This window comes from Brienomyrus brachyistius, chromosome 20 (assembly GCF_023856365.1).
Source record: "Brienomyrus brachyistius isolate T26 chromosome 20, BBRACH_0.4, whole genome shotgun sequence".
Taxonomy (NCBI): Eukaryota; Metazoa; Chordata; class Actinopteri; order Osteoglossiformes; family Mormyridae; genus Brienomyrus; species Brienomyrus brachyistius.
The window spans coordinates 14105763-14231483 of record NC_064552.1 but is presented as its reverse complement, the minus strand read 5'-3'; the positions used below and the strand labels follow the sequence as shown (position 1 = coordinate 14231483).

General features: G+C 44.5%; 3 protein-coding genes and 1 long non-coding RNA gene across 7 annotated transcripts; 2 read left to right on the top strand and 2 right to left on the bottom strand.

The window, feature by feature from the left end:
- Nucleotides 1-4057: 4057 nt before the first annotated feature.
- Nucleotides 4058-11953, top strand: LOC125715969 (G protein-coupled receptor 137Ba-like). Its single transcript, XM_048988148.1, has 7 exons — nucleotides 4058-4593; nucleotides 6607-6656; nucleotides 6975-7197; nucleotides 7509-7658; nucleotides 8293-8421; nucleotides 9820-9938; nucleotides 10259-11953. Exons 1-7 carry the CDS (start codon nucleotides 4216-4218, stop codon nucleotides 10368-10370), a joined length of 1161 nt encoding a protein of 386 aa, XP_048844105.1. The 5' UTR covers nucleotides 4058-4215; the 3' UTR covers nucleotides 10371-11953.
- A 633-nt stretch (nucleotides 11954-12586) lies between these two features.
- ero1b (endoplasmic reticulum oxidoreductase 1 beta) lies at nucleotides 12587-25510 on the bottom strand. Of its 3 annotated transcripts, XM_048988146.1 has the most exons (17): nucleotides 25277-25510; nucleotides 24981-25159; nucleotides 22785-22904; nucleotides 21331-21414; nucleotides 21022-21063; nucleotides 19822-19904; nucleotides 19319-19392; nucleotides 18823-18943; nucleotides 18679-18725; nucleotides 18503-18514; nucleotides 18382-18408; nucleotides 18134-18226; nucleotides 17816-18062; nucleotides 17612-17681; nucleotides 17154-17240; nucleotides 15544-15677; nucleotides 12587-15099 (listed from the first exon to the last, which is right to left on the bottom strand). In XM_048988146.1, the coding sequence occupies exons 2-17, from the start codon at nucleotides 25149-25151 to the stop codon at nucleotides 15039-15041; spliced, it is 1473 nt and encodes a 490-aa protein (XP_048844103.1). In that variant the 5' UTR covers nucleotides 25152-25159; nucleotides 25277-25510; the 3' UTR covers nucleotides 12587-15038. The 3 variants fall into 3 exon arrangements, with proteins under 3 accessions (XP_048844103.1, XP_048844102.1, XP_048844104.1); XM_048988145.1 differs by having other exon boundaries at nucleotides 24981-25510; XM_048988147.1 differs by lacking the exons at nucleotides 24981-25159; nucleotides 25277-25510 and adding an exon at nucleotides 23909-24420.
- A 7766-nt stretch (nucleotides 25511-33276) lies between these two features.
- LOC125715971 (uncharacterized) lies at nucleotides 33277-35405 on the top strand. Its single transcript, XR_007384233.1, has 2 exons — nucleotides 33277-33381; nucleotides 33935-35405. It is a non-coding gene; the product is annotated as an uncharacterized LOC125715971 (long non-coding RNA).
- Nucleotides 35406-38534: 3129 nt separating this feature from the next.
- On the bottom strand, nucleotides 38535-63111 carry LOC125715970 (egl nine homolog 1-like). Of its 2 annotated transcripts, none has more exons than XM_048988150.1 (5): nucleotides 62030-63101; nucleotides 45413-45532; nucleotides 40198-40334; nucleotides 39801-39868; nucleotides 38535-39236 (listed from the first exon to the last, which is right to left on the bottom strand). In XM_048988150.1, the coding sequence occupies exons 1-5, from the start codon at nucleotides 62789-62791 to the stop codon at nucleotides 39178-39180; spliced, it is 1146 nt and encodes a 381-aa protein (XP_048844107.1). In that variant the 5' UTR covers nucleotides 62792-63101; the 3' UTR covers nucleotides 38535-39177. The 2 variants fall into 2 exon arrangements, 1 of the variants encoding a protein (XP_048844107.1); XR_007384232.1 differs by lacking the exon at nucleotides 38535-39236 and adding an exon at nucleotides 42967-43171 and having other exon boundaries at nucleotides 62030-63111.
- Between the last annotated feature and the right edge of the window lie 62610 nt (nucleotides 63112-125721).

Genomic DNA, 125721 nt, shown 5'->3' with positions numbered 1-125721 from the left:
TCCGGGACCCACCCTGGATTTTGGTTGTCTGTCCTGAAAAAAATTAATTTCATTCCAGAACAAGGAATGTCCCTATCAATATCCCTATCAATAAACCTTTGGAACGGCATGGCTATGTGTAATATTTCTGGTCAATGATTGGGATTTTAAAGAACTGAGGTGGCAGCCCGTTAGCGAGTTAGCGAGCTGCTCAACAATCACCTATGAAACCCTCATTTACCAAGATCCTCAGGAATGCCATAAATAAACTTCAGATAATTCAATTTCCATCCCATTACTATAATCACATATCTGGTAGAGAGTTGTGTTAAGTTATATCAAGTCAAGCAAAAACTTTATAACCATCTCAACCATGAATAGTACACATCTAAATTAAGTCAAGTTCCTCCTGAACCCAGATTGCAACATTCAAGCCTGGAGCCTATCCCTAGAATCACCAGGGACAAGGTGGGGGGGGGGGGGGGGGGTTCTCACAGTCAGAGATTCTTCATACCAACTGCTCTTTGCCTGTTTAACATCCCAATCAGCTGTCTGTGACCTATTTATACATTCTTGCAGCATTACTTTATGTCTTTTTGCACAGACTCTGTTGTAAGCCTGAATATAAAGATATAAATATGTCCAATTTATAAATAATGTATGTCCATAAAATTCATAATGCCCAATATTTAGTGCGGGGCGGTACAATGTAACATTTATCTGTCATATACCATTTTATGATTACAAATAACATTGTAACAAAATATTGTAATTGTATGTATGTATATGTCTGTTCTGAACTGTTAATATTTCTTTTTTAGTGTGCATTTATATTATTTTATCCATTTTATACCTCTTCCCTTACTGTAACTGTTTTTTATCCTCTCTATATCTGTCAACCTGCTGCTGGACCAAACAAATTTCACCCCCAAGCAGATTAATAAAGTCAAGTCGTCAAGTGTAAGTGTAAGTCTAAGGAGGCAACCTGGATTTGATACCAGTCCATCACAGGGCACAGACTTACACACAATGTCACATGCAAGGGTCATTCATATGCAACAAATCACTTGGACCTGGTTCTGAACCTCATAAGGATTCTGGTATAGCATGTGGACCTCATAAGGACGCTGGTATAGCATGTGGACCTCATAAGGACGCTGGCATAGCATGTGGACCTCATAAGGATGCTGGTATAGCATGTGGACCTCATAAGCATGCTGGTATAGCATGTGGACCTCATAAGGATGTTGGTATAGCATGTGGACCTCATAAGGATGCTGGTATAGCATGTGAACCTCATAAGGACGCTGGCATAGCATGTGGACCTCATAAGGATGTTGGTATAGCATGTGGACCTCATAAGGATGCTGGTATAGCATGTGGACCTCATAAGGACGCTGGTATAGCATGTGAACCTCATAAGCATGCTGGTATAGCATCTGGACCTCATAAGGATGCTGGTATAGCATGTGGACCTCATAAGGATGCTGGTATAGCATCTGGACCTCATAAGGATGCTGGTATAGCATGTGGACCTCATAAGGATGCTGGTATAGCATGTGGACCTCATAAGCATGCTGGTACAGCATGTGGACCTCATAAGGATGCTGGTATAGCATGTGGACCTCATAAGGATGCTGGTATAGCATCTGGACCTCATAAGGATGCTGGTATAGCATGTGGACCTCATAAGGATGCTGGTATAGCATGTGGACCTCATAAGGATGCTGGTATAGCATGTGAACCTCATAAGCATGCTGGTATAGCATGTGGACCTCATAAGGATGCTGGTATAGCATCTGGACCTCATAAGGATGCTGGTATAGCATGTGAACCTCATAAGGATGCTGGTATAGCATCTGGACCTCATAAGGATGCTGGTATAGCATGTGGACCTCATAAGGATGCTGGTATAGCATGTGGACCTCATAAGGATGCTGGTATAGCATGTGAACCTCATAAGCATGCTGGTATAGCATCTGGACCTCATAAGGATGCTGGTATAGCATGTGGACCTCATAAGGATGCTGGTATAGCATCTGGACCTCATAAGGATGCTGGTATAGCATCTGAACCTCATAAGCATGCTGGTATAGCATCTGAACCTCATAAGGATGCTGGTATAGCATGTGGACCTCATAAGGATGCTGGTATAGCATGTGGACCTCATAAGGACGCTGGTATAGCATGTGGACCCCATGAGGACGCTGGTATAGCATCTGGACCTCATAAGCATGCTGGTATAGCATCTGGACCTCATAAGCATGCTGGTATAGCATCTGGACCTCATAAGCATGCTGGTATAGCATCTGGACCTCATAAGAATGCTGGTATAGCTAAACGATATTCACTCAAATGGAGGGAGAACATGCAACCTCCACATACATGGCCAGGAGTTAAAATCCCACCCACAACCCACAGCATCAAATTCTGTTTATCTCAGAGCAGAGTACTGTGAAGAAATCAGACAGAAATATTCTTCAGTATGCAAATCTTTCCAGGTTTGTACATCCACAGCAGCAGAAGGCAGCGTCTGCGTGACGTCAGCGACCCTGCAGATGGTTGGTTCCGCTCTGTGATTTACGGTCCCCTGCACCCAGATCTGCTCTCCGGGGCTCCCTCCATGACACCCTAGTGCAGCACACACATAAACCTCAGCGTGGGAATCCTCTGAGAGCCAAGAGCCCTCTGAAACATGACAAAAGCCAAGGAAATGCCTGCTTCAGTGGTTTTCTGTAATGACAAGTGCTGATCGGTGACCCCCTCCCCACCCAACATTGATGCATTAAATGCATCATAAAGAAATACCAGCAGTCTCTCAGTGGGAGGCGTCTGCGTAACTGCATTTAGCGTACGTTGTCTGCCATCGAAAAACAGCATGATGCAGCCTCAAGCGAGCGGTCTTTGTTATGCTAAATGTTAATGATTTAGTTTTAAAAAGCAACGCGAAGGGACCAAGTTATACTATTTACAAACTGGGCAGCATGAATGACAGGTATGTGTGCCTCAGGATTTCTTGATTAGCCAGATAATTTGTCAGATTAAAGGTAGTCTGGGCTAAATCTAAATGAAAAGATGAAGTCCATTTAAATCGGGGTACCTTAAATCCGGCGAGTTTCCGGCTTAGCAAACAATCCGGTTTAGGGATATAGGCCACCGTGCTAGAACTGCTGAATTATTATTAGTCCCTAAAACCCTTAATCACTAAATTAGAACAATTATTAGAGGCAATTATTAGGGTGCAGGAAACAAATGACTGGTGGGTTCAACACCTTCTCGCGGATGTAGACAGGGCTGTATGATGATTGGGTGAGCAGGCCGGCATGCCCACACCACAGAATGCGGTCTCATTGTTTAAAGCGTCATAATAAAGTTCAAGGCCTGAATTGGTGACTAGGAAGGAAAAGTGAAGGGGAAGGTTTTGAAGATCCAGTGCTTCGGTCATGCAAGCTATGAAAGTTACACGGGGGGGGGGATTTACATTTTTATTATTATTCGTTACAATGTACAACATACAACATGACCCTCAGCAGGAGAAATGGTCTGAAGATGGATGGATGGATGGATGAATTAATGGATGGATGACAGTGTAGATGTTAACGGGAGAATAGTGACAGTGCCGCACTGTGCTCGCGATCAGCCCGAAAAGCGGGCAGAAAGCGATACGTCTGGTACTCGGGGCACCGTGGTCCAGCCCCGCGGACAGACCCTCCTCCCCTGACAGAAGCCCCATTATTCCCTGTCGATTGCCAGCTGTGGGCTCAGGGCTCTCTCAGGAAGACAGGAATGGCAGCAGAGGGTTAAAGGAACCGTACAGCAGGCGGAGGAGGACCGTGCGGGGTGGGGGGGGGGGGGGCGGGACCGGCTCTTCCTGCCAGGCACTGCGAGTGGAGAGCGGCGGACGGCGAGCGGGGCGGCCTCAGGCTCTCAGCTGCAGCAGGAAGTGAGCTTGTTTTCATTTTTGCTGCGAGCCCCCCCCCCCTCCCTCCCTGCCTCCCTCCCCTCGCTCTGCTTCCTCACTCGCTTGCTCACTCGCTCACCCAGCCCCCCTCCCTCCCTCTAGTTCTCCGCCTCCCACTCCCTTCCTCTCTCTTCCCCTCTCTCGCTCTCGGGCTGCGATGGAGAGGAGTCCGGTTCTCTCGGGCTGGCGCCTCTGACAGGAGCTCGGCCAGCGCACACCGGCAGGATCCTGGGGGGGGCCGGGGGTGGGGGCGCCCCCCGAAGCTAAGGAGGCTGATGGAGGCGCTGGCGAGGGCTGGGGAGCCGGCGGCCAACGAGTCGCTGCCCCCGCCCACCCTGAGCCCGGCCGTGCCCCCCTACGTGAAGCTGGGCCTCACTGTGGCCTATACCGTCTTCTACTCGCTGCTGTTTGCCTTCATCTACGTGCAGCTCTGGCTGGTGCTGCGATACCGGCACAAGCGCTTCAGCTACCAGACAGTGTTTCTCTTCCTCTGCCTGCTGTGGGCTGCCCTGCGCGCTGTCCTCTTCTCCTTCTACTTCAGGAGCTTCGTGACGGCCAACGCTCTGGGACCCTTCGCGTTCTGGCTGCTCTACTGCTGCCCCGTTTGCCTGCAGTTCTTCACCCTCAGCCTGATGAACCTCTATTTTGCTCAGGTGGGTCCGGCCGGACACACACACACAGACACACACACTCACACGGTGCGCGGGGGTACTAGGCACTCTGACTGTCCTCATTATGGCTTGGGGCACCTTCCAAACGTGCCACCCTTTGCAGAACATTCCGGGCGTGCTAGATGTGAACTGTGTGCACCATTGAGAATTATGTATGTATATTAGCCCCTAGGGAGCGTCCCCCAACATGACAGGAACAGCCCCTATAAAGCATCCCCCAACATGACAGGGACAGCCTCTAGGGAGCGTCCCCCAATGTGACGGGAACAGCCCCTAGGGAGCGCCAACGTGGTGGGAATGGCCCCTAAAGCATGGGGAGCATTGCCCAATGCGGCCGGAACGGCCCCTAGGGAGCATGGTGGGATACGCTGCATGGGTCCTGAAGGCCGCCCACCACATTCACAGAGTGGCCTTCAGGGGCTGATGGACTGCTGACATCAGCACACTGACCGGCACGCCGGGATGACTGATCCACGGGAAAATGAGCTTAGCTCAGGCTGGGGGGGGTGAGGACCAGACTTACTGAGCAATCGAAATATGCAGGTGACAACCTTCGTCTTACTAAGAGATAATTAACTGTCATGACTCAGCAATTTTTCATACTAAGGACTTGTTAACCTAAATAAAGAAAATGGAACCGGTTTCTTAAACGTAGATTCCATATTATTGTATGTCAGTACGTGGTGGTTTAGTGCAACTGGAAGAAGGTCTAATTACAGCACAGGATTTTTAAACATTAAGGTTTATTATTTTTTTTGTAACTCCAAGATATATTAGACACAAACAGATACAACAAGTGTTTCATTTTTATGGAACCAAAATAAATTAGTTTCACCCTCAGAGGTGGCAGATGGCTGAATGTTCAAACACCTGTCAGTCACATGAGTGCACAAAGGCCTGACCTGAAATAGACGCAGGAAACACCTTCAAGGTTTAACACCCTGCACTGCACTCATCGTGCTCCTCAGAACCTTACAAAAAAACGTAACATGTTGCCTTTGGTGGAAGTTACGGCCCATTCGTCAAACCAAGCCGCCGAAAACTGTTTAGAAAAGACAGGACACGATTATCCCAGCAGGAAATGCCTGGATACCCTGGTATGGAGGACGGGAGATTTGGAAAAACCGGGAAATGATGGTTTTTAACTATTCCCACATGATTTAATTTATTGCCTTTGTAAACAAAACTATGAGCTTGTCATTAATACAGGACCATCAGTGAACTGGAGACAAAGAATAAATCATAATGTACCTTTCAGGCTCACGCTTGTGTCACAGAATCAAAAGCTGGGCTAATTTAAGTATGTAACTGTTTTAAATTCTCTTCTTCTCATATCTGATTTATCTTCTGACTGCAGTTGTTTCCCATGACACCCCCAACCAGTCATGCGACGCCACTGTCACAACCATTTAAGCCTGTATATTCATCTTCGAACTGCTTATTCCTGTTGGGGTCATGGGGGTCATTTAAACCCCCATAAAAAACAGTAATGCATAACATGTGCCAGCAGGAAGTGGTGGCGTAAAGGGGGGGGGGGGGGAGGTCAGGATGATTCCAAGGGCCTCTGAGTGACAGGGGCCCCAAAATATTTGGAACTGGGTTGGTGGCCCAATATAATATGTTTTCATGGGGCCCAGAATCTCTTGCGGCACCCATGCAAGCTGTAATTTTGGTACATGTATTTGAGTAAGAAATGTATTTTTTATAAGTATTTTTTTTTATCTAGAATAAATGTATGTTAGTTGAAGGTTGGATTTCTCATTTTTTTCAGTGTGAAATTAAGGTATTTGACCGTAAAACATATTTTTCTTTATTTACTCATTTTTACCAAGGGTGCCAATAATTCTTGAGGGTACTTTTAGCTTCAGTAAATACCCTGAGTAATAGGAAGAACAGCTACCATGATTCTCTGTGCAGCTTTCAAATGACTGTAAAAAAATTGGAGCACATTTAGAGACGTGTTTGTAGTAAAATAGCCTTTCCTCTCTCAAACAGGTTGTTTTTAAAGCAAAATCTAAGTATTCACCAGAACTGCTCAAGTACAGGTAAACCGTCGTCATTCTCACCAACCTCAGGTCTAAAGATGCCTATTTGCAGATCCCCATCAGATACGTAACAGTTCTGAGGTCAAATAAATGCATGGTGTCAGGTAACTTTTTGCCATTACATGAGAACCTTTCAAACATTTACCTGAGCATGAAATATTAATGCTGTGAACGAGCGGCAAAGGCTTGTGCAGCAATCCAGGGGCTCCAGACTAGTGTAGCGGAGAAGCCAGCAAGGCAGTCTAGACTTTTACTAAAAATGTGACCTGAAATCTGCCACAAACCCGCAGTACTCTGAGCGCTGTCTGTTCCTCCCAGGTTCCCTCTGTACCTGGTTTTCTTAGGCATCAGTCTGGTGTTCCTGGTGGTGAACCTTACGTGCGCCCTGCTGGTGAAGATGACCAGCGCGGAGGTGAAGACCATCGTGTTGGTGCGGGTGGCCATCAACGACAGCCTCTTCGTGCTTTGTGCCATCTCTCTCTCCCTGTGCCTCTACAAAATTGCTAAGATGTCCTTGGCTAACATCTACTTGGAGTCTAAGGTGACCGTTAAACCTACTGAGGAATAGTATTGCAGTGGGAAGTACCAGTCCTTACAGACAGTAGACCAAAGGTAACTCCTATGATAAAGTACAACAGTAAAACAATCAAAACATAGATGGCAGTAAATCTTGTAGCCCACGAAGACTGGAATGTCCCACATTTTCACTTCTATAATTGGCTGGAGTGAGTGGTGGTTAAGTGGAAGTTAATTTACTTTCACTTTCGATATTTAAATGGTTAGTTGCCTTTCAATTAGGGAACTGCCAGTTATGTCTAGAGCTTGTGGACTGAGGTTAAAACGTACCTGCAGGGGACGTCAGTGTGCCAGGTGACAGTCATCGGGGTCACAGTCATTCTCCTGTACGCATCACGAGCCTGCTACAACCTGGTGGTCCTGGCTCTCACCAACATCAAAACCATCAACTCCTTCGATTATGATTGGTACAACGTGTCCGACCAGGTAAATGAATCAATCATTTCCAATATATTGACTGTATTTGTTAACATGTTTAATTCCATCCATTCTCAGTAACTGATTATCTAGTTCAGGCTGTAGGTTTTTGGAGCCTTAGGGCTATATACACTTTGTGATGAGACTCCAGGCCAGTGTTTCTCAACTGGGCCCTCAGAGACCACCAGACAGTCCACATTTTTGCTGGTAGGGAGCTGGGAGGGAGTTAAACCGTGGACTGTCTGGGCTCTCCCAGGACCGGGCTGGGGAGCAGTGTGCTAGTCCATCACAAGGCACACAGACACACAAATTCATCTAGAGGCACACAAACGGGAAACGCAGACGTAACGATTCACCTGAGCAGCATCTGGAATGTACAGTATCAGCTTTGACTATCTACTCAGTTACAGTGCATGAGGCGCGACTGTAAACCAAAGGCAAACACAGGCAAGCGCATCCCACACAGAACAAGAGACTGCATATTCATTCACTGACATGGTTTTCCATGCGTCCTGCGTATATGCAACCTTTAATGTTAAATATACCCAAGCATCCAACAACAGTAGGCGTCAGCGCTGAAACCTACAGCTATCCTGTATGAGCTGCATTTCTCTGGCTTTCGGCACGATCCGTCCCCTTACAGGCCGACCTGCAGTCCAGCTTGGGGGATGCGGGCTACATCGTGTTTGGGGTCGTCCTCTTCGTGTGGGAGCTCCTGCCCACCTCCTTGGTCGTCTTCTTCTTCCGAGTGCGCAGGCCGGCACAGGACAGGGTGAGCATGCCTGTCCCAGCCCCAGTGGCGTCGTCGTGGAGGCACTGCGTCCATTTTCTTTATGTCGCTGTTGTTTATGAGGTACGGTACCAGTCAAAAGTTTGGACACGCCAAGCTGCCTACAAAGGAGAGTGATAGAGTGCCTCATCACGTGACCTGGCCACTTGATCTAAACGCATTAGAAACTGATTTGGAGGAGTTTAACCAGTGAGTGAAGGAAAAGCTGCCAATGAGTGCTCAGCATATATGTGGGACCTTCTTTAGGACAGCTGGAAAAGCATCTCAGGAGGCCATCATGAAACTGGCGTAGAGGAGAGAGTAGGGTCATCCAGTCTCTGTGGCAATAAGGGTTAAGGGCCTTGCTCAAGGGCCCAATGGTGGCATCACTTTACAGACCCAGGGATTTGAACCAGCAACCTTCTGAGTCCCAACCCACAGAGCTGCCCCGCTCCAAACAAATTATCATTTAATATTTGGTCAGTACATAATTCCAGTTATATTATTTTATGATTGATAAGTTGTGATGTCTTTTATAATTATCTTTAAATATAGATACAAATATACCTTTCTGTGGGTAGATGTCTGTTGACTGGTACTGAATATTCAAGAACATGGGAAACAATGCTTAGTTCATAACACATTTTGTATGTGGCAACACACAATAGTTGGCTCTCATTCCTCCATCCATTTTCCATAACCACTTATCTACCAGAAGGTTGTAATGCAGTATATATATAGAAAAATCTATCCAACTTCAAAAACCACTCAGTCAATGAGGCTGGAGCCAGTCCCGGGCAGCACAAGGCACAAGGTCACACACTCAACTGCACACCACGGACAATTGAGACAGCGTTCTTGCGGACTGTGATGGGAAGCCCAGAGAAACGGTGAAAACAAGACATTATGTATACACTGGGAGTAGTGGACAGAGAGCTCGGTGCGACCGAGAGCAGCTGAGCCTGCCGGCTCACTGAAGATCATTTTCAGCATCATAGTCCAGGAAAACAGCAGTGAGAAACCACGGCACCCATCTGTTCACACGGCCCCCCTCCCCCCCAAGGATTGGTGAGGCCGTGTGGCTGACTCCGTGCCAGGAGCTGCTCTCTGGTCCGGGGGGGGGGGGGGGGGGTCAGCGAGGGTGGCCGCTGTGCACGCCAGCTGCTCCATATTTTTTATTTTTCTCAGATGGAGACTTGGGGGATTATGGGAAGAACTGGCGAGCATAGTCTGACATGCTATAAACCGTAGGTCAGACATTCATGACCACATCACACACATTAAGAGAAAATGATTTCCCAGTAAAAGATGATGAAACGTTCCTGCAGATGGGTAACAGGGAGCTGGGGACCCGCTGCAGCGCTGTCTTGAGGCTATAATAAGCGCTGACTGTCTTTCCAGAGCGGCTCCGGAATCCCTGGACACGTCTTCTCCAGAGGTTACTTCTTCGACAACCCCCGGCGCTACGACAGTGATGACGACTTGGCGTGGAGCATCATCCCCCAGGGCGTTCAGGCTGGGTAAGCAGCCGACGCTCCACGCAGTACCACCGGCGCAGCGCTAAGTGGTGGTGGTGGGTTACCAAGGAAACAGGCTCAGACCAAACTCTATGAGGCTTCTGGGAAATTGCCCGATTGGACTGGAAGGGATGGAAGGGATGACTCACAACGGGCCGAGCAGATTTGTTTCCAGACAACGCTGCATTCATGCACTCAAACAAAAGGCGTTGTCAGTGGCTAAATAAGACACGCTAGCAGACGACTGTGTCCGTTTCGTCAGTGTATTTGTTTGTTAGGATGGTGCTACTTCCTCTGGGCTCATGACCCACTTCCTGTTGCAGTTTGGCCACCGACTGCTACGACTGGGGCAGCCAGAGCAGCGGCTTTGTTGCCTACATCGGAGCAGAGGACCCCCACCTGGGCACAACTTCAGGGGAGCTGCATCCTTACTGATGCCTCCCCATGTCCTCTGGACATCTCCACCAGCACTCCCAGATCATAAGCTTGGCATACAGGCGCTGTAGACCCGAAACCGCAGCCTTACGCATTCATACTTTTGTGTTGTTTCTTGCAACGGTATGCTGTTGGTGTACTTGAATCTGACAATGCGCTGGATCGAATCTGCTGCAAGTTAGCTGCAGGCTGTCGGTGGGGATGGTGAGAAAATTCCCAGAGATTCCATCTCTGAGCATGTGGGGGCGCTCTCACCATCCTGTGTAAACTCCCATGGCAGGACAACTCTTGGCCAGGTTATACTCAAAGCTTGCTTAGGATTTGTTTAGTTAGAGAGACAGGCAAAAGGCTCCAGTTCCATGAAGTATGTACTGGCACAGTGACTCAGATAGCACAACCGACATCAATAGCGCCGTTTCAGCCAATGGTAAATCAGAAAGTAGTCAACTGTCTTAAGAGAGACACCACACCTGCCCTGAGTAGACCAGCTGCCAGATTAAAGCATCTGCATTATCTTCTTAAGTCGCTTCAATAAATACCCTAGCTGTATAAATGGGTTAAGTATAAGCTACATTAGTTATCCTGATTAATACATCTGTTACTCATTTAATCGTGCGACACATTTTAAGCTGCACTCTGACGTAAAGGTATTTGATCCAGTCGAGATGGCTGACGGTGGTGTCCTGACATCCCACGTCTGGTTACTTTTCAAGTTGCCTTTTATTTCGGCCTAAGCAACGAATCAAAACGAGCTGCGCTAAAATGACGATGGTAAAAAAAAAAAAAAAACTTTGGAAAACTTTTATAAAATTAAGCCACGGGTTAGTTTTGTACAAAAATTACCCTTCGATAAAAGTCGCAGGGTTCAACATATTTTGTTTTTCGGAGAACGATTCTTAAATAACTTTGATAATACAGATGTTTCCAGACAAGCATGCAGGTGTGATGTTGTGGGAGAACACGCAGTTGGAATTAGCGTTGATACAGCATGCGAGCTCTTAAGCTGGTCGGTTTCCATGGAGAAATGGAAAAGAGGTGGATTTGGATGGAGGGGTTCTGCACGTTGTAATACGCTGTAATACAGGCTCCAGACATTCCTGAGAGTGCAACCAAGGGGGGGTACTGCAACTGTTACCCTCCTACCGCCCTGCACCCCAAAGGGGGGGGGGGGGGGGCATTATAGATACTCATGGAAACAAGCTCATCATGACTTCAAGGACTTGTCATTCTCAGTTGTTTTGCACAATAAGTTTTTATTTAGTTTCATCACTTGAAGCATTCCTCTAACAGACATTTCAATGTCATTTTCTTCCTTTGAATGTTTATCGTTGTGGTAATTATAATTAAAGTTCCTTTTTAGCCAGGCACAATTGCAATTACAGTATGGGGATGAAAGAGTTACTTACAATTTATGATGCTGTTACATTGACTGTGGTGATTGATTTATGAAAAGGTCCATTGTGTTTTTTCTAAGGAGGTCAAAAAAGAATCAGGAAGTGTCACGTTTTCACTTCAGCTTTTTGTATTTCGCATCTTGGTGCATTATTGACGAGAATCATCAATAAAACACACTTTGCAGGAAACCTGTGTGAGGCGCCGACTTCATTTTACACACCATCAGCTTGATTTAGTCAGCTGAATGGAAAACGGAGGAAGAGATCCTTCGCGTAAAAACACACAGAACGGTAGGGCAGCTCTGGATGGAGCTCAGTGAGCAAGAGAACCTCAAAGACGTGACTAATGCTGTTTATAGGAAAGTCATAACTGGGATTTCAAAAGAATGAAAAGAAGTGCCCATTAAATTTAAACCAAAAATAAAATACTAGTGAATGTGGGGGGGGGGGGACTGCAATATACAGACTCAAAGATCGCCTATCTGACAATACCAAACAAAAGGATACAAAAACCGGTAATTTGTGTGTTTTGTATATAAATGCTCATTATAAAATGAAGACCACCTAACACCGCATTTCCGTCATTCCTCTATAAACACTCATTTCACCTAATTTATCCAGCGGCGCAGGGCAAAATCCCGCAGCTTCTTACGCCAGCTAATAATGACTTTCCTAAAATATTACAGACATTAGATTAACATCTGTAACCCCAGGTGAGGTAAACAGAAGCCGATTAAAACACATTATAAAGGCTACAGGACTCCAGCTGAGAGCAGGGCGCCCCCAAATGGCATGTTTAAAATCTGACAGAAAGACGCTGAATTTGGAATGACAACCAGAAATGTTTATTCCTCCATTCAAATAAATACACTCAGTACGTACAGACAACAGAGGTGCAACTATACAGAGTTAAAAGATCTTCCTTCTTTTACAAATGGTACAAGATCTCAAAAGTTCACAGAGTGTGTAAAAAGAGCAGAGGGGCAGAACACTGTAAAGCAGAGGCAGCTGGAGGCGAGATCTGACCAGCCATCTCGTCACTGTAGGCAAGCTTAGGGTGGCGCCTAAGAGTCACAGGCGTAAGGCAGGATGTACAGTGTGCGGCACGCCGTGCAGCGTGGTGCGGGACGAGTTTGGCGCGTGGGGGTGGGGGAGAGTGCAGCGGCGGGGGTGGCACACAGCTTCCTTGCACTCTCCTGCCCACGGCTGCCATTTCCTTCATCTCGGGGGGGGTGGCTGGACAGGATGTGTGGCACAGCACAGCGGAGGGAGGGCTCTTTGGTCACTTCTGACGGTCTCGAGTAGACTTCACTTAACACTATCATTCTAAAGTGGGGGGGGCTTGGGGGTGGGGGAGTCTTGGAACCAGGACAAAGCTTCAGTTCCCCGGAAGCAGCTTTGAGGGGCGAAAGGGACACTTACCATATAGAGAATGTGGTGCTGCACCATGCACAGAATCTTAAGTGTGCATGAATAAAATATCAACCTCTACACAAAATGCATCTATCGACTGAATGGGCAGCCAGCCCACGCATTCTCACCCTATGTTCAAAACACCGGAAGTCGACACCATCAACATAGCAAATATGATAAGCGTCTGGGTACTCCAGGAAGGGGCCATGCTGTTTAACGTGTGCGAAATATGAAGATAGAGAATGTGCTCTCACATTTCATGAGGCAGGTGGGGCAGGGAGATCACTGGCTTAGCAGATTCCACAAAGCTGCCTACATCACTCCTTTTCCGCTATAAACATTCAACCAAGAAAGGTGCCAGCTTGGGGTTCAGCCACAAGGCTGCAAGGAAATGCCCCAGCCGGGGTATCATTACACCCCACTGGGGAGATCACGGGATCAAACGGACTTCTCTAGGATTTCACTGTACAGGAAGGCGAATCCAGAATATTATGGAAAAATCAGTTCTTTAGACATCTTCCAGCTTTCTAGCTGAGCAGGACTCTAAAAATGGAAAAAAAAATAAAAATCCTGAGGGAACGGTAAAAGGTGGGGCTTCGACACCGAAATGAAGTTGCTTTGAGTTACACCCCCACAAACCCAGCCCGTTACACAGTCTGCTCTGAAGGGCGACCAGCAGCCAAGCCTCCATATGCGGACATACGGACTGCACCTTGTGTGCAGTACAATAATGCATCAGCAGGGAACTGGCTGCTTCCGCAGGTCATGGACTAGCGCTCTCTATTGTGTATATGGGCCAGATAAATGAAAGCTTTAGCCCCTGTCTCCTTCTCTAGATACGAGTTCCCCCCCTTCAAGCCAATGACGAGACCCCAGATGGTGTGCTGTATACACTAAACCCAAAGCTACAAGGGGCACAAAGCCTCCCAGGTCTCCATGGGCATCCCGAGACAGTCATCGAAACTGGCCATTGCTGACTACTTCAAACACCAGAAAATAGCTGCTTTTGGAGAAGCGATGGCAGAAGCTGCTACAGATGCCATGGCATCCGCGTCGGTGTCTTCGCCAGGTGTAGCTACAGTACCTAGCTAAGCGAGTATGACCGCTCCGTAAAAAAACATTTGCACCTGGTCTCAGTGACAAAAGAGCCCAACCCATCCAGTGAACACTGTAAAGGAATCTGGCTGTACTACACCAGATCCATGCTTGTTTGAGTTGCTTAAGTTTGGGACCACAGACACACAATAGATTCACTGTTATTGCTCAGAATAAATATTGGTGCAAAAACAATGTAAAAAAAAAAAAATTGAATAAAGATAATCAACATTTATCATCAGCCCCAAAAAAGTAAAAGACGACACACTCGATGTTTAAATCAAGCTGACGTAACGCGAGACGGCTGACATTAAATTCGATCCTATATGGAATTTCATATCTATAACTGCCATTTACATGCGTCTGCAGAGACAGAGAACGTGACTGCTTTGAGGGAATGAGCAAACCGCAGTGGACGGCAGCCAATATCAGCAAAAAAGTTGGGAGTCCGCTGTCCAGAACGAGGAGGTGATACCCTCACTCTCACCTGCATCTCTCCAGCAGACAGAGAAAAGGAACAGAGCAGGAATCTCTTAAGAGCAAGCGGGGAATGACTGATAGCGAAGACGGCCCAAAGCCAAGAACCTCACCCGACTCCACAGTAATCGAGGCTCTCATGGGGCTGGGGGTAGGAGGAGGGGCGCAGACGGGATAAGACTTTCTGGAACTGATCCTGTTAGTCCCTGAAATGGTGGCCTTACTCTTGGGAAGATAAGACTATTGCAGTGTCCTCTGGCTGCTGCCACCTGGTGGCCAGGTATGTTTGTTACCTCTGGTCCTTAAGCAGAGTTCGGAAATTATGCAGCTCTTTGATACTTGTGGAGAGCCTGGAGGAAAGAGGAAGAAATCGGTTAACAGACCTATGGGAAACCTGACACGTAACATAAGCTAAACACGGCTTCCCAAAAAATGAGCATGAAACAGGCCGGAATTTGACAATACTTCCTGTAAAGGGCTCATCTGAAATTTAAAGTACTGTCTCTGTGGAATCTGAGCGTGTGATCGGCTCCCTCTAGTGACTGCCTGCTGTCTTACAGACAATTTGGTACAGCTTGGAGAAAAAAGTCCCTGTAGATAATTCTAGGAAATGTAAAACAGCTAACAGCCTGGGGGGGGGGCATCATGACAAAGGGAGGCAAAATTTAGTTTAGGCTAAAGGCCTTCACAGACTACTGTAATGACAAACAAAGATAGTGGCTCATTACTAAGGGACGTGGCACCACTCTCAGGCCACCACAGGGGGGCGCTGTCTCCATACAAGTGAAGCACACCTTCCAAACGCATTCAGCAAGGCTACAATCTCCTGTCGTGTCAGCTGGAACCCCTTTGATGGACTGTTCTCCGGTAGGTTCTTTATTTCCTTCTCCGAAAATAAGATCTTGAGGGCAGTGCCAAGCCCCTGAGTCTGGGGGAGACACAGAAGGTAGGAGGGGGTCATTCGCCTGGAACATCAAAACAACTAAAAACCACATCAGGTACCAAACATCATCATTACGTTCATATTTGAATTTAAAATAATGTCACAGAAAAGAATCTTATGTAAGATAACTTGGTAAAAGTCCTTATATTACATATTTTAAGGCAGTCTATGGACTGAAAGGATTTTACTCATTTCAGCTGCTCTGGAAACACTGACTCTGATAATGAAAAATGCTAGAGAGATCAAAGGTATTCCCAACAGCTTTAGCCTAGATCTGCTCCTCTGAAGCTCAGCTCATTTCCCTGAAATATGAACGCTATCAGCGCATCAGTGCTAATCCCAGGGAAGCTGGGAAGCCGAGTCTCCAGTAACAGGCTCCGTGCGCTAAAGTGTGGAAGTTTCACTCTGCCCCTAAAGGAACCATAAGGCCAAGATGCTGCAGCATTAACCAGCGGGTCCATCTTAGAGTCGGGCAGAATGGGGTGTCAAAGTCGCCTCGCAACATGGAGGGATGAAGCTCTCCATAGGAAAACAACGGTTTACAGTAAATACTGCGAAAGAGAAACAATACAGTCGACAAGTGCGATTGGTCAGATTTCTCCAATCACCAGCATGTTCTGTTTTTTTGCAGCTATTAAAAATCATAAAAGCCATGGCAAGTTCTGAACTATGTTTTGTGAATGAAAACCCCTGCATTTCTCCATGGAGGTTTATACAGGGAATGGGAAAGCTATGCTACCTTTAGCCAAGGGGGGAACGTTTCAACCCTGTCCGTGTTTGTTCACTGAGGAAAAACCAAATAAATCCAGCCTGGTCTGTTTCATTTGTTAAGTCAACAAACCATATTAACCTGTAATAACACACTGCTGGGCTGTACTCAGCCGCTACCCATATGGATCCCGCTAACGGGAAACTGCCGGCTTAGCGACCTCACAGTTGTGCCTCGACCTCGTCTGCACCGAACCAATCAGCTTCCTACCTTCGAGCTACTGTATGACTGTACTGTGGCATCAAATGCTTTTCAGACCTACCAAAGCCGGGCTGCGGTGACACCTATGCAAGAGCTATGCTGTTGTTCTTCCACTTAGCAGAGGGACTCCAAGAATTAATTGGCTGCAATTTTGTATATTTGGTAATAATCGCAAAAGCAAAATTATTTCCCAGATGTGTTTGGAAGTTATTTCAATATTACATATAAAAACCTTTTAATTTATAATAATTCCAAGGATAATCTGTAAAATTTTAAGCAGTAGTAGTACTATATGATATTGATAATAAATAATTCCCAGACTAGCAGCTGGGATGAGGACGTTCATGAGATCAATACCTCCCAAGTCAAAGGGACACAGGTAGTTACACATCAAAAGGCCACATCGCTGTCAGCAGCATTCAGGGAACACAGACCAGCAGGAAGGAAGTCGGGGGAAGAGCTTGCTGGAGGGGGGGGGGGGGTTCTCGTACCTGCAGTTTACCCCACACTCGGCATTTATTGCAACCCACGCAGTCCATTATGCGGGAGATGTTCTTAAAGTGGAGCCGGAATTCCTCCTGAAACCGACAGAGGGAAAGGTTCAAGTTGCCATGCCGACCAGAGCTGACAGAGGCAGTGTGGAAGTAAGGCATTATGGGTAGAGCTTCAGGGGGTGCTGATGACAAAGCAGCTAGGTAAATGTCAGCCGGGACCCAGCCGGGACCCAGACTGACCGGGCTGAGAAGCTCAAACGGGCTCCTCATCTCTGCTTAAACACTTCATCCGATTTAATACCCCCATCTCCCCAACCAAAAAAAAAAAAACATTAAATTAATAAAATACAATTAGCCAAACGAATGTTGGGTAGGTGATTGCGGATGCAGAAATAGGCAGAGTCTTCCTTGGTCTGTTCACTTACAGTCAGGGTTTCGACAAGGAGTCGGCTCACCTTTAAAGTCTTGGCCTCCAGCTTGTGTCCAGCAAACATAGACTTTTCGTCGAAGTGCATGGGGAAAGCTCTGCGGACACAGAGAGCAGGACGGGTCATGGAGACGCCGACGCCCTGGGACAGAAGTGATCTGGAGATGCAGCCTTAACCATGAAAAGCTGAGACTGTCCCCACGGCACGACAGGCTGGGGACAGCGGCCACACCTGATCTCGTCGAAGATCTGCAGCAACAGCTCCTTGGTCTGGGCATCCTCCTGCATATTTCCGGTGTACAGGTTGACGATGGAGCGCTCAAAGTACGGTGTCACCTTGGAGAGCGCCCGCAGCTCGATCAGGTACAGGAAGTAGAGGTTCTTCAGGCGACGCGTGCCCTCGCCCTTGGTCTCAGCCGGGTCAAAGCGGCGCCGGAACTCGCGCACGTTGGCGCCCCAGTGGGCCTTGCTCCAGGGCTCTGAGGGCGAGGCCGACATGAGGACTGGCAGCGTTCCCCCGTGCGCGAAGCCCATCGGCACGCCCACTCACCTTCCAGCAGGTACTCTGCACACAGGTGGATGTTGATGCTGCTGTGGAGGCCGGAGATCAGGCGGTAGAACACTCTCTTCTCCAGGCAGAGGCCTGCAGGGTGCATGGAGGGTGTCACTGGGCATGTCTGACTACAACCCACTTAACACTACAAGCAAACTGGGAGCCAGACAGAGGGTGGCAGCGTTACAGCTAGACTGATGGGAGGGTCACACACACACACACACCCTTATAATAAAACTAATTACCTTCCAACCAGTTGTAAAAACTTTCACCTGTGTGAATAAAACAGCAATTATAAATTATAAATGAAAAAATGCATTATATTTTATAAACGAGTAATCTACGTACTTAAAAAACTGGACTTACCATCATCATCTCCTAAAATAAGACATAAAAGACAAGGATGGAAAAAGTGGGTGTTTACAAACTAATTTTTAAAAATTAAACTGCAGAATAATTATGAAAAACTAAGGAGATGCAATTACTGACAATAAAAGGGCATGAGGTGCGGCCAGCAGATGGCACCGCTATACTCAGCTTACCCCGACTAGGGGCCAGGGGGTTCAGGGGCCGGTACACAGATCTGGGCCTGCGGGGAAGGCAGAAGGCACGTGTGAGCACGGGAGGCGCACTCTGGTACACGGCGAGGCAGTCAGGCAGGCGGCAGTAACAGCCAGGCCCCTCACTTGAAGCAGTTCTCCTCATAGATGCTGTTCCAAACCCTCCAGGCTGAGGGGCCCTTGTAGCCGGTGTAACGCTCGGGGTTCAGCAGCAGGTCCACGTACTGGGCGTCTGGGGATGTCTCATCTGGGGACAGGGAAGCGTGTCATGAGCAGCCAGCACTTCCATCAGGCTAGCGACTCTCAATTGCAGAAAGGAAATTACTCGCGTTTGAGAATGTGTACAGGAAGTGGAGCTGGTTGCCTGGGTGGGGGGGGGGGGCGGCCTGGGGCCACAGGTGGGACTCCTGCACCTGTGTTTGTGGGGGGGACTCCCACAGTCTGGCGTGTGACTGCAGGTGTGTAAGCGGTGTGAGTGGGTCCCCCTGCCCTGTGCTTCCTAGAACTGATTTAACGTTCCCAGTGACCCTCCCCCCAGTACTGATTAAACTGTAGCCAGGCTGCTCCTGCTCTGTAGAGTGATGGACGTCGTGGTTATGGCAGCCGTGGAAATGCGACGCACCATCCAGCTCGCAGAAGTGGTCCTGGGCGTCGTCATGCCGGGCCCAGTCCTCGAATGCCTCCCTGCTCTGGTTACTGAAGAGGCAGATAGGACAATTATATTATTCCATCCACTGAGGGTCATTCATGACAATAAAACCCTTAAAACAAGTGTCACTCACAGCACAAATGAGTAAATGTTCAGTGAAAATGTATACCAAATGTATATAAAATTTTACTTATTTAGTCGAGTGATTACTGACCAAACTAAGAATCACTTTTCACTTGCACAAACACACCCATAACACTTGCAGAATGACCCAAGTGCAGGAGGTACACACACAGCCTGAAGGGCACTTGTGTTGAACACTCTGATGGAGCCTTGTTAATGAAGGGTTAAATAAGCAGTGGGCACTCCCCCGGAGCCAAAAGAGAAGCACAGCCTTGGGGTCAGATTACAGTCACTAAATAATGACTGCAAAGCGAGGCCTGCTCTTGGAGAGGCTGGCCAGCTGCTTCCCTTACCTGAGTGTACTGTTGATGGCCCCCAGCTCGTGGGCATGCTCACACTCCTCTACGTCTGAACGTGTGTTGGATGCCTGGGAGTACTTCAGCAGAGGGAGAAAGAGAACGTATTGCTCTGGGACATCACTAGAGGGCACTGCTGAGAACACGCGTTACATTACGGCTGTCAGCCTAAACCTATGAAGGATCATAGAGGAGCCTGTCCTACAGGTTGACCTGCACATGTGCTCAGGGGCAACTATCCCAGCGACATGTACAAAGTGAGGAGGGATTTGGGCCCCACCCCCACTGCACAGACTCTGGTTTCAGTGATACAATCTCTTGTCTCATCAGTATTTCACAGCAAGTGGGAACCCAAAAAAAAAAAGTGACAGAACGGGAACCCGCAAGGCCACAGGAAGCGAATGGCTGATGTCAAATCTTCTAGGTGAGATTAGACGGGGGACGCAAGGGGTGCTGGCTAATAGGGGTGGTAGCGCCCTAAAAGCCTGCTGTTGGACAACCGCATGCTTCCATGTCAGGCAAGGGGAGCCCATCTGTCAAAACACACAGTTCACTGCAGCCCCCAACAGACGGGAGGTTCGTGACTGAACAAACACCTCCCCCGCCGGCTCTGTACATACGTTCTTCATAAGCCCTAAGAGTTTACAGGAGCTCCGAAACGATCGAAGTAACTGTGTCTAAAGTGGTGATCCAGACGTACATGGCTACATGAAGCAGGAAAGGAGGTGGGCAGCAAACACTAGCTGTAAGATTACAACGACAGCACGGAGGGAGGGGTCAATGATGTCATACATACACTCGTCTCTCGCTACAGTTTCACTTGCTACAAGTACAGTATCCAGAGTGTGACAGGAACGTTCAAGGCAGCTCAAAACAAGCTCACTATCAAGACAAACGAAAGCTGACTGCCGACTGAATACAGCTGGCCTTCTCCTGTGACAGGAGACCTCAATACGTCATCTTTTCTGCCCAAGAAGAGCATTGTCGAGGGAACAGCCTGTCTATATCATGACGACCCCACATAAAATGACAGGCTTTTCATCCCTTTTATATGCATCTGAAACACTTTTATCGACATATTCAAAAGGATTTTAAGGCTTTAGACTTCAGACCTCACACTAATCTGGGCGCCCATCTTTATTCGAGCAATAATGTACATGCACATACTGTCCAAGCGTATTTAGCAAGTAAGCCTACCTTGTTGTAGTTGCCTGCTTTAATTCCCACTGGAACTTTGCTCTATAAAGAAAAGCACATAATACTATGGGTAAAATGGAAATAATGGACCCTCCAAACATCATATCGAAGGCCAATCAGAGTAACTTAAGGTTTCATTCAAATTGCTGCAACAGTGGTGAACACTACCATTGCTTGTTAGTGAAAAAACACACATCAACTAACCGTAGAAAGATAACCTCATTGGTATATTTATTGAAGGACAAGTGAGATACCAAATCTGTATGTACATCAAAATGAAACCCTGCCCCATCCACTGCGAAGCCTGACCTCTGGACAAGGTTCCACCTGGCAGTCCTTAATGGAGCACTGGCTGTCATCAGGCCAAAACGGACAGGGCCGCTTAAGGTTTACCTGGGAAGAGAAACATTACGGTTAGCTCTGCTGCTATTCACTGTCAAAGGCGTTCCACATCAGTGGGGGCTGGAGCTAAAGGCCACCCATCTGTATCAGCCAATTAGCTTGACACCTTCGACACACATCTTCCTTTCTCCCTTAAAAGGCACAGGAATACCTGTCACCACTGGTGGGTCTACATGACCCTGTGCATTGCCTGTGCATTCGGCTCCTGATCTTTGATTGTATATGACATCTGAACAGCACTGTGACACAATAACATCATGGTATCCATCTGACCAAAAGAGGGACCGTCACCTAGCCCTTAGCCACAAACTATGCTGACAAATTGATGTCTTCTGGTAGCTTCTGCGGTTGATGTGCAAAAACACCAGTGTACGGGATCCCAGCACCAAAAATTGATAGTAAAAACTATCAAACCATGTCATACGTTGCCTTGCATCTGATAGGCAGCACATGTTCATTCAGTCAAGCCACTGGTGGAACCAGTTCACTATAACTAGAGCGTGCTCTCATGTTCCTACGACATTCTTAAGTTTTCTGACAGGTTTTTTGGCATCGGGGGGGGGGGGGGGGGGGGGGGGGGTTTGGGTTCTGTTAACAATTTAAACAGTAGGAAAAGTACCTATTTATATCCATGTCTAAAACACTGCTCCATAACGATGAAGGGAGTTTACAAAGCAAAGCCTATGCAAACAAGTGTCTCTAGAGAATTTTAAAAAAAACAACCTTCCCCTTGAGAAGCAGTTCCACATTTATCTGAACAACAGTACCACCATGACATTGTAGGTCTAAGCTGTACAAGGCACGTGCTTGTATGCCTGAACTCTAAATGGAAGGGAACGACAATCAGGCTGAATGTGTCATGATAACCCTTCAGGATCACTGTCCCATTTAGCAACAACGCTCACAGAGGGCCATGCAAAATGTGCACAGAGGTTTCCAGACACTGTATGGACTCCAGCTGAGTGTTAACAGCTGCCAGATATCGGCCAAACCCCGCTAACCCCTTACTTTGCCAAGTGGAGCTTACTGTAAAATTATATTCAAAATCCTTTCACTCAGCAGCTTCTGACAGTCATATAAAACAGGTTAAACATGTTAATACTCTTATTACTTGAAAAGGGTGGAAACCTTTTTCATTTATTCTACGTTTCACAGTATATAAACTGTGAAGATCACCTGCGTTTCTGGTTATTAACCCAAAGGAAGGTTTCATGAAAGCTCAGTTCCTTGATCTTTATCTAATGAACCTAATGTTCAGATTTTTACATGACAGGAAATAATGAATGATTTACGATCTAAATTTAGCCCGAGGCTTTTAGCGGCTCATGCCACCTTTAATATGGGCCGAGGGACACGCTTACTTTGTAATATCTGAAGTAATCTCTCTCTGTTAGCTTGCGGATCCTTGGATAGATCTTGAAGTTGTTGAAGATGTCGATGCTCTCCACGTCGCAGAAGCAGTCATCCAGGATGCCAGTCAGCTAAGAAGGACAGAGTGCAGAGTCAACACACAAAGCTAAGAGACCCTCACTGCTGCAGCGAGGCAGTCATGCAGTGTAACGGAAAGCAAGACGGAAGGACTAAGATGGAGGAAGCAGACCGATATATGAACATGAAAGCATTCTGCGTCGTGTGACGACATAAGCCCTGGAACTGCAAAAGCTAAAGCATCAAGGGAAAAACTACAAAATTTAGCATTTTAGGCAAATAGTAAGCAAATGATTTCAGCCAATGAAGACCACAAACTTCACAAAAAAAATCTCACACACAAAAGACAGGAAAACACCATCATTTCCTCCTTTCTCCCCAATTCTACACCACTGCAACGCTCAGTCCTAAACTGAGCACTAAAAAGCCTAATCAGAGTAAACAGCTTTTCCATTTGTCTTTACATACACCTCAATACAGGTTAGTACTTCATACAGCAAAGACAGAGGAAATATGCAGTCCCATATGGCACAAGCTAGTGATAAAGAGCAGAATAAAAGACTTATCGCCTACACACTGGTTGTAACAAACACTGAACCATGCTACTTGCAACAGTAAAGTTCTCGCACAGGAAACACAACAATTTTAAAAATGCCAGTTATGAGTGCTGTCCTCTTCTCACGTTTACATCCAGGCATATAACTTGGAGCACTCTTGCTTGTGTGTGACTAATCAGGGATGACTCCGCACGAGCTCTCACTGTTCTCCAGACTGGCATCTGAACCGTCTTCCTACATTTATTATTTAAGCCTTGCTCAATCAACCCAGTGGACCGCAGGATCCTTAAAACGCTCTCCACATTGTGGCATAAGTCCCCCATACTTCATCTAACGGAGAGCGAACGTCATCAAACCAGGAAGACCAAAACTGTTATGATTTTGCGGAGCTTTCTATAAAACATGCGAACTGATCAGAGGTTAAACTACACCTCTCCCAAAACAAAGCTAAGATATGCAAGCAGGATCGTATAAAAATGTACTGCAATATAAACACTGACCTCGGAATGCAATTGTCCAAAGTAAAGTAAAAGACAGGACGCCATAAACAGGTTGCCTAACATCCCGTTCGTTGTGGTTTCTACTGAAGTATAACTGTCCCAGGCGGAAAAGCTTAAATAACTCAACTTAAATAAACATATGGCAACAAAGGTAACGACTATGCTACGAACCTAACGTGGCACAGAAATGACAGCGCTTTTTAAAGCAGGTAAGTGTAACTGCACTTGGAGTCCAACAGTTGGCCGCCTGATCTGTCAATTTCAGCTCCGGGGTGCCACCTAAACCCCACCCACAAACAAAAAACTGTTTATAAAGCACTTTCCATTCCAGGCTCCTCCCACATATTTTGCGAGAATTGTAGTCTTCACTAGTTCGTTTAATCTGAGAAGTCAGCGTACACTTCAACCGAAAAAACTACAAGTCCCGTAAATCCAGTCAGCAGTTCACTCCTTATCCAATCCAGTAAGACCACGCGGTATAGTAAGTGGGGTTCTGGGTTACAATTATGTTGAAATTATGACAGACGACAAATAAGGTATGATATTAAAATTTGAAACTGGCCTTCTGATTTATTTCTCTGTATTAACACTGCACGTTAAATTACATAAATGGTGAACTGATGTCTTCAAAGATTCTACGTGAATTTTAAAAGCAAGGTTTATTTCTCCCAGCTTCAAACGACATGTCTGTCTATGTATGCTCTTATTCAGTTAATAGATTTCAAGAGAACCATTAACAGAGATTCGGATTCTTTATGGCCATATTAAAATAACTTGTCGGAAAAAGAACACATGAATGAGTAGATTTCTGGTTGGAAACGAGATATGTAGCAATTTCTGGTAATGCTGGTTAAACGAAGAAACGTTTATAAAAAAACTAGTTTTTATAAATTAGCTGTAATAAAACACCGATACTACAGATGCGACGCCATGTGGACGCGCTCATATGACGTGAATTCGGGGCGACAGTAGAAAGTGCCAGAAAAGTACAGGTATCAATCGGTTTTGCGGCCAAGTACACGAGAGTCCTCATTCAGAAAAGGCACCTGCCGTCGGGTTTTGCCGTACTTACGTGGCAAAAGCAGTTTTGGTCTTGGCTGCCGGTGGCCTCGTAGTCGGACTGTCCGTTTTTTTGTTTCTTGGACTTGACGTTGTCGTTACCCAGCCAAGCAAAAACAGAGTTCCCGACAAACAGCCACAGCAAAACAAACGGCGCACCGCGCTGTATAGTGGCTCTGATCATAACGAATCCTAAATATAGAAGTCGTAATAAGAAGAAACCCGGTCAGTCTGCAGTATGAGTCGGCGTCCTTTTTCGAGAGGGCTGTCTGCCTCTGCAGATGACAAGAAAATACGATCCACACTTACAATTCCATAGCTCTTAGAGCTCCTTAACAGACGTGGCAGACGTGATAGACGTGCTCATGTTCTCCGCTTTCTTCCCGGTAAACCGTAATGCGGCGGAGTGGGCGTGTTAAAGCGAGTGGGGAAAATATCAAAAAGAGAACTGCGCGCTTCCAAGGCGGAGAGAGTTTTCTGACTTGGGGAGTGATCGGCGCGAGGACGACGGGAGGCGAAAACTCCTCTCGGAAAACCTCGCGGTACCTCAGCGCTGCTCGCGAACCTCTCGGCTGCGGGTGGCTGGTGCGCGGAGCAGCGAGCCGCCCAATTGGGCTGGGAGCGGCTGCATTGATAAAGAGTTTTGAGATATTGATTAAAATGTCAAATATAAGCGACACACCTAAACACACGAAAACTTGCTTTCCCACCAGTTCCACTAACGATTCAAAATAAGAGGTAATTCAACCAATTAAATGAAATGCTTTGTATTGGTTATTATGTGTAACTATGTCAATTGTTGATAAAATCTTCTAATGGCTTATCCCAGTACGGGGTCACGGTAAGGGTCTGGAGCCTAGCCCAGGAAGCACAGGGCACAAAGCAGGGGCACAACATGGACAGGGTGCAATGCCATGGCACAACAGACAAAACACAATGGACAAATTAAAAGGGGCGTAAAAATGTCCGGGTCGCTTGAAATTTCGTGATTCTTGAAGACTACGACACGCATTGTAGAGCGGTGTAACAATGCATTGTAGCATGAAATCATTTATTAATGTTAGGTCAATGGGGTGCAATAGTCATAATTTCAGTCTTTCTCTGAGATTTTTTTTTACATTTTACATTGGAGTCTGCAGAATAAGGAAGAATCTGCAAGAAAAACTGCAAGCACATTAACGAACTTACACGCAGGGGAGACAGGATTTGCATATGGATTGTTGGATTTAATCATTTAAATGGAGACTAAGGAAAGGAATTAGCATTAAATCGTTATCAAAGAGGGAAAAAAGATGGAGAGGCAAATATAGAAAACCCTGCACATTGCAGACAAAATAATGGAAACACATAAGATCACGCGGCTAATAGGGGGCTGGGCCACCCTTTGCCTTCAGAACAGCTTTAGTACGTCTTGCAATTCTGGAAATTCTGAACTATATTGGGATATTTGGCAATTATTCATAGTTTTATTGCCAAATGCACCAACTAATACTTGTCCACAGACTTAAAATAGATGTACAGAGTACAATAAATAACAACAGCATAGTAACAACACAGTGGACAGTAGACACTCTGTACAATCCTGTTGTATGCTCAGTACAATGTTACAAGAAGAAGAAAAGCCTCCAACTCCATTTCTCCGAAGGATGAAGCGGGTGGAAACCTGTCCTGCAATCTACACCCCAGAGTCTGCCAAAGGGTTCACTGATTTGCTTCGAAAATTCACATATCTGAGTGCTCATTGTGAAACTCTGCATACTGTTAATTGGCATTCTTCCTAATATATCTTAGCTTAGTAATTGCCTTTGTGATGGTGGCTTACTGCAAAATTAAAGTTCTTCTTCCGATTATGTTATTTTTTTCCCAGCTCCTGTACATTGAAAAATATAGAAAATTCAATATTGCGAATTCTTATTAATTAATTGCCATCTCAGGCATGTTTTGAACCTTAACGTTGAAGATTACTTGGCAGATCAGAGCAAACCCTAGACTCATCTGGAGAATTCCCTGGTGTTGCCATGCCAGCTGGGAGACATAATCCCTCCAGGGTGGTCTGGGTCTATGCCGGGGCCTCTGCCGAGTGGGACGTGCCCAAAACAGCTTCCTCGGGAGCCTGCCAGGTGGCATCCTTGTGAAATTCCCACACCACCACAGCTGGCTCATAAACCAACTGTCCCTGCAGTCAAACTTCTTACCTTGTCACAGGGAGAGGCCCAAGCCAGTTGCTAGGATAGTGACCTTTATATGTTGGGTTTGTGGCTAAGGGGCATTGACAGTATTGATAAAATTCTCTCATAGGGGAATGGGGATCGAAGACAGCATACATTGTTTGAGATCAAGGACAGCAGACTTTTTTCCTTTCAGTTTATCAACTAGAATGTTGATTTTTTTGGGAGGGTTGCGTGTCCATTTGTGACCTCCAGAATCCATTTTTTTTGTTTGTTTTTGTAGCCTAAGGACATACAGTGAACACTGAACATGTGGTCACTGCCCCTATTCTTATGGTTACTGCGACAAATCTGTCATGCCGTTACACAAACTCCATCTCCGCAAATGTAAAATATTACTGCCCGCATTTTCCCTCCCTACTACTTCCCCTCAATCTGCACACTCCAAACCACTGGGGGCTGTTTACATTTATGCTTTTTAACTGTAACTCTCAATGCAGACTTCATTTCGCTGCCCGTCTTCAGAAAGGGAAGATTGTCTGATATTTTACCATAAAAATATCATTTATATTTATTATCAGACATTTTTGTACAAAGTGATGCATGGTTAATAAATACATCACAAACCTAGAGCTGACATGGAGCCAAATTAGGTCCTGCTACGCTGAGCTTCCAGGAACCAGTGCACGTTAGCACTGGAGCAAGAGCCATAGCACACTGCATCCATGTAAATGCGTGTGCATGTGTGCGCAGACTCGTCTCAAATGGAAAAACTCACTCTGGCCAGCTCTGGCTTGGTCCGGTTTTGGCCACGGTTTAGGCAGTAGTCCTCTCGCCACTGTCTTTTTGCAGAACTGCCCATTCTTCTTGCCGAAACCCCAGGGAAAGTGCAGCCAGCTGGGGTAATTAGTGCTCTCCAGGCGGGTGGAATTACAGAAGTGCTCAATCGTCTGTCCACGACATGGGTGCCGAAACTTTGACATGTGGCTGCTTTCCAGGGTGCTGGAGGAGAAATGCGGCCACCTGTCAATCAGGCAATGGACCATGGGTCCCCGCGGCGGTGTTATGACAAGTGACATTTAATAATATTATCTGCTAGACCTGACGTAGTTTGTACATTTTGAAGATGACACTGCAGGTGCAGTAGTGCATCTGACCGCTTGATGGCAGTAGAAACTAATCAGAATTTAAATTACTTTCAGTATTCGCTTGAGAGCCATGTGAAAGACTGGCATCCCACCCATAGTCTACGTCTTTTTTTAATCTTTACTCCGTTTTGAGGAGAGGAGACTTTGAAGCATGTAGTAATATAAGTCATGCAGTAAAATACATTGAGTAACCAGTGAAACATTTTTGGTGTGAAAACATGATTCAATTGGAAATCCCTCTTAGAAAAAATTCCAATGTGTTTTTTGATAGATATGACAGAGCACGGAAATGAAGCATCTGGTCAGTTTCCTCAGAAAATAATGTACGTAACTCCTGTATCTTTCTTTGTTAGATGCAAAGCAGATTTTCCGCAAAGTCGCATGTATTGATAAAGACTTAAGAAAAAAAACAGGGTATGCCTATATTGGGCCCCAAGATTAGAAAAGATATCTCTCAGAAATATTTCTGTCTTTCATCCAGACTGGCTTCTAATTAAATTCTTTATTTTGAAACGGACTCCTGAAAAGTATACTTATTTTTTTCAGTTCTGGCCAGTTGATGTAATTTCTGCAGATTCAACATTTTTGAGGTAAGCGTTTTCGGCTTTTTGTTGCCGGCAGAACGTGTAAGATAACCGCGCCAACTTTCGATAGCGACTCATCGATGCGACTCGCGCCAGCTGCTGCGGGCCGAAGCACGCCAAGGCGAGAGTTGGGGTCTGTACTGCGTTCGCATTTCTGAACGGCCCGACACGTGCTTTGTCCTTGTTCTTGTCCTGTGATGACTTTGGCAGAGTCGCCAGATGGGGGGGGGGGGGGGGTCAATCTGGCATCCGATTTCAGCGTTTCTAGGAAGGAATGTAACTGACTGACTCTGCGTGGCAGGAGCGGGCGCTATGTGAAGCTTATCCGCACTGCTGACCTGGCCCAGGTGTCCCGCAGACAGCACGGGTGGCTTGCACTCGTCCAAGCCCACCTTCAGCGGGTACTTTCCTGGCCTTGTCATTGCCATTCCTGTCAGCACATTAGGGTGTCACTTGGAAAGTCTTTGTTCCCAGTCAGACCATTTAGATATTGTGTCCATGACCTTCTGGGATAAAGCTGGGCAGGACCATTTAGGAAAAAGGTGGATGGCAGAACATGTAATTTCTCTTATGAACAGTGATGATTATGTTTCTGTTCTTGCTTAGCGTGAGCTTTTGCACTGGTCAATTTTGTGCTAAAGTTTGTCCTGTGAATGGCAGTAATTCCACATAAATTACAGGATTGAGTGTCACTTTGAAAAACCCTATAATACATTTATATTCGGCCGCCTGAATCACTGGAACAGTAAGCGCGGATTACTCACTGCGGGAAATTTGAACTAAAATTACCAACCTTTAGTCGTATAACAATAGGGAGTACATTCATAACCTTAAGAAACAACCTTTTCATTAAGCTTCAATTTTATTTTATTCATGGCTCCTGTATCCCCTTGATTATTCAAAGAATGGGAAGGAAATTTAAGTGCTATTGCCCTGCTAATCTAAATGAACATTTTTCACATTACGTTTTATATTAGTTCCTCCGGATGTCATTAGGATTTAATGCAGTACAAGCCAAAGTGCTGAAATAATAACGACAGTGCCTATTCCTGCATAAATCTTTTGCTAGGATTTATTCCTTAGTTAATCTTTTCTGCAGTTTTCTTGAGGATTAAAAAAGTTTCTACCTAGTCCTATCTTATCCAATAATAAGCCATAATACAGTGAGGCAAGCATAAAATAAAGGAAGATCAAGGGGAGATTTCTTAAGGATTTAAATGGTATTTCTATTGGTTAATGGAAAAAAAACATCTAACTTTGATTCAAATCATAACATTGGCTGATTCCTGCACCTTGAAATGCTCTGCCTTAATGATACAGTTATCTCCTCTCCCACATCTGAAGACAGAAGCCCAGACTACATATTGAACGCTGTTGCCAAATGTCCATCTGCATTTCGCATTGAACAGAGGGTTTCATGTACTTCAAGATTCAAGAGGTTTATTCGTCACATACAGTATAACTTGCAGTGAAATGTATCTCTGAGATACTTGTGGTATCTGGTCTCCTACAATCACAGCTTTTTGAATAGACATGCAAAATGCTAGATGTTAATATGAACATGACATGCTGTGTACATGTAATTGTCTTAGGTTTCATACCATCCGGACCCCCCCAGACACTTATTGTGGGGGACCACCACCAACATCCGATATACCTTTTTACCATGACACTGTCCAACAAAAACAGAAACAAAACTGAACAAACATATATTCGGAGTGCCAAATCGGTTACGTCTTTAAATCTCCAAGAAGACCTATTACATTAGTCTAGCTTATACGAGCCTTAACACATAACACACAACAATGGCTGCTGGTACTGCTATACATGCCCTTTAGACCTACTGTGCTTATCCATCAATATATCTATGCATGTTCTGACCACCCATGTTCTCTACCTTCTTTCGACATGTGCGGATGGTGCCCACCCCAGGCACCTTCAGTCTTCAGTCTGCTGACTCACTCAGGCTGACATGGAGGACTGACTCATTGATAGACTTTGATTTTCACCATAACCTCAGTTTTTAGCAAGCAGGCTCTTATTTTTTTCTTCCCTAGTTGGGAGTTTTTATTTCCTAACTGAGGTGTCATCTGGCGTTCGTCTGTTCGTTCGTTGGTTCATTCGTTTGTTTGTCTGTTTGTTCGTTAGTTTGTTCGCCATTTCTTTCTTTCTTTCTTTCTTTCTTTCTTTCTTTCTTTCTTTATTTCTTTCTTTCTTTCTTTCTTTCTGTAGTACTATCCTGCAACACAGCTATGTATAGTGCCTTGGGCTGATTCTGTTGTAAAACGCATTATATAAAAATACATTGAATTGACTTGACAGTGATTGTACCTTTCCAAGATTATCCAGTATATATTGAAAATCAGTGTCAAGTTCAGTGCCACTGCTTTTGCATGAGCTCTGCTGTTGGAAGACTTTGAAGGGCCCCAACATTATTATGGAAATGTAAATGATCCCCCCCCACTGGAAGAAATTTCATCTTCAACATCCACCCTCCCTTTGTCAAACTAGCCATGCTGCTGCTAATGTTTAAATGTTGCATGACTCTGTGCTCTGTTGTATGACTACATGCAAAATGCTTGACATTTTAATGCAATGGATTACATATACTCACAAATGTTGCATTTGGTAACACAGTAATACCCCCCTCTAGTAAAGGACCCCTCAGAAACCAAGAGCTAATATTCTGGGGTTCATGCAAATTTGGAATACACTCATGAGACTGGTGTAAACAAAGTAATGTTACAGTATTTTTTCAATAATGATTGTAGCTAATTATCCATTAGCACATGTGTGAGTATTGCTGGGCTGTGTTAGCATCAAATGCTAGCGGAATTAGCATTACCTTGCATAAATTTCCATTACGAATTCATTCTGTTTAGCTGTTTCTTAAGTAAGAGGTCAGAAATTTTCAAGTTTCAAGTTATTGGGCATGCATTACATCTCAATGTGCAATACTATTAATGAATAATATATATATAATAATATAATATTGCCCTTTTTTCCTTTAGCCAATCCATGCACATTGATGCAGATCACTGGTATCTCGATGCATTTTGATTGGTCTGTAAGCAGGGCCATTTCATAATGGGTACAGCCTGGGTACGGCTCGGGTACATCGCACATAATTCACAATGGAAAGCCATCTCTTCACAGTATGACTCGGGTCCGTCAGATGTTCCACGGGCTGTGCTGACTGACTGGGGCGTCCCTGTGACCTGGGAGATCTCCCTGAAATGTGGGAGCAGCACGATCTTCCTACGGAGGAGAACCAGGTCCTGCACTTTCATCAGCTCAAACTGTGGGGTGAAGCTGAAGCTTTTCAAGTGCAGGACCAGGATACTGCAGATGCAGCAGCACAGAGAGGGATTAGCATGGAACACACACACATCTCATTGTCTAGGAGGAAATGAACTACATAGCGGTCAACCCATTTGTCACACTGTGCACATTACTGAGCAACATGTATGTATGCAGTCATGTGAAAAAGAAAGTGCGCCCTTTTTTAATTCTGAAGATTAATAATATTAAATAAATAATGACAAAATGCTGTTAAATGCTGGTAATTTTGAAATAAAATCGATGTTCCTTTAAATGATGCATTACTAGGTTTTCATTTCATCGTATACTCCTTAGTCAGCCACATTGTCCTAAAGAGAACAAGCTTAACTTCTGAATTGCTTAGTGATTCTGCATTTATGTGTCAAACAATTCACTTACTTTCTGCACATCTTCAGTTAACTGCTCTGAAACTATGTGAATGATATTTCTCAATAAAACCTTTTTCTGCTTTGCACTTGAACCACGTGCCGCAGCAGGAAGATCAGCAAAATACCTGCAAATCAAGAGAGGCAGAGAATGGGTGCTGCTATCTCCTCCGTCCCTCAGATCATGATGGATTTTGTGATAACGTCGGTAACACATGCGGACATCGCAGCTGAAACATGACATGTAAGAGTTCTGTGAGAGAGCTTGTATGAGGTGGAACCGGCCTCCAGGACACCCAGGTCTTTGGTGCTGGTTGGAGAACCGGCTCTTGAAGGTTCACGGGAGCTTAGCACCAGCTGCTGGTGCTTTTCCTCTGCTGCATCACCCCTGTCCGCCATGCAGGAAGGAATCTGCCATTTCGGGACCCTTGGAGAGGAGACGACACAGGAGAGACAAAGTAGTAGTTAATTAGTTAACTTTCCAGGAAGCTGGAAAGTCCCTCGTTAGGTGTGGTCTTTCCTGTCACCACCGGAGGGGACCGGTGCTCCTCTACTTTACTCTCAGAAGAGGAGGAGCCGGATGTCAGTGACTTGGAGGAAACAGGAACACATTCTCTTTTAGACAGAGAAACGGGGATGCCGCTGTATGCTGAAATCACGCTGGTAATATCCCTGATCCACGTACCTCCGATTTGACGAGGACGGGGCTCGGGTTGCTGTCTCGAGCGTCTCTACAGTCACCTAACACTCATCCATCCTCGTTGGTGCGGGAAAAGCCAGAACTGCTACCGTGAGCAGAGGGTTCAGGTATGAGAGAAACAGTGACTGATAAGGATTACTATTACTATTATTATTATATTATTATTATTTACGGTCGTACCTCAGCTTTTAGCTAGTGGTGTAATTCCGATCAATATTTTGGTTTCAAAGTTCCCTAGAGAGACTAGCTGACTTCTCACACCACCCTGTATCAGCCCCCCCCCCTGCTTTCCTCCCAGCTCTGTGTGGGTTTTTGTGTGGTGAATTGGTTTGAATTGGGGAGGCTACTATTGTCAGAAATGCAAAATGTCTACAAGATTTTATAACTGCAGTGCAGATCTATTACCTTAATGTTAACCCTTTCATGTTTTTGCCTAAATTTAGGCAAAAATAAAAGTAAAAAAAAGTAAACTAAACTTGGTTTACTTTCTTAATATAACAATTACGAAGTTTTAACTTGCTTTTTGTCACCTGTCTGATTTTTGAAATGGCAATGAGGTTTTTCTGCACTGGGAAGGTGCACTGTGCTGCTTTCAGAAGTCTTATGCACTGGTTAGGGAGGAAGGCTTCATTTCGTGACCATGTGATACTCTCCTTGTAGGCTGAAGTTAAACTGAACCATGAACCACAGCTCAGGCTGAATAACAGAATTAGCAAGATGTAATGAGAGAGACAGTGTGAATAACCATCAAAGAGCATCGATTGTGCCTGTTGCTACGGATGGGCGTAATTATGAACCTGTCTGTACTCACTGCTCAGCGACGTGCTCCGACCAAACTCGACCCTGTGACAGGACTGCGGCTGCGACCTGCGGATGGAGATCACCTGACCACGCTGGTGTCCCAGTTTGAGGCCCTAGCTCCCTGCTCCCTGCCTATACTCCTTTCCCAAAGCTACAGTGACTGTCCTGTACAGTATGTTTGCTTGTTCTACTTCCCCAGCTTGTTAGCCGCAAACCCTAATCCATCCTGCCATGCTTTAGGTCAATGGTCACCAGCCCCTCTCCTGCTGATCAACCACCCTACAGAGCTTAGGTGCCGGCCTAATTTAGCAGACCTGATACAGATAAGTACTGGAGCCAGCGACTTTGAAGCTAATCGTTGGCTCTAAGACTGAGATGCTACTGAAGGTCCTGATTATCGGTGTCAGGTGTACCTTGTAAATTAGGGCTGTACCTTAGCTCTGCAGGGTGGTAGATCTGCAGGAGCAGGGTTGGTGACCATTGCTTTAGGTAAACGTAATAAGGAATATTCTCTGTCACAAAGGTGGGGGTTTGGAGCGGGGAAGCGGGCACGGGAAGTCTGAGAAGTCAGGTGAACATGGGGTTTACTCAGGAGCAGCACACTTTGGAGCACAGAATGATGTCACAGACATTAATGACCGGACTCAGGAAAACACACAGACACGGACTTAAATGCGTAACCACAATTTACAATTTAATACGAACGGCTGAAGACATAGGGATTCCACACGAGGCACACGAGGGGGGTGTGGCACACAAGAGGATCAGAACGATCAGGACGTGACACTCTCAGTGTGGGGTGTTACAGGCAAACCCCCATCCTTTCCATTTGGCCTGTGAATTCTCCGCTGCATCGTGGTTTATAGGTTATATGTTATTTAGCACCATATTAGTGCACATTGAATGATCTCATAGCTTAAGTCAGGCATGAGTAACAAACTGGACTGGTTAGCTAGTGAGCTAATCTACTAACATTCCTGTTTTTAGGCTATTTTCCATGTTTATCCGTATTTGAAATGTGCACTTGAAATATGTTTCAAATACGGTACTGTGCAGAAGTCTTGGTCAGTCAAAGAAAGTGGTCTTTAAATGATCTTTGCGTTGGTGTAAAAATATGATATTAAGCCTGTCAAAGTGTGTCAGCTTAGCATTTCAGAACCTCTCCTAAAATCAGCCCAGTATTTACAGTAACGGTCCAATCCACTCATGTATTTTTTGACTTATCCACTAGCACACCTCACATGGCCAATCAGTCTCATTGAGTTATTTAACTAATTATGTTAATTAATATATTGAACTGGTGGAAAAATTTAACCAATATATGGAATGATTTTGGTGCCCCTGAGGAGAGGTTTGGTAACTGAAGTGATGTTCTTCTAGCCCTCCAACAAGAGATCAGTAACTTTTTGGAGAACAGAAAAAAAGTCTTGTTTGTTTATTTTTGTTGTGTTAAAGCTAATTTGCATATGTTCTAATGTTAATTTGTGGCTTTTTTTCTGAGTAAATATACACAGACAAACCAGAGCCTAAAGCATTTTCTGGTTTCAAATTCATTTGGTTTAAAATTTCCACAGAGAAACAGGCAAAAACGTGTCTCCTCAGATACCTCAGCTGAGGCTCTTATCGATCTCCAGGGCATGATGGGTGGCATGCGAAACATGTGTCCCTAAATGAAATGTTTTTCCCCCTGCGATCACCGGGTAAAGCGATATCTTGTAAACCTCACTGCAGTTGCTCCCATTGGCTGAATGTTTCCATCTCGTTGGTCACATGACTGAAACTGTAGCTTACCAGGTGGAAGTCTCTCCTTATCGACCATTCACTGTTCATTCAACTCATCCAGTCCAGGGACAGGGAAGCACACAGCAGGGGGCGGGAACATCCCGGAAGGAAAGCCTCATTGGACGACCCGTACGCTTCACCTTTTCACATTTTGGACCATGGCAAGAAGCTTATACCAATGTGAAGTAAATAGCTGGGCGCTAGAACCCGGGTGATGTGAGGCATCGGCGCCATCCACTGAGCCAATGAGGCACTTTTTGGTCACCTTCTCTCCCACACACTGCCTGTATAGTAATACAAATGTTCATCACTCCCAGGTTGAGTATGTAGCTAAACCAGCGATAACCTTTCCAACTCCCTGCCGACACCCTATACACTGCATAAAGTACACATGCCTTCAGGAACGTAGCCATGTAATAAAATTGCTAGTTTGCCCCCCCCATGCCCTGCTCCTAACCAAGCACTGGACCCCCAAGATTTATTTCAAGCTATGGGTCTGTGTTCATTAAGCTGACAACATGTATCACATTTTAGTGGGGTTGCAATATTCAAATGCATAATTTTGCAATTATGTTTCAAATTTTGTGTTTCGGAAGTACGATACTGTACGACAGACTGGCATCCCGCTAGGGTATCCCCTATCCCCAGTGCTTTCTGGTACAGCTACAGGCTAACCCTGACCCTAACCCTAACCCTGACCTTGCGTGGGATTATCAGTCATGGAAAAATGAAGTGCCTTTGCTAGAGTATGATGACACACACTGCTGCAGATTTCTGGTTACTGTGACATCTTCTTAAATGTTCTCATACTTTAGCAATAAAGGAAATTGTGACACTGGACAAATGACTCCCTTGTCACCTGACAGGGTTCATTGTGCCATCTCAATGCTGAGACTTTTAAATATCACTTTCTATGTGACATTGTTCTCTAAAGTGACTGACAGGTGAGTGTAAATGTGTGTTAAGAAAAAAAACATTCTTCCTAATAGCAGTAGAATACCCTCTCTGAGTAAATGTGTGGTTACTGTTTTATTCCTCGTTAAAGAGCTAAAACAGCAGAACTCAAGTGCAAGGGCAGATGGAGTCCTACTCTACCATTCCAGCACGTAGCCCAGTCCTCAGTCAGGGTATGACATTTCACACAGTATTTCTGCATTAGCTGCCAACCGCATAACTCTATATAGTAGCACATTGCTATTAGCGGTGGTGTTTACAGTACCATCACTCATAAAACACATCTGCTTGGGGCCCCCTGGTTGGCCACAAACTGTCACCACACTGAATACTAACTAAAGTTATTTAAGATATGCTGATGCAGCATGTTCTGCTAACCAGCTACAATCTTCAGGCTGCATTAACTAGCTCTCGAGTTTTGGGAAAATCTAGGGCCCCAGAAACATTAAACTCACCACATTGCTAGTTAACTCATCCCATTACAGTGGCATCTACTGCTGAATGATGAATCATGACACAGTAAATGTTCACAGCATGATTTTTAAAGGAGTGTTGGTTCCTTTTACATCCGATAATGTTTGTATAACTAGGAAATGAGCTTGGAATATGAATCAGTGAAATGCCTGGCTTTGATTGGCTGGCCGTCGCCTCTCTGCCTCTCCTTATGCTCAAGCAGGAATTACTGCAGTGAAATCTTACCGACACGCAGTGGCTTCTCCGACTCTGTGAGCACACTATGGAAAAATCATGGCCCTCCGTGTGTTTAGAGAACGAGCTGCGTCTGAGTTGCCGTGGCGAAGAGTACGGAGCTCTACCTGTAAACTCGGGCCGTCCCAAGCTGAAATCTTTCAGGCTGCAGTCTGACGGCGGTGTGGAGGGATGCAAACCTCTGACCTACTGAGGATCTTAGGGCTATACTGCACCTCACGACAATATCAACACCTCCGTTTGACACTCCTCCAGATTTAAACTGGATTAATTTTCTCAAAACTTTCCCAAAGATCTATCAACCTCTTTCCTTGTGAATGACAAATTATAATTTTCCAGCTGCTGCTGCTGTCACTCGGAATAAGCTCAGAAATTAAGTGCTTGGAAATGTCACTCCCACTACATCTGGGGGTGTTTGAGTTTACTCCACCCTTATAATTCATTATAACAATATTTATACTCATGCAGTAAATATAGGAGTCACACCTGTAGTGTTACATTACATCACTCGGGGAATTTAGCAATGTTCCTGGCATGCATAGGCCTCTGCCCTACGGAGATTTCACTGATGATATGAAGATTATCTTTCTCCAAATATAACTGAAATATTATAACTGGCCACATTTCTGTAGAAACTCCAGAGGGAGGAAAAAAAAAACATCAATGTGCAGTGAAATATCTAATTACCTTGAGAATCCTGGAAATTCCCTGCAAAAATGAACATTTATTGATTCTGCTTAAATGTTATTAGCTTATTTTTCTGAACTGCGCAATTTTCTACCATTTTTCTGCACATAACATTACCCTGATGAGCATTCACTCCTGCTGAAAATTACCACCAACACCAAACGAGTATGAAAAAAAATCAAGCTTAGCGATGCGGGTCTAGGATAACTCTCCTTGCCAGGGGTGAAAGGGCGCAGTACAAATTAAACGATGGGTCCATTTGCCCTTCAATATTCACTCCAAGGTCTTGAAAGACCCAGTTAAAAACAAAAACACAAAGTCATACGAATAAAAATTATTATTCACATTTATTTGATTAGGTCTGAGCAGGAAATAAAGCCAGTCAGCCAGCAGAAGTACATTTCAAAAGACATTTAAAAAAAAATAATGCAACACTGGCAGTTTAACCTTTAAGTCTGCAGCCCCAGACCGGTGATCGTGATGTGGCCATCGCAGGCCATGGACTCGCTATCACCCAGCGAGTCCGAGAGCAGCTGTTCCTCGCGTCACACACGAGGCTCCCCGCTTCTCCTCCTTCCCCATTTCGGTCAGACCGAGAAACTTTTTTGTCGAAAAACAGCTTAACTCACCGACTGAGGTGAACGTGCGAAACTGCACCTTTTGTTCAGCCTTGACGATTATCGCTCGACCTTTTCAAACAAGCCCCCCTCCCCCCGAAAGCACATTCTGCCTTGGTCTGCTTACATGCAAGCAGCTTTCCGGGTAAAACACAAAAAAAATGGCTTGTGCACAGTGCAATGACATCACAACATCATTCAAGGTCAGGGCGCTGATATCCATGCTGGGTCGATGGTTCAGAACAAACATATGACTCCATTTCCATGGCAGTCCATTCCATCCTGCCGTTGCCTTTCACACGACTTGCCTGGATTCCAAAGTCTAGCCTGCCCCCCACCCCCAATCCCCATTCTTCAGGAGCCGGAATCTTCTGCTTTGTTTAGCTCCACTCTCACACCCTTCTCTCCGCCACCTGCAAGACAGGGGGTCGTCGCCCTTTCGGTTACCATGGTACTGCGTGTGGAGACACCCTGGCTATCCTGCAGGCACCTCCAAGCTAAACACTTCGTTCTGCATCTGTGTGTCTAGCGGAAACCTGCTTGTGGTGCTTATACATCTCATGATCACCAAAATAACATGCTTCTAACGAAAATGAATCTCTTTAATGTTATATTTAAGACATTATAAACACTTAAAATGATCTGAACACCACACAGACAAACCACATAACACTACATAGATTTATTCATTTATTCAATGCTTTTCTCCAAAGTAGAGGACAGAATAAAATTTATATGTGATCCCCAAGATTTGAACCCCCAACCTTTGTGTCGTTAGAACTCGAGTTACAGGAACAATGACAGATAAAAACAGATTCAATAGACAGATGAAAGCTACATTGTATTCTAACTCTGTGTGTTGGCATAAAGTTTGTACAAGACAGAGATAAAAATCCAAACTGAAAGCTGCGATTATCTGGGCTGAGTGTAAATATGAGGATTTTTTTTCATAGCTGAAGGCCCCCAGGGTGACGTACCTGTTAGGTATTTCTCCTTGGCTCGGGCTCGCTCCTCAGCATCGAAGTACCACACTGTTATGGCATACCTGATTGGAGGAGACGGTCATCATGACCACGCCTTCCTACCCCAGAAAGCACCTCCCCATCTGGCAGACAGCAAAGCCTTTTACAGTAGGGGGAGTTAAAAGAGCACCCAAGAGTAGTGGTTTTACTGGAATTAATAAGCAGCATGCACACTATGCACTATTCCAGCCACCCTAATGATATCTGAACGTCATTGTTGTATGGAAAGCTTGCCAGCACGATCTTGAAACCCCTCCAAACATATCTGGTGAACGGGCAGATTTATTTAACCCCTAAACTAAGCAAATGTGGAGTGTAGCACATGACTGGTGATGGTGGGGACGATGCTCACCTTGTAGCATACGAGGGCTGCACCTCATGGGGGTTGCGCCGGTCCGACCAGAAGAGCAGCAGCCGGTCGAACTTGGGATCAATGTCGGCAAAGCTGGATTTCCCTTCTGGGAAGATCCGGAGCAGACCTCCATGTTCCTGGGAAAAACAAACAATTGAATTAACGAGTTAGTGTGCTACAACTTTATCCAGTTAAACAAGTCTCACTTCTGCAACCTGATAAACCTTTTACCCAAGCATTGGTGACGGCCAAATGAAGCTTCATGAACCATTTGCTGTATTTTTGAACCAACTAGATGGTGCTCTCTGTTCATAAAATGGCTCAAAACATGCCCCAAAGCAAAGAGCACCACCTAGTGGGGTAAAAGAATACAGCAAATGGTTCATGAAGCTTCATTTGGCCGTCACTACCAAGCATCCATCTATCCAACCGCTTATCCTGCTCAGGGTAGCAGGGACCTTTGACAAACAAACATAGCTGCCCCTTGGCAAATCCCATCCACTTCCATTCTCAGGCAGCGCTAACAGCTGCAGACCCCTACAATCTGCCTGTTCAAGGACATCCTGCCCTTCTCCAAATTAAGAGGAACACTTGGGGAGGGAAGAGGAAATGTTTTTTGAGTGGATGGCACCTGTGGCCAGAAATGGAGGAGGGGGATTCACTGGCCATGCCATTATGTGACGGGAGGGATGAAGGTGGAGAAAGCTGCTGGTCAGGAAACAACCAACTGGGAGACATAATCGGCGGCGCTACAACTGTCTCACTGCTGGTATATACTGTACACAATTGGGAGATGTAGGCAGAGAAGTATCGTTCAGGTGCAGAAAGTACAAATCCGGACTAAGGTTTTGTTTCAACCAACCAGTTGAGTACTCTGTGACTGTGACTTTTTATACTCAACTGTTTGGTTGAAACAAAATCTTGGTCTGGATTTTTACTTTCTGCACCTGAATTGTCCACCTCTGGGTGTAGCAGTAGCTGGTCTTGGGATGTGGGTGGAGGTTGCTTTTTCAATGGTGTGGCTCAAATCATCTACTCCAACCAAAAGCATTCCCAAAAGTGGGTCACTTTGGTGTCACTGACTCACATATGTGAAGGGCTTTGGGCTACCCCCCCTTGGAAATAACTTACACCTCTAACACATATAAGACATGGAAAGATTACTTATTGCTTAACCTTCCACCTAGAAAGCTAGACATCTACCTAGGATTGTAACTTAGACTCTGACCCAGATGAATAATAATAATAACAATGATAACAATAAATTCAACACATAGTATCCCCAGAATACAAACCACTAAGGATTCGAGCTTCCATAACTCAAAGATCAACTTAACAGTCATTTCATGTGGATTCAGTTTTAGCGTAATAACAAAAAGGTCTGCCAGCTGAAACCGCTTTACCTCCTTGAGAAACTGCTACAGCTATTTCAGCCCAAAGCCTATAGGACTCCCACCATCGCTACCCGATGTCCCAGTTTTACCACCAAGCTACTAAAATGTAACAACACCCTGTTTAACAGGCTATCAGAAATTATCCCTTAAGTAAAATCAAACTCCCACCATTATTCGCCTTTTCCGCTCTTGACTTGCTACTTATTCTTAATTCTTAATTTGCTTGTCCGCTAGGAAGTGTAGCTGCCTACTGCATAACTATATAGTAGCACATTGCTATTAGTGGTGGTGCTTAATCCTAGGAGGGTTTATTTATTGCACAATCGCCTTGTGGTACCGTCTTGATGCATTGTTGGTAATAGCGTCCTCTGCTGGACTCTATTATCACACCACTCATATTCAATACACAATATTCTCAAATTGCCCCTTGGGAACAAATAAAGTTTTTTTTATATGATTTCAATACGCTGCATATGGTGATGCGAAATTAACATTGTATGAAAGTAAATTCAAACGGACAGCAATCAGACGATATAAAGTGAAAACAGATATTACTGGATGGGACCCATGCATAGCAAAAGGAAAATGGTTATGAGCTACCTGCTGTCTGATATGATATCGATGTGAAAAGCAAATAAAAGCCACAAAAAGTCTGGAGGTTCAATTTCTGTATTTCTAGCTGGGTGCAAAAACTGAGGAGGATAAAATACGTTGGTGTAGGCCTGTTCATGAGTAAGCATAAGTATAAATCTCATGCTTATTACTTTTGTTTTTATTGCATATTTATCATTATATTATTTTCTCATGTAATGGCAACATTAACCACTTACTAAATAATTTAGGATGTGTTTCCACATCAAATTTTTCCCAAAGTTTTTTTTTTCCCCATTATTGATTTCTTAAGCATGTATACTTTAAGAATTGCCTTTTTAAAATTTGGGCTGGTCAAGATTCATTTTGAGATACCAAAATCTGAAGAATGTCTGTCCGGAGGGGCTACCAGAGATTTCAAAATTTTGCAAGCCCTGGCCTACGTACATGTATTTGAAGGACAGAGAAATTAAACCATTAAATTAATACTGTAATTCTTTGGTCATTCAAAAATATTGCTTGGAAATACACAACTTTGGTGAAGTGTGCTTTGAAGGCATAACTTCCATTTTGACCCACAAGAATAAAGTTACGAGCAGAAACATTTAAGACACAGAAAAAAACAGCTAAACTGGGAAATGCATAGATTTTTAATGAAGCAGTAGGGTCTGGTCTGATTTTATACTCTTCAGATTGGGGACCTGGGATCTGGTTATTAAGATAAAGAAGGATGAACGGGAAGAAGGAGAAAGAGATAACGGCCCGAACATGCTGGCAGACTGACCAGCAGCATTCTCTGGAACCGTGGCTGGACAGAGGCAGCTGGACACTCGCAGAGCGACCGGGAGCATTTCCGAGAAGCGTCTGGTTAAGCAACGGGTCCCGCAAGAAACGCAGCCCGCCGGGCGACGCGGCGGGAGCGAGAGCGGAGTCCTGGACCGCCACTTTAACCGCACCCCCCGAGAGCGCTTAGGCTGTGAGTCAGGCCTCTGAATCAGAGAAAAAACAATGACAAACGGAAACACAAACCGCATTTGATAAAAGGAGAAGCCATGCGGCAACTCCATCGATCCATCGACGCAGGACGGACTGCAAGTATCACTGAACACATATTCATAGATCATCTAAAATTACATAGCGAATGTAATAGTACAGCAGGAACTACAGAGAACCTAAATCAATCAAAGTCTATTCATCAAATGCAGAAACGTATACCGCACAGCTATAGGGTGGCCATATTTTGCTTTACAACTAAAGAGGACACCGAAGGCAGGAGGCAAAGACAGGCGTCACAGCAACACAAAAATGCACACAGACAGTATTCTGATTGTAGGAAGCAAATGTCAACACGTCACAATGCAAAATCCCAGGATTTATAGTCACCCTCATACAGCACTAGATGCAAGCAAGGAAATTAATTTCCCTGAGAGCAGAAAGCAAAGTAAAGGAGAAATAGAAGATAAAAAATAAGATGATAAAAATAAACATATTGTTAGTCTAATATTTTCTATCTGTTAAACTTCGCTAATTCTTATTTTGATGATATTACATATTTTATTTGTCCTTGCATATATACATTTATGACAGAAAATCTTGGGACACTTAATTCAGTAAAAATATTGCAATTTTATTGGTTCTATAAATGTATTAATTTGTATAATATATATATATATATATATATATATATATATATATATATATATATATATTATATTATAAACAATCAGTAGTTTTAAGTAAAACATTAATTTCAAATATTCATTTTAAATTCAAATCTAAATTATAGTTCTAAAGGAGCTGTTAGAAAGTTCATTGACAAGCAGTCTCATTGGGTGCTTTTTAATTAGAAACACATTCGCAATAATATAAAACACCCAATATCTCTGTTTAGTATCCCTTTGGGTGCCAATGACTACAATTGCTATTATTAGGGGGCTGACCCGGTGGTGGGCATCCGATAGCGCGGCACCCTGCAAATAGAAAGCGCATGTGAAGTGCCGCTTATCTGCCTGCAGCATTACGTGATTACGGAGTCACCAGGCGGTACCCGGAACGCGAGCTCGGCCCGGGTACGGAATGTGCCTGCGCGTGAAGCGGGGCCGCCGCTGCCGCTTGTAATTTCACGCCCGTCCACACATACTTTCCAAGGCTGGTGGAGATGTTTCCGCGGCTCTGACGCAGCCCCGCAGCCGGGGTGCGAAGTGCCGACTCAGGCGGTGCCGGCGATTCCGCTGGGTTCACCGAAAAGGCGCTGCTCCGCAGGGCTTCTCCGCTTTCCCCATTTAATGTTACTCGTATTTACATTTATTTATTCAGCAGAACACAGTTTTTATAATGGTGGTTACAGTGTGTAACGTCAGCGTAATAGTAGAGACAAAAAGCTTTGATTTCTGTTCAGGAGAAAATACTGAGCACCAAAATTACCAATAATTCTCACACCTGGCCCAGCAATATCAGTTTTAAAAGTGACTTTGATAACAAGCACTAATTGTCAATAACATAGCAGTGTGACCTCATCCTTCCCACTGACAGTTAAATATTCAAATGAAGGTGTTTCAGCTGAAGTCTAATTGATTTCAATTTAAGATAATTAAGTTTTACCAAAGGGCAACATTTTACCTTACATTTGAGATTATGCAATATTTTTTGGTAGTTTAGTGTTTCCATTTATTTATTTAACAGACACTTTAATCCAAAGAAAGGTAAATTTGAGAGAGCAGGGTCTGCCTGTCCCTGGTGGGGTTAAGGGCCTTTCTCAGGGACCCAATGGTGATGTCAATGGGAAATTAGTCACATTTTGCAGGCAGTTCAGGGCAGCTAGGTGCACCGCGTTGGGTCGCCGTCCCTGCACTCCAGCAGACCGATAAATACAAACGTGCCCCTTTGGTTATACGCGGTTATGGTCACCTGGCGCCCCCGCTATCACCTCCCATGTGTAACCCACACTGTCCTCTCATACCAGGCTGTCGTGACGTTCTGCATTCGGAAATGGATGCCATTCTACTTTAATTAAGCTTTTTGCTTACAGTCATTTCCAAACCGACTGGAACAAAATCACCGGTTGCAACAAATACTCACACAGATGAATGTAGACTTTAAAACAGGTTGAAACATGGAGAAGGTATATAACGCTATTATTATTATTATTATTTGATGATGTTATTCTTGGTTAATAGTACCTATGGAAACAGGAACAAAAGAAGAGTGTGATTAATGCTCACTCCACATACCCGGGAATCCCAGTCTTTGTTGAGATAATATATACATGTGACGCATCTCCCGTCTCCATTTGGGTTGTCTACATGTCGCACGTATCCTGCCCCGTTGCCTGGGTAACACGCCACCATTGCCTACAAAAAAAAAAACAAAAAACAAATAAAAGATAATTAGAAGGTAGGTCGTAGAATAGTACAAAAGCACAGTGGAGAGGTCAATCCATCGCTGAACACTGTGACATTTCAGGATTTTGTCATGTTTTGTCAAGTTGAAATCTGGGGAGGGAAGACAATGGGTTTATCAATCGCTTATTTTTTCAGTAGAAGAGACTACAGTACCACCGATCACCTGAAGGACGACGAGGGCGAGGTGGCAGCCAGTGCTCCTACACGCTTCTCAGGGCCTCTCCGACAGCTCCTGAACCTGCCCTAAGTGGTACCACTTTGCCTAGAGGTTCCTTTAAGTCCAAGATAAGGGTGTGGAAGGCCCGATTGGCGGGGTGGGGCGGGGCAGTGGATGTCGCCGGGCCACGCATCCGCACGCAGAGCATTGTTGTGCACGTTTGTGTACGTTGGCCATTGTCCACCCCCCCCACCCCACCTGAGCCAATGAGCACGCAGACTGCAAACCTGACTGCTACTAAAATAAACCGGTACAATAATACAGAACCGCTGCTTCCTGGTTCTATTTCCCGTTCCGAGAGAAAGGAACCGTCCCCCCCCCCCCCCCCCCATCACAAAAAGCCCATTTCAACTGTAGACCCAAGACAAATAAAAGGTAAAGTAACACTGTTCTGCAAGACAAGGTGATCACATTCTTTGTTTAGGTACAGCCAGATACTCTGAATCGCTCACAGAAACACGCACTGCACAAACAGGTGTGTACCTGGTGGCCTCACTTATCCGTTTACACATTTTAGTTATTAATAATGTCAGCACATATGTGCAGTTCCAACCCCGTCGGTTTTAAATCTGGAAATGCACCAGGATCTGGAATTTTCCCCTTAAGTTTCATTTGAGGCACTCTGGCCCAGGCTCAGTTATTGGGTGGAAAACATCAGAGATCATCGAAATCAAGCATCAGTCCATAAGGCAGATAACCTCTCACCGCGATTTCATCACTTTTGCCTCTGCTTTCGTTGCTTGGCCATTTAAAAACAAGGCATTCATACACCAGCAGGAGCGGGAGACAGCATGAAATGGGAGGCCTGGAGAGGCAGGCGTGACCCCGGGATCCACCGCAAGGCACATCTCTGAGAAACACCTGCCTAAGCTGGACTGTCTGTCAAACTGGAAACATGGGTCTCCCACGTTAAATCCCACACATATGTTAAATCATGCACAAGATACGCAACACCACTCCGGTCTAACAAAACTCTTTCAAGAATCTTAAATAATAAAGATCAGTCTTAAGAACCAAGCCTGCACGTCTCTTTATGAATATCCTGTACACTGAGCTATCTGTCAGAGTACAGAGGTGTTGGGATTAACTGCTGTTCAGCCAGAAGACGCCACTACAGGAATGCGACAGAGCCAGGAATGCGACAGTAAAAAAACTACAGAACAACATGGTTATTACTCATTTTATGCTCTTTTTTTAAACCATTTTACATTATACTTTTTTTGTATTTTGCTTACTGCTAACAGAGGTCGCATGATAAATACTCTGAATAAATAATCATAAATAATGCAGGTCCCCCCGTTACCCTCGAGCGAGAGACCGGCCTACTTCAGCCGGCACGGTGAGGACTTTTAATTAAGTCTGAGCTCACAGGTCAAGGGGCCCCTTGTGTTGGACCCGGAGGCGCATGCTGACGACTTTCCCAGCCTGACACCAGGATGTTTGGGGTCCGCCTCCGGCTCACAGCAGCACATCCGGGCCACTTCCCTGCGCACACAAGGCGGGGGTTAGGGTGGGGGGGGCTTTCTGTCTGGAGCTGGGCCGACCGCGGTGAGCTCCGTTTTGGTCACCATTTATGGCCCAATGGGCATGAAGGAGGGCAGCCCGGGAAGGCCCCACCTGGTCGCTTTCAAAGGGACCCCGGAACCGGGGGGCTGAGATCACCGCGATTGCGGGCCACCTTTTCAAGCCGCGGGCAGAACCTGCGTCAGACGGGCCGTTTGACGCACACGATCTGGGCCCGGCCGCGAACGCAACCTGTGGCAACACGGCCCTCGGCGTATTTACATTCCGCGGCCGCGTTGGCGCGCGTGAGCCAGCGAGTGGGGGGCCACGTTGGGGTCCTGCGAGCCGCCTGGCAAAGGGGCCCCATATGGGCGGACTGGGGGGCCCGAGACCCCCCCCCCCCCACCAAGTCATGCACCATGTTCTTGCCGGGAGCGCAGCCACTGCCTGCGAGAGCAGTGAACTGACATAAACCCCGCGGCTGCTGGCCTCCTGCCCAACAGGCTGCATTCTAATGATCGTGCTACGTGCGGTGCGTGAGGCAGGCCGCCGAGCCGCTAGCAGGCCTGGCACCGGGGGCATGCCGACCAGTAAACACATTCGTCTCTGTAACAGATGAGTGGGGGATTGCAGGAGGGGGGAGGTGATGGGGGCCGGGCTACAAGCGCTATAACAGATGCACACATGTTGGCTTGTCATTTATCACTTGCTTATTTCATGCCATTCACTTTAAAACGGGCTGCCACTTCCCCCTGTGTGAGGCACAGAGATCCTAGTCATTTAAAGTGTCTTTGGTTAAAGTTTCATTCACATATTTATGGGTGAAAACAGACCAGGGTAACCTTTTACAGTATTACTCAAATGACGGCTCGGATCCCACCACCGAAACTTCGAATATGTTTTTTTTTGTGGCAGCTGTTCCCCCCCCCCCCCCCCCCCAGGGGGCCCGAGTGCAACAGCAACAAGCTTCTGGGGTTAATGAATTATCCTGCCTGAGCCACATGGGATTAGTGACAGTGCGAAAGTCCAGTTCACTGTAAGTGTGTGTGTGTGTGTGTGTGTGTGTGTGCGCGAGAGCGTGTGCGTGCATGCATGCATGCATGCGTTTGCTAGCTTAGACCCAAAGCTACTTTTTAATTGAAAAGTTTTAATTTATACCAGGATACAATCTACATACAGGCCACTCAAATGTAGGCTTCCAGTGTACTTGGCATTACTTTTCAAATAAACAATGGTCATATTCAATTTGAAATTCTAAATTTCTTACCATAATGGTGTTTTGAAAAACAGAAAATTTTATGATATGGCGCCAGAGCAGGAACATAAAAGCACCTAAACCCAAACATTACAGACTCGCACTTATCTTACTGTAAATCTGGTTGCAAGCCACACCGGTATATCAAAGAGTGAGAGCACAGGCCCGGAAAATCTCATCAGACCAGGACGCTGTGATTTTTCCCAGCTCAGGCAGCTGAGAGCCTGTCACCTGCCGAAACAAGACCGACCGTTGGCTCCATCCGAAGTCGATCCGATTTGGGCTGGGTGCGACCAGCCCAGGTACCCCCAGGACTGTTAGGAAAACATCCGGATAATCACAACACACCGCCGATTTCACACCAGCTCCTATCCGCTCTGCGTTTTGGCCCAAAGTCCTGACGTCTCCTGTCTCAGCTGGCTCAATCCGGAGATGAGTAGGATGTAGGATGTAAACAACAGCTACAGACAGGCTGGGAGTGAGATGCTGACGCAGTACCAGTGTATCTGCAGGCCAGAATGTAAACAGCAGCGTCTGCCATTCTGCCGTACTGTACAGGTGACGTGTGACAGGGAGGAAGAGATGATTGCTGGCCATCGGGACTGGCCGAGATCAGTGACAGACACAGCTAGAACCAGAGATTATGCACCGGAGTTGGGGGGGTGGGGGGGTGCATAATCTCTTCAATATCTCTGCCGCCAGATGCAGTTCTCCTCTGGCCCCGAAACCTGCCCGTGTGGAAATGGACACTGTAGCAGAATAGTGAAGATCGGTGTGGTGAAGGCCTCCGTCATGCTTTGGTCAGGAAAATCACCCCCCCCCCCCAACGCGCTGCGGCTGTTTGCAGCATTGTGGGTCGAGGGGGCAGCGGGGGTGGGGTGGGGGGGGAGTACACAGGAAAAGCCCACGAACAACAAGCTTAGAGCTCAACCGAAATCACGAGGCCGAGACCCAACCGAGAGGAAGAGGATGTGGTTGGAGTCACCAGGTAGCAGACAGAGAGGAGGGCAGGGGGCACATATTGTAAGAAATTAATTACACATCTATACATCCATCAAGATCTAACTGCTTAACCCTGTCAGGGTCACAAGTAATGTATCATCATCATCATCAAACAGTCATTCATCAGAAGCTCAGCCTAGCCATACCTGTGCCTAGTCAACCCCTCAAAATGTTTGGAATGTGCTACAGGCCTTTCCCTGCTTTGGACAAAAGCTTCTGCTAAATAAAAGTGAAAGCAAATGCAATAATAATTATTATTATAATAGTAAAAGTTACACCTTAAAAAAGTTACATTGCAAACATTTACAATAATTGAAAGAAAACAAAATAACTCTTTAAAAAGCATAGCTTGCCTATGATGTTGATGTTTTTCTGTTGTACACTATCATTTTTAAATGTACATTTTTAACTCTGGGTTAGCAAGATTACCAAGGTCCTATGTAAATAATAAGGTAAAACTAAATTATAAACCGACTTTTTTCTTCTGAATGGAATTCCAGGTCTGTCATCACGACATAAGCCAATAGACAGACATCAACTTACAGCAATCTTCCAGCTCTCTCTTTAACATAAACAATTACTCATAGAAACTTAACAGCAAAACAGATGTATAATATTGAAAAAAAAAACTGGTCATGTCATTTACAATTAACTATGTAGGCCGATGAATGATCAGGGGTTGCTGGCTATCACAGGTGCAGCCTTTCATATGTGATTATACGACATTTCCTTCTCGCAGATTCCTCGCTAAACATCTGCCCCAGGGGACGGGCCTTGCAAATGTCTGCTGTGGTAACAGGTTTTCCAGGTCAGAAAGAGGATTTTTTTCCCCATAAATAAAAAAAACAACGCAGGAGGGACAGTTCCTGTTTTGTGAGACATTTTGAGAAGGTTTCTCAACTGTACTCTGAACTCTACAGAGAAGGTTCATACGTGCACCTCTACACGATAGCACAGAACCTTCTCTGTGACCTCCTTCCCTCTGATTCACTCCTCTCCTCAGCCATCCATGCAGAAAGGCACACTTTCACAAGAAGTGATTTATTTATATACCAAAAACACTGCTGCAGGACACGTATTTAGAACCTCGCATTGTGCAGTACCACTTACCGCCCAGTCATATTGCCAAACGCGACCCCCTTCCGAATTGCGCTTTTGTTGAAAACAACCAACATTTTCAATGAGTTACATTGCCGGATTTTCACGGAAAACGACACAGGACACTCTAAAGTGTGAACTTCTCATCGTACCACTAAGAGCAAGACCCTCGGGTAACCTTTTTTGCGTGACACCGTCAGCAAAGGTGGATTCCTAATTTAGCAGTTTTTACAAAGCGGGTTCTGACATCGAGTCTCGACTGGATCCCTTAGCTAGAAATGAAGTCTACGCCTTGGCATTCTGTACAGGAACTAACGACATCAAACTAATGACACTGAACAATCTGTGGTATTAAAGTGGAGCTTCTTTCCAAGATCTACACTGTGTTTGGTTCCTCGGTGCTGTTTCGTAGAGAGGATATCACATAATAATAATAATAATAATAATAATACATTTTATTTAAAAGCGCCTTTCAAGACACTCAAGGGCACTGTACACAACAAATGATAAAACAAACATAAAAGGAGATAATTAACATAATCCTTAAAAAACAATCCAAAATAAGAAGACAGATTCAAAAAATGGTTATATGGAATAAGCAGTTTTAAACAAGTGAGTTTTGAGTCTAGATTTAAACAGAGGAAGAGAAGTAATGTTTGTAATGTCGGGAGGAAGCGAATTCCAGAGCCGGGGAGCAGAGCAGCAGAAAGCCCTGCTCCCCATAGTGGCAAGACGGTGGGAAGGGACAGAGAGAAGAAGAGAGGAAGAGGATCTGAGGCAGCGAGATGGAATGGCGACCTGAACCAAATCAGACAAATATGGAGGGGAGAGGTGGTGTATGGCCTTAAATGTATACAGGAGGATTTTGAAATTGATGCGATATTTAACTGGTAGCCAGTGAAGCTGTATAATATACAAACAGCTCCTAGACTGTTACCCTTAGACTTGTGGGAAGCACAGAAGCAAGCCTTTGTCGGGATGACCTCGCCTCTAAGACTGAACATCTTCATCTAGCCTGGAGGAGAACCTCTAAATCTAGTAAAGCTGTTCGCTTGATCAGTCAGAACATTATCCACATCTATTTCAAAAATGCACGTGGTGGGCGGGGGGGGGGGGAGTATTATATATTTTGTGAATACTTAATGAATACATTATGAAGGTGCACTGAATGCTCTATGAATGCATTATGAATGTGCAGTTAATGTAAAGCGTTACCCAACACACTCAAGGACACCAGAAAAAGAGCCGTAAATGGCGTAGAAAACGCAGCCACACTCACAGGTATTAGCGCTGCAGCGTTAGCAGCGACCTGCATCCCACGTGCGTCCGCCTGCAGCCCGCTCTGCCGTTTCCCCACATTTACATTACTTATGGGTAAATGCACTGATAAGCACCTTTCCTCATAAACCGTTTTGTTTTGCCAAGTTGTAGGCGTAGGCGTTCCGACTCGGGCGCCTGGCCTGGATCCTCCTCAGCCAGGTCATCCAGCCTACAGATCAGATATCAGGGAAATAATCACATGTCTGTTCCAGGCATTTAGCCAAAAATACATTTTTTTTTTTGGGGGGGGGGGGGGGGGGGGGGGGGTCCCGACCAGAAGACGGAAGCAAATTTCAAGGGGGGTTTCAACGTCGTGATTTTACTGACTGCCTACGTGCCTGATTAGTAGCTGACAAATTTCAGGCAGAGAGGTGGTGGTGGTGGGGGGTGCAAACCCATTATTTTACTATGTGGCTACATGCCTAGTCTGTTCCATTTAAACAGGTTTAGTAATTATGTGCCTCAAAAGAAGAAAAACAAACCTCGTTTCCTAATAGTTGCACAACCGATTCATACCAGCCGCTTCCATTTCCTTCTCCAAACAGGCCCGCGTCTCTGACCTCTGGCAGCGGGGTCTGAAAGGGCCCCACACCTTCGCTCTCTGCCCCCGTTAGAGAGGTGGGTCAGCTGATGTGGTTGCTAATTTACAGGTCCTCATGAGACTGGGACAAAAGCGGAGGGACAACTGTAGACGTCACACCGAGCCGATGGCAGCACTCACACGCGAGCCTGATCTTTTGACACAGGAACTCGGGAACCATGACACACTAGAACTTGGGCCATAAGCAACTAAAGGTGGAGTGAATCCCGTCGACACAATGCCAAGTGAACCAAGAATCGCCCAGACAACCTCGGACAGCCTACGCACACTACGTTTAGGTAACAGACAGGATACGGACTCCAGCTCGAAAAACATTCCGTATCCAAACATTGAGCAATTAAACACTTTTATGCAATCTTCCCTGAAGCCAAAACAATGCACCTTTTATAGGTTCTCTAAGTAGCAAAATAAAGATAAAATGAAAATGAAGGAAGGGTTTGAAGTCTTTCCAAAAATGTCTCAGAGAATAAGAATGTTTGGCGTGACTCTGGTGTGCAGTAATATTCAGGCTGCAGTTGGTTTGTGTGGAATACTGACATAGCGCTTTACTCACCTGGTCTATTAGGAGTAATTAGTAATAATCATCATAAAAATGTGCTTCTGTCATATGGGACATAATCTTAGAGCTTCCAAAACAGAAATAGGTGTTTTGGTCGGTGATATGAACACTGGTGATCACCCAGTGATTCACAATGAAAAAAACATTTCTGTGGTTTTTGGAAATACGGACAGCAGCTTCCTCCTTTCATGCCTCCCAGACTGTCTTTCTGGGCGCTGGGCAGAAATGTGTGCTGTCCTCCAGGGTCATGCAGAGGGTCTAATCCAGTGACTAGGTCACCACAGCAGCAGCATCAAACAAACCAAACCTAATGTCTCCCATAAACAGCCACCGACAAGGAAGTTAAAACGAAAAGGTTTTCTTTTGTTCAGTAGAGCTAAAATCTGGCACACAAGGCAAGGAGCAAACGAAACAGCCACCGACAAGGAAGTTAAAACGAAAAGGTTTTGTTTTGTTCAGCAGAACTAAAATCTGACACACAAGGGAAACACAGTCAGTGTAAAAACAGGAATTTGCACAGTGCAATTTTATGTCAAGCGGCTTAACGGCGACAATGGTGCAGTTCAGGACAGAGTGTACCCGTTTGCGAAATGCCCATGGCGTAGTGGGCCCGGGGCACGAGGCCTGCCCAGGGAACCCCACCTCAGTGGAGTGGTAATGCACAGGAGGGCAGGAGGGCGTGCGGGGGGTCAGGGGAAGAGGGGAACAGGAGGAGGAAGAGGGAAGTGACCAGGCGCGCAGGGAGATGGGAGACAGCAGAGGGGGAGGCCAAGTGTGAAATGGACCAAACTCCAGATGTATTGGTCTGGGCTGAAGGACCAGACACAGCGCGAACAGGCAGGCACCGGCTTCCACACTGGGGTGCAGGAGCTGGACAAGTCAGGCAGCCTCAGCCACATGTTCTGTGATGATACAGGGTAACTGAGCAATCACACAGGGCTGCAAGCAGAGATAGGGACACCGATCTGACCCGCGGCGAGGATGCAGTGAGTCAGGGTCACCGAGCTCTCTGGGTCACCGCGTTTCACCAAGCGGACAAAACCAATCCTGCCAGAATGGTCGTTTGGGGTCACAAAGACCACATCAGATGTCCATCTCTACATACCAAGGTTATGTAAAATTCAGAAATTGTGAAATGTTTCAATTGAACTGGCCACATCCCACAGGATGTTGAATTTGAATGACAGGAAGAAGAATTCAATTATTTTCAATTCAAAAATATTCAATGTAAACACATAACTCAGGAATATCATTTAATCTAGCAAAACCTAAATAATAATAATTTTTAAAATGATGTTCTACATGGTAGATGCATACACTGAACTCATATATGACTAGTGGGCCAAGTATATTTATATTTGTATGATTGTGAGTGAAAAATTCTTACATTTGGTTTATGTTGGTCCTCTAAATCCTTTTTCATGGGTACATGCATATTGTTTTTGCATGTTGAACTGTTGGTGTGTTAGTAGGGCCGTCCGTTTTAACTAAAAACATCCATTACCTAAAAAATAAATCACCATTCTTAGTTTTGATGCAATTTAGCAGATGAATTACACATACCTTCCAGAGCTGAGAGATGTTTAACTTACCTTTAAAATATGGAGCCTTCTCTACACTGCAGGGGGCAAAAAGATACTATAATTCAGAGTACTTTCTTTTTTTTACTACCGGTTTTGTGGGAAAACACTCAACTTTTCCTATTAAAAATGCACCATGGTGCACAAAATGACAGTTAATTTTATAGGTGATACTCCAAGTGTTACATTCTTCAATTCTGGATAACATTACACATACACATTTTGTATTAGAGTCAACAACACTAAATACCAATTAATAAAAATAAACTTTTACACTTAATTCTAAAGTGCACTGGTATGCCACATTTTTGACGTGTATCATTCCTGCTCAGTTAAAAATTAAATAAAGCAAGTCGGGGGTTTATCCCGAGAGCCTGACCATGATAACAGGTTTGAAGATGGATGTATAGATAGACGGACGGATGGGTTTCAGTTTTTTTTGGCCAGATTTGGAACAAAAAACATAAGGAAACAGTGCTATCGTTTAATTCTGGCTCTCAAGATAATTATTAAATTACCAAACGGGAAATTTCAACGCAGTTTGATTTATTTAAATTTTGCAAGTTTTTACCAAAAATTACAAGGTCAGACTATAGAAAATAATCTTTCCTGCATCACAGATGTCACACAAAGACTCGAGGATGTGTAGGATATGGATACCTTCCCCATGTGCAACTAGAAACCCGTAATTTACCTCCGGTGTCCCTAATAAAACTGCTATGCCTAGCATTAACCTGATATATGATCTTACAATCTTCACTGCATGCTGAATGTGATTTACAGGGAGCAGAAAAACACAAAAAGCTTAGGGTGATGCAGACTCCTGGTTTGGATTACCTTTCTAACAGGGACAGAGCAGAAACTTGGGAGTATTACAGCTACTCAGTGCTACTGACTGCGAATACACCGACTCACAGAAACAGATTTATTACCCAATGGCTCAGCAGAGGTGCCACAAAATGAAGAAGCCCATCCCGGCCCCTCCCCCCCCCCACCTACAGTCCCCCCCCCCCACCTACAGTCCCCACCCACTCTCAGGATTTCACCCAGACATTACCTCACACCCCAACACATCAGGACGAGTATTTTCATGGAGTGGCTTGGCCCTAGTGGGCTAGAAATGGGGTGGACCGCCCACCCGCCCCAGGGCCTTATGGGTAGAGCCGGATCCCACAGTGGAGACCGTAGAGTGACCCTTTCCTGTAAACGCTTGTTGCCCGGAAGCACAGCCGGGGGGTAACATGAAGGAGCGTGGTCTAATGCAAACAGTCCGTCAGCAGAGGAGAAACGCGTTTCAAAGAACAGGTGGTACGGCAGGGCCGGGAATACGATCACACCCGTTTATATAACCGGTAAAGGGCGGGAGGAAGAGTGGAGCGAGCCAGCATCACACAGACAGCACGCACAGTCTGGATCTTCATACAGGGCTTTTCTTTGTGCAAATGTGTCACGCTGATGTACAATTACAAAACCCACTATTGTCTTATTTTAACAGGCTAGAACCAGGGTTAAAAAAATAAAATGAAATCACTGAAATTATTGATTGGAGTTGGTAAAATACACATTTCTTACACAGTGACGTTTTATTGTCTCTGTCCACATGAACAGCAGTAACAGGAGGAAAATCGGAGTGCTGTTCGCATCCCAGTTTAACGCCAAACGTGGCTCTGAGGTTCCCTCCCCCTTCCTGAGGTTCCCTCCCCCTTCCTGAGGGTCGGCACAGCCCGCGAAGCACATCGGCTCATGGTAACCCGGCGACTACGAACGCAGACTCCAGAACCGCCGCTCTCCATGAGGCAGCTCAGCCATGCCCACCTCTTCAGAACCACCAGGGCTCGTTCTTCCTGTCAGCTGACTCTGGCACAGGAAGTAGCTCTCCAGTGTTGCTTTTCACTGACAGTAGCTGCCCGGCAGTCTTTAATGAATATTCAAAGCTGCAGAGGTGTCCGCTTTCCTGTCCCGCTGTCTCTCCTTTGTGTCGGTGGACAGGGGGGGGGGCGGTTCCTTCCTGGCCATACCATAATAACAAGCAGCTTCCTCAGGCTACAAGTCACCAAGAGAGGCAGCGATGCCCCGTAGTGATGACTGTGGGCTATGGTTTCATTTCTCTTTAAAGATCAGTGTTTGTACACTGCACGAGGGCTCGGGTTCGAGGAGTGGCCGATCAGAACAAAACAGCACATGCTTCAGCCAGAATGACAAAATACACAATTAGATACCTGGACGGGTCTCCAAAGGCTGTGCAGTGGTCCTGGTCCGACAGACCTATTTTATGCCAATAATTAGGTTATTATGTCATTATCAGGCCTGTAATGTTCAGGACTGTGGGTACAGTGAACATGGACTGCTCAGCCGTGTGCTGCAAGTGTGAGAAAGGCAGGAGTGTCCTATCTCAAGCAGAGAAAGCAAAAGCAAAAGCAAACCCCAAACCCTAACCCACCCGCGAGCTGACGTGTGTGAGACAGAGAAGCCTGGCACATCTTCAGCCGCAAACTAAGCAACCCCTCTGCTTTCTCAAGGGTAACCTTGGATGTCAGCCTTAGACAAACTCCTACGGGATGTTAGAGAATGTCCCCGTAGAGCTGAACATATACGACAGGGTGGGAAAACAGAGACGGTCAAGTAAGCTCATAAAAACAGACTCTACACGCACTCTCTCTAGTTACCACGTGCCCTGTCAGTTCAGCATCCTTAAATAAAAATTCCCTGTATAAGGATTGAGGGCTGGATTAATGAGTTTGAACTTCAATCTGAAGTTCTGCCTGTACGCGCCCCCCCCCCCCCCCCCCCACATCTTTTATAGAGGGAAACAGGAAGGGACGTGTCGTGCCAGCCAGCCATCGTTTCCACAGACGCGGACAGGGCCCCCCCCCCCCACGCGGCAGGCCAAGCAAACAAACCAAGTTCTTTGTGGAGGGAGAAAGGCTTTATTTGGGGGTGGGGGGGGTGGGGAACAATAAAAACAACACAGTGACGCTCTAACACAGGGGAAAGGGTGTCATGGGGGGGGGGGGGTGTAGCATGTGATTTACAATGAAAAAACCAAAGTCATCCCTCCATCCATTTTTCCAGTAACTGCTTATCCAGTACACAGTGAGCCTGGAGTTTATACCGGAAAGTACAGAATATAAGACAGGGGGTGCACACACAGACAGGACACACAGACAGGACACACACAGACAGGACACACACAGACAGGACACACATACACACACACACACACACACACACACACACACACACACACACACACACACACAGACAGGACACACACAGACAGGACACACACAGACAGGACACACACACAGGACACCCACACACACACACACACACAGACAGGACACACATGCACACACACACACACAGACAGGACACAGACAGTCAGGATACACATCAACACACAGGCAGGACACACACGTACACAGATGCACACACACACAGTCACACAGACAAACACTAAGCAAACTAAAAAGCCCAGTCAAACTCAATGCATGTTGTGTGACTTTTTTTTTTTGGGGGGGGGGGGGGGGGGGCATGCAAACTGCACACACAGAGAGTGAGCGCGGGAAACGAACTTGTGGATGGGGTGTGAAGTGACAGTGCTAACCAATAAACCACCACCCCAAATGGGAAAAAGATAAAGAGACAGTAATACTAAAAGCTAAAGCTGAGGCAGAGCTAGTGCGCAGACCTGCATGCGGACCTGCACTCTTCTTAGGAGCTGGGGGCAGCGACCTAAAAGAGCTGGACTACAACCCAACTTAGATTCAAATTTAGTACCTGTCACCAGCATCTTGGCTTAAAAAAGGTAAAGGCTTAGAAAAACAACACAAAACATGCTGAGAAAGATCCAACAGTTTATCCTGTCAAATGTTATGGGTGCTACTCGTCATACCTGTGCCCAGTCTTTAAAATATGGCTAGTGTAACACCCAGAGAAATCCTGGATTTAGTCACTAAAAGACGGCTTTGCTTTACTTAACACCATTTTCTTTTAAATACAACATTACCATTTAAATATTTCATATGTAATCTCCCCGCCCCAGTAAATCTCAACCATAGTCATAATGAATTAAAACTAGCAGACACACACACTGCACACCACCAATACACACTCACACACACCACAAAAACACACCGCACATCATTAACACACACACACACACACACAATACACACAGACTGACACAGACAGGCACACTAACACCACCATGGTCTGTGTGTGTATCCCATCCCTAGTTATAATGTGTACCACCTTGCCTCATAATATCAAAGTAGCAGCAGATTCAGACGTGGTATATTAAGAATGATCACCAAACCTCCAAAGAGCCCGATCAGCGCAGCAGAGACACTGAAGCTGAACCGTCAGGGCGTAAGAAGGATGAGACATTCTGGCTTGTGTCCTTTCCATTAAAACACAAGACAGCTGCCACTGTCGGTCAACCCACTAGGCGACATCGGGGTCCCTAGAGCCCCGGGCCACAACTCAGTGACGAGGGGAGGCTCCGCTGAAGCTGACCTAGAGTTCCACTTGGCCCTTCACTGGTATTACAGAGCTGTACGGACTTGCTTCCAGATATCTTGGAGCAAGTTGGCCCCGATTTAAACGCGCCTCAATTAGATGATTAACGGAAATATTAGTCATTAAGGTAGCAGCATGCGGTTATGGGTGCGAAAATATGCTGAAGAACCTGAATTATCCATTGGAGCCAACCCGGCCCGAATTTAGGGTCAGACGGGAGATGAGGCGCTCGCACGCGACCTGGGCGGGCCGAGGAAAATCCACTCTAACACGGATAGGGGTAGGGTGGGCGGGGGGGCTCTCGACTGGATATATGGCAGCGTCGGGTGGCTCGTTGGAGGGGCGCCGGGGGTCCAACGCAAAACTGTTCATTCACACAGAGGTCATAAAAATGTGATTTGTGGAACATTCTAGATCAAATAATATGGACAGAAAAGGACAGGATCTTTCAGTCAATAATGAAGCTTATTAACTGAGAAATAAGCGTGGTATCTGGAGTAAGTGAACTTATTTCTATGTCCAAAAATATCATATTTTAATTATGTTTCATTTTCATGACAATAAAGGACATTTTTTCACTTTTTTCCTAACCTGTGTCTTGTCGTTATTTCTTTCAAAAACCACTCCGGAATTATCCGTTGAAACGCAATGGTTTTGACTACAAATATTGGTAAAATTCATCCTCAATTTCCTCATAGAATGCTACAAAACCAGTAAACTATAGGTACCAAGAAAAAGAAAAGAAAATAAGCAGATTTGTAGCAAAATCCCACAGGCAAAAACCAGCCATGGAAATGAAAATGAGGTTCGGGTCAGGCGGTACAACAACAGCCGTATCTCAAAAACTGTTAAATATAATTATAATTGTATGTCTTTATTTGGTATCAAAATAAAACATTCTGGCTTGTTAAATCCAAGCTTGGCTAGTATTCAATTTTTTTTAATCCAATATTACTTAAAGTTGGACGAAAACAGACCAAAAAAAACTATGCTATTACCGCCACAAAAAAATAATGTTTCCATCTTTTAATTGGAATGAAACGTCAGTAATTCAGCAATTAGCATGGAAAATCTAGCGTTAAACATTCATTTGAAGTAAGCAAAATATGCTTCTCTTTGAATTTAATTATACATAATATCAAACTTGCTTGCTATGGCCCGAGTTGGCTGCGTATATATATATTTAAAGGCTCATGTGTGCATTTATCACTATGGAATCAAACCCATGCATATTTTTTTAAAAAAAGAGAATAAAACTGTAGTTTTGTGATGCATACATTTTAAAAGGTGAGATTACTGTACTTGTAACTAAAGTTACGATGTGTTTTTTTTCTTCATTTTTGGTTTTTACAAAAAGCTATGACAAAAAAAAAATTATATATTAAACTATTGTTTTTCAATGGCTTTCTCCCCCAGATAACTGAAATTTCCTGTACTTTGTCTAAAACGAACTGATAATTACACTGCAGGATACGTAAAGATGCTGCCAGTCATAAAAAACCATAACATTCCCGCTCCAAGCGTACCGTTTGCCTCACTTACGTTATGCAATTTATGCATTATTATCCCGATAATACAGGTTTTCCCTCAATGAATTTCGTTTTCCTTTTCGCGAATGCTGTTGTTTAAAACAAACAAAAACGTACTCAGCCGCATGCTCCCGACTAAGACCGACTGATGATAAGCGGTACATAAAGAAATAACGCTCATACTAAAAAACGACACATATTATAACATGTACGTGTTTTTTAAATAGATTTCCAGACGGTGTCCTGTTACATTAGCTACAGGCAGAAACTTCACCGGAGCTACTGTAATGAATAAGTACAAAAACCGACACGTGCAAAGTGGCACGTACGGATCACTGTATACTAAGCAAATAATTTAATAACAAGTACTTACAGCTACAGAAACATAACTATGTGTCATACTTTACCATGTGTTTTGCATGCTCTAGTCGTTTGTCCCAAGCATAATTCGTGTTTTGCTAATCCTACTTTAAAATCGATTTCTAGATTTTTATTATTAAGGTTAATATAGCAATATATTACAGTTATAATAAGGATAAGGAATGCATGAAAAATTCAGAGGAAAACGAGTTACCTCTTCAAAGCGGACAGTAACCTGCGCAAAAACGCCCGATAGGCAGCGTGACACGCTGTCAGTCAGTCAGACCCCCCGAGCGCTCGCTTTTCACGTGCGTGTTTTCGTGTAGCACGGCAAACTGTAAAACCTGCAAAAACTGATGGGGAAAATCTAAAAACACAGGCAAAACCTGGCAGTGCATCAAAGTAAAACTAAATAAATCGTCACTCTGATAACATTTTACTAGTCAGGCGTAGCGACTAAAGCAGTCTTTTGCGTTTTCAAAAGGCGTGGAAATGCACCCATGCAAAGTTTCGATCTATTCTCGTTAATTTCCCACCTGTTTTACCTCTGCAAAATTGCCAGATCAGACGTACTTGAAATTATGATACACAAAAGTGCAATTTTACATTTCATACGTTTTGCACAATGGAGCACAATTGAGAACTTCACAGTCAAAGTAATTATTTACTATCGGTTTTAGACATTTGGTGGTGTGTTACCCTTCATGCACGGTACGGCAGAAATTTCATTTTCAGTTTATAGACTAGGCCTCCTTTGATAATAAACAATAAATATTATTATACAGTACTATCAAAGTTCTGAAGGCAAAAAAATCTACCGTATTGTTGAACAAAAACGCGCAATTGAATTGTAAACCATGCGTATGCTAAGACGGAGAAAAATTCACTTTCGTATACTCACCTTCGTCCTCCCGTTAATTTTGTAGCTTTCTAGTTTTCCATTGCAGTGCCTGACCACGTCGTCCATGCAGCTCATAAGAAAAGATATGTTCTCGCATCCCGGCTCCTTCCCTTCGATCCAGGTGATTTTGTCTCCTCGTATGTCTGTGGAAGAGTCGCTTTTTTGACTGACTAACTGTCCGTCAGTGAATCTGCCGGTTTTGCGGAGGGCGAGCACGTTCGCCAAGATGCTCATCCCGATCTCCTCTCCTAGGAAGTCGTCAACCACACACATGCCGTGCTTGTTCATACATTGCACTATATATATTGCAAGTTTCTGCGTATTTGGTTTTGATTGTCCGTTCTTTTTGAGGTTATTACTAACGCCTTGTTTGGTTCCCGCTTGCCTGCTGTCACATAAACTAGCCGATCCCTCCGTAGAAGTAATAAGTTCTTTCACCCCATCCCCATCCCCCGGCGGATTGAGCGGCTCCGTGCCAAGCGCGCTTTGCGCGGACGTGCTGCTCGCTTCCCCGCCGTTCTTCTGCAACAGCAGGCGGGATGCGTGCTCTTCGGGCTGCTTTAACACCTGCGGCTTGTCGGCCTCCTTGCACACCAGCTTGTGCTTTTTCCAGTGCTGTTTCTGGTGCTCCTTGCTGCAGTAGAAGGAGCTCCGGCACCGGGCGCATTTCAGCAGGTTCTCCATCCTACCGCACAGCTGGCAGTACTGCCGCTCGCCCTCGGAGTCCGGAGCGCTCTTCTCTCTGGCGCTGCCCGCCTCCATGGCTGCTCCGCTGCGGCGCTGCCCCTTTAAATCCGCAGCCGTCCGCACGCTGCTGCAGGCGAAAAGGAAAGCCGGCCTTTTTCCGTTCGCGGAGACAGCAGTCTCATCACATACCACGGGATGCCATTCTTTTTACAATAATTACTATTTTACGTGTATAAGTGATACTAACACTTGGCTGGACAAGCGCCGCGTTTCTTCTGACTGCCTGCCGAGTTGCGCCACAGTGCCAGCCCGGATCAGGGCTCCGCTCGCAACCCGAGGACACCCCTGCGGTGACGTCAGTAGATGGGGCGGGGCCAGCCCGAAGCAGCTCTGCCGGCTGTCGATGCCCCATTCATGGGAAGCACCGCCGGCCCCCCTACGCTCCAGCTGAGTCACGCTCTGCCGGACTGACGCATGCCTCAAAGCCGCGGCCTGATCCGGGCTGGCATTGCTGCGGTGCCTGTGAAACAGGAGAACGTACTTAGGCACCCACCTTCGGAGCCAAGGTACAAAATGTACACCTGCTTCAGAACTGGGGTAATCAGCTTCCAGAATTAGTATTACAAGAGGTGATGAATAAGATTACATCAAATTCATTATTTTGTATTATTTTTATATGGTAATGCGTGGGATAGCAATATTAATTTGCCACAAATGAATCCAGTGAAATAACAGTAATGAAATGCAGCGCGGGTGTGTTACAAATATTAAAATATTATTAGTTAATATGATGTTAGTGAAGTATTTAATCTAACTGAATTGTAGTGAAACGTCAATTGTTATTATTATTATTATTATCATCCGTAGTAGTTCTTCCGGGATACAGTGCTAACTCAACTACACATCTCAATCTTTCCTCTAAGATCTGTGTCTTATTTGCAGACATATGTCACGTGCACGTCTGACGATTATCCGCTATTGTAAAACATTGCCAGTGTGAAGTCCAATGGGTGCACTGAGATTTGATCGACTTGCACACTGTCTCTGGCAGTAGGAAGCACAGGGCAGTAAGCATAGCGAACATGGGCTACCCACCCGATTCACACTGGAACTAATCTAACACCTATCACCCGTGGACATTGTCACACAAAACACCGTTTTTTCTTTTTGTATAAACCTTGACTTTTGTTCAGTCATTGAATAAACAATCAAGAAAGCGTTTATCTCTATAGGTTATTTGTGCGCAGAATTTCAGTTTAGTTTTAAAATGCTCACCCATCCGTCCATCTATCTGTCTATCTATACATCCATCTCCAATAACTGTTTATCCAGTGCAGGGTTGAAGAGAGTCTGGAGCCTATCCCAGGAAGCCTAGAGCAAAAGACGCACTGGAAAGAACACCAGTCTATAATTGGGCACACACCCACACAAAGACAACCACTCAGCAATTCACCTAACTGTATTTCTACGAATTGTGGGAGGAAATCACATTCTCTAGAAGAGAGCCACCCAGCACGGCCATAACATGCAAGATTTTAACACCCAACTCCAAGTAGTGATTTCACAGTGTGTAATCAAATACAAATACAAAAAAATCTTGATTTGCAATTAACATTTCTGAAAACTTGACAGTAGTAAGCAAAATGTACACAACTAGCTACCTATTGCTACCTTGAAATTCTCAGAAAAAAATATGTAAATCCAATATTTTTATTATTATTATTATTATTATTAATAATAATAATAATAATAATAATACTAATAATAATAATAAATTAAGTTCATTATCATTTTCAGCCATGTTTTTTTTATCTGAGCAGATGGAATGCATGTTGAGAAAAGCTTATAATTTTCTCAATTTAAATCATGTACTATATTGTTTTGTTAAGGAATCACGATTTATTTATCAATGGAAGATTTTTCATTGAAAACGTTTTACATTTTTCCATGATGCTGCAGCCCTTTCTACTTGATCCAGAAACAAAAATAAATATATATATATATATATCACTCAAGCAAAATCCATATATTCAAAATGAGCTGCTTTGAAGTGCATATATACTCTCTTTGACTGGTATGCTGGAAGCAGAAGAGTCTAATTGTTCATTGGCTTGTTCTATCTATGTGCCAGTTAGCGCACTGAGAATGACGATTTGAGTACGGTTCAGTAACTCGTGCAATAACTTTATGCATTAAAAGTTTCAGGTTTTATTTGTCAAAGGCACAAACATACGCTGCACACCTGTACAGTGACATTTCTTTCCACCTGCTTCCAGGATTGTGCTTAAAAACAAATGTGTGATACAAAGAGAAATGAAATAATATAAGAGGACAAGAATAAATAAGAGTGCGACTGGCTGGCGTCCCGTCCTGCATGGGTTATTCCCTGCCTCGTGTCTGGAGTTCCCGGCATAGGCTCTGGACCTCCTCAACCCCAGACAGGAAGCATGGGTATGGAAAATGAATGAATGAATACGATTAAAAGAACAATTAGAAAAACCAATACATTTAGACCGAAAGTGTGAAGGTGTGGTCTGACAAAAATAGCTGTGAAATCATAATGCTGACTTGGAATTCTATGCAATAGCCTACAACAACCCACGAGAGCGCCACTCTCCACAAACTTGACAGTGCTACAGTTTGATTTATTTCCACGCTGAACCCACTCCTCTTTCTTTTGAGAAAACAATGTTGTTGCCAGGTATTCCAAGTCACATTAAGTTCCTTATTGTTTTAACTCTTATCTGGTCTTCTTACCCGGTATCATACTTTTGCTACAAAGGAATTCTTTATCAAAGTGACTATTAGTGGTTTCCTCTAATTAATCTGCACGCCACAGCTCAAGTACCCAGACAATACGCTGCTTGATGATGTCAGTTTATTGGCACAACGGCTCTTAATAATACTGTAGCTACATCTTCGTTCTTTTCAATTAGCATTTTCACTTAATATCTGTGTATCACAATATCAGTATTTAATGAACCCAAGGGTTGCATTTTTGTTCAGCTGAGACTGAGACGTCGCCGGAGTAATGGTCTATGCGTTTGATTAATCGAATCAGCAGACGGATTATAAAATGAGCAGCGTCGAAGATCTTCAAAATCTCCCACAAGACGAACTTTAAGCTGCTACAGAGCGCGATATGTAAATATACATAGAACTGCCGTTTGGCCACTACGCTGTCAAAATTGCTTCTATAGGGTAAATAAGTATAGTAAATACAGCAAGAAATAGAATACACAATATTTTATCTAAAATAATCATAAAGTGTCTAATTTTCAGGAAATACTATTCCACAGCGTTTCTGGTATTCCATTCACTTCTCCTTAAAGATATAAACTTGCCAACGGCATCATGCATGAAAAAGCTGGCAAACACTCTCTGTGTGTGTGCAGTGTATTTCAGCTACCTTTTTACATGATTATGGGGAGACTGTCAGTCATACTGTAGTTCTCTAAACAGTTACAATAAAAACAACTTTACGCATTCCTAGCTATCTGTCAGCAGACCCTGTTTTTCTCTTTTGAACCTTTTGAATCTGATGAGGAAAAATGTCTCGTGTGACCTGTGCCTCCCTCTGGGCGCGCACACGGTCACGGGCTATTATGGCTTAGGGTGGGTGTGTCGCAGCGCTGCGTTTGCAAGATGCACGTACGCAGGGAAGGGAAGACGGGAACAGGGGCTGCACAGGTCCATCCTGGCGTGTGGACCGGCTGTTATCGAAAGCAGCGGCTCCTTCCCTTCGCAAAAGGCGATCGTATAGACATGTGGTGTTTTGCACCGTCAGTCTCCCGATAATAACAAGTTCCCAGGAAAACCCCTGCGATTCAGCGGTCTGCAGGACTGCTCGAAAAGCAGTCAGGGTGGGAAACAACCGGCCTGATCTGGATCCGAAGGAAACACTGCAGCGCTTTGTTGACAAAAAAGGGACAATGTGTGAAGAAGCGCTTTACCGCAATTAATTAAGTCAGTTAGGTCTGCAGACCTTTATAAATGACAATGAAAACGAAAGCTGCAGTATTCAGATAGCGTTGTTATTACTAGTATCTTCTTTTGCTAAGATAGCAAAAGGAAGGGGCCGTTCTCTGCAAATTCTTTGTACATTGTTGTAAATTGTCTCTGTAAATAAATCTTTAAGTTATTGCGAATCGTCTGTTCGGGAGACACTCGGTGAAACGGGCACTCGGTTAAAGTGTGCAGTGGATTTGGGTACACCCCGTATGGGATGCCTGTCCAACAGGGGGCAGAAACACTAGGGGCATGAGGTGTTCATGTGAAGTCTGCACATATAGTGTGATGGCCATGAGGCATGGTGCAGGCATGAAAAATGTGATGATTCTTTTACGGCTTTTAGACAAAGGGGTGTATTAAATAAAACACAATCACACTAACTTAAAAAAAAAAAAAAACCCTAAGGCCTGCCCAGGGGACATAACTTCCAACACAGTAACATGACATCAACATACAACTGCATTGATCTATCAAAGAACAAAAAAAAACAGCACTGGGGATTAGGGAGAATTAACAAACACTAAAGGTTAAGTAAAATGAGAAAAACTGAATAAACGAGGACAAGGAGCAAAAGACAAGGAATCAGCTGAAATACAAAAACAGTTAAAAACGGGAAAGCACTGATAACCAATCACACCAGGGAAAACCAAAAACAGCAAAAAACCCCAAACAAAACACATAAGTCTTGCCCCCAGCCAGTTTTAAATCTGCAACTTATAGGTTCTTAATCAAAGCTACACACTCCGCCCTCTGACCTATGCAGCAGTCCGTGGACCAGAGCAAACACACTAGGGACTAGGTACACTGCGGCTGAATAGCAAGAAACAGAGAAGAGGACAGGATGGCCAGCGACACCTGCTGGTCAAACGGGACGGTACACGAAGGGCAGGGTTGGGCAGGCGCTGACCCTGACATATACAGCAGATTTGGGATTTGAACCTATAACCATGGAGTACTAGTCACCATGCCATCCAGAATAGAAAATGAATTAGTACATTAATCTTAGGTTTTTGAGATTAGGCTTCAGTTTCAGATGTACTTTGACCTTTCTTCATTGACCAATTACAATGTTTTGGCCGAAATTAATGGGAATCCGATGTTTTACATACATCCTGAGGACAAAGTCTGATGTGCTGGCCCAGTCAGACAGGGATAATGAAACCAAAACGTTTATCAAAAGGTAAACAAGTTCACACTAACAAAATTGACTTGTTTTGGCTTGATGGGCCGGTGACAGCCTGGGACAGTCAGGTGAAAGATGTTTCTGTGATTTAGAACAGGCTTTTTTCCCTCAAATGTCATACTGTATGTCATGCTGTTGCCTCATTTCAATGCTATTCTTCTTTGTCTCTGATTTTTTTCTGTAACTTACAGTTTTATCTGTTTAGACCCATAAAACTGTACTGTCGCAGTTGGGCCTAACTGCTCCCTCCATAGTAAAACTGCGGAGGCGTCTTCAGATTATTAGAACATTCCAGAATGATTCCGTGCCCTTAACCATTAAACGAGCCTTTCACTTACGAGTTTATTAGGGTGGCACGGTTCACATAAGGGCCAGTGTGTTAGGCCTAACCACAGCATCGTCATGTTTCAACTGACTGGGTAAATAGATTATTATAAATACAGTTCTTGTAATATGTGAGTCATACTGAGGGAAATGTGTGAGTGTAGGTGAGTTTTGTTGTATTACTTTTGGGAAAACCAAAAAAAGAAAAATTTGTCCATCCACATATGCATCCACTCATCTTTTAACCAGTTATCCTGGTTAGGTTTACAGGAGCCTTGGAGTGAATCTCAGGCAGCATAGGCTGAGGTACATCCTGGATGGGATGCCTGGTTTAAACTTGGTTCTGCTGGCAGAAGACTTCACTGAGCAGAAGGTTGCTCTTAGGCTGAACGTTTCTAAGACAGCAGTACACAAGAACAATGTGAAGCAGGAGACACTGGAAGTGACCAAAACCAATCAGGTAGAAGGCGGGAGAGTTTTTAACACCAGAGATGACCATTAACTTATCCGACAGTTTCTCATGAATCGGAGGATGACACCAACTGACCCTGAAAAGGAATGGGAAACATTAAGTGCAGGTGTGAAGTGCACCACTACGACAGTTCGTATCAGACTTCTAGAAGCAGGACTGAAGTTCCATAAAGCAAGGAAGAAGCTTTTCGTTAAAGAGAACCAGACTGCAGTTTGCAAATATATCTATATAAAATAATTCATAATTCATCCATCCATAAATTGAGAAATGAGTGAATCAAAAAAGTGTGCTGTAGTCTGTTTTTCAAGAGCTGTAAAATATATAAATATAAATTAACACAAAAATAAGAGATTAATTAACTTGTTTTGATAAGAGCTTAATGAACAGACTAAACAAAATAGCAGAACGTTTTACAACAGTCGTGCTTATTGTAAAAATGACAGTTAAGACAGACTTTGAACTTGCGTGACTGCATTAGATAAACAGTGATGTGGTGACTCAGTGTGCAATGCAGCCCCCGCATGACTTTGCAGAATTTAGTTTGTATGTGGCCACAGATGTGACTGGATGCTCCAGCACTGTCCAAGTGTCATACAAAAAAAAAATTGACAAAAAAATAAACACACCCAACAGAGCACTAAATATTTTATTACACATACTTAAAATATATATGTGTCAAGGAATCAGGTGGTTCTGGTGCATGGTGGGAAGAAGGTGGACCAACCACTGGCATCTCAGGGAACATGGGGGTTTATTAACAACACAGAAAACACTACAAAACAAAACAGGGATCAAAAAGCAAAATAGGACAAACGAAGACTAACTACAAAACGTTCAGGGCAGTAATGAGCAGGCAGGCAGGGAACAAAGTACAAAAATTAAACTACACATGGGAACATTCCCAATACAATTGAAATACTCCACTACATACAATTACCTACTCAGGAACTGAAGTAATAAAGGAACCTAAATACACAACTGAACCAGATAACGACACAGGAGGAATGAGATACTAATTAAACAATTATGAAGGGGGCAGGACACAAGGACTGGTACAAGAAAACAGGCAACAGGTGAAAATAATTAAATCAAGGAACTAGGGGATCAAACACGGAACCTAAGAAACTAACAGAAACAGGGAAACCGAATCTAACACTGGGGAATAAAAGACAGGTAAAAACACAGAATCACGGGCACAAAAGCAAAATCCAAAACTGAATACAAATCACAAAAAACAGATACTAGAAAAACGGACACGAACGAAACACTAGGGAACAAAAATCTACAAAATATCAAAAAGAGAGGAGGCAGGCTTAGAACATACGATGGCAGGATTTATGGGTCCCTGTATGCTCAGCTCACTGAGCTACGCAGTCAACAAAGAGCAGAGGAAACACTAAGACTGATAACGGGGAGGACAGGATGGCTAGCGACACCTGCTGGCCAAACGGGGAGAAGACACGAAAGACAAAGACAGACGGATGCTGACCCTGACAATATGAGGATTTTTTTTCATATCTCAACCATATTCTAAGAATTTCACTTTCAACATCGGGATTTTTTGGTCGTTATGGAATTGCATTGCATAATATAAGTGTGAATATATCAGCCTGAAACCTTTTTTGCTGCAGTGTGGTGTTGTGTTCTACTTGTATGGCTTGAAATGCCAATTAAATAAGTGTTATAGAGGTTCCTGAGATTTTTACCTCAGTTTCTAAAAATGGAATATGGTGAATTCCAGAGGAACATGATAACATCAATAGTTAATTATTTGCAGGATATACTGGCAAGAACTGAAAAAACCTGTACATTCATTGCTTGGATAATCTAATGTTGAAACCTTGTCAAAAGTTCCCCTATTCACTCTGCGTTGTGTGGGTGTCCCTTCTCAGTCCAAAGGCAGGCATCTTGGTGAACTGGCATCTCTAAATTGTCCATAGTTTGTGATTTGTGTGCATATAAACTGTGACCAACTGGCGTCCCATCCAGGGTGCTCCCCAGCCTTGTACGCTATGGCACCTGGGACTCGCCCCAGACCCTCACAACCTTGCACCAGATAAATGATTGTTAGATAGATGGATGGTAAATTCACAAATAACCTTCTATGGAAAGGTTATGTTAATAACTCTCATTTGATTTCCGCCATATTCATATCATATTATAGATTTTATGCCAGATTTTGTTGTTTTTGAGAATTTTCCACTTTCCTCTGTTGTTCCCGGGGAAACAAGCCTGCATTGTATTTACCTGCTTCTCAAAGCCACGAATCCCTGTATCAAATCACTACAAACTAGACCCTGGGAGTATTAATTGTGGAAACAATATGATACTTCAAACAAAACAGCTTCAGCTGGTGCACAAATGAGCAAATTTGATCCGGGGAATTCCGCCGATGTCCTCGCACCAGATGTCATCCAATTGGGCAGAACATCCCCCACGCTTCATTGCTCTTGATCATAATGGATTCCTGGAAGATAACCACTCGAGCTGGTTGCTCGGGTATTTCTGTGTGCTTATTTGTTCTCTACCCGGTTTTTCCATTGTGTGAGATCGCTCACCACCAGGCTTCCATAATGCAAGCAGCAGAAGCCTTGAAGGAGCCCTAGAAGAATATGGTACCAAAATGACTCTTCTATGCAGGCGTCGCTGCACGAGTAGCTGGACCATGTCAGCTATTGGTCTCATCTCCACAACCCCATTATTTAGGTACATTATGGTCTTGGCTAGAGTGAACATCCCAGTTTAAGGGCCTGTCACATGACACAAGGCTTGAGACCTCGATATCTGCATGACAAACTGACAGTTTACTTCCATGATAAGAAACAGCTGGAGTTAAGTTACTCGAATATCTTTGGCATCGTGCTTATGTCAGTAGTAAAGAATATAGTGTGTTTTTGCCATCTATCCATGTGCTTTGCTGTAAGAGACTTTGCTAAGTGAGCAATGTGAGTAGTACCAATCAAAAGTTTGGACATGGCAAGCTGCTTACGAAGAAAAGATTTAGAGTGTCTCATGCCATGACCTGGCCTCCTGACCTAAACACAGTAGAAATGGTTTTAGAGGAGTTTGACCAGAGAGTGAAGGACAAGCAGCCAATGGGTGCTCAACATATGTGGGACCTTCTTCAGGACAGCTGGAAAAGCATCTCAGGAGGCCACCTCATGGAACTGGTGTAGAGGAGGATCTACAGTAGGATCAGCCAGCCCCTGAAGCAATTGGGGTTAAGGGCCTCGCTCAAGGGCCCAGTGGTGGGATGACTTTGCCCACAGAGCTGCCCCCCAAGAATTTTTTTTTTTTGTTTAATAGTTTTTCGGTGCATGCATAATCCATATACGTTATTTAATAGTTTAGATATCTTTATAATTATTTAAAAATGTAGAGAATAGTACAAATAAACCTTTGTGTGGGTAGGTGTGTTCAAACACTGGTGACCGGTTTAAGCTTTGAAAGTTCCATATTGTCCTAATTCGGTGGACACTAAGCATCCAGGAAGTCCCCCAAACTTTAAGCCAATGCATAAGCAAAGCAGAGGACAGCTGATGCCTCCACTACAGGTCCTCCCCTAACACTGAGAATGAACAACACCATCTTTTCATTGGCTGCCGATGACATCTTGCACTGTTCCATTGAGTTGGGGTGGAGGTGCAGTGTCATGCAGGAGTACCTGCTCATTTTTCATTTCTTTAGACCAGTGTTTCCCAATCCGTTTTTGCTCCCTCCCAGCTTCCGGCAGGAAGCAAAAATGTGCACCATCTAGCAGGGAGCTATGAGGGAGCAAAAACGTGGACTGTCTGTGGGTCCCCGAGGATTGGATTGGGAAAGACTGCTTTAGACTTTTCTTCCCCTCCCATTCCTTTTATTACCCTTCAGATAAAAGCTTGATCACTGGTACTGTAACCTGTTCCTCATTGGTGGATTCTTTGCCCAGGGCTCAGCAGCTTTCTTCTCCTGCAGTGTGGATTACCTTGGATCTGTGACGTATTGATCGCACATCCAGGTCTCTAACTGCAGCACAACCATTTTACAATGATCCTTCTTACTGCAATGCCTTCTCTTTGTTGTTCAGCAAATAGTTGAAGGCAAATATTTGCACAACGTCCCCCCCACGTGGTGAAAACGAGCACTTGCCGTTTGACTTGTAACGGGCAGATGTGAGGTCTTATTTTTTATTTGCTTTGATTTTTGAGTCCCGTGTTAAATTTCCAGAATTCAAGCCGTAATTTCAATGTCAATTTTTGAGATGCCAAAAATAAACGTATTTTTTAAGATTTGAGTTTTTTGTTCAAATCTCAACAACAGCGGTTATAATTTTTAAAACAATTGCAAGAAGATGATACCTTTATTGTCACCATACAAATACAGTGAAATGTTGTTTGGAGCAAATTAACATACAGCTGTGGCCAAAAGTTTGAGAATGACACAAATATTAATTTTCACAAAGTCTGCTGCCTTAGTTTTTATGATGGCAGTCTGCATACACTCCAGAATCTTATGAAGCGTGATCAGACCAGTTGCAATTAATTGCAAAATCCCTCTTTGCCATGAAAATGAAGTTAATCTCAAAAAAACAATTTCCACTGAATTTCAGCTCTGCCACAAAATGGCCCGCTGACATCATTTTAGTGATTCTCCCATAAACACAGGTAAGAATGTTGACGAGGACAAGGCTGGAAATCACTCTGTCATGCTGATCGAGTTAGAATAGCAGACTGGATGCTTTAAAAGGAGGGTGGTGCTTGAAATCATTGTTCTTCCTCCGTTAACCATGGTTACCTGCAAGGAAACACATGCAGTCATCACTGCGTTGCACAAAAAGGGCTTCACAGGCAAGGATATTGCTGTTAGTAAGATTGCACCTAAATGAACCATTTATTGGATCATCAAGAACTTCAAGGAGAGAGACTCAGCTGTTGTGAAGAAGGCTTCAGGGCGCCCAAGGAAGTCCAGCAAGTCCTAGGATCGTCTCCTAGCTGCGGGATCGGGGCACCACCAGTGCAGAGCTTGCTCAGGAATGACAGCAGGCAGGTGTGAGTGCATCTGCATGCACAGTGAGGAGAGGACTTTTGGAGGATGGCCTGGTGTCAAGCAGCCACTTCTCTCCAAGAAAAACATCAGGGACAGTCTGATGTTCTGCAAAAACAGATTGGACTGCTGAGGACTGGGGTAAAGTCATTTTCTTTGATGAATTCCCTTGTTTGGGGCATATGGAAAGTAGATTGTCCAGAGAAGAAAAGGTGAGTGCTGCATTCAGTCCTGTGATATGCCATGAATAAAGAATGGTACCTAAACATCCTCCGAGAGCAGCTTCTCCCAACCATCCAAGAAGAGTTTGGTGAGGAGCAATGGTTTATCCAGCATGATGGAGCACCGTGCCATAAGGCAAAAGTTGCTTGGGGAAACTCCCCAGACCTTAATCCCATTGAGAACTTGTTGTCAATCCTCGAGAGGCGGGTGAACAAACAAAACCCCACAAATTCTGACAAACTGCAAGCATTGATTATGCAAGACTGGGCTGTCACCAGTCAGGATTTGGCCCAGAAGTTGATTGACAGCAGGCAGGGCGAATTGCAGAGGTCTTGAAAAAGAACGGCCAACACTGCAAATATTGACTCTTTGCATAAACCTAATGTAATTGTCAATAAAAGCCTTTGACACTTATGAAATGCTTGTAATTATACTTCGGTATATCATAGAAACATCTGACAAAAGGATCTACACACACTGAAGCAGCAAACTTCGTGAAAACCAATACTTGTGTTATTCTCAAAACTTTTGGCCACGACTGTATTAACACACACTGACTGAGAAAAAAAACGAAACGTTAAGCGTCCAGAGAGTGATGGTCTGATTTGGATGCAGTTTGGTACATGTGCAGACCAGTGATGGGTATGTGAATGAGTTGATTTGTGAGGACCTGGCACCTCCAGTCACCAGACTCAGAGGATGCCTCACAGATGCATTAGACGGCATTAGCAGAATTTGATGGAGTTTGATAGGGGTCACATTGTGGAATTGCATAAGGCGGGGTGATTGTATCAAGCAATTTCCTGGCATGAGGACACGTACTGCTGAATGTATTCAGACCCAGGGGGATGCCACACCCTACTGACATGGGACCAGCAGTGTGCCCATACTGTGTTGTCCATTTGATCTGATATTATAATCATTGCTATACAATCACATGACCTTTCACCACATGCAGATTCATTTAATTTCCACCACTCCGTCTCGGTGCTTAACTTTTCTTGTTACTGAGTGTAAATCTTTAAAATAAATCCTACTGAATGGGAGGGAAAATGTAGACCACGTGAGTCAGGTAATATTCATCCATCCTTTTGTCCATCTCTCCATCCATCCATTCATCCATCTTCTAATAGCTTCTCCTGGTCGGGGATGGACCCTGAATGAGAGGTTCAGTTGATTCTGGTGATCAAGTGTCAAAATGTCCCTGCAAAAAAACTGGGCTACTTTCCTGATTATTTACATAAATACTTCTCAATTATTTATTTTAACACTTCACCACTGATATTTGCGGATTGCAGTGGATACAGTGTGTGTGTGACTGGAAATGCTCAGGCCCGGATTGGCCGGAAACTGTCCTGGTGGGCCAGTGGGTTTGTGATCAGCAAATTTTATCGTGGGGACCCCCCTGGTAGATTTGGGGGGGGGGGGGGGGGGGTTAAGGGCAACAATTTACAGGGGCATTTGAATACATAAAATTATATGTAAAAAAGAGCAGGGAGTCCCAAGGTGAGATTCTGTCTAGGGATGCAGAATTTTAAGATACAGCCCTGGTCCTACACATCTCTCATGTGTGTCTGGGTGGGCTAGGGGGGCTGGCTGGGGGTGCAGTGGGGTTGTGTGGCATTCAGTCGTCTGCTCAGGAAGCAGGAGTTCCACCAAAGGTGAAGATTTATCTCTACGAGCAGAAGTTCTGTTTCTAATAAACACAGCCTTCATTTCCTGTCTTCGCCATGAAAAAGCTTTGTGTGTTGTGCTGTTTTTAGCTGAATCCAGATAACAAAATAAGCAGATTTTCTCATAAATTTATCAGCTAATTTATTGTATAACATGAATATAATTCTGTTGTATTTTTAGCATTTTTGAAACTTTGATCAGCAACCTCCAACATGCAGTGAGTGCGTCTTAATATTCCCTAATCCAGTGCTTCTCAAACTTTTTCTGCCAGACCCTCTTTGGCAGATAAGATTTTCAAGGCATTAAGATTAAACATGCAGTTTTTAAGAATATGGATTTAACTGGAAAGACTTAAAAAGATTATAACATGAAACACTGCATTAATTCTAAAATGGATTTATATTAGCTTTATCATTAAATAAAATATAAATAAAAACAAAATTTAGTCCCTAACAATATTGCAAACATATCCAACATATCTTACATATATATACATATGTTACATCTTCATTAATATTACAATATAAAACGCCAGAACATACAACTCTTTGTCATAGTTTTCATCAACAAAATTAATGCTGAGAACGAGCAAAATTAATACAATTTATCAGTTTCAGGATTTTAATTTTGTGAAACTTTTGATTCAAATAAGTCCTGGACCTTTAAGAATGGACCTGGATTGTTTCCAAAGCAGTCTAAGGTGGTAGTGATATAGTGCGTCACCCAAAACAGGGGATATTTCCTAAAGCTTGTTTTGATGTCTTATTTTTTTGGCCGTGTGTATTTTCTGCGAAAGAGGGAGGCAGATATAGATACTGAGATGCCGACGTGCGACTCCGTCTCCCCCGGGCTTCACAATGGTCCGTCAGTGGTTTCCTTCCTCTGCCAGAGTAACACGAGGTCACCGCCGTTTCCTCTCATCTCTACGGTAACAGATGGAGGACGTATGGCCTGAGCGTCCGTCCGTCCCCCTGCATTGAGGCTCGCTGTTCTCACATGACGTTACGGGTCGGTGTGCTCGGGGGGGTGGGGGCCTCACAGCAGGTGGGGTAACCGGAACCCTGGCTGCCTGCTGTCCTGGAGAACAGACCTCAAGACGTCGGTCTCCTCAGGGGGTCATAAATCCATGAGATGTGTCCAAGGTCCTGCGGGAGGCGCTCTTTAGCTGTGACATCACCACACTCTGCAGTCTGTGTTTAAGTGCGTCGAGATTAAACATTCATGGGAACAGAAGACTTTGGCTCTTAAGGAATGATTGCCTTGCATATAAATTTCGATAATGGCCTTAGCTTCATGTCACGCCTCAAATGAAAAAGGCCATTTTTACAAGTTTAATCCTTATATCCATTTTTAAACATCGGAATATTATGCTGTTGTTTTGAATTTTCATTTTTGTTTTTTTTTTTGGATAAGTACAGCGCCTTTGGCCTTCACGTTAGCGTGATTTTATTGGATAAAAATGGCATTTCAGGTAGTTTTGCAGTGAATGTTATCCTAAGCTACGCTCTCTGCCTGACCTCTGTAATTTTGGTCGTCCTTAAGGAAGATGGATGGAGATTTCATTCATTCGTTGCCATGGATGGCAGTCGCCTCCCTGCAGATCTCCAGTTGCAGGTTGTGACGGATCACGTCCTGCTCCGTGTGACCCATTAAGCGGTAAATAATGATGCCAACTCCACAGGAAGTCAAAGGCAGCTCAGCAGACAGCCAGCAGGTGGCAGAGTGGATAAGGACATGGAATGACAAGTGGGCAACACTGTACATCATTGTTCCCTAATTGCTTTGTGCAGGTCTCTCCATCTGATGTAGTAATTACCTAAACTCTTAACCACTTACATGCATATACAAATGCATCCTTTTGTACCACAATCCATAAAGCCTATGTGGATGACAGATTAGGTTTTATCTTTATTTGTTATTTGATTAACTACAGTGGAAACATTATAGACTGTGGACATTCAGAAGCCTTGGATCTATTGAGGTCTGCAAGCTTTTGCTTTTGTGTTTGTCAGTGCTGGTTTGTAAAGTGAAACATACGGAATAACGTTCCCCTGCTAATCTGTGCAAAACTCTATTGTTTTTTGTAATTGTAGTTGTAATCGTACTTTGGTTTTGGGGTTGTATGTGAGCACTATGAAGTCTGTGATTTTATGTTTAAGCCTGTTTGTATGAGCGGTTGATCCCTGTTTTAGCAGGTGGCTCCTCTTGCAAGGACGAGATTCCAAAGAGGTTCACGCCTACCCTTCTGAATGAGCCCTGGACAAAGAGCAACAACAGACCCCCCAGACTTCCCTAGAAATGACCTCTCTAATTTAGGGTTGAGCTTTATTCGGATGCTCCAAGCAACTCTAGGAGGCTGGATTAACCAATCAGATGTCTTCGTCCTACCTCCTCTAGATGCTTGAACCCACCACTTCTACAATCTGATTGGCTATCTCTCAGAGCCGATCATTTTTTCTTCTGCCCTCAGAACATATTTGAGTAAGTAAAACTCCCATGAGCTCACACCAAGGCCAAGGTGAGAAGTGAAGGTCGTCAGGGCCAGACCCAACCTTCACTGAGCCTGGAAGATCACACGCTCTACTTCTCCTACAAATCACTGGTGCCAGGACAACATTTGGATACATGATGGCTTTTTAAAGTGTGTTTTATGTGGTTATATCCCCATCTGTCCTTGAATACAGATATTGGCTTTGATCCTTCTGTCTCTTCTGTTTCTGTAATAAGTCCTTAGTGTTCCCTGAGTATACCATTGACAAAAATAATTCCTTTAATTAAACATTTTACTGCAACACTGAGAACAGAGTTGAAATTAGGTCATTAGTACAAAAAAATAAACTTAAGTAAAGGAAGTTCATAACAGTGTTTACTGGAGTTTGATATATATGTCTGTGTTGACTAGATATAGTATGTTTATGGCAAATATGTAAAATGTTTAAAACTTGACTGCATGCAAATTAAGTTCTGCGATCACTGCTGAGATTGAGTCGGTTTTGCTGAACCAGCATAGCCTTGAACAGAAAGTAATCGAGCCTTACGACAAGTTTACAGGCTTAGAACTTTGAAGGCTTAGAACCTTCCAGAAATGGAGCCCCTTTTCCCCGTGACACCTTCGCTGATTCTGGAGCGGGCGTACGGTACGGGTCTGACACGCTGACACGCTGACTCGTCTCGGTTCGCCGCTTCCCTAAAGACTAGTCTGCGGTGACATCGCAGCTCCTTCTGCAGCGTCGCAGTTGCCGCAGTGAGGGAGGCTAAGAGGCATCGTGCACTTTGCGATGCGAGTATGTCAAACCAACGGCTGCAGCGTCTCGTGGCTGCTTCGTCTGAGTACCGTTAATAGGATGACAGAAGTAATCAAGCAGTACTGCAGTGGCAATCTGACCTCCTGCAGAAGGAGTGTAATGACATTAAATAGTAAAACTTTACATTAACTGCACCTTCATAATGCATTCATTATTTATTCAACATTCTGAGCGCCTTCATACCTATGATTATACAATTATAAGGTTTGTTATCATATAATGTTATATAAAATTATATAATGTATAGTATGTTAAAGCTGGTATGTTACAGTGTTAAGATATACTTACATTCTGTTTATGAATGTTCTATGATTGCATTATGAAAGTGCAGTAAATGTCAAGCATTACCCATTATATTTATTGAACAGACAAGGCAACATTAATAATTCCTTGTTATTTTGTGTGGGAGTAAAGAATGAATTAAATGTAGCTTAAGTATTAAAACTAAAATAAATATGCATTTTAAATGAACTGCAGTAAAGGATATTAGGAACTGGTACATTATAAAGGTGCTGATTCCTCTGAAGGGTGAGGAACAAATAGTTTAAAGAAGATTGAGAATATCGTTATGTTGTTGTAAAGGAAATATATGCTCTGTCGTAACCTGCGATTTATGACATGCAATAACACGCATGTTTTATCTTAACTGCAAGTGCAAGGAGGTTCCAGGCAACATTCGTAGAAGGAGTAAGGTCAAGAGAACATGGAAATGGTACCATCACTCACGAGGAATGACACCATGATGTGTGGTTAGCCAATAGACATTAAGCGAAACAGCTACGCCGAGGTTTGGAGAAGGAACCATTCGGAGGAGACAAGAAAATCTTCTATAGCAAGTGTGTACAAGAGAGGGAGCGTTCTTCTATTCTTTGGAAATTTCATCCGAAAGTGCTCCCCAGTGCTGTAGCATCGTTAATAAAGAAGCAGAACCTCTCACAAGTTCAAGACTCATGTCTTTAACATCAACATCCGTCACACAAATGTGACTTCGTTTGTGCGTAGACTGTTTCAGATCATCGACCTCCTCATCTCCAAAGTGTTTTCTTCTGTGTGTTAGTTCAGTGCTCTACAGCCTGGCTCTTTCTGAGTGCGTCACTGGAAATATCAGAGAAACATCTGGCTGTATAAAGAAGGCAAAGCCTGACATTTGCGCTTCCAGGAAATATATAAACCGGGCTCAGTCCATGGAGGATCAGGTCGTGTTGATGTTCTTGCTTTGGAGGACAGAAGATAGGCTGCTTTTCTCTAAACCTCGCCAATATTCCCCAGGTCATAGTAGCTCATAGTGAGAAGATAGATGTTCATGTTAGCCTTTTCCTCTAACTAAGCCATCAATTCACCCATCCCTCCGTTTGATAAGTGCTTATTCACCCAAATTGATATTGATCTGCCTCCAGGACATTTTCACCCAGGCAGCTAAACAAGGATAAGTCGGAGTGACAGATCCTCCCGAACTGCATGTCTTTGGGTCGTGGGAGGAGTCTGGTTTTGGAGATAAGCTGAGCGAGAACCAACCTCCCATCAACACTTAGATATATCATGCTGTATGTTCATCCATCATAAAACAGATTATGCCCTGGAGATAAGCGTAGGTCAGGAAATGGGACACTACCTGTGTGTGAATGATTTAACTAGACCTCGGGGTAAACATTTCCCTCTCTGAGTCTCCTGAATCGGCCAGTGGATCTACACCAAAGCGGACAGGGCTGATCGGCCTCAAAGATCACCGATCTTCACGAGCAAGGAGTTGAAATTCAAGGAGTATTATGGGAAGAAGAAGTGGATCCTCACAACAGAGTCTCTCCTTTAAGATGGACTCCATTTTAAAGCTGTCACATTTTTTTTTTGGGGGGGGTGGGGGTCTGGGCTGGAGTAGGATGCCCTTCAAACTGGGGTGGGGGAGGGGCTTTTGAAAAGCTGACATCCTCCAGCACTTATGTTTGCATATTCATGGACACTGACAAGGTTACATGCCAGGAAAAAATGGGGTGGAGTGTAATTCGTTAATAGCATTAAAAATGTATGGACTTTGTGACAAGGTATAGCAATTATACTATTAGGATTTCTTTGGTTCCAATACTGCTTTTGGCTAAATGCAGTGTGTAGCATTTAATACAAGTGCAAAACTGGCAAACGCTGAGGTTCTATTTCATAACGGGGGAAACCAAAGGAAGAACGATGGAATGGACTTCGGAGGCATCTTAACGTAAAAAACACTTGACTCTCATTTTGGTGTCAACCCAATGTTGACGTTGGACTGACGACTTTATTCTGAAGGGTCTGTCTCAGAGCACCTCGGCGGGAGATGTAAAGGTTGGGGTGTAATGACAGGACAAGCTAAGCCTTAAGGCGCATTCCTGCTACAGACAGAGATCCTTCTAAGAAGACCGGTCTAATAGCTAAATTCCTACTGGCCATTGTACATCGTAGCATATTTCCATTGTAGCATAATTCCATTGTAGCATATTTACATTGTAGTATATTTACAAAAATGTCTTTTATGGTTTCGGTCACTTTGCCCTTTTACTGAATGCATTATGTGTAATGTCACCAAAATCTGCTTCTTTGGTGTGGGCTGTATATTTCAATGACTACACCTTTAAAGTCCTTGCGTCAGCATTAATGCCCCTGAATCATCGCTCCCCGTCTTTTGTTCCAGCGGTGACTGTAGAAGATATCTCCCTGTTCCGGCTAGGTGCTTTACTAATGAGCTGTTTATGCTGACATCAAGCTGGTGCCTGAAATAAACAGCACCAAGTAAAGTACACCGTGTTTAAACAAAGTGCCCTTGCCAGACCTACAGTAACTCTCCATGTCCGCTAATTTGTATCGATTTGTCATTAGGAATCCACTACTGGTCAGCCAAACTTAAAGTGCTCTGTAAAACTTGACCAGAAATCTGTAGCATTGATGTTAGGTCATTTATTCATTTGTAGTCTGTGATTTTAACTAAAATAATTAAGGGTATGCTGATAAAATACTGATGTTATTCTGGTTAAACTACAAAAATAATTACCAGTATTTTGTTAGAATTGGGTATTAAGTAAATTTCAGGTATACGATGCTACTGAAAAAATGATTCAAATAATTAAGATTTGTTGTATTATATCCGCGTGAGATTCGTTTAGGTGCGCTCAGCATAATGAAAAAGCGCTACTCTGCTCTCCACCAGGATCAGCTATTGAAGCCGCTTTCAAGGATCCGAAGAAGGACCTTTAATGCCACGTTGGTCCGCTAGGGGTCATTGTAACACCAACAGTTAGTCTGTAGGATTCTATTGTATTCTTTCTAGGTGAATAAGGTAGATAATAAACAGCTTTTTCATGAACCTCATTACAATATGGAAATTGGGTGCCAGTGTTTATCAGAAGAATAATATGTCTTTGATTTGTAATTGTCAGAATTGTAAATGGTTCTGCGTAAGTCTTATTTTGGATAATCCCTGTTATAGACTAAATTAATGCTAATATAAACACAAAGTGGCTAGATATGAGATGTGAGGTAAACATTCAATTATGATATTGGTGGCCGACAACCTGAATGCTAAAAAATAGATGTAGGTAATCGAATGCAGTATTTGGCTAATTGAGCACGCTGTGCTCGGGACGGCAGTCATTGTGTTAGTTCTGGCGCCTGCGTTACGGTTAATCCTGCTATTTTTCTATCGCCTCTCTGTCCTTGTCGGTTATCTGACGTTCAGAAGCGCCATTTCTACGCAGCAGTCTGTCCCAGCTGTGCTGCCGAAAGTTCATTAAAGCCAGAGGATGCCGATTGCCGCGGAAACGCAGCCAGCGCTCTCTATCTGCCACCCCGCATGACAACCTGCCCCCTGTAGCGGCATGCAGCCCCGCCCGCTGTCTTCCCTCGCCTCTGCCGAGCATTGGCCGCGATACGCAGTAATTGCCTTGACCTTTTGTACATCGTATGCCAGTTGGGCTCTGCCCCCCCCTCCCCAAAATGGGAAACGGGAATAAATTGCTGTACCCCGGAGGCTTCTGTTATGGCCTGACCTAAACCTGGCTTTTTTAAAAATGCAATTTGTATAATAAGTTTATGCGTAGTCTGTTCTGGTTTATGCAAATTTATGATAAGATTTTGTTTATTTTTTTATATGTATATATATAAAAAAAACCCTTGCAGGCAGAAAAGTGAAAGGTTTTAAGCTAACCCTAAAACTGCAGCTTTCTTTCATGGTATCTGCTGCTCCAGCATTCCTGGATTTGAATCAGTACATATATCCGTTTGGGGAAATGTCCACTTCATTTTCAGAAAGGTCAGTTCATTGTTCACTGCCCAGAAAGATGCCAAATCACTTATATGTACACGCTGACTTGTCATATCCCAAAGTAGAATCCATAACCCACGAGCCAAGGTGAGGTTTACTTTGAGCCAATAATCTGCTGAGCTGCAAAGTCGTCCTTGTTGGATTGGGCCTCCAGATTACCTGTGAGTTGAGGGCCCAAACCAAGCTGTGATCTAGCTAGCTGGTTGGTGAGCAGGTTTGACTGATAAAGGGAATGTTTGACCCTGGAGCAGATATATTAAGTTCCTGTCGACGTAGCTTATTCCGTTATCGATTGCCTAAGAAGACCCTTGGGCATTTTACGCACGTCACAAGATTATTTTGCGTGTTTTTGTCTCCCAGCTTAATTCTGATACCAATGTTCAAAGATGTAGTTGTATTTACCCGTGCCTAACCATGTGGAAGGTGAACTGCGGTCAGCCAAGGAGACCCAGCGTCAGCTGCTCGCATCGTTTTCTTTGTGTAAAACCTGTAGAGATGGAGGGTTTCCTTCTCTGCTGCAGCGGGCTGTAATTCCCTGGGACATCAGGAGGGGGCGAAGTGGAGCAGCCCTGGCATGAATATGCATCGGGCTGGTTTTGTGCTATTAGGAAACCCGCATTGAGCACTCTGCTCTCTGATAGCTGCCTACTCCCTCATCCCCTGTGCGTGTCACTACAAGGCCTGTCCTTTTCAAAGCATATTCAATTTTAAAAATGACGGAGACAGTACTGGGTGCATAAGTCAGTTTCAATATATGTTCCTGCAGTACCAGAGAGATTCCTCCATTCTGCTGAAACCTCCCCAGCTGTACGTGGCATCATGTATTAGGCCATCAACCTCCTTTAGAATCGACAAGCTGTGGTACCTGAGCCTCTGCAGGTCAGACACCAAAGCTACTTCTCTCTGAACATTGGCCCGACGGAATGGAAAAAAGTAATGAAAGAGGCTTTGCAAATGGAAAGTGTTACATAACGCTTTAATTATACGCATAAAGTTTACGTGTATTTGAAGTACAAGAAGACAGTCTATTTAGGTGTTAAAGATGTATTAGTTTGAGCTGTACCCTTGTTGCCTACATTTTGAACTAACTAATTAAGAATGTACACTTTCTGAATTGAGCATGTAGTCACTTTAAGGGAGAGTTCGGTGTGATTGGGAGGAATGTCTTTGCGGCACCTGTTCCAATGGTCCAGTGACATCATTTGATGTGTATCTGTGCTGTAGGCAGGCATCTGCTTGATTTATGGTGCGGAATCGTGCAACGACTAGTCGACTGACGTCGGTTGTGTTTATTAAACTGGTTTATTGGGAGATGTATGGGCCAGGATTTGACGTTTGATCGTCCTTGAATATCAGGCAATATCTTTATATTTACATGTGAGAACATCAGTCTGCAACTGACCTTTAAAAAACGGGGGGACGGTTTTTTTCCATTTGACCTTTCAGTTTTTTTATGTGTGTGTGTGTGTGTGTGTGTCCACTGCATGGTAAAACCTAGCGCTTTTTAGCTTGCGGGGACATTTTTCCAGTCCCCATAATAAACCTGATTTTTTTTTTAATTTGTGAAAGCAATCAAAGAACTAAAAATGCCAAAAGTCTTATATTTTGTTTGGTTACTCGTGGTTAAGGTTAGGGCTGGGTGGGGGTTACGGTTGTCATAGTTGGGATTAGGATTATGCCCATAGAAATGAATGGAGAGTCTCCTTAAAGGTAGGGATATATGAACTGTTTGTCTTTGTGTGTGTGTGTGTGTCTGCACTGTACATATGCTGTAAAGGAGCATGTCCCTACACGGCCTGACAGTCCTCCTAAATTCCAAAATGAGAGATTTGTCTGGAAGTAGATGAGCTCTTAGCGGGGACTTGGTCTTGCCCTTCCAGTACCCCCTGTGTTGCATCCAAGCCCCCAAGGCCTAGGCTGTCTGAAGTCTCTCCGAGTGCAAACCCCCTTCTTATAAGGCCAAAGCACCATATTTGTGTGGAGGTTTGGGGTGGGGGGGGGGGGTAATCTCAGTTATGAGGGTCAGATTGATAGTTAGGCGTTTCTGAGGTCTTTCAACGCTGATAACATTCGTCCCTGATTTAGTGGTTTGTGAGTGAAGAAAACCCATCCAGCAATCCCCTTAATTCACAGTGGCTTATAAGACTTGTTCTATATGTCTACATGTGAAGAGTGTCACACTTTACCAATGTTCGTGTTTCGATGCTGGAACCAATGGTGAGAAGTCTACAGTACATTACCCATACGCCTCTGCAGTCGCCCATCGTATGACCTCACCATTCCGATATTGATACCCAATCTCCTGACTTGGGGGGGGACCTGCAGTTCCGGCGAGCCCAGTGGTGCCTGCAAACACCCCAGCACCGGCTACTTCCTAGCAGACCTCAGGGCCTGTGTGCGGTTCGCCCTCCCCTGCGGGCCGGATCACTCCAGCTTTCCCCAACAGCATTCCCAGCATGTGGTAAAAGAAGAGAAGCCCCACCCTCAATCGCCCCAATTGTCTTACAGACCAGAAGCTAAATGTCAGGAAATGCTAAATGCTAAAATGCCAATTTGATTACCTGCGAAAATCAAACAAGTGTTATTTGGTTCCTAATATAGTAATCGTGGGGAATAAAGTGAAAATGAGTGCAGTGAAGCCACTGCTATTGTCCTTTAAGGGAGAGAGATGGATGTGCGGAGCTGCGAGGTCTTCAGGGGCTGGGCAGATGTGACAGTGGGGGGAGGGGGGGCTGGGGGCTGGGGGCTGGGGGACTTGACAAACACGCTGCTTTTGCGAATCTGCTGCTGAAACTGACAAATCTGCTTATTAATTCTGAGACTGTCAGCGGCTTGTTGAAACATAACCAAGACAGGTCTTACCGTACGGCGAAGTACGTTTCCAGTCTTATTAATGCAATGGAGATGGAAAGAGTGTGAATTAAACAAAGGTGGCAACACAGTTGTATAATTAGATATTGCGCTGTGTAGTTCACATTGAACATTATACATTCAGCAATGTTTAAAAAAAAAACACCTGAATATCAGTGATCTATGTTTTGTCAATTTATCCAGCATTTTGAATATTTCACGACTGCTCTTTTCATTTTATTAATGTCTCTCTGGTATTGCCTGTCCTAACTTAAATCTTTTCAGTTTACAGACCTGACTTGTATAATATTACTTTAAAAGATGTAATAAAAACAGTGTTAAAATAATACGAAATATGTTCCTAAATATAACCAAGTCACATCTTTTCTCGGTGGTATTAAGAGTAACATAACCTGGAAATAAATGTAATATATAACACAAGTTCGTACTGATTTCGGTTTGAGTGAGATTATCTTCAGTCGTGAGCCGTAACTGATGCCTGACTGCACCTGAGAACAGATCTAAAATTTGCCCTTACTAACAAAACATCCTCATGACTTTTTCCAAATAAGTTTAAAGCATCTTCCGGGGTATGAACTGACGCCCTACTGTCTGTAGACCATCGGCCCACTGTGCCCCTAATTTGAGCAGTGAGAATCCTTGTGGAACGAGGCCAGGATTTGGCTCTGCGCTGTGACCAGCTCTGGGACTCTTCATCTTTAAATAAGTGCTCGATTCTGCGTTTGTAGGCTTTATTTATAAGATAAACCGCCCAAGGTTGGCGTTGACATGGTTAGGAGCAGCCGGCTTGCGGTACGTCCGGCACAATGCGCCCCAGAGTGTCCAGGTTGGGTAACAGTGGGTGTTGTCACCATTGTACTGGAGTATACGTGTCCGGGAGGGTTTGCTATGCTGTGCTACCCTCCAGGCACCTTGTTCCTGGCTCCAGAGAGTGAGAAATGCCTCAGAGGGGGAAAATGTCACCTTCTTCTGGAGCAACGTTGACAGTGGCAGAAGCTGAAAGTGAATAGCGCCACCTGTCTCTCAGTTGAAATGCGAACATCCCCTCTGCAAACCGAGTGGTCTGAAGCTGGGCATGTGTGATGGTAAAGAGTTCCCTCTATATTTGGAGGGACATTGAGGTCCGAATTACTTTTGTCATTTCCCAGATTCAAATTTCTTGAATGTTAGGTAAAACTCAAAGCCGAAGGACAAAAGTGAATGTTTTGATTGGTGCTAACGGTGTTAGCATGCCTTGTTCGGTATCTCCTTCCGCAGGCTGTGCTGTCTGATATGCACAGAAGGAGGTGCAGGAGCTGCAGAGCCAGCTGTGGGAGCTATAGGAGCGATGGTGGTGGCTGGAGCATGACAAGGCCCTGGGAGGGCTGGAATAGGGAAGGGTAAGTTGTAGGTATCAATTTCGGAAATATTACGGTGGACCATTTACTGTGGAAGTAGAGAATCCTTGATGGAGGATATGCATGGAGCTTCTGAAAACCCCTCTCATTGTTAGTCTGTAATAACTCCCAGGAATAACTCCCAGGAATAACTCCCAGGAATAACTCCCAGGAATAACTCCCCGGAATAACTCCCAGGAATAACTCCCAGAGCATTACACTTCATTTCTATACCTCATTCCAATTTTCTCAGTGGTTCTGTGTTTTTCTCCATATTAGGCCTAAGCATCATTCTTTTTGGGGGTGGGGGCTCCTTCAGTGAGTGATCAGATAAAGCTTTTTAAACAAAGTATGGGTGTTTTCTGTACGTTAGAAGAGTAAACAAAGGCTCAGAGCCGAATCTGCCCAAGTTTCATCTGTTATTCATGGCGGAGAAGATTATAATAAAATTTCACAGGAACGCTAATGTGGTTGTTTCCAAGAAAAGCTGACTGCATCCTTCCCTGATTGCTGCCATTTGACAAAATGAATCCCCAGACTGGCTCAAGAAATTATTTGTGATTTTTTTGGATGCATAATTTACCTGGGAGATTAAATAGCGGCTGCATTCGTCCTTTTATTTTTTTCCTTACCGGTGATTGTTGTTTCTCCCGGAACGTGATTATTACCCTCCAATGTTCTCCAACAAAATGTTTATTAGTCGTGCTTCTAGCACATGGCAGCCAGAAATTAAGAAGGCATTGTTTGATTGTGGGGGCTGAAAGATGAAGTATACTTTCACCATGTATTCGTTCCTGTGAAACAGGAACAGTCCTGCAGAAGACCTTGTCGCTGGATAATCCTATTTCACTCCTTGCCATAGTCACTTTGGGGTTTCCCTGCTTAAAATGCCAATGCCAGTGTGACATAAAGCTTCAGCACTGAGTTTGAAGCTCAAGTCACTTCTATGTGGAAATACGAAGATTCCTCCAGAGACCTGATTACCTTATTAAGTTTTGATTGGAATTAATTTAGAGGCAGCATGGTGGTGCAGTGGTTAGCACTGTTGCCTCACAGCTCTGGGACCCGGGTTCGAGTCTCTGCGTGGGTTACATGTGTGCAGGGTTTGCATGTTCTCCCCATGTCGTCGTGGGGTTTTCTCTGGGTACTCCGGTTTCCCCCCACAGTCCAAAAACATGCTGAGGCTAATCAGACTTGCTAAATTGCCCCTAAGAGTGCATGTGTGAGTGAATGGTGTGTGAGTGTGTCCTGCGATGGGCTGGCCCCCCATCCTGGGTTGTTCCCTGCCTCGTGCCCATTGCTTCTGGAATAGGCTCCGGACCCCGTGCGACCCAGTAGGACAAGCGGTTTGGAAAATGGATGGATGGATATCCTGCAGATGCCAGATCTGAGTTTGATATTAATATAACTCATATTTCTTCTTCTGGTCTTCTTTCATGTCAGTGCTGTTTGCAGTGTCTGGTCAGTTCTGTAGATCATGTCAGTGCGGTTTGCAGTGTCTGGTCAGTACTGTAGTTCATGTCAGTGCTGCTGGAAGTGTCTGGTCAGTACTGTAGTTCATGTCAGGGCTGCTGGAAGTGTCTGGTCAGTACTGTTTTTCACGTCACTGCTGTTTTCAGTGTCTGGTCAGTACTGTAGTAAAAGTCACTGCTGTTTGCAGTGTCTGGTCAGTACCGTAGTTCATGTCAGTGCTCCAGGCAGTGTCTGGTCAGTACTGTAGTTCATATAGCTGTTTTTTGCAGTGTCTTGTCTTTAGTTCATGCCACAGCTGTTTGCAGTGTATGATCAGTACTGTAGTTCATGTCACTGCCGTTTGCAGTGTCTTTTCCGTAGTTCATGTCACTGTTGTTTGCAGTGTCTGGTTTGTAGTTCATGTCACTGCTGTTTGCAGTGTCTGGTCAGTGCTGTAGTTCATGTAACTGCTATTTGTATGGGATCTGTTGTGAAAGTGAGTAGAGAATAAGCATTACCACTCACCTGATAACCAGTGCTGGTCTATTGTGCTGATTTTCTGAGTTCCTGGAAACAAACTGCTGTGGGTGGGAGACCTGACTTAAATAACTTACCCCTTAATCATTAGCCAACTTTCATCCAAACACAAGCAAAAATGGTGCCTCTATGTGTTGTGTTTCTAAATTAAGGCTGGTCGATTCAGCAATCGATGCATCAATCAGAATCTGTTTACTGTAATGCCTTTGTATAATTACGCTGTCACAGAGGACACTGCAGGCTCAGTGAAGTGTGTTATTTTCTGAGGAAATGAAGATGACACTGATAACTGAAAAAATAAAAAAACGTACACTGCTTTGATAATAATGTCTATAAATGTGTGAATTAAAGTGCTATTTTAGGGGGTGAGGCAGACTGGGGCTAACTCCCATGACGCTTATCTGCAAGGGTCCCCACAGCGTCTTCTGTGTCCTGTAAAATTGCTCCTGGCTTTCATGGCAATTCCCATTATTCTGCAGTCCTTCTCAGAAGATAAAAAGTGAGAAAAGTAAGATCGCTTTACACTGAAATATTAACTGTGCATTTAAGTGCACAGTTTCGCATGTGAACCTTCATGAAAAACATTGCCAATTAAAGCACAAGTGCAGGGATCACCATGAATCTGAGGAGGTATTTTCAGCCTGGAAATCAGACAAATAATTTGAGGCCTGCAGGTTTCTGGATTTGTAGTCAAATACCATTGGTTCATGGGACGACAATTCTGACCAATGTGATAAGTGGGCGGGCCTTGTCATTTTGGTTTTGCACTTCAGGAGCGGAAGGTGGCTCTAAACGTAAGGTGAGGCGCCAGCCCCTGACTTCCTGCTCTACTCCACATTCATACCTTCTCTCCCCTGTTTGCCCTTCCTGAGCGGCCGGCCGGTCGGTGTTGTAGCTCCGCGGTCCGAGGGGAGTGTGACTGGTGATGAAATGGAGTCACCTCTGCTTCATAAATAGGAGCTGGCCACTGACGTGGCAAGGCTTCGAGGGCCGTCTAAAATCACGCACGACAACCTGTTCTTTGGCCAACTTGCAGGCCTGTTGCTTCAGGCGGCACTCAGATATCCCTTTTTTTAAATGAGGTCCTGATATTCGTGTTGACCTTGTTAGAAAAAGTCCTCTTTCCAAGAAAGTTACTTTTCTCACTGTTGCTGTCCGGTAGTTTGCCTTCCATTTGTTTCCCCCAGTAATCCGTGATGTTCTTTTGGGTCACTCAGTTTAAGTGGCATACTGCATGTCCAGCTTCAGTCCTCCCAGTGGCCACAGATGGACTTCCATTCAGTGGACACACCTTATAAACCAACACCCTACAGACCACTTAGCTCAGGCTGCGACATTGCATGAAGGGAAAATCAAGGGAAGGTGCCTGTAAGTAAACACGCACAAGGATTTTTCTTATATGTGCTAGATGCTTGATGTTATACACCTGTGGCAGTGGGTCTGAATGAAACACCTGGATTCGATGATTGAGAGGTAAGTCCACGTACTTCTGTCCATATCCTGTTTACTGAGACTCTGGGAGAAGCTTTCGTATCCAGTGAAGGTGAATGGGTTGGGCTGTGTGACAGTTTCCAAAAAAAAGCTGTTTTCCTCATTGCATTGCAGAAAAAAATCATCTGAGAGTAAGCTGTCTCATGTTTTGATTAATTCTTCAAGCGGTCTGATTGCTCAATCAAGTTAGCTGTTTTCTTCTTTAAGCGAAATTCTGCAATCTTCAAATATATTCATTCAAATATATTCATCGCTTAAACTACCAGAATATCGCTCCATTTAGTTTTAACATTCAGACGGGAGGAAGCCAGCAGCCAGGCAGATGAGGCCAGAGGAATCATTCGGTGATCCAAACATTGCTGGTCCTATTTCAGGTGCCTGTCCAGCTGTTTCTGTGTGGCCTCACAGCTGGAAGACCTTCAAGCTTCCACCTGAACTGCTTATTATTTTTTTTTTGTCTGTTTACATGTTAGCTTGTGGGTGACTGACTGCCTTAGTTGTCAGGGCGACAGGACAACAGGAAGTAGGTGGGGTTAAATGTGATGCAGGGCAATGTGATTGAATACCTGTGTCTCTCTGTCTTTGTCTTTCATTTGTACATAGACATGAACATCAGTCCCTGCATATACCACATGTACCTCTATAGCTCCCCACCAAAAGAATAACCCACTTCCCTCTCTCCCCAAAAAGAGGTTTCCTGCAGGGCCTTATGCAAGGGCTGGGTCACTCCCAGCTGAAAGCTGATTGGCCCCTGAGTGCCCCCTCACCTGTCACTCACTCAAATCATATCATTGGCTAATAAAGTTGATCCCTCTGCATGAAATATGGCCCCTTGTATGCCTGTGACCTTGAAAAATCCTAGAATTGTCTCTGGTTTCCTGTGTTCTTCTGGTTTTTGGAATTCTGCAACAGGGACCATCATCCAGTGAAGATAACATGGGGGGGCAGTTGTCCCTGTTGTCATCTTCCAGAAGATCTTGCTGGCTTTCACATAGAGGTATGTAAAAGCTCATGACATTAATGAGGAAAATGCGTCTTAGTTTTATATCTGTATTCTTTATCTCCTACAGAGGTCTAAAAGTGAAATAAGTAAAAGAGTTCTGTTTTTCCTTGCATTTTTAAAAGCCTAGAGTTTTATTGCTGATCTCTAGGGCTTGGGATGGTCATCAGGGATCAGTCACATTTATACGAGTGACCAGGGGGGCAGTTTGCTGTTCCTGGGGCCCCGAAGAAAAGCCAGAGAGAAGATGTATAGTCAATAATCTGCCAATCAGCACACAGCATAAAAACTTTTGACTGGTACGTACAACAAAACTTTCCAACGAGGGGGATCAGTGCCAGCAGATCGATCAGCCACATTTATGGATGTTGTGGGGGCGCCCCTGAAATCTGTGCCTGCTATAGGCCTGTTCATTGGTTAATGGTGGAGAACCTGCAGCCCAGGGGTGTGTCTAAGTGAGGGTGTGGTCTGTTAGGGTCCCGCCTACTCTGTTTCCTTGGAGCGCAGTATGACAGGAGGACATGAGCCCCGCTGAATCGGCTCTGGAATGACCACAGTGCTTCCCACTGCGCTCCACCTGCTTCTCCATCTGAGGATGCGCTGCCTGCTCCCCGCCCCCAAATTCAGGCCAACATGCTGGGTGTCTCTGCATCTCTCTCTTCTCCCCACGCTGCCCTTACTGATACGGTAATTGATATGGTAATTTTTGGTGGTTACGTTGGAGGCTGTGTGTGTCTGGGAATCAGCAGGACTGCCTGGGGTGAGGGGGGATGTCGTTCGGATAAGATGGCGATTCAGGTTTTGAGGTTTAAATCAAAGATGGCTTGTGATGTATAATTTAGAAGAGGGATGATACTCTCTATGGCTTCATATCCAATTAGCATTAAAATTGATTCATTAAAACATAAACTTGTAAGTGCTTTGTTTATGCATCCCCCCCTCCTTTTTTTAGTTTAAACTGCATTTCTTACCCATACCTCAAGGGGGCGATCTTTTTCATACAGTGACCACAAATGTGTGGAAGGACACACATCCTTCGCAGCTGAAGCACGAGGCCAAACTGGAGCTGTTTCACATCATTGGGGGTCGAGGGGGTGGGCGGCCCAGAGATTATCTGGGACACTCGACTTAACAGTGATTCTCTCACCCAGCGCCGCCAGACAAATTTCATATATAGCTGATAAGACTGGTCATTATACCAGCTTCTGACGACTCACTATAATGAAAAGTGTCTATGAGGGTAGAATGACACTTTGTCACAATGGGTGACCTTGATCTGGTTTATCACAGTTATTACGAATTTCCTGAGGGCCACATTTTCACAGTAAGCAGGGATCCTCAGCACCTCTCAGGGACGGCTGCTTATATATCCAGGTGTTCGGCCGTTCTGCTCAGTAGATGGAGAATGGCTACCCCGTCCTCTGATTCCATGGTCTATGGCAGCTGTCTAATTCCTCCACCTCGACGTCATAGGTAAGGACCATCTCCTGCGCTGGAGAGCTGAAGGTGCAGATGGAGTATCTGCAGCACAGGCTGAACGGGCTGGAATGTTCGAGCAGGCAGCTGTGTGCCTTTGGGACCTGCTGAGGAAAGAGGAGCCCAGAGGCTGCTGAAGAAGGAGTTGGGGTGGGCGGAGTTCGGTGAGTGGGGTTACAGCTCCTGCTGGGCAGGGAGTGACCCTGCAGCATGCATCATATTCCTAGGAAAGTATAGCAGTGTTTTATAGTCTTATTAGGAGTCCACCTCCACCCAGCGTGTCTGGCCACTTAGGCTGTACATCATCTCAACAAAGAGAGATTTGTGAAAGTTCTATCATTTAGGAATATCTATGTAAGGTGGCCTGTAGTACAATGGCAAAGGCCTTATGGCATGGAATTTGTCTGTTCCAATCCTATCAGGGGCTCTGTTATTATGACCTTCAGTAGGGTACTTAATGGTACAGTAAAATATGGATCTGTGTACGTGGGTAGAACTATTGCAAATAGGCACTAACTATAATTTATAACTTAAAGGCAATAACTTTAATTTATACCTGGGGTGCAATCTGATTCTTGAAGTATTTGTAGAATAAAATAACTTCTGTTGTTCCTGCTGTCCAACGGACCACCCATGGATGAGTATGATTAGGACACCCCCAGCAGCCTGGTATCTGGAGGCTGGTGGGGGCATGCCAGCAATGCGGTGGGGAGAGAAGCAATGGGAGAGGTCAGAAGAAAGGAGGTGGCATGATGCCCCTCCCAAGAAAAAAAGCATCTCAAGATATGTTTGACTTCCCATATTCATTTGTGTGGATTCTCATGTTTGTTTGACTTCCCATGTTTGTTCATTTGTTTCCTGTGTTCATTCGTTTGGTTTCCCATGATATTCTGGTTTCCCATATTAGTTTGCCTTCCCAAGTTTGTTCTTTTGGCTTTCTATGTCCTTTTGGATTTAAATATTCATTTGGCCATCCATATTCATTTGTTTTGCTTCCCATATTTGTTTTGACTTCCCATGTTCGTTCATTTGGCTTCCCATGTTCGTCTGGCTTCCCATGTTTGTTCCTTTGGCTTCCCATGTCCTTTTGGATTTCCATATTCATTTCGCTTCCCATGTTCGTTTGGCTTCCCGTGTTCATTCGTTTGACTTCCCATGTTCGTTTGGCTTCCCGTGTTCATTCGTTTGACTTCCCATGTTCGTTTGGCTTTCCTTGTTTGTTCTTTTGCCTTCCCATGTTCATATGACTTCCAAACGTTTGTTGTATCTGGCTTAAATGATGGTGTGACGTGAAGGCCTGAAAGAACAAGATGGAGTCTTTCAGTGAAGCTGCCATTTCTGTGAAGCCTGAAGGGAGGGGTGTGAAATTTGGGAGGTACCTGTTACATGCACAGGGCTGTCCTAAAAAGCGCGGCGTCGCTGTGATAATTTGATCTCACACCTGAGGCAGACGCGCACACCTTTGAAAGCCTCAAGTATCATTTTCATGCCCATATATGGATTTGTATTTGCCCAGGAGCTACCATGGAAACCAGATTGGTTGAATGATTGATTCCATAATAAGAACAAGAGCGTTTCCTGCAGTTTGTAATAAAGAAGGAATGATAAATGATCAGGGATATTTAGCTTTCAGACGGACTGGAGTTGGCATAGATTTGACTGTTGCCGATTAAAACAGGGGTTGGCAAACATGTGGATGCTTATCTGCGATGTCTCCTTGGTGTTAAAGGAAAATGACCCATCATGAGCCATAACCTTGGGGCATAAAGTGTTATAAGGTACTTTTAATGATGGATAGAGCTGGGGGTTGGTGGTGTTATGAGTTTGTTTTTTTTTTAGCCTTTCCACCTATTATTAAGGGGCTGGTAGCCATCCAATCCCATGACAGCAAGCTGAGGGAATTGAGAAAACCTGGGAACAATGTGAAATCTGCCCGGGAGAAAAGGCTTTTAAACAGCTGTCCGTTCTAAGCTGAGAAACAGGGTAGCAGCAATGCCTCACATCTCCAGGGTTGCGGGCTTGAATCTCTGAGTGTGTGGAGCTAGCATGTTCTCCCTTTTTCATCCAGGTACTCTGCTTTACTCCCACAGCCTAAAGACGTGCAGTCAGGTTAATTTGTGACTCTAAATTCCTCTCTGAGTGTGTCTCTTTGTGTCACATCCAGGGTGTGCTGAGCTGCATGGGACAGAGATCAAGCAGAGATCACAGCCACTCTGGACCCATAAAGGGTGATCCACACCATTCCCTATATGTCCCTGGTCCACAGCAGGCTAGTGTATCTTCAGGGTTAGGCCATAGATACACCTCCAAACATCTGTTAAAAGCATTCAAGAATGTTTTGCTCAAAACAGGTGCTTTAGTAAGTAAAATATCCATTCACATGAAATTTATTGTCTGTCTAATCACGTACAGTTTAACAACAGACCCACTGCCATCCAGACAGTAACCGTATATTACCTCTGAACACAGATCAGATTAGTCAGTCTGTGCGATGGGCGTATATCCACTCCTCGCATTTTTAATTTGAGAAATAAATGGCAAAGAAAGTAGGCACAAATATTTCACTAACTTCATAAAAATTCCAATTTGTCTAACTATGGATGTTCCTCAGGTAACACGAATATAATTTCTCTAGATGACAGTCTGTTCTCCGTGAAGTGACTGGAGCAGACAATTCACAGGGTAAAAGGGTATTTCACGCCTCTTACCCAAAGAATAATTATTGAGAGCGGTGAATAATGCTTTCATTGTGAACTGCTTTCTGCGAATGACATTTTAGAAGAACATCTTTTCTTGGAAATTTCTTTCAGATCACATGATTTGGAACTTCACACTTACATATGGAGAAGTTTGGTGATGCTTTAGGTAATTTAGGATATAATGCATCGCTGAGCAGTTTATTCCTAGTCGCACCTACCGAAAGTAGCTTTCAAAGCTAGCAGCATCATTTTAGGACAGTACTGCAGTGATTTAGTACTCTGAATGAAATAATGATATACTTAACATTTGTGGAAGTATGAGTACATTTGGAAAGTGTTTTTCTGCATCCCATCCAACTCTCCTTTAAGGCATACATACACATATAAAGGTGAGAGCAAAGCTTGGGGTCATAGCACAGGGTCAAGCTATTCATTGGAGGGAGCGAAGCGGTTAAAGAATTTGCTGTAAGGCTCAGCTGTGGCTATCCTGCTGAGAATGGGATTTGAGCTAACAACCTTCTGATCACAGACACAGAAGCCTAACCCGCTGAACCACACACCACTCCCTGAGTATCTACAGTAAGTATAATCTGTCCTCCACTGACATGAGTAAGAGCTGAGGCCAAACTGCATTGGGCATATATATTATTTGACGGTATGCACCAATTTGACATGTGTGTGTCTGTCATGTCTTTGATGTGTAGATTCAGTCCTCCCCCTTGAAAGATGGAAGTGTGCAGCATACGTGCTGCATAAGCCCGGAGAGTGCGTCAGGCTGTGGCTGGGGGGGCAGACGGTGGGTCAGATGGGAGCGTCTGTCTGTCTCCTGCTTAGCTTCGGTCTACAAGCTCTTGGCCAGAGAGTGCAAAACCTTGCTGTCCGTGACTAGGCTGTGATTCCAGCAGCGCTTAATATCATGCTTCTCGTATATTATGACCATTTGCCATTACTTCCAAAGTAAGTGATTATTAAAGAGATCCCCTTTAAATCATTAAAATGGCAGAAGTTGTAATGCATCCAATTTTAAGTGTCCTCAAATGGTAGTTGACAGTTGGGCTTGTGGTGAGCATCCATGACTGGCTTGCTACAGTGGCCCGTGGTCTACGGCCTGTGGTCTGTGACCCGTAGTCTGCGACCCGTGGTCTGCGGCCTGTCATCTGTGGCCCGTGGTCTGCGGCCCGTGGTCTGTGGCTTGTGGTCTGTGGACTGTGTCTGGGTCCCTCCTAGCACTGTATCTCCCTGCAGGCTGATCTGGGTCACATGCGGGAACTTGGGGTACAGGACCGGCACAGCTAATGTCTGGGTTCTTGTTGAGTGTCTGAGGGCTAGTGCTGGTGCTGGTGATGTCAGCGGACCCCATTAGCTCCGAATATCCAATTGGCACCTGCCATAAAGCCAAAAATAGATGGCTGGTGCCATTAGGCTTTAAGTTTGTCTTTAATTTCATGGGAAACAGTTTGAACGGTAACACTTTCTATGAACAGATTCATTACACATTATAATGCATCAATAAAGCATTGTAAACATGGCTATAAATATTTATAAACAGACATATATTATAGCTGTTTATTATGCATTATGAATGCATAATAAACTTGTCTTGTCTATAAGCAATAAAAGCACTAAATGCAACATGTGCCCTTAATATGTTTTACTAGTATATTTTTGGCTTATATGCTTTTTTTGCCGTAAGATGTCTTAGGTGCAATTTAGCTTATGGAAGGATTTGTGGAACAGATTACTTATGTCCAAGCCTGTAATTATAATACATATTTATGGCACACGTCCCCTCGCAATACTCAGATGCGCTCGCAGTGTCCACCCCAATATATATAATAGTTACGACCTTGATCCTCGCCAGTGTTGACTCCATGGCTGCGGCCTTGCGTACGTCAGTGGAGAAGCTGCTCACACTGTCCCGGGAAACAGCACGGTGGCTGAACAGGACGCAGTGCTGTGGTCTCTCTCCAGGGCCGGGGCTGCCATTCCGTGCGCACAGTTTCCGGAGTTCTCCCCACATGACCTCCTCTGCTTTCCTCCCGCGTGCTTTAAGCGGATTGGTGCCTGTGAATTGCCTTTAGCGTGCGATTGGACCCTCACCCTCGTTTCCAAGCTCGCTCGGCACTTGATATGCGGTTATTGAAGATGGATGAATGCTTGTCTCCTTATGCCCTCTGAGCGTATTTACAAAGGATTTTATTTCTCTAATGCTTTAATTAAAACCTGCGTTAAGACTCTTTAACTCAAATCCAGAAAAACAGGGGTGATCGCTCAGAGTTGCCCATTCATCCTGCCTTCGGCTGCGGTCACTCTGTTCACTGCAGTGGGGTCAGCTGATAATGATAGCCGCTGTAACCATGGCAGCAAATTAGTGGTATCGCTTTCAGCTTGCTGCTCCGAGTCACAAGATGGCTTCCCTTCCTGCGAGCCGCCCTCGCCTCACATCTCATTTCTGCTCTCTATTCTGTCAAATCATTTCAAACTGAGGTCCACGTTCATTTTCTGTGTGCCGTTTACTGCAACAATAACGCTACTGTCATGCTTATCCAATTAGAGATTAGCATCCTTTGTAAAAAGTGTGACAACACCAGATGTACATTATTCCAGAAGAAAAGAAAATCGGAAAAGAGATATCAAAACTGTTTCGTTTATCGCTTCTGGACAATTATGACATCTATGTCAAACCAAAATGAAACTACGGCTGTCTCTCTTTTCTTTAACTCCAGCAAAAAGACTCAGAAAGTCTCATATCAGCCTCTCTTTAAGTTTCAAAAGAGATCTCATCAGGCTCTTAAATAATCCTCAGATTGTCTCAACTTTTTGATCAATGGTGGAGAAAACAGTAAGCTCTCTTTATGAACCCAGTCTATTCACCATTCCAGCCAGTTTCAAATGCTTGCATGAATCAGAAAACAATTATCAAAAAAATAATAAAATGACTTCCGTTCGTTTGTTCTGATTTGTGCAAAAATAAACGTTTGTGCTATCCTGCTTTAAAAATTTCAGTTACTGATTCAGGTTCTTCAAGTACTGCTTCAGCTACTATATGTAGTACTGCATTTAATAATAGGAAAGTATATCTTTTTTTAGTTTGTATTTTCTCTTTATCCTCAAAAGCGAAGCCAAATTTGGCCAAAGTTGCTGAAGTGCTTGGACCCCATATAACATGTTGTATCATGTATAGCTGTGTGTGGACAGCAGGGCGGCACAGGAATTAACTTTGTGGCCTCGCAACTCTCAAGACGCAGGTCTCTGTCCCACCTCTACATGTGAGGCTCCTCAGGCTCCAGCGTTGCTCATCAATGCGAATGAAAGTTGGTGAGACATTTTTTTGTCTCAAATATTACTCCTGTAATCTGGCTCACTTATGTCAACTTTTACGTATCAGACAAAATAGAAACTAAATTGAGGCTGAAATGAGAATCACAATTTTGTCTTTCCAAGCTTTGAGCAGAATCATGTACCTCTGGGATGGGTCCATTAGGGGTCTTTCAGCGGTCCATTGTTGGTCTGTCTAGTTCCTTGCCTGTTTGAATAGGGAACATGTGGGTTTGCCCTCACCATTCATGCAGACAGTATCGTGGACGCCTTAAACGCGTCGGTTACCCTTAACTGCCAGAGTTCCTATTTAATTCATAGGCCTGTAATTTTGTTTTATTTGCATTATTCCATCATATGATCCACTTTTCTCTAAATCGGCCGTGGGAATGTTGAGTTCTTCCTCCAGGCAGACACACTTGCAAGATGACATTTTAAACTTGCCCCGTTAATGGCTTGATCTCTGCTGGCGACACAGACCTCCGCCCTTAAGTTTAATCGCCATATCTCTGCCTCACAAATCCCCGGCGCTTAATTAAACGGGACTAAATGTGATTATGCAGACTGTGGGAAATGTGGGTATGTGAGTGAGCTCTCCACGTCGCCTTCGTGCGGTTCACGTCACAGCACATATCTGATCAGCTGCCTGGAAGCAATTGGTAATGTGCATTAAAATGCCCCCGGTCTTCTCCGGATGCGTCCAGCTCCTAATGCAGTGCTGTGATACTGCACTGGAGGGCTACGCCTAAAGACATTGTGGGGGCATGGATACCCAGGCAGATTTTAGGGCTCTGGCTCTCTATAGGGGCTCCGGAAGACAGATAATAATAATAACATACATGCTCGGGAAATATTAGACATTCGCTTGGTAAATGTGACCTGAATTTTCAGCTATACCATTGGCTGCTCCATACAGATGCCATTGCTTGCAAATTCCTTTAAACACCTGGTAAAAGTGCTAATTTGTATCACATTGCTCAAAGATTTGAATGTGAATAAAACGATGTACTCAGTGCTTAATTTATAAATGAGAAGGTGGCGGAATGCAAGGGGAATATGCGAGCGGAGGCGTAACGAGGCGGACTCAGGTCCCGGAACAATACTGCGTACAATACTGAAAACATACTATGTATCTTTAAGAATAAATCTAAACTATCAAATTAATAAAGGAGGTGAAATTACGTAAATAGTGGTCTGCAAATTAAAGCTGCTTGATGCACAGAAATGGGTGCTACATCGAGAAAAATTGAGAAGTGCTGGAAGTCTTATTTTTTTTATTTAACCTGTCCCCCCCACCCCGATTGCCCCCCTCTGAGTTCTGTTATTGCCACAGATCCAGAGCAGTTTGGAAACCTATTAACTGGTGATTTGTACCACTTAACTTTCTCACGACGAGCAAACGGCCCATTGCGAAGATGAAAGGCAGTACTGCTGCCGCAGTGCGTTCGGAATTAAAAACGCAGCGTGAGAATGAGGGTAATATAGAATGTGTGGGTGTGTTTATATATCTAAGTGCAATGGCCCCCCCGGGCTTCTGGGCTCTATAGGGAGCCGTGCTTAACATCGTAATGATTGTTTTAACAGTAATTTAGCCCGGGACATTTTTCTACAGTACTATGCAATTTAAATTGATGTAATGAAGTCTTGGAGCGTTGAAGCTTACACCTAAAGACCTGGAGGAAAATGAATTCTAACATAATACAATACATCTGGGCGTGTCAGATATGCCCTCCCCCTTGTGAAAATGTATTACTTCTCATTTTGTCATCACTTTACATCGAAGCTGATATATGTTTTAAGGCTCAATTAACATAATGGAGTGTGAAATTCAATTAATGTCGGAACTTTTATGGTGATGTGTGCTGTTTTGCGTTGAAAGGAATTGCTGTAGTTACGCTCCCTTACACTGTTAGCTAAAAGCGGAATGAAGGGCAGTGCTTTATGCAGACAGCTTGTTATTAAGTGAGGCTGACTTCAGGTCAGTATTGCTAAAGCCTCTTCAGTGTCAAGCTCACAGTCACAAAGGGCTTTATGCCATTTTTCTATGACCATCTATAGAGGCCTCCTAGAGTACTATATATAAATGTAAATAACATAGACCTGGGCGGATACGGCAGGGGTCACAGGGGTATTAGCTCCCGCTGACATTTGATTGGCTACAAAAATGCCCTCTCCCCTGTCATTCACCCATTCAAAACATATAATTGCCTATTGATAAGGTTGACCCCTTTGAATGAATTATAGCCTCTGTTATGCCCCTTAAAAATCCTAGAATTGCTCCAGAGCAAAAACCCCAAAATCCTTCCATATTTCTCCTTTACTGAGCCTCTTATATGTCTTGCTGGCTTACCAAGGCCTTTGCCTGTGTGCCCTGCATTCAGTCCATGCCCTCAGCTCATTGGTCCTCTGCTCTCCATTCAGTCCATGCCCTCAGCTCATTGGTCCTCTGCTCTCCATTCAGTCCATTCCCTTGGCTCATTTGTCCTCTGCTCTCCATTCAGTCCATTCCATCGGCTCATTGGTCCTCTGCTCTCCATTCAGTCCATTCCCTCGGCTCATTTGTCCTCTGCTCTCCATTCAGTCCATTCCCTCGGCTCATTGGTCCTCTGCTCTCCATTCAGTCCATTCCCTCGGCTCATTGGTCCTCTGCTCTCCATTCAGTCCATTCCCTCGGCTCATTGGTCCTCTGCTCTCCATTCAGTCCATTCCCTCGGCTCATTGGTCCTCTGCTCTCCATTCAGTCCATTCCCTCGGCTCATTGGTCCTCTGCTCTCCATTCAGTCCATTCCCTCGGCTCATTGGTCCTCTGCTCTCCATTCAGTCCATTTCCTCGGTTCATTGGTCCTCTGCTCTCCATTCAGTCCATTCCCTCGGCTCATTGGTCCTCTGCTCTCCATTCAGTCCATTCCCTCGGCTCATTGGTCCTCTGCTCTCCATTCAGTCCATTCCCTCGGCTCATTGGTCCTCTGCTCTCCATTCAGTCCATTCCCTCGGCTCATTGGTCCTCTGCTCTCCATTCAGTCCATTCCCTCGGCTCATTGGTCCTCTGCTCTCCATTCAGTCCATTCCCTCGGCTCATTGGTCCTCTGCTCTCCATTCAGTCCATTCCCTCGGCTCATTGGTCCTCTGCTCTCCATTCAGTTCATTCCCTCAGCTCTTTGGTTTTCTACTGAGTTTGTGACGGACATTTTGGGAAATACTGGCCCTAATGAGGTCTGGTACGCCATCACTGGAGGCTAAGGCATCCCCCGATTGTATTGTTTAGCATTCCCTCTTCAGCATTCCCTCTTGTCTTTTGCCATGTTTGTCTTCAGGAGACTTTTACTTTGACGGCAATGACTTTTCTCGGAGTAGGGTGGGGCTGGATGTAACAAACCCCAGTGCGATTTCTGGCAGTCTTTCATGCCTTCCAACTGCCAAGGTGTCTTGCCCTATCATTGAAAGGTGGTGGGGAGGGGGGGGCTGATGGAGAATTAATAGTCCTCCTAAGCATGTCTTTGTTTTGACATTTACGAGTGCTCGAGGCCTTGGGGGAGCAAACCGCCCTTGTTGTCTGCGTTTGCCACCTGTCTGCAGGATCGTGGGGCGTTTAAAGCTCATTCAGAAAGCCTCAGGCCAGACGCCTTTCATATGGAATCTGAAAGGGAGAAGGTTTAAAAGCAGAGAGGAATCTGCCTTATCCTGGTCCCCCTTCAGATCCCCAGGCCTGTCTGCGGTGTTTTGGGTTGGCAGAATTGCACTGAGGCTGTTCCTCACGTTTCCTAGTGCAATGCGGGTGAAACCTGAGGGGGGTGTTTTGTTACAGGCTGATCCCACCCGAGAGGGCGTGGCTGAGAGATCAGGAGTACGCTTTTAGTAGACCAGCTTGTCCAATGATAGCTCACTACTGTTGGTCTCTAAGGTTTATTTTTCACTGGGTTTTCTGAGACTCTTAACTGGACCGGCAGCCTGGCAGCTATTTTTTCCACCTCTTATAGGATTAATTTCTTCGGATTATGAATCTGTTGAAGGAGCTTTCAGCAGTGAAAGATACATCCTTATGAAACCATATTAGTGCTTCTGTAATCTTATTTCCCGCTATTCCCTTCACGTTTCATCTTGTGCCGCATTTTTGCGCGGTCCTTACTTCGCCCTCATCTGCGGAGCCCATGCTGATCTTGGGTGGCATTCAGACTTGTGAAGGAATAATTGTTATCAGACGCCGAGTGGGGTGGGGGTGGGGTATTGTCCTCGTATCCAAGCTGGCAGCCATAGAGTGTCATTAGGGGATCTGACAAGAAAACGGCAGTAATGAGGGCTAGAGGCGTTTTCACGAAGCCGTTGCCCAGGCAAGATGCCCAACGATGCTCACAGCCTGCAAAACTGACCATGTGCTGTGGTCCTGATGCTGCGCACTCTTTCGTTTTTATTAGATTTTCTTCTTTTTAGCAGAAGCTTTTATCCTAATTGAAGGACAACTAAGAGAGCAGGATCAGACAGTCACTGGAGCGACTGAGTGTTAAGGGCCCTGCTCAGGGGCCCTGTGGTGACATCACTCCAATGGACCAATCACGGAGTCCTAACCGGCCGAGCCACAAGTTGCCTCCAATAGTTGAAGACCCTTGATACCAGCCTCAAACCTTTTCTGAATCATGATCAGAATCAGCTTTATTGCCCTTCAAACCACTTGACATGATAAGAACGAAACACAGTTTCTTAGCTGTGTGCAGCGTGGCTCCTAAACAGTAAATAGATTAAATAATAATAAAATACTAGAATAAAAATATCTGAACTAGGTAAACATAGAATGAACACCAATAAAACCTCAGAAGGAAAAAAAAATATATATATTGCACAATATTGCACAATTGTACGGCAGCAGCAACTTAAAGTGATCAGTGCAAGTTTGAACTATATGTCCTGCTATGTTCAAACTAAGTAAAGTAATGTAGAACATTCTAGATGTGACGAACTCTTGGATCTTAAAAAATGTCCTGCTGTGTTCAAACATGGCGAAGTGTGAATTGTCTATTTTTTATCGCATTTTTCGAATAGAAAAGAGGGACCTAATGATTCATTCCTTTTTGAAGGAGCAGAAAGCGTGAGGAGCTGCTGGGGCGGGATCACGCAGGTGAGGGTGTCAGCTCTCCGGCTCGCTGCCGGTGTCCGTTGCTAGGCTATGGCGTCTGAGCTCATCGCCTATGAACACTGAAGGCTTTTTTCTGTCTTTTGGACTCCAAACCTCTCAGCTATGTCATTGAATGTGGCTTTTAGACTCACAATTCCATCTTTAATTCCTCTTCTCCTCATTCTCCTTACAGCTTGCCCCACAGAGGCCCGACCAATCCTCTGTCCTGAATAGGTGGCCCTTCTCCTTTCATTCCCGAGTCCCGATTCAGGGAGATGTTCTCAGCACCTTCCAGACGTAAGCCCCCTCCGATAATAGCCCTACTCATCTGCTGTCACGCTGGCTGGGGGACCATAAATTTGGATAAAGATGGAATGGAGGGAGGCAGATGAGCGGAAAGAGGAGTGCAGGGGTCATTCCGCTACACTGCCAATCTGCTATACCCCTCCGGCTTCGGTGGGCCTCTCTGCCTGCACGGTAGGTCGTCACGGTGCCTGTGTGCTGAAGCCGTTTGCAGTCCGTGGTGAGCGACGCATGAATACCCACGTACGTCTGATTTCGGTGAGGCACGCTGTTTAGGAGACTTGTGGTGATGGTGCGTACAGTGTGAGCTGACTAGGTGTTTGGAAAGACAGTACAGAGGCTAAATGGACCTCAGGCTAGATCACACATATGCCCAGGCTACCCTGGGCTGCAGCAAAAGGCTCCATGCTGTAGGCGCCCCATCTTTTTTTTCAGGTTGCTACAGCAAGACTTTAGCCCAGGGTCCCCCCCCCCCCCCCAACCTGTATTCAGCTTTGACCAAAGGTCCTGGACGTCATAGCCCATGATGCTCATCTTTTTCCAGGTCTGAGCACACGGGTCCCAGATACCTTCCCGTCACAGAGACATACTTCCAAGCACTCAAAGCGTCAGCTGTCAGCACTAAACTTGGCTGCACTGGAGATTAATTCTCATTTCCAGTGCTACAGGGTAGTTTCTCGCACGCAGGGGAATTCTGGGTAACATGCAGTGATGGCCGTCATCGCAGTACATTTACAATATGGCAAATTGCTTGAAAAGTGCACTGAGATCCAAACGATGTCAATGACATAAGTTGAATGGTCCAGAAGGTGGGTTTGTTGACATTGTGCTGCACGTATAATTCGGTTATGCTTCCACAATGTTTGGTTTCCTGGGAAAAGAATTATTGGACATTTTAAATATGGAAATTTGAAACACCTACTGCTGGTCTCCACTTGATGTTCAAGCATATCTATGGTCGTCCGTCAAAAGGCTTCGACAAGATCAGCCTCACAGAACAGTGCTTTCATTTTGCTCTCAGTACTACCTGCCTTTAATGCTAATTAAATTAGCTCTAAAAAGCTAGCGAGCAGTTAACTCTTACAGTGCAACAGCTGCCGCTGGTTGTGGTTTTGAAATGTCTGTGTGGAAAGCGCTTCGCTTCAGGTAATAGGATGACACAGCGGCTCCTGAGTAGAGCCGATGCCTCACACCTCCTGGGTTGGGTTTCGCTCTGTGTGTGGAGTTTGCATGTTCTCCCCATGTCACGTACATTTCCTCCTGGTACTCCGCTTTCCTCCCACAGTCCAAAAAAACACGCAGTTAGCTGAATTAGCGTCTTTAATTGCCATTGTTGTATGCGTGCGTATATGACTTGTGGTGGACTGACATCCGACGATGCGCCTCTTCCTTGTACCCGGTACTGCCTTGGATTGGCTCCAGGCTCCTATGTGTTGCATTAACTAGTTTTTTCTATTCCTTTCACAAAGCTGCGTATCTCATGGGCAGAGGAATGTGAAAGGTAGGCATTACGGGCACATTTTGAACTGAGATTCGGAAGCGTGTTACTGGGAAGACTGACAGCAAGAGTGACGGCGATGAAGGACTACCGTATAATTACGCAGGAGGGAACGTCAGGCAGCCTTTGTGGGGCAATGCTGGCATTCTTCAGACCCCCATCCAGGAGGTGCCGTGGGCTGCAGCAGCTATCAGCAAACGCTCTGCTGTGCTAGGCGGCATTACTCTAGTGGCGTGCCGTCGATAAATGTGCAAAGCTGCCGTTTGTCAGAAGTGAGCCCTCTACTAAATGCTCCGCAACGTGCGTCTAAACTCTTAATTGGTGTGCTAACTCAAATTGCCCGACACTCGTTAAGCCCATCGTTACAGTGTCACTATTAAGCTACCCTAGCATGTTTGCTCCAGGCCGCACTTCTGTTGTGCGTCAATGCAAATCGTTTAGAGCAGTTCACTGAGCAGTTCACTGTAAGAAATTAATCCTATTTGTTCAATATGCCCATTTTAAGAGAATCCCAAATGGCACCGAAGAATAATTATATCGTTTGCTAATTTAATTACTATAAAATGTAAAAACACTTTTTTGAGGCATAAATGGAGATTATTCCGAATAGCTTCTGTGGGAGTAGTGGTAACCAGTGACGTCCACGGTGACCTTTAACCTCTAAATCTGTTTTCCATGCATTGGTCTGCCAGCAACAGCAGGCATGCGCCGGGTCATTTGTTACGGAGCCCAGCTTCAGTGCGAGAAGGATCTGCCTCTGTTAAGGGGCTATTTTTTATTATAAAGCTCATCAAGAAGTGGGATCCAGTGACTACCTACTGTCTCGCTCACCCAGCTGTTTCAGGTGCTCACAAGACCTACAATCTGCATTCCCCATATGATCTTGATATTAATATTGCTACATGTGGATCTTCTCTGTATACAGAAAATGTGTGTGCAAATACAGGATGTCTGGAAAATGAGCAGCCTGCCTCAGATTGAATCGCTGTTGTCCAAAGTTAGTATTCAACACTTATTGGAATTATCACTCAATAAATTAGTTAATACATGAACCAACAAGAGGAGCTGTTAGGTTAATAAGGCCAGAAACTTTCAGTCCTCGCTCTGCATCTTCCTGTTCGTTATGCACGTTTTTTCAAGCGTTTCAATGATCCATTAACATAGTGACAGAGAGACACTGCTTCTTATCTACTTGATTAAAATGCTAATTAGAGATCCAAAATGATTTATTAACACTGATGGAGTACTTTTTTTTTTTATTTTTGCAATTTATTTTTAACTTAGGACATGATATGAATTTGCACGTTAACTTTATGCATGGTACACCGGCATCACACAGATGTTCTGCGCTGTAAACACGTACGGATGGGGCTGAACGTGTGATCTTCTGCCTGTCAGTGGCTCGTCCGTGGCTGTGAATGAAGCGGAACAGCTGATAATTGCGTGTGAGCCCTGATCAGAGGTGTGTGAGAGATTGTTAGGAGGTGTCTCCGCCTTGCCAGGTGGCAGCCTCGCGAGAGCCTCCGCTCTCGTACCTGGACTTGAATCGGACGTCTTTCATTTCATCACTCTGTATATAAGGCCTGTTCCCTTTGATGTCTGTCTGGATGCAAGGGGTGGGTGTTCTGTAGTGTCCTCTTAGACGTGATATATTTCACAAACAAACCAAACTGTAATACTACCAATGAAGCCAGATTCTGCAAGCAATAGTCCCCCCATATCCACGGTCTCAGTTATTGACAGCTTTGCCAAAAAAATAAATAGTGAAATGTGCAACGGTATGTTTTTTCATGGTTTCTTTGTGCTTTGAGGGTATAAAAAGCTTGAATTTTATTGCTCCGTCACGCCTTGATACCATGATATTCTTTCATTGCTGTATCGTCTTTTTAGAATTGGCTAAAATGTGAGAATCCCTCCTTGCCTGGTTCCAGAATCTGGTAGTGTGTAATTTATCTATTAAACATTACTATATGAATTGTTACAACCCCCAGGTAGAGTTTACTCTGCATATTGGGCGGAAGTTTCATTGGGGTGTGTTGTTCTGCCCTTGGCTCCGCCCACTATTACATTTCATACTTCTCCATTTTGATTGGCTGTTTTCTTCTTTCGTCCTTTCATCCCTTCCTTTATAAGGCCTGTCCAGACAAGAACAGCAGGGCATTGCTTTGGAATTAGTTTTGTACTCGTTGTGTTGCTGATATTCATTGGGCTTGACCCCTGTTGCTGTGTGACTGTTGATTTTGCTTAGCCCTTCTTGGATTTGGTTACTTTGGATTTTTGTTTTTGTAAATAGCTTGTACAAATCTGTAAATATTATGTTCACTGTGTGTAGCTGGGGAAGTAGGGAGTGTGATACCATTTTGTTTTGGTTACGTTTTCTCACTTTTTTGAAGCTTATGTACTTTTCTTTTTGTTTGGGCTTTTTTTTCATAGTTTAGGGTGTTTTGTTTGTTATTTTGGCCTGGTTGGCTGCAAAAGTTGTTCAATCTGTTAATAAAATCAGAAGCAAAAAGAAAGTATTGGTCTAACTCCACTTTTTGTTGCTCCTGACCCTAGATGGGTGACGTACTGTAACAGAATGTTTAAAAAAGCACTTTATGTACTGTATGGTGTTTGTGAATGCTTAGTTATTAATTGCGGTTTCAGGTTTCTGCAATAGGTCTTGGAACGTATCAGCCTCGGATACAGGAGGGCTACTGTAGTTGATCATAATGTGGTACTTTATTGTAAAACCCTTTCGTTACATTATTATTGTCTTTTTCCACACCTTGGACTCACTCAAGTTACAGTAGGCGTTAATTTAGCAGTGGGCACTTACTGCATCTTGAAAAACTCCTGCATAGCAGACAGGACCGCCTTTGATCTCCGGAAGCCTTCAAGGGTCGACGAGTTGTGGTTCAGAGATGCTTTTCTGCACAGCACCATTGCACTGAGATGTTATACTGCTGTACTTGCCATTCCCCCCTGACCCCTCTCATTAGCATGGTGTTTTCAGCTATAGAACTTCTCCTGACTTAGATGCTTCCTGACTGTAAACACTTGAGTGCATTAGTGAATCCAAGGAAGAAGATCGAAATTCTAGAACCCCCCGACAATCACGCAACATTGGAAATCAATGAGATCACACATATTAGGCATTCAAATGTTCCGCTTCATAGTAAATGAGCATCTGGACCGTCTGGTCAAGTGCTATACATTATTTACATTCAGAGACAGAGGGTGGCTGTACCTAATAAACTGGCCACTGAGTGTAATTTTATACTAAGAGATCTAGTGATGTGGATTTTCTGTTCCAGGCAGGATCAAAATATGTGTTATGAAATCCTCAAACCCATTGTTTGCAATAAACGTTCGTTCATTTTCCATTCCGCTTTGGACTGTGTGTAGAGAAGGGAGTACCTTGAGGAAGTCCCACGACAACATGGGGAGAGTATGCGGACATTGGCACTGCTGGGCAGCCCTGCAGTAAACATACTTTCACCAACTGGGAGCTGCACTGTTAGCACGCCTGGGTTCTGACTGCTCTATGCGATGCTGGGTTGGTCAGTGTGGACCTTCAGCTCCCAGAGTGCCCTGGGGCTGTAACACCTTAGCCTGCTGTCTGCAGGCCTCCGCAGACGTGCCTCGTGTGTGGGAGGCTGACCTCCAGGCATGGCTTCCTCTCCTGACTAAGCCGCAGCCTGGGACTCCTGGGGCCTGGACAGGCCCCCCAACCTCAGGCAGCCTGGCTTCAGGGTGGACGGCAACTGCAGTGAGCCCCAAACACTACAGTAAAATCCCATTATGGTGGATAGTCTTATAACGGAATATCGCCTATAACAGACGAGGTCTGCTGGTCCCGGCTGTGCGCCTTTAAGAACATGCAGAAAAAGCATCGGATATAACCGACTCGTATGCAACAGAATTTCGCTTATAATGCACAAACTATTTGGTCCCCAGGGCCGCTTTTAGCTGTAGTTTTGTTCGCTATAACAGACATGCAGGCTTCGCCTACAAGGCGCGTGGCGTGCCGGTGATATCCAGCGCAGATACCTAGTCGGGATTTTTAATGTGGATTAGTATTCAATCCAGAGTGTCCCCAGCCTTCTGCCCTGTGATTGGCTGGCATCCCATCCAGGGGGTCCCCAGCCTTCTGCCCTGTGGCATCCCATCCAGGGGCTCCCCAGCCTTCTGCCCTGTGGCATCCCATCCAGGGGGTCCCCAGCCTTCTGCCCTGTGGCATCCCATCCAGGGGGTCCCCAGCCTTCTGCCCTGTGGCATCCCTTCCAGAGTGTCCCCTGCCTTCTGCCCTGTGGCATCCCATCCAGGGGCTCCCCAGCCTTCTGCCCTGTGGCATCCCATCCAGGGGGTCCCCAGCCTTCTGCCCTGTGGCATCCCTTCCAGAGTGTCCCCTGCCTTCTGCCCTGTGGCATCCCATCCAGGGGCTCCCCAGCCTTCTGCCCTGTGGCATCCCATCCAGAGTGTCCCCAGCCTTCTGCCCTGTGGCATCCCATCCAGGAGGTCCCCAGCTTTCTGCCCTGTGATTGGCTGGTATCCCATCGAGGGTGTCCCCTGCGTTGTGCCCAGTGCTTCCAGGGATAGGCTCCTAGCTCACTGTGACACTGAACTGCATAAGTGGTCATGAAAAATAGATGCACAGAAGCCTTTCGTTTTGTGCTTGATGCGTAAGTTTGCTCACAACTTTCTCTTTAACACTTTACTTATTATTATAGCTGCTCACCCAATGTACCCTGGCTGACTGACGTCCACACGCATCATAGCTACAGTGCTTCTTCAAAACGAAACGATCCTCTTAAAATCTTCCAGCTCGTGCTACTTCAGACTGTTAGGATCTTTCAGTCCTGCCTGGATCTTTCTTTCGGCTGTTAACACAAAAGCACAGCTTTCCTGAAAAAGACACACACTTCTGCACTGAAGACACATGATGTGAGATCTGTCTGGCAGCTACCTGTCGTTTTTAAGGAACCCAGCCCCTGCACGCTTCCCTGGGGACCTTCCCGTTCAGGTCCATCTGTGTCCCAACCCCTGCTGGAGCTGCAGAAAAAGGCATCACGGGTGTGCGTGAGAGGAAGAGGGAAAATGTGAGCTTTCGGCTGCTCGCTCGTTCCTTCCTTCCTTCATTCATTCATTCATTCCAACAGCGGAGAAGAGACTTTGAAGTTGAGGGGACAAAACGTAAAATAGAAAAATCTACAGTGGATATAAACACAACCACAACCCTATTAAAATGGCAGGTTTTCACAATGTAAAAAAACGAGACCATGATAAATCATTAAAAAACTTCCCACCTTCAATGTGACCTATAGCCTGTACAATTCAACTGATAAGCAAAGAAATTTGTTGGCGGGGGGGAGGGGGGGAATATAAAAAATACAATAAGCTGGTTGCATAAGTGTGTACACCTTTTATTAAATTAATACTTTGCTGATGCACCTTCGGGTAGGACTTTACCAGCATGCCACATCTTAACTTGGCAATATTTGCCCACTCTTCCTTGTAAAAGTGCTCCAAACCTGTCAGATTGTGGGGGAATCTCTGGTGCACAGCCCTCTTCAGGTCACCCTACAGATTTTCAGTTGGATGTAGGTCTGGGCTCTGGCTGGGCTATTCCAAAACTTGAATTTTCTTTGGCTGAAACCATTCTTTAGTTGATTTGGATGTATACTTTGGTCATTGAGGTACTGATCTTCACCGCACATTATAATAGCTTTTGGCCCAAAATTGACTGGTATTTGGAACCATTGATAATTCCCAGCACCTTCACCAAAGGTCCAGTTTCAGCTGAAGAAAAACAACCCCCAAGCATGATGCTGCCCCCACCACGCTTCACCGTGAGTGTGATGATCGTTTGGTGATGCACAGTGTTGCTTTTGCGCCAAACATACCTTATGGAATTGTGGCCAAAACGTTCAACTTTGGTTTCATCAGAGCAAAACACATTTTTCCACATGCTTTTGGGAGTATTTTTGGTCTATTTTTTTGCTAAATTTAGCCAGGTCTGGATTTTTTCTTTGTAACAAAAGGTTTCCGCCTTGCGACCCTACCCTATAGTCCAGACCCATGGGGAATATGGGAGAATTTTGTCACATGTAGTACACAACCAGTACTTTCCAGAAATTCCTGCAGCTCCTTCAGTCTTGCTGTAGGCCTCTTGGCAGCCTCCCTGACCAGTTTTCGTCTTGTCTTCAGTTTTGGAGGGACAGCCAGTTCTCGGTAATATCATTGTTGTCTCATATTTTCTCTACTTCTTGGTGACTTCACTGTGTTCTATGGTACATCTAATGCCATGGAAAAGTTTTTGTACCACGCTTCTGACTGATACCTTTCAAAAATGAGATCCTTTCGATGCTTTGTAAGCTCTCTGTGAACAATGGCTTTTGCTGTAGGATGCAACTCAGTAAATGTCAGAAAAATCCTACTAGGACAGCTGAAATTTATTTGTGGTTAATCAGTCACTCTAATTTACGGCAGGTGTGTACCCAAAAGACTGAATGCTGTAATTAAATCGAAACGTGCTTCAACAAAGTATTAGTTTAAGGGTGTGCACACTTATGCAACCAGCTTATTGTACATTTTTTATTTTCTATCTTTTAATGTGAAAGATGGCAGCTGCAGAAGTGACATTTTGGTGCGGGGATTACAATTGTTGTTTTGCAAATGTTAATTGTCATTTGAGAGATGCTCCAAAGCAATCAAGAAAAACTGTAGAACATCATTTCTCATTGCTTCACGCTAATTTCCAAGTGGTTTAGTTCATATATGCAAATGGTGTCCCACAATTGTCATCATTTGGCACTATTTTCTGTTGCTTTCATCTTGTTATAGATTATGCAGTTTCCCACTGTAATAATTTAGACCCAAAACTATATATGTATATGATCATCATGTTAGCAAATATATGGGAAAATGTTAACCAAACTTTCAAAATGATTGAAAAAATGTCCCATAAATTGCAGTGATATGCTATTGTTGTGTTTTTGGCTGCCACAATACATGACATTGTTCTTGTGTTGCTGTTTTGGTGTTATGCAACATTGCGAATAAGGTATGGTAACTGGTCAAAGTGTAGAGTTTTCCTGACGTTCCTAGAACATACTACTATGCTACTGCAACTTACTCGTCCAGTCCCTCGTCATCTCATGCCTGGACAACTGCAACTCGCTTTTAGCGGGTTTACCACTGCGTGCCATCTGTCCCCTCCTACTGATTCAGAATGCAGCTGCTCGACTGGTTTTCAACCTTCCCAAGTTCTCCCACACCACTCCTTTGCAACGCTCTCTCCACTGGCTTCCTGTAGCTGCCCGCATCAAATTCAAAACACTGATGCTTGCATACAAAGCCAAAAATGGTCTGGCACCATCCTATCTAAAAGACCTCATCACACCCCGTACTGCGCCCCGATCTCTCCGATCCTCCAGCACTACTAGACTGGTCCCACCACCCCTCAAGGCACAAGGACGACACACATCTCAGCTCTTCTTTGTCCTGGCACCTAGTTGGTGGAATGAACTCCCCCTTGATGTCCGAACAGTGGAAACCTTGGCTGTCTTCAAGCGACAACTCAAAACTTTCCTTTTTCAGAAATACCTGAAGTAGTACTCTGTATTCTGACCAAGCACTTTTCTGTGTGTGTGTGTGTGTATGTGTACAAAAAAAAATAAAAAATTTGTTGCACTTTCTCAACAGTGTTCGGATAGATGGTATTCAGATAGATGGTATTTAGATAGATGGTATTCATAGCTTGGGTCCTTATTGAGCTAGTATCGGGAAAATTCATCACAGCGTCTTAAAGCACTTATGTAAGTCGCTCTGGCTAAGGGCGTCTGCCAAATACTGTAAATGTAAATGTAAATGTAAATGTAAATGTAAATGTAAATGTACTGCTAAAATTAAGAATGATAATACAAAAGCAAACAAAGGGATTAATAGGGCAGCGGGTATCGCTGCTGCTGTGTCATGCCTCAGTGGTCATGTTGGATGGTGTCTTCGCAGTATAGTACATGTAGTGCGTTTATGAAATAATATTTTTTGTAAGACATTCGCAATCATGAATTGTGTTGAAAGGATGTTCCGGTAATCATTTATCACGCTGACATTCAAAATCCTTTCTTACGATGTAAAATGTGACAATAGCGTTACATTAACGTTACAGTCAGAACGTTCTCTGCCAACTTTGAGGAGACCTTTAAATAACATTAGCTAAAGTTCTGGAAACGTTCCCTGTCGACTGGGCTGATGGGCTTCTCCCTGTTACTCTGAATCTTTGTCAATTTTCTTTTGATTATTCTCTGTTTGAGAAATAGATTAATAATTCTGGCCCTCTTAGGTGATTGAGGCTCACCCTAAGTAAACTCTGCACCCCTTGACCACCTCTGCTACTGGGTGTAAGTCAGGGAGGTGTCCAGAGAGCTGCCTGCTCATTTCACGCCCCCCTCCTCTAATCAGCATCTGCCTTACTTTGAAATTCCGCATACCATCTAGCCCCGGAGCAGTAAACGACTGTGGCGTCCCACTAACGCATCGTAGATCCAGAAGGATCAATGAGGAATGTTAATTCAAAAGTTACCATTACCGTTAACAAGCTTCTGCTTGTATGTGGGACGTTCCTCTGTAAAATCGTGCATAAAAATTAAGGTCACAAGATGTCACCATGAAATGGGTAATGGCGTTCGTGACATTTTCCTGAGGTGTTAAACCAAAGAAATGATGGCTAAATAAAACTAAGACGTCATTGAAGCTGCAGTCACAAGCCTTCCTGCTGTTTACTGAGGTGGGAAATAGTGTGCATTTTAATTATGAGTGCATTAAAAATAAATTTAAATCCTTTTTCTTAATGTGATCCAACTTTGCCTGGAGCTACAACCAATCTGTTTGCCACCAAGCAGTAATTATTAATTTCATTTGCATGATGTTCGAGATCAGTTCAAGTTAAAGCTGTTAATTTCCTTTCTTCTCCTTGGTGAATTAGAATGATTAAAAACCGCAATGGCTCAATGAATTAATGATGGTGCAGTGTATTTACAAATATATTGTCTGCAAAAAAATGCAATTGGAAATATTTGTTAGGGTTTCATGGGTTATTAACAACATTTTTTATTCCTATCATTCTTGAAAGAATCTTTAAGATCATTTTAATATTTTGGAAGTAAACAAATGTCTTAGTTCTATTGGATTTCTCAGTTCATTTGACAGCCTTAATTTATTTGCTTCTTTATTTCCGTTGAAGGTATCATTCTGTTCTGGTGAAAGCTAGCTTTTCAGCAGAGTGAAGCTAGCCAGAATCTTTGGTGACTGTCAGATGAATGTCGATCATGTGATCAATGGACCAGGTGATTGAATAATCCAGGGCTTGACTGAATAACACTTAGTATGGATTATAGCCTAAAAATCCAGTCTTTGCTTTAAAATTTCCCGCACAAATCATGTTCATGTGCCAAGCCTGCACCAACGTGCATTTTGACACATCTGTTTTTTTAAGATGTTGAATCTTGATCAGAACATCTGTATGCATTTTGACATTACCTGTGGAATTTATTCCTTGTTCTCTATGAAAGTTTCTCTGGTTGTTTAAAACAGTTATAAAATAAGCAAAAGGTTGCAATGACTAATGGTAAAAATAACAGACAGAATGGCTTTGGTGCTTGACTCTTAGGAGATGTTTGGAGTTATTGTGTCCTACCCTGAGTATTGTTAGTATGGTTCACATTGGTGGTCTCTGACAGTAATAAAATGCTTATAGTCTGTGTGAGGTGTGATGGAATTAGGGCAGTCTTTAATGTGCTTCCACGATGGCCTGCTCTACTTTTCCTTTTTCAAATATGAATGTGTCCCCCGATTTACTCTTCTTCATTAAGATGACAAATCAAAGGACTGAAAACAAGGAAAAGGCCTGGGTCTTTCACTAAACAATATTATTAGAGGGTCTTTCAGATAGACTGGAAGCAGACATATGTATGATTAAACACATTATACAGGCACCACGATGCACTGAAAACAAATTTGTCCTCTTGGTGAACTTGATTCATCGCCCAGTAGCAACTAAACTGGGTGACTGGGAAATAGCCAGGCTCAGACTTCCTACACTCTGTAGTTTTACTAATTTGTTTTTTTTTTTAATCTCACTTTCCAGGATTTAAGTGACAGAGGCGAGGATGAGGTGGGACAATGTGAGGGTCATTAACCAGCAGCTTTGGTCCCTGGCGGTTTGGCTGCGTACCGCCACAGTGAATCAGGACAAGGCCCTCGGTCATATACTTTTAATTACCATCCCGCTGGGGTTCTACAGAAGCTGGAAAATCATGCTACTTTATTCCGTCTCCATGACAAATTAAAATACTTAGAGACACAGGTATCCTATTTGCTGAAGCATGAAACGGAATCGAGTTCTTTCACAAAGTCTCCGGTCCACTTCTTTGATGACTGGTTTCGACATTGGGGAATTAGCCTTCAGTTTGGAGTCTGCCGGAAAGATCGCAAGATGTGCTTATGTGCGCTAGGATCTCGCTAACACAAGCAGGGGTAGAAATCTGATAGGTGATGCATGAGAAGTCTGGGAGAGGACCCAAAAAGTTTACAGGCTTTTAATCCTTCTGGCTAAAACCACATAATCTGTCAGATTAATTGCTTAGGTTTTGTCTGAAAACTCTTTGTGTAAATCTTTTTTTTAAACCTTATTCATGAGCTGGTAAAATCCCTGATCTAAACAAGCCAATGCATGCCAAGACCTGAAGTTTATTTATGACGTTATTCCTGATGTTCTCATCAGGCCTGCTTTTCTTCTTCATCTCAGATGACTGTCCTGGGCAGCAGGACTGTAACAAGGAGATTCTCACATATGCTGGGAAAGATGTCAGCTACCGCTGTGTAGAAGGGTGCCTCTGAGCTAAAGATGCGTGCTGGAAGAGGCCCGTGGGTGTAATCGATGACTAACTTTGCATGCGCATGCTGCCCCCCAAGCAAACCTCAGCTGACTTAATCCGATGCTCGGGGGCTGTGATTAGCGTACGCTGCATTTTCTATCTGCTGCTTTGCGTCATTAGCATCAACCGCGTAACCCAAGCCTCTGATCGGGAGCTGGGCGGCTATCCTGCTGATCGCTGCTGCATAATTCATTAAATGCTCTCAGTTAATAGTTAATGAGCACAATTTGGGTCCATTTGAGAGCAAATTGGTGTCCATCTGTCGATTGAAGGATACTCCTTTCATTTTCCACTTAAAATGAATGTAAGCTATTGTAATGTGTGGTATTAATTTGGGAACCTAAGCAGATGGTTACAAAATCCTTCATTTTCGAGGTTTAGTAATAATGCTTATGAAAGGGTTAGATATGGTTTGTTATGTTTAGTTCTTTTGCTTTGTAAAGTGTAAGCATGGGAAATAAGTTGTATTTCTACGGTCTACATTTCTTCATTCTGTAGACTTTCTGCGTTTTGGTGTTCCTGGGATGGAATATAGCTCAGGCATTTGGGACCTGTGTCTGTTTTTCAGAAGGTTGTGGGTTTGAATCCCTGGCTAAATAATCATACGACTGTTGGGCCCTTGAGCGTTTAACCTCAACCACTCTAGGGGCGCTGGCTGACCCTGCTCTCTGAACCTAGGCTTCCGCTACATAAATACAATGTATGATTGCATTTCAAGAACAGCATCAGTGTTCCTTACCCACATGATGAATCGTGGCTGGTTTCAGATGGGAATATATTTGTGGCGTGGTTTCCCTGATCGTCTTATCTGTTCTTTAAAGCATTTTCACATATACTTGCTGGTAAAGGCGATCGGATTTGGTGTGGCTTGGGATGAACTGAAGCCATCTTTGAGTTTTGCTGTATGGTCCCTGAAGGAAATACAGGAGATGAAGACCTCACTCCAAACCATGCTACTGGAGTTGAACTCAGAACAGGAGGTAGACGCTGAATACCACTACCTCAGTGAAGTCTCCTTTGGCCTTACTGCTCCAAGGCATAGTCTGGAAAAAAAAATCTGTACAAAAAAGTCTGCACCAAAATGTTGACTATTGTTTCAGAACAGATGCAAGAAATACTGTAAGGTACAGAGTTTTAAGAAGCTGTTCCTCACCGCTGTCTCTGTAAGACAGCTTTTAACTGTCAAGGGGACATGTCAGCATTCATTTTATCTTCGAGCTATCGCTGCAGTTTGACAAAATTCACGTTGATAGTATCAGATTATTATTCAGTAAAACTCATCAGTAGGAGTGAAGCTTATTATTATTTCTGTTGTCAGCGGGTGTCAAATTTAATGTTCCTTTGTTAGAGTGTTAAGAGAAAGTTAAGTTCAAATATGTATGATAAATATCATGTTAAGATGCATCTGGCCCTACAAGTTGTATGGAAAAAGTTGGAAGGTGTTGGTGGTGGGATTTAACTTTACCTTTCGTGGGAGAAGCTCTGATGCAGCCACCCACAGGAAGGCTGCACGCATCATAAAGGGGATGGGGGAAAGCCCTCGAGGGCCCCCATCCATGGAAGAGTGGAAACCGTCGGAGAGCCAATGGGGTCAGGCCTGCTGGGGAATGGAACTGATGTGGCACTGAGGCATTGCCTACATCCGTGTAGATGTGTGTCGTATTGACAACGTATTGTCCCTCTAGGACAGTGGTTCTCAAACTCGGTCCTCAGGCCCCACTGCCCTGCTTGCCTTCCAGCTTTCCCTGCCCCTCACACTGCTGATTACCTGGATCAGGTGTGTTCAGTCAATCAGAAGCTGAAAGACAGCTGGGACTTGTGTGCGGGGCAGGGATACCTGGAAAACAAGCAGGACAGTGGGTCCCGAGGACCGACTTTGAGAACCACTGCTCTAGGATGACTGTTCTCCAGCACGAATGCAAATATCGGTCGAGTTTCTTTGCAGCATTTGTCAAATTTCATAAAGTGTTCAACTCGAACGAGCTGCCCTTTAGGACATCCTGATTCCTCCCTCCTCCTCCCAAGTCACTGGATGTCATGGTTGACCTGTACACTGGCACTGCGAGTGCTGTGCAGAGTGGAGGAAGAACCTCTGCATTCCTCCCAGTTGATTCTGAGGTTCACCCCGGGTGTGTTCTCGCTTGGGACACTGCGCGAGTCTGAGTGTCTGTGAGTGTCCTGGATAAAAACCAAGATCCAGGCCTATAATGACCTCTTGGGCACGGCCATCAGCAGTGTGTCTGTCTGCGGAGAGAATGTCGACTGCTTTGTGAGGCTCACTTATGTCAGCGGCGACATTGATGTCTCTGGTGACTCTTCCTATGAAGTCAGCAGACGGATTGGGAGAGCATGGGGGGTCATGAGGTCACCGGAATGGGGCGTGTGGAGTTCCCGATATCTTTGCAAGAGGACGAAGGTCCAAGCCTTTAGAGTCCTGTTACTCCCTGTCTTGCTGTATGGCTGTGAGACATGGACACTATCCAGGGAGCTGAGACAAAGACTGGACTCCATTGGTACTGTGACTCTTCGGAGAATCCTTGGGTTCTGCTGCTCTGAACGAGCAGTTGCTCAGGAAGTCCTGAATGAGGCACATTACCTGTATTGTGAAAGAGTGTCATGTGGCGTGTTTCCCTAACAGGGATCCGGCTCGCAGGATCCTCATTGCTGAGAACCCAAGCAGCTGGACCAAGCCAAGAGGACGCCCATGTAACACCTGGCTGCGGCAGATACATGGCCATGTTTGGAGGGTGGGACTGGACTGCGTGTTGGCCTGGGTGGGTCGCCAACCAGGAGGTGTTTCGTCATGTGGTGTACCAGTGTTGTACCAGTGTACCACGCTCCCCAACCTGATGAGACATGACCTAACACAGAATTCTTTGGCTCATTTTAAATAAAATATCATGGTCCTGCAATATATTTATTTATTTATTCTTGATGGGAGAAAAAAAATCTAGTTAAGATGATCTTAGGCGACTGAGTTTTCATGTTAAAATGCAGCATATGACGTTTTTGTCATGCTATCATATGAGATGTTAATAATCCATGAGGCACCATCCCCACAAGGCCTGTTCGCAGTCTCCCCTTTGATTCTTTCTGCACGCAAACACGTTTATTTATATCTTACTCAGGACGGCGGAGCCCCTCAGAAATGCTCCTCTTCCAATGGTGCCGGGAGGCTGAGTCAAACAGCCCTGTCTGGACTGTTCCTCTGAAACCTATTGTGATGTTCAGTGTAAAGGAATGTTTCAGAATTGCATTTCATGTGCATTTCTGAGATTCATATTATTGTGGCAAGTAAAGGTGATTTAAAATCTGTCTTAAAATCTGCCGCTGCTTTACATCCAACATATATAAATTCTGCGTGAACTTCTGTAGCACAGACTTGAATTACAGTCTCTCGCTGTCAGTATTTCATATTCTCCGTCTTTAGGTCTTTTTCCATTCGTACAAGGGGAGCCCATGTTATTCGTCGCAATTTTCTGTGGTTTAATTCTGTGTTTAAACCAGCGTTATATTTTCTGTTGTTCTGAGCCCATCGTTAGTTGCTGTTGGTCACCCTTTTGTTTGACGTCATGATCTGTATACTGAATTGTCCAAATGAAACCTTTGCAATACTGCCGTGTTTGATATTTGTGCTCAGGTACTTACGGTAATGTCTGTTTTCATTAAACCAGCATGGGGGCGCTGTGTAGCTCAGCAGGTTAGGTGACTGTTTCCCTGTCCAGTAGCGCGTGGCCAGCAGAGTAATTATGTCACGATTGGGCCCTGGAGCAAGGCCCTTAACCCAGGGGGCTGGACACTGGCTGAGCCATGTATATATATGTATGTGTCACTCTCATAGAGAGCATGATGGGATATGTTAGGGGTGGTCAATCTTATCCGCAATGGGCCAGTGTGAACGCGGATTTTTCACATAACCTGTAGGTCAGCCGTTCTAACCCAGGTATGGAATTTCCTCAGCCAGTCAGTCCTCTAATTTGGAATCTAAATATGGAGTTGCAATGAAAACTTTCTGGGTAAGACTGACCACCACTGGGATATCTGAATAGCGCCCGGTTTCCCCATGGGGATTAATAAAGTACCTCATGTCTATGTGGATATGGGAGATAGTGGCACATCTAAAACTAACATCAGTTAGGACAGCATCGGTCTTTTATTAATAGATGGTGTCTGTATGAATTCACAGATATTTTAGGAAGAATTCCATTTCTTAGTGGAAACTGTATCTGTAATTTAACTGGATTCCCTTGACAGCTTTTTCCCTTGTTCCTTGTGTGCCTTCAGCTCCCATTGGACCCCTGTGGGTACCTAAAACACCCTGGTTCTCAGATGTCACCAAGAGAGCGCTGGCACTCTTTCCACCTCAAAACAGCATGACATTTTTCTGTCAGCTTAAAGGCTGCGAAGACGGAGAGCTAATGTCACATTTCTGAGTTTAAGATGGCACCTTTTCAGCGGGTGCACGCTTATAGATGTTTGACGCACGCGAGCGTGCGCGCGTGTGACCGTGTGTGTGCGTCAGGCCAGGTTTTGAGAACTGCAAATGCAGGACGGCTATTGGCTGATGGACTGAATGATGTGTCTGGGTTGCCGTGGTATTGGAGATCTCATTGGCTCAAAAATGTTATAGGATATTTAACTGCAATTTCTGCCCCCCGTCAACAAGAATTGCTAGGGGGTATTCTCCAACACCCCAGCACCCCCGGGGATACATTTGCACCTTAAATGGCTCAAAAGAAGGTTATCCTTCAGTGAATCGTAAGGTTATTTTTATATTGTGTAATTTTGCTACTCATTATCCATGAATCTCCTCATGACAGTGATCACAGGCATTCTGCCAATCATGTGAAATACCTAATTGTCTTTATTGTTCTCCGGCAGAAGCTGTGCTTTGCAGAGTGTGTGGAAGGTCACGGATCAAGTCCAAAATCATCCCATTTCCATATGCATTTCTAAGTAGGACTTAATACTTAAAAGTAAGTCAAGTATATTCAAGAAACTGTTTTGGGAGTAACTCTCATCCAAGGAAAAAATGCCAAGTTCTGCCTCAAGGGACCAAGACACGAATTAAATATTAAAGTTTTGTTTATGTAAAACATGCTCATAGCTTTCTTGTAAATACTTGAGTCTTAATAGTTTTTGATTACATGAGTGTAGGTTTAAACTCAGAATGACTGTTAATCGGCCAGGCACAGACACACAGAGAGATACTATTCATTAAACATGGTTTTTCCATTCTTTGCATTCTGCGTAGATTGTGATTCTGCTTGCCCTCCGGTCTTTGCTAAAAAATGACCCAATGTGAGCCATGCAGAATTCGGAGAAATAGATTTTGCGTCGGCAAACTGCACACTTTAGAGTAATTTTCCACACGAAACCAGGAGAGGCCTTTACAATTGTACCCTTGAGCGAAGTACTTAACCTGGATTTCACAGATAAAAAATAACAAGCTATAAATAATGTTTAGTGGAAAATTATTTACCTGCTGACAGAATTGTGCAATTACCGCTGAGCTTAAAGTTTGTACTCAGTAGCCACCCGAGGAGGCTGCCCCTCTGTGCGGCGATGATGGTTGTCTAATGATCAGACATGCAGCTCTTTAATTCCCTTGCATTTACGAGCATTTTTCCAACAGGATGTTTGTGCTTCCCAGGTGAGCTCATAGATGTGTTGCCTTCGACACCGAGATGAACTTCCTCACCAAGATTTGTGAGGCATCTGGGCTGAATGTCTCAACTTGAAATTTATAAGCGATGACAGCAAAAGTTTATTGCTGTTAAAATATCTAGGCGAAGCCTTTAATGGGAGGAACCTTCAGCGTAAATGTACACAACTGTGTGTCTTCCTGACGCTATTGCGCGCATGCATGCACTGCTTATCCTTCAGTGAGTCACTCCTGTTTTGAAGCACGAGGGACGAAATGAGCGTAATGCAATCACCATATTTGGCTCCCGAAATGTCCTTTGGACGGCCCTCTCCGCTCCTGTGCCCCCACGGTGACATTTCAATAGATCTCTGCCAAAGAACAAAGTTAGAAACACGAAGAGGGATCTCGTTGGAGCCGAATCATGACAATGAGGCATCGATCCTCTTACACAACATGTCACTTTGGCTCGGGGCTCCGTGCAATAAGTCTCGCGTCTGTGGCATCCGAACGCTCTCCTCTCTTCTTTCTCAGCACTCCCTCTGGGCATGACGAAGCAGCACGTACAGTTTATCCCTTTATGGGTAACCCAGGGACTCTCAGGTTAGTAAATCAGTGTGCTTTATATTTAGATCTTTGTTGCTGTGTTGTAATTGATTATAGAAATACATAACTCTCCAGGGGAGGGGGATTTCTGGGAACTGGATGCTTTGCACTTTGCAGATATAAATTCTCAAGTTCTGATTGCTATCCCGTTTGGTTATACACAGTCGTACTCCATACGTCACGTATTTTGTCTAGGGGGCGTGTCCCAAGTCTTCAGAGCAAGCCAGAGGTGGCTTTTATCCTATAAAAAGTTGAAAATAAAACACATAAATACATCTATGCGTGTGAAAATTGCCCTGAGGTTCACACAACAGACACGGAAATGCTGTCAGCCGGTCTTTGCTGTAAAAGGGATCTTTAGGATCTGCGATGGTCATGACTTCATTGTAGCAACCTGCAATGGGGATGGGACCTCCTTGCTATTTTCGTAAGAGGTGTCAGGGAACATGTTCTGAATAGTGTCTTCCTCAGACTGGAGATACCCCCTCTTCCATCTCTGTCCATATGTTTTCAGTAACCTCGTGGGAAGGTGCGTTCTGGAGGCAAAGTCATAGAAATACATATCCAAAGGTGGTTTGTATTGTAGACTGAAAGGCAGCGAGAATATGTTACATTTAGGCTGATATGATGAGCTACTTAGTGTCACTAATTACCCTGAACTGCCAGGTCTTCAAAAAGTGGAGACCCATGCTCTCCACTCAGAGACAGAGCCTAAGATAAGCATTTGTTGACTGCATACTGCACTTTGTTTTTATGCAATCTCATCATTCCTCTGATTCAGACCCTGCATAATGTTAAGAGAAGTGTTTACCAAGAAAGATGCAGAGCACGAATGCGTGACTGAATGCTGTAAAGAGGAAGGTTTTTAAGGGCCTTAAACACATCACTGCGGAGAGATCAGTGCACCGGCAGCCCGAGCTGAATTCGAACCCTTGTTCTGGCAGCAGGCGGATGACGTGACGGCTCAGTCCCCTTCATCTGACTCCTAGGCAAAGCCGAAGTCTCAGAGATCACGGCTCCAGCGGTGTTGAGCTGGGCCGGTCCTCAGCCTCTCACAGGCTGCCAGCACCTGTCACCGGTCCAGCGGCAGACGGCCTTTGCTGCTTAATGCACCGTCACAGAGCTGCCCCAGCATTCCCCTTTGGCCAGACGGGGGCTGGGCTCACCAAGTTATCCCTCATCACAATGGAATACATTTCTCTCTCCATGCAAACATGACACTATTAAAAAGAAACAATTCCAGACTCCTAGAAACGTTTTCCCCATGAAACAAAAATGTGTGTGTGTGTGTGTGTGTGCTGCATTCACAGATGAGCCAACATATTATAACCACCCCCACAAGAAGATGGCGAATAATGGTCACTATATTGGAAAAATCATGCCTGTCAAGGTCTGGGACGCATTAGATGATAAGCTAACGTTCGGTACTTGGAGTCGATATGTTGAATACAGAAGAAATGGGCAGGAGTAAAGACCTGAGTGATATAGATAAGGGCTAAATGATTATGGACAGAGCATCTCTGAAACAACAAGGCTTGTGGGGTGCTCACGGTTAGCCGTAGTGAGTACCTACTGAGAGGGGTCTGAGGAGGGAAAAGTCACGATTCGCTAACAGGCTGTTGGCCAGCTAAGACTTGTCAATGCAAGATGTGATTGAGGGATAGCCCATGTGGTACAAAGAAACAGAAGGTCTACTGTGCCTTAAATGGCAGATCATTTCATGATGGTCACGGGAGTAATGAGTCTCGTCACATAGATTCGAGCCCTGCGGCATATGGACCTGTGTACTTGCAGGCCAGTGAGAGTGCCCATGCAGACCCGTCCATCATCGAAATTACCTTCATTGGGCACAAAAGCATCGGAACTGGACCTTGGAGCAATGGAAGGTGGTCAGCTATGCTGATGAATCTCTTTTTCTGTTGCATCATGTACTTGGCTGGGCATGTGTCAAGCATCTGTGGGATGTGTTGGACTGACAAGTGTGATCCACCGCTGCGTAGTGTCATACACAGCAGGGCACGATGCACTGTCGTGACACATTAATCTGCCATTTGTGCCACAGTACCCCTTCTGTTGCTTTGATGCTTAACATGCACATTCTCACTCTTTATTAAAGGGTATTTTTAAACATTGAGTGACTTCCATTTTTTATATGCAGTCCCACCTGTTTCCAGACACCATATTGTTTGCGAGACAGCCGTGGTAAGTAG

Coding starts and splice junctions, on each gene's coding strand:
- LOC125715969 (XM_048988148.1), top strand. CDS start 4,216: ATGGAGGCGCTGGCGAGGGCTGGGGAGCCGGCGGCCAACGAGTCGCTG. Junction 4,594..6,606: donor TGAACCTCTATTTTGCTCAG/GTGGGTCCGGCC, acceptor TCTCTCAAACAG/GTTGTTTTTAAAGCAAAATC. Junction 9,939..10,258: donor CCCCAGGGCGTTCAGGCTGG/GTAAGCAGCCGA, acceptor TTCCTGTTGCAG/TTTGGCCACCGACTGCTACG.
- LOC125715970 (XM_048988150.1), bottom strand. CDS start 62,791: ATGGAGGCGGGCAGCGCCAGAGAGAAGAGCGCTCCGGACTCCGAGGGC. Junction 39,869..40,197: donor CAGCCCTCGTATGCTACAAG/GTGAGCATCGTC, acceptor TCCTCCAATCAG/GTATGCCATAACAGTGTGGT. Junction 39,237..39,800: donor CAAGGAGAAATACCTAACAG/GTACGTCACCCT, acceptor CCTGTCTTGCAG/GTGGCGGAGAGAAGGGTGTG.
- ero1b (XM_048988145.1), bottom strand. CDS start 25,151: ATGATCAGAGCCACTATACAGCGCGGTGCGCCGTTTGTTTTGCTGTGG. Junction 21,415..22,784: donor ATTACTTCAGATATTACAAA/GTAAGCGTGTCC, acceptor TTCTCTTCCCAG/GTAAACCTTAAGCGGCCCTG. Junction 17,241..17,611: donor TGGAGGCCAAGACTTTAAAG/GTGAGCCGACTC, acceptor TGTCGGTTTCAG/GAGGAATTCCGGCTCCACTT.